At 46.5% G+C, this 107,662-nt stretch overlaps 6 protein-coding genes and 1 non-coding gene across 13 annotated transcripts in view; 4 read left to right on the plus strand and 3 right to left on the minus strand.

Annotated features, from left to right (window-relative positions):
- Stard7 (StAR related lipid transfer domain containing 7) overlaps positions 1 to 10,814 on the minus strand; it is a 19,214-nt gene extending 8,400 nt beyond the window's left edge. The window contains exons 1-6 of the mRNA XM_004844352.4: positions 10,160 to 10,814; positions 3,212 to 3,420; positions 2,860 to 2,909; positions 1,035 to 1,145; positions 874 to 956; positions 4 to 103 (exon numbers count right to left, since the gene is read on the minus strand). Coding sequence (XP_004844409.1) covers positions 4 to 103; positions 874 to 956; positions 1,035 to 1,145; positions 2,860 to 2,909; positions 3,212 to 3,420; positions 10,160 to 10,449 — 843 coding nt within the window. The 5' untranslated portion in view covers positions 10,450 to 10,814. The remainder of the gene's footprint in view (positions 1 to 3; positions 104 to 873; positions 957 to 1,034; positions 1,146 to 2,859; positions 2,910 to 3,211; positions 3,421 to 10,159) is intronic.
- A 139-nt stretch (positions 10,815 to 10,953) lies between these two features.
- LOC101702385 (uncharacterized) lies at positions 10,954 to 15,002 on the plus strand. Its single transcript, XM_087201776.1, has 4 exons — positions 10,954 to 11,425; positions 12,123 to 12,212; positions 14,236 to 14,347; positions 14,544 to 15,002. Exons 3-4 carry the CDS (start codon positions 14,252 to 14,254, stop codon positions 14,805 to 14,807), a joined length of 360 nt encoding a protein of 119 aa, XP_087057902.1. The 5' UTR covers positions 10,954 to 11,425; positions 12,123 to 12,212; positions 14,236 to 14,251; the 3' UTR covers positions 14,808 to 15,002.
- Positions 15,003 to 31,835: 16,833 nt separating this feature from the next.
- Positions 31,836 to 42,993, minus strand: Tmem127 (transmembrane protein 127). Of its 3 annotated transcripts, none has more exons than XR_002394754.2 (5): positions 42,853 to 42,993; positions 42,144 to 42,477; positions 35,009 to 35,173; positions 33,161 to 34,071; positions 31,836 to 32,196 (listed from the first exon to the last, which is right to left on the minus strand). XR_002394754.2 is itself a non-coding variant. In XM_087202997.1 (5 exons), the coding sequence occupies exons 3-5, from the start codon at positions 39,115 to 39,117 to the stop codon at positions 33,764 to 33,766; spliced, it is 654 nt and encodes a 217-aa protein (XP_087059123.1). In that variant the 5' UTR covers positions 39,118 to 39,136; positions 42,144 to 42,477; positions 42,853 to 42,993; the 3' UTR covers positions 31,836 to 33,763. The 3 variants fall into 3 exon arrangements, 2 of the variants coding, with proteins under 2 accessions (XP_087059123.1, XP_004844410.1); XM_087202997.1 differs by adding an exon at positions 38,937 to 39,136 and having other exon boundaries at positions 31,836 to 34,071; XM_004844353.4 differs by having other exon boundaries at positions 31,836 to 34,071.
- A 170-nt stretch (positions 42,994 to 43,163) lies between these two features.
- Ciao1 (cytosolic iron-sulfur assembly component 1) lies at positions 43,164 to 47,481 on the plus strand. 2 transcript variants are annotated; one of them, XM_004844354.3, is made up of 7 exons: positions 43,164 to 43,460; positions 43,947 to 44,095; positions 44,342 to 44,453; positions 44,544 to 44,632; positions 44,870 to 45,071; positions 45,757 to 45,844; positions 46,778 to 47,481. In XM_004844354.3, exons 1-7 carry the CDS (start codon positions 43,322 to 43,324, stop codon positions 47,016 to 47,018), a joined length of 1,020 nt encoding a protein of 339 aa, XP_004844411.1. In that variant the 5' UTR covers positions 43,164 to 43,321; the 3' UTR covers positions 47,019 to 47,481. The 2 variants fall into 2 exon arrangements, with proteins under 2 accessions (XP_004844411.1, XP_087059129.1); XM_087203003.1 differs by lacking the exon at positions 45,757 to 45,844 and having other exon boundaries at positions 43,192 to 43,460.
- A 2,517-nt stretch (positions 47,482 to 49,998) lies between these two features.
- Snrnp200 (small nuclear ribonucleoprotein U5 subunit 200) lies at positions 49,999 to 76,545 on the minus strand. Its single transcript, XM_004844357.4, has 45 exons — positions 76,377 to 76,545; positions 75,695 to 75,858; positions 74,306 to 74,477; positions 73,116 to 73,308; positions 72,596 to 72,651; positions 71,050 to 71,148; positions 70,124 to 70,276; positions 69,917 to 70,016; positions 69,607 to 69,743; positions 68,874 to 68,957; positions 68,605 to 68,778; positions 68,170 to 68,307; positions 67,781 to 67,936; positions 67,017 to 67,187; positions 65,278 to 65,471; positions 64,921 to 65,044; positions 63,558 to 63,707; positions 63,201 to 63,311; positions 62,497 to 62,628; positions 62,157 to 62,345; positions 61,684 to 61,881; positions 61,160 to 61,312; positions 60,969 to 61,049; positions 60,567 to 60,650; positions 59,776 to 59,882; positions 59,324 to 59,442; positions 58,908 to 59,062; positions 58,631 to 58,820; positions 58,280 to 58,453; positions 57,058 to 57,218; positions 56,308 to 56,535; positions 55,838 to 56,029; positions 55,578 to 55,756; positions 55,292 to 55,443; positions 54,583 to 54,691; positions 53,786 to 53,894; positions 53,247 to 53,436; positions 52,989 to 53,153; positions 52,676 to 52,797; positions 52,343 to 52,486; positions 52,078 to 52,254; positions 51,682 to 51,842; positions 51,495 to 51,576; positions 50,512 to 50,604; positions 49,999 to 50,416 (listed from the first exon to the last, which is right to left on the minus strand). The coding sequence occupies exons 1-45, from the start codon at positions 76,419 to 76,421 to the stop codon at positions 50,273 to 50,275; spliced, it is 6,411 nt and encodes a 2,136-aa protein (XP_004844414.1). The 5' UTR covers positions 76,422 to 76,545; the 3' UTR covers positions 49,999 to 50,272.
- A 10,575-nt stretch (positions 76,546 to 87,120) lies between these two features.
- On the plus strand, positions 87,121 to 87,284 carry LOC147829742 (U1 spliceosomal RNA). Its single transcript, XR_015448565.1, has one exon. It is a non-coding gene; the product is annotated as a U1 spliceosomal RNA (small nuclear RNA).
- Positions 87,285 to 102,173: 14,889 nt separating this feature from the next.
- On the plus strand, positions 102,174 to 105,176 carry Itpripl1 (ITPRIP like 1). 4 transcript variants are annotated; one of them, XM_013072093.3, is made up of 2 exons: positions 102,174 to 102,424; positions 103,283 to 105,176. In XM_013072093.3, exon 2 carries the CDS (start codon positions 103,410 to 103,412, stop codon positions 105,096 to 105,098), a length of 1,689 nt encoding a protein of 562 aa, XP_012927547.2. In that variant the 5' UTR covers positions 102,174 to 102,424; positions 103,283 to 103,409; the 3' UTR covers positions 105,099 to 105,176. The 4 variants fall into 4 exon arrangements, with proteins under 4 accessions (XP_012927547.2, XP_004844415.2, XP_021113671.2 ...); XM_004844358.4 differs by having other exon boundaries at positions 102,202 to 102,424; positions 103,444 to 105,176; XM_021258012.2 differs by having other exon boundaries at positions 102,286 to 102,424; positions 103,286 to 105,176.
- Positions 105,177 to 107,662: the final 2,486 nt, after the last annotated feature.

Below are 107,662 nucleotides of genomic sequence, written 5' to 3' on the forward strand. Positions count from 1 at the left end.
CACCTCATCAAATGACTTGTGGGGACGGATGACCATTTGCGATTCATATGATCTGACCCTGACGAATTCTGGAGACTCTGGCACACTAGGGTGATCGACAGCCCTGGTAGGGAGGAAAGGTGAAGCCAAAGCTCAGTAAAATATATATATAAAGCAGGGGAGCTAAGGGTAGTGGCAGGACCTAAAATTTCACTCTTCTTTTAAAATAAAATTGAGTCACAAGAGTCACTGCGATGAATGACTAGAAACTGAGTTCTGAAAAGGAAGTGGGTCCCTTTGGTACTGGTCATATATGGCTCACTACACCAGATGTCAAAGATGACAGGACGCCTTCCTTTTTAAGACACCAACATTAAAGAACCAAAGAAAAGTTTTAAATAAAAGTTTGTATGTCTGAGCATTCTGGGAGACTGAGGCAGGAAGATCACAAGTTTGAGCCCAGCCTCAGCAACTCAGCAAGACCTCTCTAAATCAAAATAGTATTAACAGCTGGGCATAGTGGCGCATGCCTGTAATCCCAGCATTCGGGAGGCTGAGGCAGGAGGATCACTGAGTTCAAGGCCAGCCTAGGCTACATAGTGAGTTCAGGGCCAGCCTGAACTACAAAGGGAGAGGCCCTGCCTCAAGAAAAGAAAAAAAATAGTATTAACAAAAAGGATGGTGATGCAGCTCAGTTTGAAGGTCGAGAGTTCAATCTGGAGTACCCAAAGGAGATTAAAAAAAAACATGCCTGAATGCTTTCCATCTTCCCGGATGGGGACCTGGGTGCTGGGAAGCCTGCAGGAAGCCATGGAGAACAGGCAAGCTCACAGGCACATGCGAGTGATAGGCATGGTGATGGAACTGGGTAAGGGGCGCAGCAGCCACACCTACCTTGACACCAACACCATCACATTGTTTTCTTGATCCACGCTATACCGCCGCACATAAACATAATCACGAGAGTACATTGGATACTGAAGAAATAAAGGCGAGGATTAGTGTTCTGCATCTATGGACTCAACAGAAGCAAAACCAGAAGTAAAAATACTCACAGGAAAGTGGGTCACCCAGTGAAGAACCTCAGAACCACTAACCGAATCCCTCTCGATCACCTCCAGCTTGATCACCAGGGCATCCCATTTCTTTCTATACTCAGTGTCCAGCTGTAGAAGAGACAACCATGAAGACTCAAAACAAAAATGCAGAAAGCTTCTCTAGACACTTGGACTTCTCATCCAAGGACCTTCTTATGGAAAATAGTAATTGGACCCAACACTGCACAAGCATGAGTGGGACGACTGTGTTTATTCCAGCCAACTCTTTAAATTCTTTCATTCACTGAAACAGAGTCTTAAAAAGAAAAAGGCAGTCCCGGGGATTTAGCTCAATGGTACCTGCTTTGCAAGCGCAAGGTCCTGAGTTCCATCCCTGGTACCAAAAAAAAAAAGAAAGAAGAAAAGAAAAGAAAAAGGCAGCTGGACATACGCCTATAATCCTAGCACTCGGGAGGCTGAGGCAAGAGGATTGAGTTACAGGAGGCCAGCATGGGCTACAACAGAGTGAGTTCAAGGCCAGCCTAAACTACAAAGGAAGACTTTTTCTCAAAAAACCAAAAAAAAAAGTAAACCAAAGAAAAAAAATTGTAATACACATCTGAGGAAGACAACATGTGGTGTTAGGAATTCACTATTCTAAACAGTCTTAAACAGACAAAACAAATCCCAAAGTATAAGCAGATACCTCACACAAAGAAATACAAGCAGCATATTGTAAATTTCTGATACCACTACTGAGGAATTTCAAAGACAGACATAACTACACATCCCAACCAACAAAAATACAATACAGACTGATACAATTCAGTGCTTAGGTGAAGGTGCATTTGCATGTTACTAATAGTATTATAATCAATATACCAGTTACTGAAAGTCTGGCAAAACAAATAACAGAAAGGAAAATTTCTGGGTGGGGCCGCCTCCCCTTCTCACTTTGTTTTAAACATGTACACAACCCCAAGGAGGAAAACAGTCCTTGAACAGATACTCTTCATTCTTATTCACTAAATACCTTCACAGGGAAATGTTCTAGATTAAAAAGAGGTTAAAGAAATACAGTTAAATGTAACCCGGTCTGGATCTATACTGAACAGGAAAATTCTATGAAGGTCAACTGGTAAAACTAGAACACAAACAAGATTACACTAAAGCTGGGCCAGGGATTTAGCTCAGTGGTTCCAGCACCTGCCTCGCAAGCACAAGTTCTCAAAAGTTCGATCCCCGGTACCACACACAAAAAAGATTGCATTAAAGCACTGCATCAACGTTAATTCACTAACTAATAATGGTACCACAGTGACACAATGAAGAAAGCATGTCCAGTTTTAGCAAACATACAGTGACAGACTTAGGAATAAAGGACCACGATACATGTACCTTACCTTCAAACTGTATAGAAAAAAACAACAAAACCTTATAAAAATATTAAAACCTTCAAATCCATTCTCCTCAACAGTTGGGGGTTGGGGCTGGGGATGTAGCTCAGTGGTTCCACCGCTTGCTGTCCAAGCACAAGGACCTAAGTTCAATCCCCGGTACCAAAAAAACCCCGAAAAAACAGCTGAGGGTTTACAGTAGTGGTGGATAGAATCAGTCTCATCTCCACGGAACAGATAAAGAAATTATAAGTCAAACATCTACCCAATGAGTTCAATCCTAGCACCACACACACACGCGCCGCGCGCGCGCGTTTACCTAAATGCTGTGTGATGTAGGATGAGAAGTACAACACAGGTATGTGAAAGCCAATGTCACTGGGGTTGTATAGACAGTGGTAACTGGCTTGCTGGGAAGCTTCAAATCTGGAGAGCAACTAACTCACCTGAACATTGAAGAACTGCCGAGGTGTCACATCTGTGTAGGTTCCAAAAACTGGAATGACAAAAAAGAATGAGACACTCGCCACACCCCCATGCCTCACCCTGTCCCCATCCCTAGCTGCTCTGCAGTTCTAGAGACCGGCAGGTTGCAAGAGCAGGTGCAGAAGCCAGAAGCCAGCTGGGCCAAGACAAAGATAACCTACAATGAGGTAAATACTGAAAGCTGGTCATCTGTGAGAGGAAGATAACAACAATGAAATAAACATGGCAGATTTTCAGGGAAACCATCCAAATGGAGAGCTGAGAGAAGTCCGAGGAGCAGTCCGGAACACAGAGGCCACCCGGCCCACTCACCTCTGTACTGGTACAGGTGGGTGCCCGCAATGGGGCGCCGCCACAGCCTGAAGTGCTTCTTGTCCATCACCATCTCCCACGGCTGCTCTTTGTCCTTCAAGTCTTCATTCCCTTCTGTTTGGGATTTTGGCTCTGGAGGGTGGCACTCAACTCCAGAGCTCTGAAATATACTTGATACTTCCTCCAACTTTTTCATCTCATTAATGGATCTGGAAAGGACAGCGACAGGCACGGTCCAGATGGTGCAGATGGTTAGTGAGCCCCATGCGACAAAGTATCCACACAAACACCTGCAGGATCCGGTGTGGGCTGACTATAGCGCACAGTATGGTGGAGAGACAGCTCCCAAGTCTAAATGCTAGTCCAGTACTCGCCTAAGATTATATAAACTAAGTTTTACGTACAGTGCTTAAGACCAGACATACAGCCCTCAAATGTTAACTACTAAGGCTTATGATTATGAAATGTCACTTGATATTTTTTGCCCATTTTTTTATTGGGTTGTCTTCTTTCTACACTGTAAGAGTATTTCTGTATTTTTCCTCCTTTTGATCTTGAGATATAATTCACATACCATAAGATTCACCTCTTTATAGTTTACAATGCAGTGCTTGTCAATATGCTCACAAGGTTGGGAAACCATCACCATTACCTGAATCCAGAACATTTTCATGGTTCCCTGAAAGGAACTGGTGCCCATCATCAGTCACTCCCCATTCCTGCCTCCCCACTGTCTGTTCTCTATGCACTGCCTATTCTGAACATTTCAAATAAATGGAATCATAATATATGGCCATATGTGGCTTCTTTCACTTGAAATATTTCCAAGTTTCATTGATGCAGTTTATTTTTTTATTTTTTATTTTTTTGGTCTTTTTGAGACAGGGTCTGGCTATGTAGTTCAGACTGGCCTTGAACTCACAGTGATCCTCCGGCCTCAGCAAGTGCTGTGATTATAGGCATGCGCCACCACACCCAGCCTAATTTATTCTTTTTTTAAAGCTGAACAGCATTCCATCTACAGATATATCACCTTTTATTTACTGAGTAACAGACATTCAGGTTGTTTCCATTTTGGGGCTATTATGAATAATACTGCTAAGAACATCTGTGCTCAAGTTTCTTGCATGGACATGTTTTCAACTCTCCTGGTAGATTCATTTCTTGGATTGAATTTGCTAGGTCATGGTAACTCTATGTTTAACTTTCTGAGGAACTGCCAAACTATCTTCCAAAGCAGCTGCACCATTCTATATTCACACCACCCATGTATGAAGATTCCAGCTACTCCACATTCTGGCCAACATTTATTATTATCCATTGTTTTTGTTCCTAATGGATGTGACATGGGATCTCATGGTGGTCTTCTCTGCTAATGACTAATGATGCTGAGCATCTTTCCATGTGCTTAGTGGCCTTTTGTGAAACTCTGGAGAAATGTCTATTAAAATCCTCTACTCCATCTTAAATTAGGTTATTTATCTTTTAATTGACTTTTAACAGTTCTTTATATAATATTCTAGATATTAATCCCTTATCAGATATATTAATTATAAATATTTGCTCTCATTCTGTGGGCTGTTTTCTCACTTTCTTGGTAATATACTTTGCTGCCTAAGTTTTTTTGGTTTTGAGAGGTTTTTTTGAGCTACAGCCCCGGTCCTTTTTAAATTTTTATTTCTAGACAGGATCTCACTAAATCACTAAATTGCCCAGGCTGGCTTGAATTTGCAATCCTCCTGCCTCAAACTCCCACAGTGCTAGTATTATAGTCATGCACCACCATGCCTGCTAAAGTCTCAACTTCTCAAAGCTAATACAACAGATATAAGAGCACAAACTATTATACACAGCATGGGAGAAAGGAAAACCCATACATCTCTTTTTGGTCTAACGTGCCAAATCTTGTTTGGACAGGATAGGTAGCTAAACCTTCATTTTTAATTTTTTTTTTCTTTCTTTTTTATAGCTCTGGGGTGTGAACCTAGCAGGACCTCTGCACTGATCCAAGGTCGAGCTCCAATTCTGGTCCTCTGCCTCTGCTCTCATGGTGCTAGGATTAAGGTGTAAGACTCTACCTGCAGCTTAAATCTTCATATCTGAGAGATTTAAACTAATCAGAAGAGAGAGAATAAGGACAAAAGAGATTATTCCATAAATAGTAACAAAATCAGATAAGCAAAGGAAAGATAGTATATACTTCCGAAATCACTTCAAAGTTTGAAAGGGTGGACTGAAGGCATGCAATGAAAACAAAGTAATCAAACCAATGTCTGATCAGGCTAAGGGCCATGCCCACAGCACAGTGTGATAAAAATGAGTACATCCCTGCAATTAGGAATTCAGCAAAACAACTGCCTTACCTCACATAATCCCCTCCCTCCTCAAATTCCAAACTACTGACAATGCTAGGAACTTTCAGGTACTACTGATTTGATCTGGAAGTGTCTTGAAATAAAAAACATCAACTAGTTCGTGGCAGTTCTGGGTTAAACAGTTAAGGTAAAATGAAGACAGTCTTTAAAAAACCGAGGTTCACTTTCATGTAGTTCTGATAGTTCTGACTGATCTAAGATAGGTAAGATACAGTAAAGTGCCAGGGGACCCAAAAATAAAAGTTCCATTAACCAGAAAGGATTTTACGTTGACTATTCATTTAGTAAATGACATGCGAAAGTTTAATGTATTCAAAAACCTCTAAAATACAAAAATGGGAAAGTGGCCAGTTTTCCTTATTAAGCTTTACTGGCACTGTTTATTCAAATTTCTAGAATAATGAGTCAAAACTGAAAAAAAGACAAGGCAGCTAATAAAATATTTTCCCCAAGACTTTCATATTCATTAACATTATTCCAATTTTGTTCCTATAATTATTTTTTAACTTTTCCAAAGCAATTAAAAACTACTGTGTTGGGCCAGGGATTTAGCTCAGTGGTTCCTGCCTCAAAAGAGGATGGTCCTGAGTTCTATCCCTGGTACAAAAAAAAAAAAAAAACTACTATGTCTTTTCATAAGATTTGCCTGGGCTCACAAAATGCAAACTTGTACCAAAAGCAGTGAGCAAAGTTATTTTGATTGCTTAACTGGCTGATTGTTTAACTGGCTGAGAAGAATACTAGACCAAGTATTGAAACATGATTTTTTTTTTGGTGGTACTGGGAATTGAACGGGGTAGGCTCGGGGGTGATACACTGAATTACATTCTCCGGCCCTTTTTATTTTATTTTGAGACATGGTCTTGCTTCAACTCAAATCCTCCTGCCTCTGGGCAAAAGTCTGATTGATTTCTACATTCAGACTCAGCTGCAAGTCAAATCACTTTGTACAGTTTGTTACTTTGCTCAAATAAACTCATTTAAGTTTAACAAATCTTATTTGCTAGGATTTTCTTAAGCACAAAAGTAAATGTTCTTTTTCACTAGTACTAGAAACTGAAATAACACAAGAAAAACACATGCCATTTTAAAGTACACATTCTAAAAGATATCTTTCTTGCCTACTTTGTCCCTGTTTAACCAAGACAGCAACATCAGAATTAGTGTATGCCAGGGCAAGTTGGTACAGAAATACGACAGATGAGCCAAAAGCTGTGATTTAGAGGCCATGTGACAATCAGGATCTTTGTCCATTAACAAAGAGGGGGGCCCGGGATTTAGCTCAGTGATGCCACCACCTGGCTCGCAAGCGGAAGGTTCCAAGTTTGATCCCCAGTACCAAAAAAAAAAAAATGAGGGGGGGGCGGGGCCTGGGGATTTAGCAAATTCGATTCCCAGTACAAAAAAAAAACCCAAAACAATGAAAGAAATGTACTTGACCTGAGAGACAACTGTGCTTCATTTTAGACACTACCCAAAATTACCTCACTACAACAAACCCAAGACTTAGTTCTCAGCTAGCTGTAACAACCTCTTTCACAGTGCTTCTCCATAGGAAAACGAGTAACCTCAAGCAAAAAAGTTAACCTGTAGCAGAATATTTTACTCAATAAAATATAAACATAAACTGGGCGTGATGGCAGACACCTGTGATCTCAGCACTGGGGGGAGGGGGAGGTGCTGAGGCAGGAGGATTTCAAATTGGAGGCCAGCATGGGCTACACAGTGAGTTCAAGGCCTGCCTGAACTACAAGGTGAGACCCTGTCTCAAAACAAACAAAAACAGGACAAGCTATCAGAACTAAGATCTAAGAGTCAGGGATGTAGCTCAAGGGCGCCACACCTGCCTGGCAAGCACAAGGTCCTAAATTCAATCCCCAGTACCTAAAAAACAAACTAGGCCCTAAGGAACCACTGTACAACCAAGATGTAGTTGCAAATTTGCTCCCCATCAGAAGAACAAATATTTTAAGAAAAACATTTCCAAGATGGACAACTTGATCATATCTCAAATAGTGAAAAGCTGAATTTAAGCATGAACTTGACAAAGTGTTAAAACAAGGGGCTTCACTATAATAACCCCAAGTTGTCACCTAAAATGCCTGTTGGCTGGGGCTGTGTATCTCAGTGGTAAGCACTCAAGAGTTCAATTTGCAGCAATACACACACTAGACTAGACTTTTTATTAAACTCTGAAGTTCCAAAGCTAGTTTGCCCTGAATAACTCTTCTTTACAAGCTGGATTAAACCAAGAGTATTTCAACTGCTCCCATGTTTTGGAGACACCAGGAGATTGGGAAACAGAGTAAGCACCTGGCTAGGTCATCAACTGGTCTGATCTCTCTGCCACAGGGTAGTGACTACTAAACTCAGTGTTCATTACATTCTCTTCCTATCTTGTTTGCCCTTTCAGCTCCCACAAATAGGAGAACTGCTAAAAGAGGCTCCAGGACATACTATCCACATAAACTGCTACTACTTCCCCAACACAATTCAAACCCTACCCATCGCCAAACTTCTTACTCTTTTGCACCCAGTGTAACCCTTTGCTGGTTTTTGTCTTCTTTCTTTTCTCCTTTCTCTTTCTTTCTTTCTCCTTTCCCTCTCTCTCCCCGCCCCTTTTCTCTTCTTTCTTAAACAGATCCAACTTGAGATTTTTCCCCTCACTTTCACCACTATGTGACCCAAGGGCCTCCACAATGAGCTATAGCCCTTTTTATTTTAAGACAGAATCTTCTTAAGTCACTAAGCCCCCGGGCTGGGCTCGAACTTGCAATCCTCCTGCATCAATCACCTAGACTGCTAGGATTACAGGCCTGTGTCACCATGCTCAGCTTGGCAATTTCTTAGTTTAAGTTTACTTCTCATTCTTTTATTTCTTACAAGAGACTGATTAGTACAAATGTCAAAGTCTCAAAAGAATGTTAATAGAAATTATGTTTCTGCTATTTTTAGCTATTATGGTACACTTTGACACCTTAGCTTTTTTGAAGAATAAGGTTGTTCGTGGTTATGATTTTAAATTGCATTTTAAAAACCAACCTTTCCTGCTAGCAAAAGGATTCCTTTGTGTGTATGTGCACTGAACCCAAAGGTATTCTACCACTTAGCTACATTCTCCAGTACTTTTTTTTTTTTTTTTTGGTACCGGGGATCGAACTTGGGACCTTGAGCTTGCGAGGCAGGCGCTGGAACCACTGAGCTAAATCCCCGGCTCTCAGTCCTTTTTATTTAGACATGGGTGCACAACTATGCCCAGCTCCTAGTTCTTAAGATAGACTTGTATTTCCCACAATTCATAGTGTTGCACAAATAGCCGCCTGACATGTGAATGTTACACATCCCAAATAGGTCTTGGTTTAGAAATTTCATTGGTGTATTACCATTCTCCAGGTAATCAAAAATGTGGAACAACAGGGTGTCTCCCTGCTGAAGAATTATAAATAAGACTCTGTGGGATCTATGGGGGTGGGGCTGCTCCTGAAATCACTTTTTAGCGTTTAGAGGAAGAGTGCTGGAGGTCGGGGGGGGGGGGGGGTGGTGCAGCTTAAGAACATCTATTTTAAAAAAATAGAGCAGGGTCCTATGGTGCACACCTGCAAAGCCAGTTACTTAATAGGCTGAAACAAGAGGATAGCGAGATTGAGGCCTGTCTGGGTAACGTAGTGAAACCCTATCTCAAAACAGAAAAACGAAAAGGGCTGGAGATACACCTCAGAGATACTGCACTTGCCTGGCACGTACAAGGATGTGGATTCAATCCCCAGTACTGTAATAATACTACTAGTAATAGAAAGTAGAAAAAAAATTAAAAAAAATAAAAAAGAAAGTAGAGACCATGTAATTCAAATCCTAAAACAAAGTTTCTCTATCAGATTACCTAAAATCTATTAAATCTCAGACTCAACTACAGATTAACAGATCCAATCAATAACAAGAGTACTGGGTTTTTCCCACAGAAATTTTAATGACAGTGATCTCAAAGCCTAATGACACAGAATTCCTAAAGTTCTAAAATAGCAAAAATCTGACCTAATTTTACAGTTCAAAAATGCCTAGGCTACTGGTTTGTGCAAGCAGGGCAAAATCCCTTCCACTCTCTTAATTCTGCCAAGACACCAAGTCACAATGACAGGGAGTTCTCTCGGCATTTCTCACAACGCCGAAGTCCCATCTGGATGGCAGTCATTTTGCAAATGGCAGAACACCACCTTCAGATCGAGTTTAAAATCCGTTTTGAATTTGCATTTTTCTGGGTGTGTTAAAGATAACGTAAGATCTGAATCCATGCTTTCCGCATCTAATTTATTTTTCTCAATTTGTTTTCTTTAGCATCATGCTTGCTACTCGTTCAAAGTCTCCCTTCTGTATTAACCCACACTTGAAGTTATTTCCAACCCGACAGAAGCAATAAACACAGAGAAGCAATACCGCGGATCATTAACATGGTATCCATCTACTGCACCGCCACCTAAAGTTCACCGCGTAAACAGGGGACATCGAATGACCACGGGGGGGGGGGGGGGGGCAGGGTCCCCGCGCCCCCACTCCCGCCGCAGCCGCCAGGACCCACCTCTGCAGCTCCTCCTCCTGGATCCTCTCCTCGTCCCACACGAAGACACCGGAGAGCGCCGCCATCAAGGCAGAGGCATGGCCAGGGCGGCCGCGTAGCCTGCGCCACAGGCGTCCTAGCAGGACGCAGCGCGAGCTCTCAGAGTAGAGGCGGCTGTAGAGCTGCGCGATCTGCTGCGCGCGCCGCACGCGCAGTCCCGTCACGAAGCGGCACTGATTGGCCAGCAAGCCCAGCAGGCCCCCGCCCCGCGCCCTAGCCAGCCAGGCGGCCAGCGGCCTCCGCGGAAACATGCTGCCGCTGCGCGCCCCCAGGCTCTGGGAAGAAGGCCGAGCGCCGCTGCACCGTCCGCGGATCCCCTAGCAGGCCGCCCCCGAGCCCGCCTCACGGAGCCACCGGCAGGCCCTGTCCCTCATGTCTCTCGGCGGCAACCGCCAAGGAAGGGTCCCCGCTCGAGGGGAGCGCCGATGCACCAAGCCCTCGGGGGCTAGGTCTCCTGCCTCCTCCGCGCGGCCGGCGTATGCCAGGGGTACTGTGGCACCGAGCACACTAGAAGCCGACCCTGGCTCCGGGTTCTGGGTCCCGGCCCCGGCTGCAGAAAAGGTTCTGAGCGTTCCGCCTCCGTCTCACGCGCTATCCGAGCACAACCTACCCATGTGCCCACCTCCTAGGCTCTCATTGGGTGAGGCTCGGACACCTGAGTGCTCATTGGCCTACCTCAAGGCTCGTCGCTGCTCACTCCCGCCTCTTCGCGCCCGCGCGCCGGAGCCATCTAGTAGCAAGGTAGGTTGCACGGCGCCGAGAGCCAGTCAAGGGCGCCGGGAAAAGTGATCGTTTGACCTGCTGCCATCGCCAGGTCCGGCTCCCCCAACCCTGCCCCGTGGAGGGGCGCGGCCAGGTGCAGTGGGGATCCCGCGCAATGCGCAGTTTATTAAGAGCCGGGGCGGCCTCGGGTGTTTGAACTCGACCCTTGGCGGGGGCGAGGTCCCCACACCCTTTGTATGGGGAGTGGGGACGACCCAGGCCGGGGTGCGAGGTGACGCCGACACTCCTGACTAACGCGACATGCTCCGGCCTGCCCCCGCCCCCAGCCCAAGTCCGCGCGGCGCCGAGGTGGCCCCGGAGCGTCGGGGACCCGTAACGAACTGGTGTCACCTGCTGAGAACCCAGGACACTCCCGACAGCCACGTGCGCAGGTGGCCTGACGCAGACTGGAGATTCAGCAGCGCTTCGTGAGCAACCCTTCTCCCTGGGACCCCAAGGTGAAAGGTAAACAGGTTTCCTAAACCTACATTGATCGCCCTTGGGCAGCCTGGCTAAGTGACCTTGAAGGGTATTCAGTTGCTATTCTGTGTACCTCCCCATTACAGCAGAACCACTTGTTGAGTATTTCAGGTCGGACCAGAACTCACTATGTAGTCCAGGCTGGCCTCAAACTCGAGGGGATCCTCCTGTTTCAGCCTCCTGAGTGCTAGAATTACAGGCGGACGCCACCACACCCGACTAGGAAGCAAGGGAATTTTGCTGGGGAGACTGGAGTCAGATGCTTTCCTGGGCAAAGGCAGAGATCAGGCTTCTTCATACAGCACATGTTTAAAAATAGCAGACAAGACCACCTCAGGGGTAGAGAATTTAGCACAATCAGCAGTTTACTCTCTGAGGGGTTGGCGTCTTTGGCTGGTTTAAACCTGTTCCTTGTGGTCTTCTCGGAAGGACCTTATCTGAATAAGAGAGACAGCTAAGGGATGTTAACTGACCTCAGGTGAGGCAACAGCTTCTTGTCCGAAAGTTCAAGTAATTAACCCTAAAAGTTCATACCTAATAGCTATCAGGATGTCTTGTGGTGAAAGGGGCTGAGCTCCCTTGAGGCGTACATGAATTTCACTTTTACTGTAGGTAAGCACACGTGTGCAGTTTTACTTGTTCTTAGCAAAACTGTTTCTCCAAAAAACATTATGTTTTCCAGAAACTGAAGTTTAGGTCTCTCCTGTCCTCTCCTGGATGTCAGATTTTCCTGTGGAAATTGGTATTGATGTTTATTTCCCTTTGAAACCAGGTAAGGAAAAATATGTGTGTAGCAGAAAATAGTATCTGTCACTCTGTGAAGCCAGCCTTTTTCAGCGATGGGGGATGGGGAGCCATGGGCCAGAGCTGACCTGCCCCCTCCCCTGTGTCCTCTGTGGAAAGCCCGTTGAGGCCTGCGCAGGCCCTTGCCTTCTGTCCGTGGCTTGGGGTTGCTATCCGCCTCATAAAGCAAGTGGAGGAGTTGTCCTCCGGGAAGACAGAGTTGTCTTCTCCTCTGAAAAAGCCTCCTACATAGTTGGCGTTGGCATTTGCCAGGAATATGGCATTCTATAGGTCAGAGTTTTCAGTTGAGATCAAGAGAGAATACAGTTATTGTAAGTAGAAACCCACAGTGGGGTGGTTACCTCCAGAATTCATTGCTGTTCACTGACTTAGGACTTCTTGACAGACATAGAAGTAGATTTCCTAATTAAACGAAAAAAAAGCTGAGCGTGGTGGTATGTGCCTGTGATCCCAGCACTCGGAAAGTTGAGGCACACCAAGAGTTTCAGGCCAGCCTGAACTACATAAGGAGACCCTGTCTCAAAAAAAAAAAAAAAACTTTTTTGGGGAAAGGGGTGCTGGGAATTGAATCCAGGGCCTCATGCCTGCTAAATGCTCTACCACTGAGCTCTGTCCCTATCCCCTAGCACAAATTCTTTGTTGATCATATGTTTTGGCCAGACACACAAGATAGTAATTAAAATTTTAAACTGCTTATGATCGTAAGTCTCTAAATTCATTTTTGTTGGTTGGACTGAGTTTTTATTTTTATTAGTAGTACACAAGACTAGAAAAACATACATTAAATTTTTTTTGTGTGTGTATAAATATGTCAGTTATTACACATAAAATTTTTTGGACACTTCTAATAAAATAGGACTGATCCTTTCCAATCAATATTATTGATTGACTATAATCACATAGCTAATCTGAAAATGCAATGTTAATCACTAATCTACACCTATTTTTTATTTTTATTGCGATAAGGAAACGTAGTCACATAAAAAGTAATGAAAGATGGCTCTTTAAATTTTGTGTTTGTGCTGTCTTGTATTATTTTCAATTTGGTCAAGTATCAGGAAAGCGATCAGTCCTCCCATCTGACTAGAAAGGGAGAAGACAGTGAGGACTAAAGAAAGACAATAGAGACTTGGATAATTTCAAAGTACTTTGTGGGGCTAGGAGGTCAGTACCTCAGAGTGGGCAAAGACAAAGATGCTCTGAGCTAGCCAGAGTTTATTGGGTACACACAATAATTGGAGAGAGTATCAGGTGATTTAGGACTCAGTGGTGATAATCTTATGTTGATGAGGGCAGTAAGGAGAGCATTCTTACAATAGTAGATGGGATGAGATAACAGGCTAATAAAGAATTTGTCCTTCCCCCAGGTGTGAAACCTTTCTCTTTATTACTACTCCCTCTTTTTTTTTTTTTTTTATCACTACTCCATTCTCCAAGAACCATGATATCTTCAGCTGACATACTCTTGCCCTTCCTTGAGCGGCACAGTATCACAGGACCACTGAGGCCTCAACTTGAGACCAGAGCGGAGTTATGTTTCTGGCACATTCCATAGCTGGCTCGTGGGCAAGGTGACATTGGGCCTTAGATAGCTAGTCATATAATTATGAAATGTTTTTCTCCAAAAATTATGTAGAATGGCTCTTGACAGTCAAGCTGGGTATTACCCAGAATTCCCTTCTATAGAGTATAAGTCTAGTTAGAGTTGGCCAAAAAGAAACTTGTACCAGATTGGGAGGCAGAAGTAAAGCATACAGTGTCTTGCTATGTAGTTGTGGCTGGCCTTGAACTCACTATGTAGTCCAAGCTGGCCTCGAACTAATGGCAATCCTCCTGCCTCAGCCTCTCAAGTGCTGGGATTATAGGTATGTGCCACCAGCTGGGCCCGGCTGGGCCATTTGTGAAATTTGTAGTCACATAGGATAATAAACGAGCACACGGTTAACTGATGGGTTCCAGCTTGTACTCACTCTTCTTTGCTGTCCCTCCAGGATTTCTCCCTGTCCCATGGCCCCAGCAAGAGTGCCAGACCAGCCTACAGGCCGCAGACCCACAGAGGCAACAGCTTCTCAAACTGCCAAGACTTCCAGCCCTTTGTCCTCAACTTGAAAGAGTCTCCTGGGCTCCCTTTGTCTGCCCTTCTCTCTGCTTCGACAGTTGACAGTCGTAGATTCACTGCCACAATCAAGTGGTAAACCGTCTCATCCCGTCATTCTGAGCAGTTCTCAGTGCCCCTTTGCAGCCAGTCCCTCTCCTCTACCACCAGTCTTGAGCAGCCATTGATCCTCTGTCACCGTAGTTTTGCCTTTTCCTGCAGGTGAATGAAATAACTGTACAGTCTGGGGTGTGTTTCTTCAGGCTTCTAACCCTTAGCATAATGCTTCTGGGATTCAGCTACCTTGTTTTATCAGTAGTTTGTTTGTTTTGTTGCTTAGTATTTCCTTATATGGATGCACTCGTATTTGTCCATTTGATGTTTGTTTCCATTCAGGCTGCTGTGAATATTTGTGCACAAGTCTTTAGGGTAAGCACACAGAAGACGGACTGCCAGGTTTTATGGTAAATATGTGTCAAACCATTTAGGAAACTGTTTTCCAAAGTAGTCCCATTTTGTATTCCCACCAATAGTATGTTTTGGTTGTTCTTATCCTTCCCAATACCTTCTTTTACTGCACTTTCTTATACTTTGTGGATACTGAATTTTGTACAAATTGAAGTTTTGTGGCACCCCTGTGTCAATCAAGTCTATCTGCAATTTTTCTAGCACCTCTGATGATTGTTAGCATTTTTCAACAATAAAGTTTTTTTTTAATCAAGGTATTCACATTACTGACAGAATGCTATTACACACTTACATGACTACAGTACAGTGTAAACATAACTTTCTTATGCACTGGAAAATTTAAAAATTTGCATGACTTGCCTTATTGTCACACTCATTTTATTGCAGTGACCTGGATCCAAGCCTGCAGTATCTCTGAGGTATCCTGTACTTGGTATTGTCAGTCTTTTTTTTTTTTTTTTGGTACCCGGGATCAAACTCTGGCCCTTGCAAGGCAGGTGGTGGCACCACTGAGCTAAATGCCTGGCCCTGTCAGTCTTTTTAAATTTAGCCATTCTCATAAGTGTGTGGTGGTACAGTATCTCATTGTAGTTTTAATTTACATTTGTTGAATAGTCATGCTAATAATCTTTTCATGTGCTTATTGACCATATATGTATTTTTTATAACTTGAAATATTTTGCCCATTTTTTAAAAATTTTAAATTGCATTTTATTATTTAAATTGTATTCTGGCCAGGCATGGTAGTGCATGCCTGTAATCCCATCACTTGAGAGGCTGAGGCAGGAGGATCACTACATGTTCAAAGCCACCCTGGACTACATAGCAAGATCCTCTTTATAAATAACAAATAGCATTCTGGATACAAGTTTTCACTTTTTATTTATTTATTTATTTCCAGTACTGGGGATTGAACTCAGGACCTTGCACTTGCCAGGCAGGTGCAGCTCCACTGAGCTGTATTCTGGATACAAGCTCTTTGTCAGATACATGTTTTGGAAATATTATTTAATTCTAGACTTCCTTTTTATTTTCCTACTTGTATCTTTTGAAGAAAACAGGTATTCAGTTTTTCTTTTATTACTAGCACTATGCTCTAACCAGCTGAGCTAACTGCCAGCTTTAAACCCTTCTTTTAATGGTTTGTATTTTTTTTTTTTGGTACCAGGGATCAAACTCAGGACCTTGAACCTGAGAGGCAGGCGGCAGAACCACTGAGCTAAATCCCTGGCCCTGGTTTGTATTTTTTATGTCCTGAGAAGTCTGCCTGCTCAAATGTCACAAAGGTCATCTATGTTTTCCTCTGAAAATTTTATAGTTTTTCCTTTCACAGTTACTGATACATTTTGAGTTCATTTTTGTGTATAATAAAGATAAGAATTGGAGTTCTTGGGCTGGGGATTTAGCTTAGTGGCACCCCACCTGCCTCACAAGCGCAAGGTCCTGAGTTCAATCCCGTACCAAAGAAAAAAAAAATTGGGGTTCTATTTTTTTTCCTAATAGATATCCAAGTATTCTAAGACCATTTGTTGAACTGTTATTACACACAGACACGCACGCACACACACGCTAAATGCCTTGGCACCTTTTTTGAAACTTTGTTGCCCACGTCTTTCCAATATGAAGATTAGAATTGACTTACTAAATTTTAGGGGAAAAAGAGCCTGATGGGATTGGGATTGCATTGGCTCTTTAGATTAACTGGGGAAGAACTGACATCCTAACAATACAGATTCTTCCCAACCCACGAGCATGGTAAAGTATATCTCTCCACTTATTCGCTTTTAATGTTTTTTAGCTTTCATTGTGCATATCTTGCAAATATTTTGTTAAACTTACCCTAGGTATTTTTTTCTGATTTTTTAGCACTATTGAAAATATTTTAAAATTTTAAATGCAATTTTTTTTGTTGTTTTCATTTTTGTTTTTGGTACCAGGGATTGAACTTGGGACCTTCTGCTTTTGAGGCAGGTGGCGGAACCACTGAGCTAAATCCCCAGCCCGCAATTGTTTTTTATATTGGACTTTGTACCCTGCAATTTTGCTAATTTCTCAGTTCTGATAGCTTATTGTGGATTCTTAGAGGTTTACATCCACAATCATGTAGTCTGCAATAAAGATGGCTTCACTTCTTTCTGACCTGTACTTGTACCTTTTTCTTGTCTACTTTAGTGTCTTGAACCTCTGATACAGTGTTATATAGAAATGGAGAGAGCAGATGCCATTACCTCGATCCTGGTTTTAAGGGGAAATCATCCAGTCTTTTACCCTTTCCAATGCTGCTCCTTTAGTGCAGAGCTGCACTTCCAGCCATTGCTCCTTCCACAGAAAATGATCCACCAGATGCAATGTGCAGAACTCTGCCCCGTGGGGTTTCCTTTGACCACTGTCCTCAGGACCACTGTGAGTGGGGTTGTACCAGTTTCCTGGCTTGAGTTTAATTTCCTTCTTTGGTCACCTGGTCCTAGGACATTCTCAGAGGCTACGGACGCGGGCTGAGGGAGAGGTGGAATAGCAGGGTGGTTGCCATAAAGCTTAGCTGGGCATGGCCTAGTGGCATGCTGGAAGTTATGCAGAGCCAGGGATGGGGGCTCATACCTATAATCCCAGCACTTTGGGGAGGCTCAGTCAAGAGGATGGCAGGTTCCAAGACCAGCCTGGGCAATTTACTGAAACCCTGCCTCAAAATTACGAAAGAAGGGCGAATACAGAAGTTTCCCCTTATCTGCACAGGATGTATCTAAGACCCCCCAACCATGGATGCCTCAAAATGGATAATACTAGCCTCTGTAATAGACTCTTCATATATCTGTAATAAAGTTTAGTTATAAACAAGGCACAGTAAGAGATTAGCAACAATCATAAAACAGAGCCAGAAGTGATAGCACACACCTGTAACCCCAGCTGCTCAGGAGGCTGAGGCAAGATGATTGCAAGTTTGAAGCCAGCCTGGGTAACTTAGTACTTGCCTCAAAATAAAGAATAAAAGGGGCTGGGGATGTAGCTCATTGCTCTCTGGGTTCTGTCCCAAGTACTGCAGTCAATAAAATAGAACGGGGTGGGGATTTAGCTCAGTGGTCCCGGTGCCTGCCTCGCAAGGTCCTGAGTTTGAGCCCCAGTACCAAAAAATTACAACAATACAATAAATTACTTATGAATTATTCTTCCTGGAATTTTCATTTAATATTTGAACTATGACCAGGAATAACAAACCACAGAAAGTAAAATCACCCATATGACACCATGGCTGGGGGTAGGGGTGGGGACCCTGTAGTTCACAGAGAACTGTTCACTCGCCTGTGGCCCTGGGATCTTTGGAGAGTAACTGTCACTCTGGCCCTGCCTGACAGGGTTCTGGGGCATTTGGTCACAGGTGTTTACAATGTGCCGTTCACAGGCTGCTCCTTTATCCTGCCTAACCCCTAAGTGACCCAGTGTCCCTCCTATAAGAAACTTGTCTAATTGGCAGATGCCCTTGTGCCCTGCATCCACTTTTTCCCTCTGAAGGGCCCTGACTGGGAGTAGAGTTCAGTTTGAGGGTGGGGAGCTGGTCAGTGTATCACTGAGGAAGCAGCATAGCAAAATTCCCTGGTTATTCAGAAACCAGGGAGAATCGGGCAATGCGCCTCGCAGGGCCAATGGGAAGGGGCAGCTGCTCAGGATGCACACATTCAGCCAGGCAGTGGGGAGCAAGGGAGAACAAGGGACCCATGACCTTTCTCAGGGTCCTAGGTGTGACCTAAGCGGGTTATCCCCAGCAGAGCTCCAGCTGATGGATTTAGAGCAAGCAAACATGATCCATGGAATGACACTGACTGAGATGTGGTTGCAGGCCTGCCTAGGAAGTCTACCGCGGGGTGAGGATGAGTCAGGCTGCATCTGGCTGTCCTCAGGTAGGTGGCCAACAGGAGGTGGTTGCATAAAGCACACATCTAGACCAATTGCAGCGGGAAACTAGGAGATGAAAACTATAAACTGTATCAAGTGTGATTAAACCTGGCTTTCGGTGTCAGTCTAACATTCCAAGTGGATGTTGAGGCCACACAAAATTGTAGGAATTCATTACAGATGGCATAGCTTCAAAGTCTTAGTTTTTGTTTTTGTTTTTGTTTTTGTTTTTTGTTTTTTGAGACAGTGTCTTACTTTTGTCATTGCTGAGACACCCAACACCTAAAGTTAAAAGAGAAAAGGTTTATTTTAGCTCACAGTTTATAGAGGTTTCAGTCCATAGTTGTCTGGCTTCAAGGCAGGGCCGCATAGCAGAGGGGCATGCAGAGGAGAAACAGTTCAAGGCAAAGCAGGGCAGGCAGAAAGCAGCAAAGCAGTAGCCCTCTTTCTGTCTCTCATATTCCATCCAGATTACCTGCCCTTAGGGTGTGTAGCACACCCAGAGTGAGGCTCCCTTAATCCCAGCATCACACACACTTAATCCTAGCATCACAAAGGCCGGGGCTGTAGTTCAATGGCACAGGGCCTGCCTGAGAAGCGTGAGGCCCTAAGTATGATTCCCTATACCAAAAAAGAAAAGACAAAAAAAAAAAAAATCCTAGCATCACACACTCTAGACCCAGTCACCTCAGAAAAACCCCATCCATGACTACATGAAGTTTTCTAGACATCTACATACAAGCCTTAACAGACAGGGTATCACTGTATATTTCAGGCTGGCCTTAAATTCCAAGCAATCTTCCTGCCTCAGCCTCCTGAGTGCTAGGATTACACGCATGCGCCACCTCACCCGGCTACTTGAGAGTCCTCAGGGTCTGAACTGTGATGCACACACCATCCTGTCTACCACTGATGCTTCCGCTGGCACCTGGGCCCAGTGGCAGAGTAGCCTGCCTGACAGACAGAACTATTGACAATTCCTTCTTTTGTTCTGGGCCCCATTCAAAACTGACAGCCTTTTAGGTTATTCAGAAAATGAGCCAGAGAAGAATCTAGTGAGTGCATGTGACCTCCAAACCCAAACCCAACTGGACCCTATACCTCTATCTTCATGATAGGAGGGGCCAGATGTACAATTAACCTTTCACCTTAAAAGGGATGTCTCAGCACATCCCAAGCCATGGGCCTCCTAGAAACCTCACTGAATTTTCATGGGACTTGTTCCCCATGCTTTGGCATACAGATGCCTTATTGAGGTGGCTAGAGTAGTTGCTACTTCCAATCAGCATGATATGATGGCTAGATTAGACCAGTGTGGCATTCTGTGGAGTAGAGAACAATTTCTCTGTGGACTTTTTTTGTTTTGTTTTGTTTTGAGACAAGTTCTCACTATGTAGCCCAGGCTGCCCTCAAGGTCATGGCAAGCCTCCTCCATCAGCCTCCCAAGTCCTGGGATTACAGGTGTGTGCCACCACACCCAGCTGTCTGCAGACTACATTATGACAGATGACTGGGGAGTTGATATAATTCCAAGTCTGGATAAAGATAAGTATTGCTAGCCCTACCAGCTCACAAAAGCAAACAACATTTGATAGTCTTTACTAAAAACAATCAAGAAAAAAGCATTCATCAGACCAATATCTGCATACTTTGTTCTAGGGGATGCATTGATTTGCTCCAGCAGTGAAACAATATCTGGGCATGGCAGCTGCAGTTGGAATCACAACCTAATTAAGTTTATGATAATCCACTTCCTTGTCCAAGCCCCATTTTAGATCAGTGCAGACTGGACAGCTAAACTGAATGGGAATTCAGTAGGAGTCACTGCTCTGTATTTTAGAAATCCCATTGACTGGTGATAGCACTACACTCTGCATTCTCCAGGAAAGCTCTGCAGCTCTTGGTTTACTGTTTTCTCAGAGATGTGTGTTTATGTGGTTGATCTTCCAGACTTTATTTTACATTTCATTTTCCAAATAAGTGCAATTTACATTGTCTCTGAAACTGAGTTTCTTCATCTCTAAATACAGATAATGATGCCAGTCCGATCTGTGATCACAGGTTGTGGTAAGGCTCAAATGAGGTCGTGTAAATTAAAGTACCTGGTAAACTGAGCTAGGCATGGTAGCACCTGCCTGTTATCCCAGCACCCAGGAGGCTGAGGCAGGAGGATCACCATAAATTCGAGGCCAGCCTGGGCTACACAGTGAGACCATGTCTCAAACAAGCAACAACAACAAATGTACATGGTAAAGTGGAGAATCCTGTGCAGGATATATGGAAGAATGACTATAACTATTAATGCCCCCAGTCCTTCCCCTTTTTTTTTTTATTGGTACCAGGGATCGAACCCGGGTCCTTGCACTTGCAAGGCAGGAGGAGAAACCACTGAGCTAAATCCCTGGCCCCCTTCCCCTTTACATAGAAAAATTGAGATGATAGTCCTCATGTTTCTGTTTCTATCAAGGGTCTTTTTATTGTTTTTATTGTTGCAAGTTCTGTGCTTGGAAGCAACACCAACAAAAATATAAAACAAGGGCCAGGGATTTAGCTCAGTGGTTCCAGTGCCTGCCTCGCAAGCCCAAGGTCCCGAGTTCAAAAAAAAAAAAAAAAAAAAAATATATATATATATATATATATATATGTATGTATGTGTGTGTGTAGAACAAAACCAAAAAAAGAAGGGATGCTTCCAGAAGTTCTACAAAGGAGTAGATCAGAGCTGCAAGGATAACTGTCACCTTGATATATTGCTAATGTTCCCCTCATGGCAGAGGACATCTGCCCATTGGTACTGAGAGTATTTCTGGATGACCGCCCTGCATTGTCAACTCTCTTTAGATATTGCCAGGAAATGAGCCAGGCATGGTGGCACATGCTTGTAATCCCAGCACTCTGGAGGCTGAGGCAGGAGGATCACTTTGAGTTCAAGGCCAGCCTTGGCTATATAGTGATTTCAAGACCAGCCTGAACTACACAGTCAGAACCTGTCTCAAAAAACAAAAAACAAAAAAGGAAGGAAATTGCCCCAAAGTGAGGGAAAAGTCCTCGCCTAAGGTGGCACCCCACTCGGGACAGTGTGCATTTCTGTTACTGGCTGGGGTTGGGGTGTAAGCCTGGCCCCACATTCCATGAAGGCCATCCCAGCTTTCCATGGGCTCACCTGAGGTATCGTCCAGAGTACTTCACAAACTAACTCATCTAAGGCCACTTCCTTCCCCTCCCCTGTAGGTGTTGAACCCAAGGACACCCAAACACCCCCCACATGCTCATCTCCATTTCAGTCTGCTGCTGGGGCAGCCAACTGGAAACAGACTGCCATGGAGTTGGCAGTGGCCCTGTCTGGATGACTGAGCTGGGCTTAGATCTTGGCTCTGCACTCTCTCTCCAGCCACCCCTTTCTGATGTCCCTTTAGCGATGCCCTCACTTCCCTGCTGCCCTTCCTTGTGGCCTGCAGGCTCTGGTCCCAGACTATAGACCACATCTCCCAGGGAGAAGAATTAGGAAGCCCCTGTGCACTGTCTTAGCAGCCTGTGTAGGAGTCATTTCTCAGGCATAAACCAGAAGGCATGTCCAAAAGGGACCTACTGTAAGTGGGATGTTACTTTGATGTCTATGCCTCCATCTCTGTCTTTCCCCCAAGTACTTAAGTCTGATACAATCCTTGGGCTCCAGTGATCAAGCCAAAAAGCAACAATAAGCACCTTTTCTTTTCTTCTAAATATATATGCAATCCAAAGCTCTATTCATCTATTATTCAGAATGGAAAGTGTTTACAATCTTCATCCACTTACTCCCCAGGATGGAAATCTCTTTCTTACAACAGGCAATTTCCCCCTAATGCATAACCTCAAAACAATTCAGGGAAGCATCTGTTTTTGTGATCAGTGAAGTGTCTGCATGTGAAACTGCAAGGCCAAAGACACCCTTCTCAGGACCAGAGCAGAATCCCCAGTGAGGGTGAAAGTGCAGGCAGACAGCCGCCACCAACTCGGTGCGAGGAGCAAGGCTCTCCCATTCTCTCACCTCCATGAAGCAAGAGGTCCACTCATTGTCCCAACAGGCAGGAGGAGGCCACAGGGTGTGGGACTCCTTTCCGATTCCTCCCTCCCTGGCAGGCTGTGCATGTTCTGGCTTAGCTTAGTAGACATCATGGAGGCCTGGCCCAGCTCACCGCTATGGAAAGAAGCCTCATGGCGGGGGCTGCTGAGACGCAGGCTGCTCATTGCAGTGTGGCAGGTGCACAGCAGCAAAGCCAGCTGTAACCGAAGGAAAATCTTAGGGTTCAGAAACACAGCCATAAGCAAGCTGGGACCCAAGTACCAGGAGGTAGAGGTTTCATACCATAGCAACCTGGGCCAGCAGGCAGGAACGCAATACAGAGAACCATGGAACAAGGATGGGGCCATGCTGACGGGGCACCAAAAGCTGCATCTGAAGTCTGTCCTCTCCCTCCTGCTCTGGACCTAGGGAGGCTGAATTTAAATGCCACTGTCCCAAAAGCTTTTGGAAAATTACCACTTTCCTTCCACTTGCAGGGAGCTCCAGCTGGGTCACATTCCTGTTCTCTGTCTTTATTTACTTTGCTCCATGGAAAGGAAAAGATGGCTACTCTGATAGGTGGGCTGGTAAAGGAGCACTGATTATGTGTACCCTCCTTCCTCTTGGTGAGCTGCCTGTGGGGAACAGGATCCCTGCTCTGCCAAGGGGCCTTTGCTCCCAGGAGTCTTGCTGCCAAGACCAGATGGAGGGTGGGATACAGATCTAAAGCCATGTCCTCCAACCTGGCCCTTCTACCAACAATAAAGGGAAGATCAGAGCCCGGTCTTCCACTGACTCCTCTGCTCTCTTTCTGGGGCCTCTGTGACACCCCAGAACAGCCTCCCTGACCCCTTCAACCTTCCCTTGGTTGAATTTCCATTGCATTTTGTGGTCTAGCTGTAGTGTGACCAGTCATCATTTAGGCAGCTGCCTTATTCGCTGCAATGTAGGAGGAGACACTGGAGACAGGGAGGGCAAACAGTGGCCACACCAGGTGACTGCTGAGTGCACTCATGGGGGTGAAGACCAGGCTCTGTCAGGAGCACATGTCCTCCTCATGGAACTACTCTCCTTTCTCTCCTGTGATTTGATGGCATCATTAGGGGGAAACCACCCCCTCTAGCCTGGCCAGGCAGGTCCAGATCTCGGTGATTCCTGGATCATCTATAACCTGCAAAGAGTCTGCTTTGTCTTGTGTTGAACATGGTGCTGAGGACAGCCTCAGGCTAAGCAGCTCTTTTTCCGCCACAAGGGGAAGGCCTGGATCGGAAACGGAGCCCACATCAGGGGTGGAAGGGATGAAAGCAAAACAAGGCGCAGAGAGCATTTTGGAAGCCCTGAATTCACTTTTGTCTCTGACTTTTCTGATACTTGGCCAATAAATTCCTTTCTTGCATCACTAATCTGAGTTGTTTTTAGTCATTTTGCATCTAAAAATATACTGTCTAATTCACCCCTTAGGTAGGATCATAGCAAGTTTACAGTATCTGTTTCCTTCACCCTGAGCTTTGGTGAGCAAATGTGAAGTTCTAATCTTATTTTTAAAAAGCATTCTGTCATGATGGAAAGTATCAAGCCATATTTTTCCATTCTCCTGAATATTTTCAATGTATTGGTCACACAGTTCTGAATGTAGACCTTCTGCCATAGTTCTCTCATCCACCTTGGGAAGGGCCCAGTGTCCAGACTATATAATGAACTCTTAAACAGACACGGTGGTGCATGCCTATAATCCCAGCACTTGGGAGGCTGAGGTAGGAGGATTGCCAGGAGTTTGAGGCCACCTTGGGCTACATAGTGAGTTAAAAAAAAAAAAATGTCTATAGCCATACCACTCTGAACATGCCCGTGCCCGATCTTGTCAAAACAAAAAACAAACAAAAAAACCCTCTTACAACTTAGCCAAAAAACACAGCCCAACTAAAAGGCAAATCAATATATCAATATCCATTACTCCAAAGAAGATGTATGAATGCTCAATAAGCACAGAAAAGGGTCAACATCATCAGTCATCAGAAAAATGCAGTTCCAAACCACAAGATATCACTTCACATCAATGAGGATGACTAGAACCAAAAAGACAACGACAAACTGGGTGTGGTGGTACATGCCTGTAATCCCAGCACTCAAAAGGCTGAGGCAAGAGGATTGCTGTGAGTTCAAGGCCAGCCTGTGCTACATACTGAACTACATAGTGAGACCCTGTCTCAAAAAAACAAAACAAAAGTAACGAAAAAGACAATGACAATGTAACAAGGGAAACAGGAGTTAGACTCCTATTAGGTAGTAAGGACAACCTCAAGATGAAGTCTGCTGAGTCATGCCCCTCCAGAGACCTTACAAGAACATCTGCCAGATCTCCTGCGGCTGTCTGAGACCTCCCCAGAGCAGGATCAGGCCAGGAATTGGCTCAAGGTGCACGGGCCCTGCATGGACACTGCATAGATCAGACCCTGAAAAATATGTAGTCTCCTATAGGGTGGAGATTCTATTGCTTACACATCACCCGAGCTCCCTTGTAAACCCCTTAAAAACCCTTAGGCAAAGAGCCCTCAGGGGTGTCCTATTCAGAACCCCCTCCTGGCTAGTGGGAGCTCCTATATCCTTGCCTTGAAAGCTTTTACTTTCTTGCCTTCATGTATTTTATTATTTTTTTGTTTTGGGTTTTGATTTTTGAGGCAGGGTCTCCCTATGTAGTTCAGGCTGGCCTTGAACTCAGTTTGTAGCCCAGGCTGGCCTCAAACTCATGGCTGTCCTCCTGCCTCAGCCTCCCAGGTTTTGGGATTATAGGTGTGCATCACCACGTTCAGCCCTCCCCCCCATATATATTTTTTTGTACTGGGGATCAAACCTGGGACCTTGGCTTCCAAGGCAGGTGTGGTGCCACTGAGCTAAATCCCTGGCCCACCCTTTATATATATATATATTTTATAAGTATTTATATATTTATATATATTTGATAAATATTTATATATATATATATATATATATATATATATATATATTTTTTTTTTTTGGTACCGGGGATTGAACTCGGGTCCTTGTGCTTGCACAGCAGGCGGTGAAACCACTGAGCTAAATCCCCGGCCCCCTTTATATATTTTAAATAAATTTTCTTGCACCCTACCTCCTCCATCCACCATTTCATTCTTCATCACCATGAGACATGAACTCAGCATTCCAATGACAACAGGAACAACACTACTGGTAGGAAAATAAAGTTGTGCAGCTACTTTGGGAAACAGTCCTATAGTTCTTGGAGCTATTAAACAAAGCTACTATGAGCTAGTAACTGCACTCCTGGGTGTATATTTAAGAGAAATTAAAAACAAAAATGTATACAGATGACCATGACAGCAGTATTCATAGAGAAACAACACAAATGTCCATCTCATGAATGGCTAAACAAAATGTGGTATGGCCACACAGTGGAATAGTATTCAGCCATAAAAAAGAATGAAACACTGATGCGTGCTACAACATTTGACCAACCTCAAGAACATTTGGTTAGTAAACAAGCCAAACACCAAAAATTGTACATATTGTACAATTCTATTTATATGAAATGCCCAGAATTGGCAGATCCATGGAGAGTATGAAAACCAGTAATCCTAGGTAGGGATAGGGAGGAAATGCTGATGGGTACACGTTTCTTTTGGGGCTGATGAAAATGTTTCAGAATTAGGCAGTGGTGATAACAGCACCTTTTAACTCTGTAAATAATTACATTGACAGGGGTAGATTTCATGGCATGAGAATTATATTTCACAATAAATGTGGCAGTCAGGTACAATGGCTTATACCTATAATCCCAGCATTGGGAGGCTGAAACAGGAGGATCGAAAGTTTGAGTCCCAGCTGGACAAACTAGTGAGGCCCTGTCTCAGAATTTAAAAAAATAAAAAAGGCTTGGGGATGTGGCTCAGTGATAGAGCACCCCTGAGTTTGATCCCCAGGATGGGAAAAAATACTATGGATGTAGCAAAAATGCTAACAACTGGTAAATCTAGCTGAAAGGTGTGGGAATACATTGTCCTGTTCTTGCAACTTTTCAGCAAGTACAAAATATTTTTCAAAATAAAGGTTTTTTCCACAATGAATGTAATCATTATGTACTGCAAATACGTACTAATCAAAACACAGCAAAACAAAAGGTTTTTTGTTTTTTAAAGTTTAAAATAAATTCAAGCTGGGCATATTGGTGCACACCTATAATCCTAGCACTCTGGGTGGCTAAGGCAGGAGAATCACAGGTACAGCCCAGCCTGGGCAATTTAGTCTGATCCTATTTCAAAAATTAAAAGGGCTGGCAGCTGGGCAGGGTAGTACATACCCATAATCCCAGCACTCAGGAGGCTGAGGCAGGAGGATCACCGCGGGAAAGTTCAAGGCCAGCTAGGCTACACAGTGAGTTCAAGACAAGCCTACACTACATGGCAAGACCTTGCCTCAAAACAAAAGCAAAAGGGGCTGGGGATTTAGCTCAGCGGTTCCGCAGCCTGCCTTGAAAGTGCAAGGTTCTGATTTCAATCCCCAGTACCAAAAAACCAAACCAAAACAAAACAAAAACAAAAGCAAAAGGGGCTGGGGCTGAGGATGTGACTCACTGAGGCAGCCCTGGGTTCACTCCTTAGTACCAAAAAAAAAGGTGCTAAGCCTTTACTTAAGTACCTAGCTTCAGGTATTTTGTTCTGGCAACAGAAAACTAATTTCATCCACTTAGAATGCTTACCTGGACCCTCTTTGATTTCTCAACATGTCTCTGAAGTAAGTAGTTGCAAGATTGGGGAAAAATTTGCTATATATATGTATTTTTTTAAAATTGTTCTGGTTTTTTGAAACATAGTCTCTCTAGTTCAAGCTGGCTTCAAACTCTAATAGACATTTTTTAGATATTAAACATGATAAAGATGGCATCTGTGACGGTTAATTATATGTGTTAACTTTACTAGGCCACAGGGTACCCAGATAGCTGGTCAAACATACTCCTGGGAATCCCCGTGAGGTTGTTTTAAATTGGTAAGCAGTGCAGAGCACTCTCCCTAACGTGGCCTGGTCTCATTCCATCCCTGGAAGACCTGAAAAGAACACAGAGGGAATTCCTCCTGCCTGGCTGTCTTTGGGCTGGGACGTCAGCTTTCTTTTTGCCTTTGAACATGAACTGAAACCTCAGCTCTTCCAGGCTCTCAATCCCACCAGCCTCGAGACCCTGCAGGTCTAGGGACTCATCAACCTCCACAATTGTGGGAGCCACTTCCTCACACTAAGTCTCTCTCTATGTGCACAGTCACATGCTGTAAGGTCCCATTTCTCTGGAGAAGCCTGAGTAATGTAGCATCATTCCACGATCGGCAGACCTTCCAGGGGTTGGGAGGAATCATGCAAAAATGTACCGCAATGGCGGCCCCACAGCCCCTGGTACTCACTGCTGCCAGCTCCGTCCCTGTCCCCGTGGGCTGACTTCCTGGTGCAATGGAGGGACTGAGCGGTGACCCCCCCAACAGCCAGGGTGGGCAAGCTATGTCTCCAGGAGTGCCAAGTGCTACTCAAGCAAAGTGTGGAGCTCAGAGTGGAAAAGAAAAACGTTACAACGCTGGGTCAGTGCTGGCTGAGAGCAGGAAGAAAGGGGTAGATGTAGGGGAAAAGCAGTTCTCGAGACAGGACCAGCAAGCCTCAGTCTGTCCACTGAGAGCAGATGAGCCTGACTTCAAGCCTAAGGTAGGACATAAGGAACTTTGTAAGAAACAGAGCTGAGGACTGGGGGTGTAGCTCAGCAAGAGTGCCTGCCTACCATGTGCAAGGCCTTGCATTCAATCCCCAGCGCTGCAAAAAGAAACAGCATGGCAGAGCTGATCAGTGGCCTCACATCTTGGTATCACAGTAAGAGGCGTGCAGAGGGCAGCAAGGCTCTCTGACTGGGGCAGGCTGAGCTCTTGTACTCAACACCGTCAGTAGTACATGAATCCAAGACCCAACATTACTACCCTCAACCTGGGCCACAGGACAGCACTCCAAGTCCTTGGCCAGAGTTCAGAGAAATGGTCATGATCTAAGTTGGACAAAGAAGTCACCCTGGTACCTCAAGTAATATCAGTGGGAGCCTGGGGCCAGTGGTGGCTGTGTTCACTCCTCGGAGTAGGCAGCCTAAGCACAGAAACAATGAAGAGACAGAGAGGGATCGGGTCTCTGCCAAGCCCTCAGGATTACCCTGAACTTTCCAGTTATGGGAACCAGTCAGTTCCATTTACTTAAGAGGTCAAGCTCTGGGTCTTTCGGCCCTCTCAGTCAGCCACCTAACACCGGCCACACCTCCCCAGTGCATGTCACCACTGCATAGGCACCAGCTCAGTGCTCCCCAAAGCCACACCTGTCCTTCCTACTGGCATGTCAATCCCGTCACTCTCACCAAAGCGCACCCATTCTTCAGGGCCCAGGAAGCTTCCCTGACTGCCTGGTTTTTGCATTACCAGGTTTCCCTTCCTGGAAGCTGGCATGGAAAACCCTAGAGGGCAGGGACCGAATGTGTTCATCTCTTTGCATCCTCCACAAGGACCACTGGGGTCAGTACACAGTGAATGAATACTGCATAGAAAAGCAAAATCCAGTGAGCCTATAAACAAGGGCCCAGTGGACATATAAATGAGAATGACTTAGGCCTGTTGGCATAACTGGCATACAATTTCCCTTCCCCCGGAGATTATGAGGCAAAGAGGTGGAAAAATATAAGGGACACAATCCCCCTTATTAAAACAAACTCCATCCACCAATCCAAGGTTATTCCAGGATATTCTCCTTCAGTAGTGGGGCCGTTATGAATTCAGGTGAGAGACCCCCAAGATGGAGGTGGAACAGGGGTCACCTGGCTACATGGTCCACCCACCCACAAAGAGATGTCTCTTTACAGGGTTGACATTTTTTCTTTTTTTTTGATACTGGGGATCAAACTTGGGTCCTTGCACTTTTGAGGCAGGCGGCAGAACTACTGAGCTAAATCCCCAGCCCAACTTGACACTTTCTATAATGACAAGGACAGAAACCTTCTGAACAGGGGTGTAGCTTCTGCACTAAGGTGCTAGAAGCCCTAAAACAAGATGCAGCACCGGTGTCTCTGAAAGTTCCTTGATTCCCTAACTCCTTGGACACAGCTGGGCCAAGAGTCCACCACTCTCTGTGTTGCCTGGTTGAATGGGAAGGCTGGTCCACCAGTCCTTCAGCTTGGGGACCAATCAAATCTGTTTTGATGAAACTGCCCTGTCCTCAAATCCTATAGTGAGGAACTGACTTTTTTTTTTTTTTTTGGTACCGGGGATCAAACTCCGGTCCTTGCCCTTGCGCAGCAGTCAGCGAAACCACTGAGCTAAGTCCCCAGCCCAGAAACTGACTCTTGATTCCCAAGTCACTGTCCCTAACACAGAGCTTTCACTTTGGGTGGACCCATCCCAAAGGAGACATTTTCTCTCATGCACTGCCCAACCCCACCAAAAAATGCACAGGAAGAGGGAAGACTGGAGGCTATTTGAAAAATAAGGCCCATAGTTTATTGGTTCCTTTGTGTCCCCTTAATGTAGTGGCCCAGAGGGCGGACCATTGTGGGTAAGATGCCAGCTGAAGATGCTCTGGTCATCTGGGGAGACCTGGCTTTCCCCAAGGGCAACAGCCCACTGCTGTGGCCCAATGTCTCCCTCTCAGTGACCTTCACATGCCTCGACCTCCTTCTGAATGTCACATGATGGGTCAGCAGGAACAGCGCTGTCCCAGCCCCTATTATAGCACCTGGCTGCAACTGCTCTCTTCCCCTTCTACCAGTCTCAGGTCCTTCTACCACACCCCATGTGTCCCCCACTTTCCTGTCCTCAGATGCCTTCACTGACTGCAAGCACCCCCACGCTGACACCAGTCAAGAAAGCTGGTCCCCCTTCCCTTCTCAATGCCCCCAGGGGTCCCTCTGCTTTAGTGCATCAGATGGCTGTCACCTTTTCTCTCATCATATCCTGGCCACATTGTGCCACTCCCTTGGTGGGAATGCCCCCTCCCCAGATGCTCTCCCACATTAAGCTGGGCTCCAGGCGACTCCTCAACTCCTCGCGGAAGCCTTTGCTAATCCCCTGGATCACTGCTCCTGGGTGTCCAGCAACACTTCAACTGCCTTCCTGCAGAGGTGGCCATCTCCTGAACTACAGACATAAAATCCTACAGTATCTTGTCAGTCACTGGTTCTCCTCTCTCACAAGGACCAACGGAGCTTTGTGTCTAACCCAAGGGCCCTTTCAGAGAGATGTCTAAAGAAAAGTTGAGAACACACTCCCAGATCCTGAGAAAGATGTGTCCTTTCTCAGGAATTAAAACAAAAACTAACCCCTCACACACAAAACCCACCTAAATGGGCTATTCCCCCAAAGGAGCCCAAAGCTCTTTGTGCCATACACTTGAGGCTTGGCAACTGGGCCACATGAATGGTGATCTGGGGCACCCATGGAAATCTGGCACTGCCCAGGGCCAGGCTCCCAGAACCACTTCTCCTCTCAGGCCTCCCCCAGGATCATTTCCTATGGTTTCAAAATAGAGGGTTCAAAAGGCCAGGGATTTAACTCAGTGGTTCCACTGCCTGCCTCGAAAGCACAAGGTCCCAAGTTCGATCCCCAGTACCAAAAAAAAAAAAAAAAAACGGGCTGGGGATTTTGCTCAGCGGTTTCGTCACTTGCTGTGCAAGTGCAAGGACCTGAGTTCAATCCCCGGTACCATAAAAAACAAAAAAAACAAAATAGGGGGTTCTTCTGCCAAGCATCTGGGCCTCCCCATAGGGAGCTGGAGTTCATGGCCTACTCTCTCTTCTGCAGCTAGCCAGGTGATACAGGGTTTGACATTGAGGACTTGGGCGGAGCCATCTCATTTCTCCCTGTCTGGCCTGGAAACTTCCTGTGTGGAAGTCGTCAGGCTGAGGAGGTTCTGGGAGGTGAAAATGTCCCTGTGCGGCATTGTGTGGAAAGCCCTTCTGACTCTGTTTTTAATAGCAGCCTCATGGACATCTCCTGCTTCTTTAAGAGGAAAGGAACAAACCAAGTTGGGAAAACTGTGACAGAAAAATGACAGGCAGCCACTGACATTGACATTCTTATTTGTAGTTTCAGATTTTTTCACTGTTTTGCTTTTTAATTATTTTTCCTAGAAAAGAAAAACACAACCAGGGGGATTTATATGACAAACTATCAGTGTTGGGATGGCAGGGTGAGAGAGAAAGAAAGGTGAGAGGCATGGGAACCTAGTAAAAAGAGGGTTCCAAATCACGTGGCGCGGTCCATAAGGGCATGTGCAGGTCCTCGACCGTTCCCTTTGGCATGCGTGTTGGGTGCCTGCTCAGACATCCAGGATGCTAATGACGGACTCAGGACTTTACAGAAAGATGTCATTCGGCTCCTTGGCTTTGTGCTCAAGTATCATCCAGCAGCCTTTCCTAAGGGTCTGAAAGAGTAGGGGTCACATCGGGGCACACTTTGGCATCAAGCAGTGAATTCCAGGCAGCCACTCACTCACATGCAGACGTGGTCTCCACACAGGCATCTGTCTAGACATCCCTGGTCAACCCAGCCCAAGGCAGATGATGACACCACAGTCTCCTTCTAGCCACAGCTCAGTGGTGATGTCCTTTCTTCGTTCCTGCTGAAAACTGCCTATCCCTTTGCAGGTGGGAGGAGACCGGAATCAGCCTCCTTAGCTCAACACTGGACACAAACTCCAAACAAGCCAGGAACCAGACAAGGGCAGCTTAGTCCTCAGGATCCACACTGAGGGTCTCCTGAGTTTTGCCTACTTTATCCCCCAGGTCTTGGGGCAGAAAATTCAGCCAAACCCAGAGCAAATGGGGTAAACCAGAGCAACAGCAAGGCAAGAAGGAGCCAGGAGCACGCTGCCAGCCCAGAGAACATTCAAGAAAGGGAGAGAGGCATGCAGCAGGCTGTAGCCCCAAGGTGCAGTCTAGGAATAGCCAGGCCTGCTTAGTCTGATCCCAACACGGGGGTCCTGCTGGCTCGAGTTCCCCGCGGACAGGGGAGGGTCCTGCCCTGCTGTGGCCCCTATTCCTGAGCTGAGGCCAGGCTACGTCTCAGAGCCACAGTCCTGAGGAGCACCACGCTGGCCGGCCAGCCAGGCCACAGTCCTCAGCCCCTGGAGAGACCCCAAGGCTCTGATTCCACAGGGAGGCCCCAGGGAGCCCTAGGGGCTGGCGGGAAGGAGCCGGGGGAGAGAGGCTGCATTCTGCATGGGGAGACTTGGAGAAGGGGACCATGGGCTCAGAAGGAACTGTGGTCCCAAATATTGCAGAGCCCAAGGGATGGGATACATTTTTGAAAAAACAACAACAGCTTATTTTAAAAAGAGAATATGCTTGCTGTTGCTTGATTTTGTTTTTCCTTTTAAAACCACTCACATTTAAAAGGCAAAGGGGCTGGGAGACTGAATCCCCTTCACGCTGATCCGATGTAGGCACCGGGAGGCCTCGGTCTCCTGCCAGCTCTGCTTTCCTTGCCTGACACCAGACACATAAGCCAGGGCAGGGCAGGGAGAGCAACTGCTGTGCTCCCCATCAAACCAGAACACACATTGGGAGAAGGCCGAAGACTAAAGTGCAGAGAGTCCCCAGAGTGTGCAGCCTGGGACCGGACCGGGGCACTCAGAGAGGGGAGGAGGGGGTGGGCGTAGGGCCACAGCTGTGGGACACTCGCCGACCTGGTAACACTTCTCTCTGGGACTGTCCACTTTCGGCAGCTCCCAAGCAAAGTCTGGGTCCCATCCCTGGTTGGTAGTGACTCGTGAGCCAGAAGGGAGCAGAGGGTTGCGGGGTGGGGAAAGAGAGCTTTATGTAAAATCGCTGAGTCCCAGCTTCCGGTATAGGGATGCAGGAACAACCCTAAGGCAGAGTCTCTCCTGGGGAGGGTTTGATGAAGATGATCAGGTCCTACTGGTGAGGACTGCAGGGGCAAGTCGCTCCTCTGGGTGGGAGAGGGGCCGCCAAAGAAAGCCCTGGCTTCCACTAGGGCGTGTAAGCAGGGGGCGGCTGGAACTGGTTGATGACCTCATACTCGGCGGGGTAGGGCTCATTCTCCTCCATCTCCGACAGCAGCTCCAACGCCTGTTCCTCCTCCTCTGTGGGGTAGTGGCGCAGGAGGTTGGCTGCAGTGGCCAGGATGGAGGCTCCGCCGGCGCCCGCTACCAGGTAGAAGCTGACGGCAAAGGTGACATAGACCTGGGAGCCATGGTACTTCTTATGCTGCTGCTGCTGGGCCAGGATGAGTTCAGAAGCCCAGTAAGAAAAGCCGATGACGGTGGCACACTGCAGGACTAGGTGACAGAGGGACAGCAAATGGGATTAGCAGGCAACCTGCAGCCAGGATGCTTGAGGAACCAATCAGGCTCTCATCTGATTCTCAGAGAACCTGCCTGGCCTCAGTCTATGCCTGGGCATGGGGTTCTATGCATGCGGGGGTGGGGACGTGGCTACCCAACCTCCTCTGAGACAGACAGGTTTTCTCTGTCCTAAGGACTTCCAATGGGATCTTATCATGGTGGTGCATGTCTGTAATTTCAGTGCCCTGGGAGGCTGAGGCAGGAGGCCTGCAAGTTCAAGCCTAGCCTGGGCAATTTAGCAACTTACTAGAAACTGTCTCAAAATATAAAATAAATAAGGGCTGGGGCTATAGTTCAGTTCAAAGACTCTGGGTTCAATCCTCAGTGCCATTAAAAAAAATTGGTAATTGGTACATTAAGGGCACTGGATGTCCCTAGGTATTCTAAGGAATAGATAAAGTCAAGCAGTTTGAGAGCTGGAGGTGCCCAGCACAAGTCAAACTGACACACCAGCCCCATCCCAGGGGAAGAAAGCAGCCATGCACAAGCATAGAGGCTGGTGTGAGGGGGAGAGGAAAGCAACCCAACCACGCACTCCAAGAAGACAGCCTGCTTCCTTCCTTGCTCAGTCCAGACCCTGAGCTCCAGGGGGCTTCAAATGCCACTTCGGGAAAGCTGTGAAATTCCTGGCAGAACTGAACAACACTCTGTCCCTCTCTGCAGCTGGGCTCAGTAGGACCACGAACCTGGGAAAGGCATCTGCAAATGACCGAGGCAAACTGCAAATGTGCCCAGTGCACTGTGAATGGCTGGACATGTCACACAAGCACCTGGCATGTGTGTGCTCACAGAAGAGCCCCACACCCCCAGACCCCACAGTATTCCCTACCCTGCAGCACCTTCTTCCCCACACAAGCAGGTCGGGGCTTACCGGTGAGGATGTGGGCAAAGGCATAACGGCGGGTGATCTTCAGGGCTGGGTGCTTGGGCCCAAAGACGTCCAGGAGGAATGCAGAGAGACTACACAGGATACCCAGAAAGCAGAAGGCAGCAATGACGCGTAGGAGCAGCACTGTCTGTGGGTTCATGCAGAAATCTGGGGGGAAGAGGGACATCCAAAGCTCAGGGCTTCAGGAAAGAGCCTGTGCTCCGGCCCCTCCACCACCATCCTGGGCAGCCCAGGGAGGCCCTGCTGGTCTGCAGAGGGGTGGGCGTGACCTCCATGCTGGCAGACAGGACTCCAAGATCACTGTTCCCTCCACCTCCTGTCCTCCTCTTTCAACTAGACTAGTCTGTGTGCAGGGTCCCATGCCATTGTTGGCCAAGCTCTCCCACCCATCTTCAAAGACCACAACAATCAATCAATGGGGCACATTAACCCATTCTGCCAAAGAATAGTCATGGCTGGCAGGGAAATCCAACTGACTTTTGAGCTGAGATTCCCAGACTAGCAAAGCCCAGACCCCAATTAATGTCCATTCTCCATTTCTTCAACTCATCCGTTTCCTTTCCACTCCCTAAAGAAGTTGACACTACACTAAATAAGAGGGCAAACAGGGCCGGGGATTTAGCTCAGTCGTTTCACTGCCTGCTGTGCAAGTGCAAGGACCCGAGTTCGATCCCCAGTACCAAAAAAAAAAGAGACCAAACACAGAAGGACAGATGCTGTCTGACTGCACTCATATCAGATACCTAGAGGAGTCACAGAGACAGAGACAGAAAGTGGAATGGCAGCTGCCAGGAAAGAGGGAAGCCAAGGTGTTATCACCATGTGCGTAGAGCTTCAGTTTGGGATGATGGAAAAATACTGGAATTGGACATTGGTGGTGGTTGTATAATCATCAATGTGAAAATAATGATACTTGCTGGACATTTAATATGACACTTTTTTAAAGAAAGTTTTTTGACATAGGATGCTGCCACATAGTTCAGGCTGGCCTTGAACTCACTATGTAGCCCAGGCTGGCCTTGAATTTGTGGCAATCTGCCTGCCTCAGCCTCCCAAGTCCTGGTATTACAGACATGCACCACCACACCACTTAACATGGTAAATTTTATGTCAGTATATTTTACCACAGTAAAAAAATAAAACTAAGGAAAGAAGAAAAAGTTGAAGCAGTTTAGAAATATGTGTAACTACAAGAAGGCATTTAATGAATTAAGATCCTGGAGCTAGGTTCTGGGGTACAGCACTTGCACATCACGCCTGTAAATTAAAAAAAAAAGTTAAAACAGGCTAGGAATGTAGCTCAGTGAGAAGGCCCTAGGTCCCTGGGTTCAATTCCCCATATCACCAAAAAACAAAACAAAAACAAAACAAACAAAAAACCCCACAAATTCGCCAGGCAGCTGCTGGCTGGGCCGAAAGGCTCGTGTGCCTCCATGTGGCTCAGAGTCACCCACCAGGCTGCCCTCAGAGCTATCTGTCATGTTCTTGCCTGCTGGCCAAGCACCCCAGCCTGCAAGAGTCCTGCCAGCAGCTAGCACCAGCCTGTGCTGCCTTGGACAGCACCAGGAGCTGAAAGGATTGAAGCCCAGGGCTTTCCCTGGGCTGAGCAAGACCAACCTGAACTATATAGCAAGGCCCTGTCTCAAAGAAAAGAAAAGAAAAAAAAGACATGCACCTGATGGAAAGCTTCAGCTTCATAGCGGACACCATTCCCTGCTCCAAGGGCAAACTTTTAGATAGAGCCTCGAAAATCCCTGCAGGAGCAGCCCCTGTAGAGTTGGGTCAAATGCTGATCCATGCCACCACTCAGGGGATTCAGATTCAGAGGCTCTAGGAAGTTAAGTGACTTCCTGCAGGTCACACAGTGACCCCCAGCCCTGCACTGTGCTGCTCGGAATCACCAGCCACCAGCAGCCGCTCCCTCCCAACAGAGATAATCAATCAAGTCTTAAGGAGGTCCCTGTGTGCGCAGGGTCAGACGCTAACATGAAAGCTGGCAGCACCTTCTGCCAGCCTGCAGCTGCTAAGCTCACTGAAGGAGCAGCTGGAAGCGTGAAATCTCCAAAAAAACCCCCAAACCAAACCAAAACAATAAAGGCAAAGTAGGTTTGGGTCATTCAGCAAGAGGAAGTGCTAATGCGGGAACCATCTGGGCTTTGGTGTTTAGGCTTCTTCGGTAGTGAGGCCTCAGAGTCCAGCCTGGGAAGTGGCCGGGACAGAAGAAAGCCTCTGGAGCTGGCACCAACTCCTAGGGCGACAGAGGGTTCGGGTCACCTTAAGCCAGTCACCTGCCCGCCCTCCACCTGCTCCTTATGGATCACTGAAAGCAGTAACACTGGCCTCAGCTGGCACAGTGCATGGGGAGGACCCACTGACACTGCCAGTGAAAGGGAGGCCACCAGAACTGTCACTGCCCCACTAGCAAGCAGCTGTTTCACCTGGGCCACAGTCACCCCCTGGTGCACCTTTCCTTTTTTTCTTTGGCTTTATTTTTTTGAGTCAGGGTCTTGCTATGTTGCCCAGGCTGGCCTTGAACTCGAAGTGATCCTCCTGCCCAGCCTCCCAAGTGCCAGGATTACAGGGATGTGCCCTCATACCCGGCTGGACCTTTCCTTCTTACACAGAGACTTCCTGTCAGTATTAGGCAGAGGAGGCACCTGCCAAAGCCAGACTGAGGGTCTGCTGCAGTAGGGTGACAATGTGGCACCGAGAAGGGGCTTTTGACCCAATACTCAAACAGGTTTAACAGGTTTTGTTTTGGTTAGTGTGGTGGCACACGCCTGTAATCCTAGCACTTGGGAGGGTTAGGCAAGAGGATTGCCATGAGTTCGAGGCCAACCTGAACTACATAGTGAGACGCTGTTTCAAAAAAATAAACAAGGCTGGGTATTTAGCTCAGTGGCACCGTGCCTGCTTTGCAAGCACAAGGTCCTGAGTTCAATTCCCATTACCAAAAAACAAACAAACAACAGCAACAACAAAATCCAGGTTTTGTTTCAACTCCCTTTCTTCAGAACCAAACTGTGAGTAAGCCCTCAGGTTTAGTGCAGAAACCAAAAATGTGACTGTCCCTTTGGCTGCTGGATACTCCAGGAGCCCACTTTGTATCACTGTGGACTGTCACCAGGGGGTCTCAGAGCACACAAGAAGGACAGGTTATCATCCTGGACAGGCTGGGCACTTAACACAGAGCCTCTCCTGGGGCCATCACCTCACCACCTTTCTCACTTTCCTTGCGGTCCAGCAGGAAGGCAAGGAACATCTGCTCCCTAGAGAGGACTGCTGGGGACACAAGTCCCCAAGGTCATGCAGTATGGCTCTATTTGTGGGAGAAAGGGACAAAGTCCTGACTTTAAATCCAAAGCAGTGCTTTCGTCCCCAACACTCAGGCTGGACAGCCAGCGCTTCCCACCCTGCAGTTGTGCCCTGCCTGCTCCCTTGGGTAAACACTGCTTGACTGTCCCCATGGTCACCAGGGAAGGAGGCAGCTGCTGTGTAAGAGGATCTGAGGAACTGACTTTGCCCAAGGTCACCAATGAGTCACCCGCTGAGTTGGTTCTATGGCCTGGCCCTTCCTTTCCACCTGCCTGTCATCCTCTAATCCCTGCCTGACCGAATGGGCCTCGGGCCCCTCATGCCGCTCATTCTCCAAGCACTGTCCCAGCCCCTCTCTTGTGTGTTTTCACACCTGCCAGGACTCTCCCTACTGTGATGTTTTTGGCTTCCAGACATCACTGTGACAAAGGCCATTAACAGGGCCCTCTTGTGCCCAGCTGTGTCATCGCGCAGACACCAATGGTGCTAGCCAACCTGCTAGAGGACAGGCCCAACAGGACCTGTATCAGCCACCACCCTCGGGCCCTTCCTGCAGGACCTTAGGCTTCCACAGCTATTGCCAATCATGACTCACTTGACTTCCTCATCCTCCTAAGAGGCTTCCGGAGGCTGCTGGCAGAGCTGCCCTTTGCTGGGCACCCTGAGAGGTAGAAAGGATCTGGGGTTCCTCTTCCCAGGGCCACTAAAAGTCTGGAGGTAGGCAGCCTCTGGGGAGTGGAAGGATTCAGGGAAGAATCTTCTGAACTGGTCTGCATTTGCTAAAGCTCCAAGTCTCTGTGGGTGACAGCAGAAGGATGAGTACTTTTGCATCAGGAACACCCACCAATGCATTGTGGGACAAAAAGCACAGCTTTTGGCAAAAGCTCAGCTACAGCTAGGAGACTAGGAGGCTGAGGCAGGAGCATTTCATGTTTGAGCCCAGCCCAAGCAACTTAGCAGTCACTAAGGTGGGGGATACAGCAGGCTTAGCAAGACCTTGCCCCTAAAAAACCTTTTTTTAAAAAGAACTGAGGGGGCTGGGGATGTAGCTCAGTGGAGCTGTGTCTGCCTGGCAAGTGCAAGGTTCCAAGTTCAATCCCTGCTACCAAAAAAAAAAAAAAAAGGAATGGGGATATAGTTCAGTAAGAAGGTCCTGGGTTAAACCCCAGTACCCTAGTATGGCACAAAAAAAGAAAAAGATAGGTAAATGGCAGCTCTGATCAAAAGAAAAGGAAACACAGAGAGCAGTAAGATGTGGTAAGGAGAGTGTGGACTTTGGAGTCAAAGCCACCCAGGTTGGCTGTGTGTCCCTGAGCAGACCACTCAACCTCGCTGAGCCGAGATCTCTGTGAAGCACAATGACAAGAGCACCTACCAAACCCAGACACTGCTCAGGAGAAACTACGGGCTGAAATGAAATGCACCTTGAATGGTACCTGGCACCTGGAGAGACAGGAAAGTCTATGAGCACCGAATCTGTGCCCCAGCCCTGCTCCCTCTGGAGACAGGGAATACACCAGGCTTCAGGGTCACAAAGATCACACACTCACACAGGATATCACATGCGTGAAGGACCAGTAGGACCAAAAGACCAAGTGTGGAGAGAAGGGAGAGGAGAAGCATCAGGGACTTCCTGATTCCTCAGCTTTCATGATGGCTCACAGGGGATAACTGCCAACTCTCCTATTAACACACACCAAGTGTCCCCGGCTTGTGATGGCAAAGGAGACAGCCAGGGTAATCAGGCAAAAACTGTATGCAGGTTAAAATTCCCAAGCAGTAGCCAGGTGTGGTGGTGCACACCTGTAATTTCAGCACCCTGGGAGGCTGAGGCAGGAGGATCACAAATTCCAGCCTGGGAAATTTAACAATTTAGAGACCCTGTCTCAAAATGAAATTATAAAAAAGGGCTGCAGATACAGCTCAGTGAGAAGGCGCTGGGCCCAATTCCCATTTGCTCTAAACATAGAGCAAATGTAATATAAAGGTTAAGGTAACATGCTTTACGAAAGATGAAATCTGGTCGGAGTCCTTTGTCAAAAAGGGCAAACACACTTGTGAACAAAGTAGAAGATGCACCAATATTTTTATTTTAACATTCCTTTGATGAGGACGCACACCAAATTACAATCTCATGAGCCGGGGATTTAGCTCAGTGGCGCCATGCCTGCCTTGTAAGTGCAAGATCCTGAGTTTGATCCCTGGTGCCAGAAAAAAAAAATTGTAATCTCATGAGATTACTCTTTATGACTGCTGAAGTAAACAAAGGATAAAAACTAAGTTATTGATATCTGCATCAATAAGACAGTCTCAGCTATGCCACTCAGCTAGGCAGCCTTGGGGAGACAGCTTCATGTTCCAGAGCCCCAGCTTCCTGGGCCTCTGCAATAAGGATGTGGGGTCAGATGACCTCCTCTCCATTACATGACTTTTATGAACCCTCCACTGAAGCCGCAGAGAGGGCACATCCAGGGCTCTCTCCCAGTCTGCATGGGACACCGAACTCCTGAAACACTGGAACACTGTGGGATCCAGTGCAAGAGGCTCAACTGAAGGGCGGGAAGCTGGCAGCTGAGCTTCCCAGATGCAAGCGGAGAGGAATATGCTTCAGGGAAAACCATCCAACCCACTCCAATCCTGAAGGCCTCTGTCCCATCCGGTATGTGCCAAGGAAAAGGTTTCAAGACTCCCATCAGGTGGACAACTTTGGTTTTAAAGAGCCAACCAGACCACTGGTACCATGAGGGTGAAATATGGAAACAAACCAGAAGTTCCTATCCTGTTCTCTACAAAATTGTCCTAAAGCCTCTAAAACCCAAGAGAGAAGCAAAACATGAAGAGAAGGCTCAAAGACAATATCAAGCCATAGGTTAACGTTTCTTAGCCCAGGCCTGAAGAAGTGGTGCACTGAGTAACTGCACAGGAGGAGCTGCAGATTCCAGCAGGAAGGGCTCTGATGGGGAGCAGCAGACACCTGGAATGCATCACCGCCAGAGAGTGACACCGGAGGAAAAAGGAAGAACTTCAAGAATGGTTCAAAAGATCTTGGGAGGCCGGGGATTTAGCTTAGTGGTTCTGCCGCCTGCCTCGCAAGCGCATGGTCCCGAGTTCAATCCCCAGCACCAAAAAAAAAAGGAAAAGATCTTGGGAGACAAACTGTACTCTTACTAAGGACTGTTTGGGGCTCACTGACCATTTTTTATGTTCAACACCAGATGATGCAGTCCTGCCCTCACCAAAGCCTTTACCCTCACTATTGGAGACAGGAAGGGGAAGCTGAGCTAGGGGCCTCTGTGGGACAGGATCTCCTGTAGGCACTGGGCTCCTGCTGGCAAAGGCACTGACTTTTGATGATCTAAAATGCCACACCCCCTTTCTCTGATAAAGGTTCAATTACCAAGGAACCCTCAAATAGCCTCTCAAATCTAGTGGTATTAAAACTTCTTTTTTCTCTGCCAGTCAGGATGCCCCAAAGTGGCTCGCTGTATCCCACAGGTTCCTTAGGGGGGACGGCAGATTGTGACACCTAGCACCCTTACCCTTTCCATATACAATGCAGGCAGAATCACAAAATAGCAACAGACCGGATTAGCATGGCTGTGAGGAGTAGGTGCTAAGCTGAATAACATCAGAATTAATGAGGGGCCAGACCCCAAAGAGAGCCACCTGGTGGGCATGAGCACCAGGCAGGACAGGGACTGCTTCCTTCAACCAAGTGCCGGCCTCAGGTAAGCTTTGCTCAGCCAGTCCCCCACGCCGCACCGACACCCAGGCCCGGAGGGCAGGAGCGCAGCGCCCTCACCTTTCAGCAGGTCCGGGTGCACGTAGCCCAGCACGTCCGAGACCCCCAGCTCCTGGCGGGAACAGGTGCCTCCGTGGATGTGCAGCCAGGCGGGCTCGGCGAGGGCAGTACATAGCGCCGTGATGGACAGGGCGCCGGGCAGAGCCGAGGCCAGGCTACGCTCGGGCTGCTTGGGCAGAGCACTGCCTCCCGGGCTCCTCCGCCGGCGCCCGCCCGGCAGCCCTGCGCCTCCAGGGGCGTACATGCCCGGGGCCGCCCGCCGTCGCTGTGCGGTCGCTGCGGGTCGCCTGCCTGTCCCAGGTAGGAGAGCAATGTCCTGGATGCCAGCGCTGAGCTGTCAAGGGCGACAGTGGAGGATGAGGGGTGGGACCCAGGACTGAGCAGAGACCGGAGGACTGCGGGGATTAGGGAATTAGGGGATTAGGGGAGCGGGGACCGGGTCTCGGGGTTAGGGATGCGGGGCGAGGACCAGGAGAAGGTGGGGGACCAGTGGGGGCTGTGCAGACCAGGATGGGGGGGCTCGCTGAGATCCTGGTGATTGGCTACTGGGGGAGGGGAGACTCTGAACCCGGGGTCTTGGCCAGAGGGTGACGAAGGGCGGAGGGCCTGGCTGGGCCAAGGGGATCCGAGACCGGAGATTTAGGACCCGCACTTTGTGGTGCGACCTGGGGCAAAAAAGACCCTTCTCACTCCGCCCCCTGCTCCTCACCGGTCAGCCGGCCTCAAGGCTGGGATGGCGCCGCTCTGCCCCGTCACGGGCTTCTCGGCTGCCCGGGGCCGAGCGATCCCAGGCCCCAATCCCGCAACGCCCAGGCCGATCCGGGCCGAAGCACTTCCGGCTTCCTCCTCCTCTGCCTCCGCCTCCTCTGGCTCCCCGCCCCGAGCCCCGCCCGCGCGAGCAGCCGGCTCTCTGCGCAGCTCCTTGTGGGAATAGTAGTTCGGAGCGGTCCCGCGACGCTTCCCAAGGCTAGGTGAGCGGAGCGACCACAACTCCCAGAGGCCCGAGCGACGCAGCGGGGGGGGGGGGGGCTCTTCAGTTCCCAGGACAACCCGGGCCCCGGGCGGAAGTTGGAGCCTGTTTGCCACGGGAAGCTGGAGCGGGCGCTGCGGAGCTCGCGCCGTGGGACCCGTGGTCGGCGCGCTTACTCAGCCCACCTCCTCACTCTGCGCCGGCTGCCATGAAAGACACGCTGGTGCTGCTGGGCCGTGTTCCGGCGCACCCGGACTCCCGCTGCTGGTTCCTGGCCTGGAACCCCGCTGGGACCCTGCTGGCCTCGTGCGGTGGTGACCGTCGAATCCGTATCTGGGGCACCGAGGGTAAAGCCTAGCCTGGCCTAGCTGCGCGAGCTGGCGTCGAGGCTTCGGCTGGTGCACAGTGTGAGAGCCGAGGGAGGAGGACTGTAGCCACCCCGGGGAGGGTTTGTCGGGCAGAGGGGCGGCCTGTTCTCAAAACAAAACGTGAAGCCAAACTGCGACTGACTGCTCCAGGAGTTGGGACAGTTGTTGAGGCAGGAAAGTGGAGGGAAGGTGGTAGGAACGTAGCCCACAGAGTGTCTTGTGGCATTCGGGAGCTATTGACAGTTTTAAATCAGGAAGGTGCCATCTCCGATTTAGTTTAAAAGGATGCCTCTAGAGGAAGTAGCCAGTTACATCTTCATAAAGGCATGTTATTGAATACACGGATTGAGCTTTAGGCCCCAGCTGGGCTCCCGTTACAGCCCCCTTGATTGAATAGCATTGATGGTAGGGCAGCACCTTCTTGTGACCTCCAACCCCAAAGCCCAGCCTGTCCTCTGCCTGTAGGTGACAGCTGGGTCTGCAAGTCTGTCCTTTCCGAAGGCCATCAGCGCACTGTCCGAAAGGTAGCCTGGTCTCCCTGTGGGAATTACCTAGCCTCTGCCAGCTTTGATGCAACCACTTGCATTTGGAAGAAGAACCAGGATGACTTCGAGGTAATCAGGCTGAATGGAACCAGAATTTTTGTCTCTTTGCTCCCCTGTGCTGCCCTCTTCCATCTTAGGAAGATTCCATCTTAGGTTTAGGAATATGGGCCAACCAGGGCCAATTGGGCGGGACTTGTGAGAAAGCTACAGCCTTCACTTAATTTTTCATACTATACAAATCATGATCTTGGTTGGATTTTGACAAATCATAGGGGTCATAGCTACCATTAATTTTTCTCCCTCTTCCCTTTTTAGTGTGTAACCACTCTTGAGGGCCATGAAAATGAGGTTAAGTCCGTGGCTTGGGCCCCGTCTGGCAACCTTTTGGCCACTTGTAGCCGAGATAAGAGCGTGTGGGTCTGGGAAGGTGAGTCCAGGTCCCTTCAGGTGCAGTAGAGAACCAGCTCACAGACATTCGTGTGTCCCTGACAGGGTTGGCTCCTTTTTTCTCCCACAGTTGATGAAGAAGATGAATATGAATGTGTCAGTGTCCTCAACTCCCATACACAGGATGTCAAGCATGTGGTTTGGCACCCGAGCCAGGAGGTAAGAATCAGACTAGGGCAGTTGGTGGAAGGAAGTTTGGTATGGAAGCTTCTGGCCAGCCTTCCTCTGCCATTTCACCTCAACCTGGCATTGTAGGGATCTCTGTTACTGAAAAACAGGAGTTCCTTTATAAAAATAGATTCCTGGGACTACCCTGTCCCAGTAAGGGAGGTATTGGACAACAAGTACTTCCTGAGCCTCACAGTCAAGTGCTGGGTCTCCTTCCCCCTCCCCCAGCTGTTGGCCTCTGCCAGTTATGATGACACAGTGAAGCTGTACCGGGAAGAAGAAGATGACTGGATATGCTTTGCCACCCTTGAGGGCCACGAATCCACTGTGTGGAGCTTGGCTTTTGACCCCAGTGGCCAGCGTCTGGCGTCTTGCAGTGATGACCGTACCGTGCGCATCTGGCGCCAGTATCTACCAGGCAACGAACAAGGTGAGGGTCCAGTTGTAGAGTTAAGAGACTCTTCAGAGCTTTACGGTCTGCTAAGACACCATGAATCAAAGCAAATAGGGGTCGGAAGTAACATGGACCACAGAGGGCTCCAGTTAAGAGTGCTGGAAGAATCAGAAGAAGGTTCATGAAACAGCCATTTTGCCCAAATCTGAAAGGGCATGTAGGATGTTAACACAAGGGAAAGAATTTCATACATGAAGGGAAGATCTAGTAAAAGCTTGGCAGCAGAGCCAGGGATTTAGCCCAGTGGTTCTGTCACCTGCTCCGCAAACGCAAGGTCCTGAGTTCGATCCCCAGTACCAAAAGAAAGCTTGGCACCAGGACGATAGGCATTGGTGGTGGGATTGCCTAGGCTTACATGAGGAATGGTGATTTGTGTGGATGGGACAGAGGCTAGAAAGAGCCGGGGAGGAGTACAGTGGGTTGAGCCAGCTGTTGGGTGGGGATAAGCGGCAGGCTAACTAGTTAGGTACAGGTCACCAGAACAGGGAAGCTTCAGGAAGATGAGCCTGGCTACAGTATGTAAAGCAGATAACGAAGATGGGGACAGAGTTGGAGACCAGGACTCGGGCAAGAGAGGTTCTCCTTGGCAGCGGTGCAGGTTTGCCCTTAAGATGCCTGGGACATGGACAGGTCTTGGGCTTAAGAGAAGTCTGTCATGCAGGGGTGGCATGCAGCGGCTCTGACCCCAGCTGGAAATGCATCTGCACTCTATCGGGCTTCCACTCCAGGACCATTTACGACATCGCTTGGTAAGACTTGAGTGAACCCACCGCACTCAGGGATTTCAGAGATATCATGACCTGTTCTGCCCTCTGCCAGTTTAGGAACTAAGAGCAGCCGCCCTGTTTCTTAAGATCAGGTCTGTTGGCTTTGAGCTGGCTGGCCTGGGGTTCACAGGAGTGGAGAGCAGACTTAGACCTAGGCCAGCCCCTGATTACGGTCCCAGCCTGTGGGGGCAGCAGCAGCCTTTGGGGTTTACACAGCATCAAAATCTGTGACTGGGGTTATTCATTCTGGCGGGAGGGATCAAACCCAGGGCCTAATGCATGTTAGGCAAGTGGTCTCCCACTGAGTACACTCACAGGCCCTTGACAGGTCTTTACGGTTTGGTAAAAGTGACTACTATCCTTACGGAGGCTAGAAAAGCTGCCCCATTTGTACAGGAGTGGTCAGAGGGCAACTCTGGCTCTGAGAATCAGATCAAGAAAAAATCCTAAACCATGAAAGAAGTTGATGCACATGCAAGATTTATTTATATTCGCAAACATTTGCGAATAACCTGTGTATTCAGCAGAAATGGACTTAAGTAAACTATGAATTCAATAGCTAGCCTGTTTTTGAAGTTAATACTTCATGAGCTGGGATGTAGCTTAGTGGTAGAACATTTGCCTAGCGTGCTTGAGGTCCTGAGTTTGATCCTTAGCACTACAAAAGAAAGAAAAAAATACTTCCATGACAAGGGTGGGCACTTTATGCTATGTGAGAAAGATGCCATCAGATTGTAGGTAGGATAATTCTATATTTCAGATTAATTATATGGGGGAGTAAGTGGAAGCACCTGAAGGCTTAGGAGACGATGTCTGCAACCCTTTCTGTCAGACTGTGAAAAAAATCTCCCTACCACATTGCCTGAGTGGGGAGGCAGGACCACCTGGGTACCTGCTGACCGTGTATTCCCCCAGGTGTCAGCTGACAGGGGCCCTGGCTACCGCTTGTGGGGACGATGCCATCCGCGTGTTTGAGGAGGATCCTAGCTCAGATCTGCAGCAGCCCACCTTCTCCCTGACTGCCCACTTGTGCCAAGCCCATTCCCAAGACGTCAACTGTGTAGCCTGGAACCCCAAGGAGCCAGGGCTCCTGGCCTCCTGCAGTGATGATGGGGAGGTGGCCTTCTGGAAATATCAGCGGCCCGAAGGACCCTGAGCCTCCTTGACAGGACAGTCCTGGTTTCCTGGAAATGTCCTAAGACTTTCCCAGCCTGAGAAGACCTGGAGAAGCATCTGTGACTTTCATTCAGCTTGGCTCACTTCTATTCAGACTTGGCTACCCACATATAGAGCCCTTAGGGCTACTTACTCTTTCCCTCTGACATGAGGGCCTCAGTGGAGCCTCAGACCTTCAGGACATTGTTCTGCCATAGATTTTGCTTGCTCTAGGACATGGTGTTATACTTTGTGCGTGAGGGGGTGAATATAGTATTTATAATTACTATGCATATGTAGGAGTGTGTCTCAGCCCTTTCTCAAATTGTAAGCTTTATGGAAATAATCCATCTTAATCCAAAGTCCTGTTTATAGAGACACTCAGTTTTTTAGAGTTCCATCCTGAATTGTCTGAAATAGGCCTTGCATTCTCAATTTCTAGATAAATTCTTGCACTTAAGACATTTAATGTTGAAGGAACTTTTTTTTTCTTAGTGGAGGTTTATGTAGAATAAAGGGACACCTCTGCTTTCCCTTAGAAGCCCTTGCATACTGCCCACACCATTACACTGTGAGGACAACTGGGGGTGTGAGAGAATAAATGGAGAAAGACATGAGGCCCAAAAGGGAATTACTACCGGCCACAGGCTATATCTTAGCAGATTGGTTCTTCCATGGGGCCCAGAAACATGAGATGGAAGCTCATGGCCCTGTGAAGGACCATGGCACAGACGTCACCATGCGTCTGTGGCGTCTATTTTTAAGGTAGAGAATAAGTAGAAAATGATGCCTGTCAAGGTCCCTTAGGGGAGCCATCACAGAGCAGTGTGGAAGTGCTATCTGTGTAATCAGGTCTTCAGTATCAACTTTTGGTGTGGGGGGGTTACCGGGGATAGAACTTGGGACCTTGTGCTTGTGAGGCAGGCGCCAGAACCACTGAGCTAAATCCCTGGCCCTTCAACTTGTCTTCTGAAAAATGGCTGGGGAGAGGGTGTCTCCAAGGCAACAGCTTTCACTTCATTTTCTGCCCTGTAGGAATCATGTCCTTAGACTGGAGAGAGCTGGCCCAGCATCTGGAGTAATGGTTCTCATGAACCCCAGATCCCTGGCATCCTGAGGCCCATTTGGGGTGGCACTGGGGTGATCAAGGCCATGACAAATTAATTAGTAGTCCGAGACTTTACTGCCTCGCATGTACAGTAGAAACATTGCCAGCTTCCTTGACCATGTCCTTGACAAGCAGTACCTGATTAATAAATGTTGAGCCTGAACATCTCTAGTACACTGAGAAAATAAGGACCACTGACACTTCTGCAAAGATGAATGGAAAAGCAGGTGTACAGCAGAGTCAAAGATGAGTTAGCTATGCCCTTTTTACTAGAGAGAACAAATGGTATTCAGACTTGGCTCTGGCTGACCTTTTCTGGAAAATGAGCAGAAGGAACCTTTCACCAATAAGTGTTCACTGCCAATGATAAAATCCAAGCTTAAAAGCCAAAATTAGAATTTCTGAGGGGCCAGGAATTTAGCTCAGTGGTTCCGCCACCTGCCTCCCAAGCACAAGGTCCCAAGTTCAATCTCTGGTACCCCCCCCAAAAAATTTTTTTAAAAGCTATGTCACCACCATGAGCTTTGCTGGTGGTGATATTCATGAATGTGACTTGTGAATAATGAAATGCATTGACATTTGGAGGATTACTTAATTCAGTGAATCAACATTTTCCAAATAATCAGTTAAAAAATCAGGCAAGAGATTCACTCAAAGTCTGAGGCCAGTGGGTTCAGTTAACAGTACAAGGTGCACAGGTAAAGTTTTAGATTCCATCATTGCCTTTAAGTAACTACCTTGTGTAGTCTTGGTGTAGTATCCAAGGACAGCCACAGTTAGCTGAAATGGCTACTTAAAAACTCCCTTTTGGGCCACGGATTTAGCTCAGTGGTTCTGCTGCTGGCCTCGCAAGCACAAGGTCCCAAGTTTGATCCCTGGTACCAAAAAAAAAAAAATCCCTTTTCCAGGCTGGGGATTCAGCTCGGTGGTACTGCTGCCTGTCTAGCAAGCACAAGGTCCTGAGTTCCATCCTCTGTACCAAAAAAAACCAAAAAAACCTTTTCCAACTCTGTGAAATCAATTCAAGCCACATCCAACAGATTGACTGTACAAGCAGCTCTGAGAGCCTCAACTGTCTTATGTTAATCCAGACCTTAGCATGACTGCAAAATTGTTAACTACTCTTCTCCCTGGATTGGTTTTGGAAGTTATTTTTCAAAAAAGATGTTAACATAAAGTTTTAACATAGTACCTATATAATGTAGATAATAAAAGATTTGGAGTCTTAATTTTTTATAGTGTAAAGGGGTCATGAAATCAAATCATTTAACTACTGGCCTAAGGGAACTGCCCTTCAAAATCATCTTTCAATTTTGTGCACATCTATTCACAAAGAACAGAAGGCAGGAATTTGAAGCAGATCTAGATATTAGGATTACAAAATGAGTTTACCAAGACTGGGTCGGATCCAGCTGGTGCATTTCACTGAGAAGCCCAAACTTAGGGTCTACACACCCCAGGGAGTGGTGGGGTGGGTAACACTGAAGGGGGCCAAAGTAGAGCACCCCACCCAAGAAAGCCCAACTGCCAACCTTCCCTCCAGACTGAAGCCCAACCAAAGGGCAGCTCTATCCTCCACAAGTACTCAATGGGCACAGTAGCTCACGCCTGTAATCCTAGCACTTGGGAGGCTGAGGCAGGTGGAGCACTGCAAGTTGCAGGCCAGCCTGAACTACAGAGACCTTGTCTCAAACACAAACTATTCAAGCAATTGTATGTTGAGTGGTCCCAAGTTGCTTTTATTTAACAAAGCTATTCAAAGCAAAGCAAATTTTCAAACCCAACTACCCCTAAGGTTAGTGGCCAAGAAATATCTTTTTCACACCTTAGGTTGGAGAAAAACTTAATTTGGAATCACTGCAAGGACAAATGGTTCCTCCAAGTTGTCATTTATTAGAATGCCTGACAAGGAACTAAAAGAGCCTGCCTACAGATGCAACACACAGCTTACGTCTGCTGGACAGTGGCTGTGCACACTGGACCAGGGCTCGCACTGCAAAGGCAAAGTGGACAGGTGCAGGGACAGCACCAGCCCCAATAGGCCAGGTCTCAGGCCAAAAGACATGGTCTCTAACCAGCATCCCTTTGTTGCACCCATTCCTGATTCAGGACCAACCCTCTTCTAGCCAAACGTCAATGCCTGGGATTCAATCAGAATCACTATCTGTCTCAGCTTCTTTCACATCCACGCTGAATTTGTACTCCTGGTCACAGCCCATGTATGCATCACTCATGAAGTACAGGGTGTAATTGTGGGCACCGGTGGCGGGAGCCACGAAGTCCAGCTTCACCTGGAGAGAGCAGGCAGGAGTCAGGGCAGCTTGGGCCAGGGGACACACTACCACCCTGTCCACCTCGGGACAGCCTCAGGGCCGGTGACACTCACCTTGGCCTTCTGCTGCAAGGTCAGCCGCTTGATGGAAATAAGGCTGTTGGACTTGGCATCTCCAATCACCACCCACCAGCCCTCTTCACGCTTCTGCAGTGGCCAAAGACAAAAATATTTCAGCATATAAAGCCCGACAGCCATGGGCAACTGTGAGTGGTTACAAAAGTAGGACAACTAAGATCAGGAAGTTTCCCAAAGTTCCTTCCAGAAACACAATTCCTGAAATCGTCAAAGGTGTCTCAATGGATTTCATCTAGGATGATGGACTCGTTGCTTGTGGCTTATTTCCTTGTCTCAAGGTCCCTTGTCATTCAGTGCATGCCACCACTAGAGAACTAACCTTTGGGGGCCAGCAGCTAAGTACAAGGCATACATGCCAGAGAAAATCTGAACGTGGACAGGAACTTGCAGCAGAGGACCCAAGCGCGCCGTGGAGGCCTCTGAAATCCTGCCTGTTGAGAAGCCCCCTCTGCTGGCCACTCCACTATCACAATGCCCATGCATCCCAGTTTAACACACACTTTCCTCAGACCCTGTAGAACAACCTGTTTACAGCACTGAGCGTGAAGTTGATCTGATTTCTGCTGCCAACCTGCAATGATTCTCTGTATAAAGCAGATCAGATTTTCTTTCTGGTGATACTCACCAACCAGAAGCTCAGTAAAGTGTGCCTGACCAAGGAGACAGAACAGAAACCAACTAGAAAAACCCAAGGGTCCTGGAGCTGTTTCAAGACACATGCACTATTACAGTCATCCCAACCAACACCACCCAGTGATGTTTCTAACAATGACCAGGCATCTAAATTACCTAAAAATAAGCAGAAGAGAAAAAACCCATGGCCAAGACATTCTCAGCCTTTTGAGTTCATTATGACTCTCAAATTCCCTCCCATCACAGGAAATGTACCATATAGCAAAGACCTAGCCAGTGGATGGGCCCCAGGTAGACCCCCAGAAAAGCCAGGTTCCAGGATGTACCTGCGGGAAGAGAGGTGCAATGACAGGGCCTGTGACCTCTTCCTCTCGCTCCAGCTGCACCAGCACCACAACTGGCCCACCACTGCAAGGAAGCAGGACAGCATGTGAGTGATGTGCCACCTGTGCTCCGCACAACCGCACACTGTACCCAGCAGGGAGCCTGGCGGGCGCTGGCCTCCCTGCTCACCTTCGGATGCTGTCCTTATCCACCACTTCGTAAGACAGTTCAATGTTGGGATAGCGGTTGCAGAAGCGGGCCACATCCGCGATCTGGCTGTCTGTGAGCTGAAGCAGTGCATTTCGTTCCTCGTCCTCCATCTCCATAATGTCGAAGACGCTCTCCACTCCCTGCAAGGGGCATGCAGAGCTCAGAGAGAGGACACCAGCAAGTGACTGGGCTCCAAAGGGCTAACGTCTCTTCCCCCACTATCAGGCCATCTTACAAAAGGCAGCTCCAAAAAGTACACAGAGCAGCCTCTCAGCCTCTCAAATGGAACCTACAGTCCCCCTCAACTCCTCCATCTGGGTCCAGGATACTTGGTTCTCAGGCACCCCCACTCACCACCCAGCCCACCCGGCTTACCTTGTCCGTGCAGCGCTTGATATGCTCTGAGGTGAAGTGCGGCAGCTGCTTCAGGTAGGAGTCCTTGGACCACATGGCCTGGGTGACCATCTGGGCCAGCTCCATGGCTGCCAGCGCAGGACTGAGCCAGCCGTTGCTAGAGAGCACGTCCACACAGGCCTGAATGAGCCGGATTGCCTGTATGGGGTGGAGGAGAGCAGGCGGGTGGGACCAAGCCCTCCAAGGCTGCCTCTGACCCACTGTGTCCCCGCTTACCCTGGCCTACCTTGCTGAGGATCTCCTCCGTGTCTGACTGCAGTTCAGCACTCAGCTGCATGCGGGACAGGTGAGCCTGCAGCAGCAGGTTGGTCTTTACATGTGGATCGTTGAACTTTGGGTTGTTCAGCTTGTGGGGGACCTTCTGAGCCAACTGATGGGGGAGGAAATGCTGATGATGTTTGGGGAACCCTGCCCAAGACCAGCGTGCCCCAACATAGCCCAGGCTCCACAGGGGCAGGGAGGTGCACAGATGTATGAGGGTGGAGGCATGGGGGTATTGTGGGGTGCTGGTGGCAGCATGCATGTGCCCTGGGCACTGGGGCCAAGGTCCTGTGCTCACCTGGCGCAGGAGGTTGTCCTCGTGGTGCCGGATGGGAATGTTCTCATACTCCGCCGCATTGGAGATGATCTCGATGAGCCCACGCACCTTGGTCTTGGCATTCAGTGACATGCTGAAGAGCTCTGCACGGGAACGAGAGTTAGCTGCTGGGGCTGCACTGCACTCCCCTGTTACACCATCCCGCTCACACACAGGGGCACTTGTGGCCCCATCATGTCACCCCAGTGGGCTCCAGACCCCCACACAAGAGCAGGCTCCTCACAGGGAGGCAGGCAGACAGATTGGCAATCCTTGCGCCTGTGCCAGAGCTCACCGATGGTGGTGTAGTTGATGTAATAGTAGGCAGCAATCATGCCCAGGTTCAGAGGCGCCACATCCATCTCGTCCTCAATGCTGATGCATTTGGATTGCTCCAGGTCGCTCAGTGTCTGCTCCACCAGCTCTGACAAGTGGTCAGACAAGTGGCGATGGGAGATGCCTATGCAGATGAGAGGCAAGTGGGTGTGTCAGGGAGACACCTGGCCAGGGCAGTGAGGACCACCAGGGACCCCTGGCTCCTGAGCCCACTGACCCTGCAGGTTGTAGTAATTGGGGTTCTGTGTCATCCGGCGGTACAGAAAGGTCCAGGTGAGGTAGTCCACAGCATCCTGCTTGTTCTCGATGGTCTTGGTGACAATCTCAGCATTGAAGTGGTCATGCATACAGTGGTCCAGGTGAGACTCTACTGGCAATGGCTCATATAAAAACTTTTTAAAGAAATCCTATGGATTGGGGGGGGGGGGGATAGAAATAAAAAATGAAAGACAATATGTTGCAAAAGGGCAAATTAAAATCAAGTGAAAATAAGAAGCAGAAGTTGATGAGCCCTAAAAGGTTTTTGAAAGGCATCAAAGTTTGAGGAAGCCGAGTGTGGTGGCGCACACCTATAATTCCAGCACTGGGGAGGCTGAGGCAGGAGGACTGTCGTGAGTTCAAGGCCAGCCTGAGCTACATAGTGAGTTCAAGGCCAGGCTGAATTACACAGCGAGGCCCTGTCTCACACACACAAAAAAGACTGAGAAATCTGTTGAGGCTCAAGATGTCCAGCTGTCACATATGTCCAAGACTGACCTTTTTGGAGCCCTGACACATGATGACGCAGCGGCCCTCGTCATCCTGAAGTGGGCGGTTGGCATGGCCCACCATTTGCAGCACATCATAGATGGGGTAGTCCACATAGCTGGAGGCAGAAGAGGAAGAAAAGGCGTGTCACAGGACAACACACTCAGGATGCCCAAGGGAGAAGAGATGCAGAGATGAGTAGACCAGGTCAGTTTACAGCGAAACACTATTACGAACACCTTTTACTTGCTACCTACGTGTCAGGGTCGTTTTCAGGGGAAAGGGTCATGGATTTGTTGCTCAAAGCCCTTGAACCAAAGCTACAAACCCATCTAAGGCCAAGAGCAAAGTGACTTCCCATTAAAATAGCAAATGTACAGGCCAAACTTTGCAAAAAGAACTGTATCTCACAAGGTGTCATCTAACTTAAAGTCAAACCAAGAAGCAGGTCCAGACATTAAAATGAACCCACATTCATGTCTAAATACTCTGCATTTCGGGAAAAAATTGGGTTAAGCTATTCAGGCCTTTTCTGAGAAAGATTGAGCTTTACTTCATATTTGTCATTATACAGTGACCCTGACCAACTCCCTTTTCCTAGTCTGTAAAACAAACAGGTTAGTAACTCAATCACTGACATTCCCTCTGGTTCTCAGCTCCTGTGCTTAACCTGGTGTAATGTGGCGGTGCGCCCAGGTTCTGACTGGAAACTCAGACCTGGCCACAGCAGAATCCCGCTGTTTGTTGCCCTTCCTGCACTCAGAGATGGAAAGGGGGCTGAATTACCAGTGCTTGAAAACACTCACGCGTGGATCTTGCCATTGTAGTACTGGGTGTCCATGATGATCACTAGATGGGCAGCCACGTTCATGCCCCAGCAGAGACTCCGAGAAGCCACCACAACCTGGATAGCCCCTGGGAAGCAGAGAGGGGAAGACTGAGGGCGGATTCCCCAGTGAGACAGGTTATGGCTTCTGTGGGCCGCCAGTGGGAACCCTGTGCTACACGTGGCAACTCAGAGCAAGGCAGACTGGGAACAGGACTGACAGGACAAAGGACAGCATGTTATCAGGAGAGGCCACTACATGCTGTGGCTGCCTGGCTCTGGGACTCTCCTGCTCAAGAGAGTAAGGTCTACATTGCCCCAGACTGGTGCTGACAGAAGGGCTAACACCAACCCAGCCACTGCCAGCTGCCACATGGCTGTGTGCCACCATGCCCGGCTTAAGAAAACCAGGTTCTGGGCCAGGGATTTAGCTCAGTGGTGCTGCCGTCTACCTCGAAAGCACAAGGTCCCAAGTTCGATCCCTGGTACAAAAAAAAAAAAAAAAAAAAAAAGTTCTGAAACAGCACCACCCTGCGTGACTGCCTGTTCTCTCATCTGCTAATAACGAAGTGGTGCTAACCAACTGTGAAGATGACTGGTGCTCTGTAGAGAAAGGTCACCCCATCCGAAGGGTAACACACACAACCTGGTGATGGCCCTGGACTCTGCCCCAGTGTAGAGGGTCTTACCTGAGCTGAAGAGCTGTTCCACCAGGCGCCGCTCCATGGGGCTGAGCCCCTCGTGCAGGTAGCCCACACCATTCAGCAACGTCTCCTTGAGCGTGCTGTCACTCAGCTTCTCCAGGTACGGGATCAGATCCTTCTCAGTGCAGTGCAGGAACCTGGTAGCACGAGCACAGGCTCAACTTGAGATCCTGAGCCCCTGCCCGACAAAGCTCACTGGCTCATCAATGGGACGCCCTTCACCCCACCCTGACCTGACCCCCGTGCCCCATCCCAGAAGCCAGGCCCCCACCTCTGCCGCTGGATGTCAGCTGCACAAGTGGTAAGGATGTCAATGGCGGTAAGGCGGGTCTGCTTGCGTGATGGCACAAAAACAATGACGGGCTTCTTGGGCGAGTGCTTGGTGATGGCATGGTACACAGGCTTGGCCATGGACAGAAGGCGCGTCTGTGTGTGGCTGATGTTGAAGCCCTGGGACAAGAGAGATGTCAAGGTTGTCGGCCTGGCTGCCTGCACCTCAGGTCACACAGGGCTGGGTAGAGTGGGCCCTACCTGAATGTGCAGCTCCAAGGGCACCGGGCGCACGTTAGGGTGGAAGTTGAAGGTGGAGGTGGCACTGCAGCCCAACCAGTGGGCCACATCTTTGGCATTGGATAGTGAGGAGCTGAGGGCCACAATGCGGATGGGCCGTTCGATCTGGGAGGAGATGTAGCGCATCCGGGAGCAGATCACCTCTAAGACAGGCTAGGGAAAAGGACAGGCATCACTCTGGCCCAGTCCCCAGCCTCCGCCTCCCCTGTTCCTTTGTCAACCACCCAGCAGCCTTGAAAGATGCCAGTTCTTCCTTCCAATTGTGGTTCCACACGCCCCAACCACTCTGCCCCCGAGACAATACTGCTTTACAAGAGTTTCACTGAAAGCCACATGCCATCCTGTAAACCAAGGTAGCAGGCAGCACCCTCAACGGCGAAGCCCATCTCTGGCCCAGTACCAGACCCCTGGCGCTGCTAAGCTCCTCATACCCCATTCTCGCCCCCGATGAGGTGGACCTCATCCACCACGAAGAGGTTGATGTTCTGGACGTTCTTGCGCTGCTTCCATCGCCGTGAGAGGATGTCCCATTTCTCAGGCGTACTGATGATGATGTTGCCCTTGCCCAAAAGTTTCAGGTCTGTGCTGGTCTCACCCGTCAGGAGCACCACTTTCTTGCTGAGCCGGTCCTGGAACTTCTCGTACCAGTCCATGTACACCTGGTGGGAACGGAGGGGGTATAAGGACAGCAGGCCATGCTGGTGTCTATCACTTGTTATGAGGGAAACCAAGAAGCCAGAGAGAGACCTGCTTCCCTGAAGGTCTCATTCTTTTATTCTTCTGAGACAGGGTTTCTACATTCCATAAGCTGGTGCCAAATGCCTGGGCCCAAGTGATCCTTCCACCTCAGCCTCCCAAGGATCTAAGACCACAGGTGCCCCTCACCATGCCCAGCTTACGTCACTTCCTAATTCCACAACAGGCTTTTAGTGACAGAAAAGCTCTTCAGCAAATACTGTGAAAATGTCAGGATTTAGAAAACAATCTGGCTGGGTTCAGTGATGCACACCTATAATCCCAGCAGTTAGGAGACTGAGGAAGGAGGATCGTCACTATTCAAGGCCAGCCTGGGCTACACAGGGAGGCCCTGTCTCCAAACGGTAACAACAAAAGCCCTTAAATCTGGAATCACCAATGAAACAGCTTCTGGGGAAACCCACTGACCACAGCACGTCTCACACCTGCTCTGCCAGGGCCTCCATTGGAGTGATGTAGACGCAGCGCCCCTCTGAGTTTTGCAGCAGCATCCGCAGGATGGCAAACTCCGCGCATATGGTTTTCCCGCTGCCCGTGGGGGCACCCACGAACACGTTGTCATCACTGTTGTACACTGTGTTGAACACTGGAGGCCAAGAGGACCAGCAAGGTCAGGGAGGGCATGGGCTGAGGGGACACCAGGAGACACAGAGCCAGGTGCTGTGAGGTGCAGACAGCAAGGCAGGGGCCCAGGCATGTGGCCTGCTGAGCCCTGCACCTCACCTTCTTCCACAGAATAGGGAAGGGGAGGGGCTGGGATTCGTGCAGGGCCCCTGGAGGTTGGTGGGGCAACAATACAAGCCAAGAACAGAGACCAGGATGCAGAGCAAGACTCCCTTCCTCCACTCCTTCAGCACTTGGCTGTGTTTTTCAAAATAGTTTAATAGACACAGTAAGAGCCCAAGCCCTGGCATCAAGACTGTTAAAATCCAAGTTCTGCTGTTGCTGGTTCAATTAGGTACCTCTTTATGCCCCAGTTTCCTCATGTATAAAATCAGACACTATCTGGGCATGGTGGCATATGCCTGCAACCCCAGCATTCTGGGATGCTGTGAGGCAGATCACAAGTGTGAGGCCAGTCTGGGCAACTTAGCAAGACTGTCTCAAAATAAACGAATGAATGAAAGAATCTGTGGATGTAGCTCAGTGCAAAGGCCCTAGGTTCATCCCTGGTACTGCAAGAGGGGAGGGCACTGACTGTAGTATATCAATAGCAACCCCATCAAAGGATTGGCAGGAGGAATATGGGAGGGGTAATGGGGAAGCTGGACCTGAACTCAGCCAGGCACTCAGAGCAAAGTTCCTGCTGTCAACAGCCACTGTTTACAACAGCAGGGAGAGGCTTCCATCAATGGCACATACTCCAACATAATCCTGGCACTCAGGGACAGGGGACAGGCACCTGAAGCCTGAGAAAGGACCACATACCATGAGGGCCTTGCTCTCCTGGCCTCAGGGAAAGCTGCAGGGCAGCCAAGCAAACCTAACAGGAAGCAGCAACTTCTGAGACAAAAACACCCTAGGGCCAGCAGCTGGGCTGATGAGCTCCAGGCCCACCAAGTACCCAAGCACCCCTTTCCTGCTTGCTGAGGAACGTTCCTGTCTCCAAACAACCTGGAAAGGCCTCCAAGGGAACCAAGCACCCACCTTGAGTCTGGATAGGATTGAAGAAAGGGAATTTATCTTGGTAAAGGCTCTCAAAAGCACTGTTCCTCAGCGCGGACACAGGCAAGGGCTGCAGGTCCAGCAGCTCAGTGGGAGGTGGGTACTTCTCTGGGAGGATCAGGTGGCGGAAAGAGACAGGCAGCTGTGTCTCACAAGCTGTCAGGAAAGAAAGAAGAGAAGGAAGCACTCCTCAAATGGAGCCCCTGTGAGTGCTGGAAAACCAGCCAAGCAGCACCCGAAGCACCCACAGCTCCCTCTAAAGGCAGGACAGGAGCAGGAAGCCCTTTGTCCCCAACAGCCTGCTCCCAGGGGACCCCAAGAGGAGACACTCACAGAGCCAGCGGTCGGACACCACTCGGATGAAGTACTGAGGGGGCAGCGGCTCAAAGACGGGCACGAAGAATGTAATGAGGTGCTCATCCTGGGCGTACTTGGCCTTGAGCAGAAAGTACTCATGGTGCAGGATCACCTCGCTGTCCACGTCCTCCACCAAAATCCAGAAGGCCTCTGATGAGCCATGCACCTGCCAACCAAGCATATGGGAGAGGAATGTGAGCTGGCATGGTACTGAGCACCTCCGACCAGCGTCCACTGCCCAGCACACCCAGACCTTCTCGTCCCACTGGAAATCCGGTGTAATGGTGAGCTCCACCTTCAGGGTGGAGCGCGTGATGGGCTGCAGGTGCACCGACAACTCCAGCTTGGGGAACAGATGGACGTACTTGTGGATGGTCTTCCCCATCTTCGGCATTCGGATGAGCTCCCCTAGGAGGAAACAAAGGTATACAGGCTGCAGCCAGCTGGCGAGAATAGCTGCAAACAGGGCCTGGGACGCCATGGGAAAGGAGAAGAATCCAGACCCTAGGCAGGTCCTTCCCTGTGTCCCAGGGGAGCCCTGAGGACTCAGGCCCTGAGGCCAAGGTGAGCCTGTACTTCAGTGAGACACATGAGGTGACACAGGCCACTGGTGCACAAGGCCCAAGACACTTGGGCTGTGGGATCACAGGAAAAGAACTTCACACACACCTATCTCATTATGATTCAGGTCATACAGACGCTCAAAGGGGAAGTTTTTTTTCTCAATCTTCTTCACTACCTCCTCAGGGAGTTTGCGGAACTGGCGCAGGGGACACATGGACTGCCACCTGTCAGGAGACAACATTGTTGATCCTTTCTGCGGCACTACAATGAACCACCTTCATCACGGCTTCCAACAGGCCAGCCATAACCACAAAGACAAGGTCATGAAAGGAAGCACTGGAAGTCATGCTGGCAGCGAGGCCAGAGAGCCCACTGGTGGCCGCCCCTCCCCCAACTCCAAGTGCCACTTGAGGGTCTTCTCAGCTGTCACCTGGGTTTCACATCATACTTCAGGCAGCAGAACTCGAGGTCAGATGCACACTGAGGATTCCCTATCACAGCCACAGTCTGGGGACCCTAATTCACAGTGACAAGGCCCTGCTCACTCAGGCCCTTACATGCGCTTGTCGATCATCTTGCAGAGGTTCAGGGTCTTGTCTGTGAGCTGTGCCCAACCTCGGTTCAGGACAATTTCGAAGATTGCACGCATCAACCGGCCAGCCGACTGGGGAAAGATGAAGCATCTGCTGTGAAGTTTCCATCACCCCAGGCCTGTCTACACTCGGTTTAATCACCCCAAGCCCTGATGCAACCATCCTTACCAACTCAAAGACAAAGTCCCTTCTGCTATCAGTACTTTCTCCAGCTCTTACAGGTGGAAGCCAAAAAGACCCTTTTGCCATTTCTGGATTTGTGAACCCTGCAAGCACTGTGGGAAGTCTCTTCTCTGGTCCAGCAACCTCCCAGTCTCGCTGAGGGCCTTGAGAGCCCCCAGCATCCCTTTTTATTTATTTATTTTTTTTATTTTGGTACCAGGGATTAAACTCAGGACCTTGTACTTGCCAGGCAGGTATGGCACCACTGAGCTACATCCCTGGCCCAAAAAACTTTCTCCTCCCCACCCCGCCCCTGCCAGTACTGAGGATAGAACTCACAACCTTGCACTTGCAAGGCGGGCACAGTGCCACTGAGCTAAATCTTTGGCACCCCCCGCATCCCTCACGCCTGCCCTTCCCACTCAGGAATGCTGGAGCACAGCAGCTAAACCGCACAGGCACAAAGTACCAAGACACCCAACCTCACTAGCTCACTAGCGTTGTGTCTCCTTTCTCCAGAATGCACACAGCACCTCTCAGGCACTAGAACTGTTCCAGCCTAGCTCAAAGTCCAAGTACCTCTGTGCTCTCACCTGTGTAACATACACCATGTCGGCCATCAGCGCAAAGCCCTCCAATTTCAGCTGTGAGATGAAGGCTTGGAGGAGAACGTTGATCTGGAATGAGAAGCGAGGTCAGCCCAAAGGAGGCCCATGGATTCCCATACCACTAAGATCTTGCACAGCTCTTCTTCACAAACATTACTCCATATGAAAGATCAAGTGAGAAGGGTACAAGAAGTGGAGGAGCTAGGGATGGGGTGCAGCTCAGGGGTACAGTCCAGCATGCTTACTGTGTGCAAGGCCCTGCATTTAATCCCTAGCACACTGCCCTCAGAGTGGAAGAATGTGTGGGTTACAAAGCAAGAACCCAGAATCAAGGTTCACCTTTTGGATGATTATGAGAACTCCCAAGCAAAGAGGAAAGGGACTCACCTTGGCGCTGGGCTCCTCAATGCTCTCCTTCACGGGGATGGGCACCCTCTCTAGCAACTTCTGCAGCTCCAGCTTCTCCTCCTGCCACAAGGGGAGACAGGTCAGGACAAGCCAAGAAGCCAAGGGAAGAAGCCACATGGCAGCCTGGCAGTAGGCACCAACTCCCATCCTGACAAGTCATTCAGGCGCACCTCTCTCACGGTGATGTTCTTGAACTCTGAGGACAATGAGAAAACTCGGAAAAGCTCAATCTCACTGAGGGTGGGCTTCAGCAGCTGGTTGTAGGTTTGTACTGTGTCATTGGTGATATAGTAGTGGCTGGCGATACGGCCCAGTTCTGTCACCTAGAGAGAAGGAAGACTCCATGCAACACTGGCCCTAGTAAGCTCCAACCTCTAACTTGCATAGGTTACTATCCTAACGGGACAACTGCTGCACAGTACAAGGGACTGGGCACATCCAGAAAGGTGGCCGGATGAACTGGCCTACAGAGATCTGAGGTCCACACACAGAGAACACCTACATTACCCACATTACAAAGAAGGAAAGGCTACTTTAGCAGTTCAGAGGCTCACAGACCACAAGACAATCCCTGATCTAAGCAGCAGGGGATGAGACAGGCAGTACTCAGTCAAGGGCGCAGGGCAGTGTGAAATGCTTCACTGGGCCTAACATCTTTGCTCAGACATTGTCCAAAAGCCCTCATGTCACCAACCTGGAAGTTGCCTGTCTTCTTATCGTACTTGACCAGATTGTTCTTGTCCAGCATCAAGGCAGCAGTGTGAACCAGATCTAGTCGGCGCTGGTCCAGCAAGGGGTCTCCCTTGAGGTCATCGTGAGAGATGCCATAGAGGGTTGGGGACCGGAGCATCCGGATATATAGGTAGGCATAGCCCAGCCAGTTCACCGCATCCTACAAGAGGTTCTTGGCATGGGAAAGTGCCAATGTCCACACAAAGCTCCCATGAAGGGCTTAAAAATTAATTCCCAACTACAAGGGTATATAATCACACCATCTCCTGAGTGTTTTTCATACTTCATTAATAGGACAGTCTTTCCAAAGAACTTGGACACAAACAGAAGTGGAGGGTAGAGGGCCCTAATACTGCTGACCTATGGCTCCTCAACAGGACCCATCTCACCCCTGCAACCTCGGTCCCTCAAGATGCCAGGGGAAGGCTTCTCTACCTTTGCATTCTGGACATTGCCCAGCACAATCTCTGCGTTGAGCATGTCAGGAAGCTTCGACACCATCTGGCTCTCAATAGGTAGCTGCTGGTTGAGGAGGGACAGGTAGTACTGCAGCTCCCCATGAGACGTGATGAGTATGCCTTCGCCCTTGGTGTCGTACTGCGGTCGGCCAGCACGGCCCAGCATCTAAGTCAGAGACAGCAACCAAGAGCTGTAGACAGTAGCGGGAGAGCTTCCATGCTACAGAACTCAGCCTTTAACCTGGGGTCTTCCCAGCATCCTTTCCCTGTGGGTACAGATCACCCACATGCTGGAAATAAATTCAAAGGCTTGGTACCTGCAAGATGTCCAGAGCTCCCAGTTCTGTCCAGCGCCCCTTCTCTGGACTATACACCTGAGTACCTTTGATGATGACTGTATGGGCAGGGAGATTCACACCCCAGGCCAGAGTTGCTGTGGAAACTAAAACCTATGAAGGCAAAGCAAGGTACTGAGGAAAAGATATCACCACCAGAGGGTGCACAACCGACTTCTCTAGCCTCAGAGGTTCTAGGGGAAAGAGTGGTGGTGCCAGGACTAGGGGATGAGATGCATGTCCTGGTACTTGTGAATGTGATACCAGAATGAGGAAAGGGTTCCCCGAGTTCCTCATCTATTCAATAATTAACATTCCAATGTTCCAGAAGCACCTAAGAGTCAAAAGTACAGACCTACATTAATAATCCAACTTAAAGTTCCAAGAAAATTCTAAGTCGGATATCATGAAGCAGGGAATAAATGAGGTCCCATCTAGTCCTCAAGAGGACTAGAGTTAGAGGACTCATCAAAGTGCCTGTTTTGTCACCCCTCAGACACTTTCCTAACCTCACTCATCTTCCCTCCTGCGCTGTGTGGAGCCTGGAAGAGCTGTATTTACTGTACCCACCACAGCCCTCTGACCTGGGCTAGCGGTGTCAGGAGCATACATACAGCACCGCTGTTGAAATTTCAGGGCTTCTGAAGCCTGCAACACCTGCTCCCTCAAGCTCTGCCTGCCCTCACCTGAATATGTTTATCAGCAAAGAGATCTTCCACCAGCGTCCGGTCGACTCTGGTCATGCCCGCATGATGAATAGCGAAGCCATAAGGAAGCAAATCCTTTAGCTCCAGGTTCTGGGAACAGAAAAAGACCAGGGCACAGGGTAAGCCTTTCCTCGGGACTCTCAGAGATGACAGAAATCTCCCGTGGGGCTCTGCCTCTCACTCATGCCCACAGCAACACCCATGGAGACCACCTGTGATGTATGGGAAACAGCAGCACCCTGGCGCATACAGTTCCCAAAGAGCTGTCCTTTGTCTGACTGATAACACAGAACCAGTCACCAAGGAGGAACAAGAGAATGGGCCACACTCTCTCACCTTGCACTGATCTGCTTCTGTCCGAAGAACCTCCGTGGAGGCTGAGCCTTCTCTCAGAAACAGACCCAGACTGTCCTTCTCCAGGCACATGTCCCGGATGGCCCTGGCCGTCTTCCCAGTCTCCTTCCTAGAGTGGACAAACACCAGCACCTAAAGAGAACCCATAGTTGACCAGAGTTAACAGCTCTGGCAGCCTCTCTCACAGACGTGGGCAACAGCTGTAGGAAGCAAAGGCTGCACCGTTATAACTGGAAGCCATGGTCACAGAAAAAGGAGCAATGGTAAGAATTCATTTTGGCCTGGAAGACATCTAAATAGGGCCTGCAAGACCCAAGAGAAAGAGCCCACCAAGGACAAGACTCAGTCCCACAGCTAAGAAATGAAACCAACTCTAAGACCCTACAGTGCAGAGCAAGTTTTAATATATTAGAAATGCAAATTCAAGGGTCTCAAACAAGAAATCTGTGTTCAGGGCCCTCACAAGAGTCCAAGCCACATGAAGATAATCTGCAAGATAACAGCTAATATGGTACATTACTTATTAAAAGAACACAGGAAGTCTGAGATCAGTATCATGTGGTAGGAAATAAAAGTCCTCCTAGCATCTGTGCAAAGACCTGTCTCATTTTTGTCGATAAAAAATAAATGCATACCTTGATGCTTTTCCTTATTTATCTTCGTTAACATTGCTAAACTATGCTGAACAGAAAAATTTGTATCATGCTAACTTCCTAGTAAAACACCTTCTTTTACTAGTTTTTTTTTTTGGGTACCGGGGATCAAACTCAGGATCTTGCACTTTCAAGGCAGGCAGCAGCACCACTGAGTTAAATCCCCAGCCCTACTAGTTTTTAATCTTTATTTTCATCATTTTGTACTTTAGATATAAGACACCCCATTATCTTTTCTGTAAGGACCCTTGATGGTGTGGAAGACTGAATTTTTCAGGCCCAGGGATTTCTCTTCCAGCTTTTAAATCACCTAAACATCATCATCATTAATGGTTACAGGATGACTGTGATTATCCATTTCATCCAGGCTGTGTTAGCAGCCACCTATTGTCAGGAAATCAGCCCATTTCTTCTAAGTTGGGCAATTTATGAGTACAAAGTTGTTTATAATATTCCCTGGTTATCCCTTTTCTGGCTTTTTGCAGGTCCTCACACACACTAAGCACATGATCTACCACTGAGCTACTTCCCCAGCCCTCTGAATCATCCCATCAATGGCAGTTTCTGTAGTAACTCATTTATTTCATGCCCGATACTGGTGTTTGTGTGCTATCTCCTCTTGTCAGTCATGCCTGATTACCACTAAGTCACAAATTGAATAGAACAGGTTCAAGAGCAGACCATGAACACACCTGATTTTTTCCAGCATGTTCCATGATTTTCTCATAGACAATTTCATTCATGATCTGGAAACGCTTGATAGCTTTTTTCTCTGTGATGCCCACATACGTCTGTTCCAGAGGGACTGGGCGGAAGCTAAAAGTTCAACAGTTCAACACATGAGGTTTCTGGCAAGGAGTAGTGCAAGAACAAAGAGTACTTTCTACTGCCTGGGAGACTGATTCCTCTTTTTGGATTCATACACAGAAACCCAAAGGTCCTTCTAAAACTCAGTGGTCTTTAGAAAAGGGTGATGACACCAGTCAAGACAACTTTATTTCCCTCAGTCTTTTTCTTGCACTACTGGGCATCCCAGTCTTTCTTTGTACCTGTTGTCAAAGTAGAAGAGGCCCTTGGCAGGGTCGACACGCAGAAAGGTGGCCACATCTTCATAGTTGGGGAGGGTGGCACTGAGGCCAATGAGTCGAACGTCTTCTTGGGTCATTTCAATGTTTCGAATGGCTCTGGCTACCAAAGCTTCTAAGACAGGACCTCTGTCATCATGGAGAAGATGGATCTCATCCTAAAGAATGGGAGGACAGCAAATTACTTCTAGGACCAGAGCACACACAGCCCACTTTCCTGGGACTCGTCCAGTTTTATATCTGAAACCTAAGATGCCTAATGAAGAAGACAATGGAGGAACCTCAAGCCAAAGTGACCCAGAGAATGAAGACAGCATTGCATGGAAATAGCACACTGTGAGCTGCTTTGCTTACAACACTTTATGCATTTGAGACAGGGTCTTGCTATGCAATTCAGGCTGGCCTTAAACTAATGGCAATCCTCCTGCTTCAGCCTCCCCAGTGCTGAGATTACAGGTGTGCGCCACCACACCCGAGTGCTTATAGCACTTCAGACATGAAATCTGAAAGCAGCTCACAGGGCTTACAGCAGCACCTCACTTGAGCTTGCCACAGAAAGACCCAGGGAGCTTGTGAACATGCATGCTGCAGTCACAGGTGGGGCGGGCCCAGGGATTCGGCTCTAACACGCTCCTATTCCAGGCCACTGCTCAGTAAGAATGAGTAGAAAGGCTCTAAAGCAGGGTTAACAAACTTTTTCTTTAAGAGCCAGACAACATTTTAGGCTTGAGGTCATGTTTTAGGCTTGTAGTCCCTGTTACACATATTTAGTTCAGCCACTGCAGCACAAAAACAATTGTAAACAATACATAAACAAACAGGCATAGCTGTGTTCCTGTAAAACAAAAACCAGTAGCCACAGACTGCCCACACCTGCTCTAGAACACTAGATGCCACCATGTTCTCATGCTCCCAGACACCTCAAAAAACAACACTTGGTGTGGTGGTGATGCCTGTAATCCTAGCACTTGAGAAGGCTGAGGCAGGAGGATTCTGAGTTTGATGCCAGCCTAGGATACATTGTGAGTTCAAGGCTAGCATGGACTACAGACTCTTTCAAAAAACCAAACCCGGGCTGGGGATTTAGCTCAGTGGTGTTGTCGCCTGCCTTGCAAGGGCAAGGTCCCACGTTTGATCCCTGGTACCAAAAAAAAAAAAAAAAAAAAAAACACCCCACACCATTCAAACTGGAAGTCCTCCTCTCTGTGCACCTTTGCATACATGATGGAACACAATGTCCAATGTCCTGCATCCTTACTTGTTGCTTCTGAGAATTGGTCACCTATTTGTTTTTCTTTTTTTGTAGTTGTTTTTTTGAGTCAAGGTCTCACTATGTAGTTTAGGCTGGCCTTGAACTTGCGGTGATCCTCCTGCCTCAGCCTCCCAAGTGCTGGGATTACAGGTGTGCGCCACTACACCTGGTTTGATCACCAATTTGTAAACTCCTTCAGTGTTCCCTGGGAGAATACAATGTTTTTCCTTGGTCTGTTTACATTTACTTCAAAGCATCTCAGATGTAAAAAAAATCTGAGCGGTGTGGCAAACACCAGGTGCTGACTTGGAACATTTGTCTATGAAAAGATTCTTAATTAAAGGGAACACGAAAGCTGACAGCAGCTGTCATGAAGAAACATTCACTGTGCAATCTACACCCTGCCTGCTATAGCAGGATGCCCATCCCGCAATGAATGCTCCCCACTTACCAGGATGACAAGCCGCACCAGCTGGGTGTAGGTGCGCTCACCACCCTTGCGGGTGATGATGTCCCACTTCTCTGGGGTGCAGACAATGATCTGAGTGGCGCTGATCTCCTCCTTACACAGCTGGTGGTCCCCAGTCAGCTCAGCAACAGTGATGCCGTAAGTGGCCAGGCGCTGAGGGGAGAGGCTTGTGAGGCAAGAACGCCTGAGGTGTGCAGTGCAGCTCAGGGCACAGTTCACACCCAGAGTGCCTGACACCCTGAGCACCACTGCGGGAGGAGGGATAAAAAAAGACAGCAGGCTCGAAGGGGACTGGACAGCATACTTCCTGCAGGTACTGGGAGCAGGGAAGCATCAGGTAAATCAAACCAGATGAACACATACTCCTGAAAGAAATCCAGGTTTTGCTCAAATGCAGCAAAGCGTGTCTGACAGGGACCTGTGCACATAAGAGCAGAAAATGGATATTTACAGATAACAAGACCTGGGCTACCACCTCCAAGTTCACCATCACATGTCCATGCGACTGACAATCCATAAACATCTCAAACACAGATAATCACTATGACAAAGATGACATAAACCCTTGTACATGAGCGTTCAAGACATGCCTGCTTCAGAAACTCCATGTTAGCGGTCCAGATCCACCTTGGAAATGGGAAAAACGGCCCAGGAAGCACTCAGAGAAGCAGCAACAATGCCCAGGCCACTCTCAGTACTTCCACAGAGGCAGCCAGTAGCTTCTGGAGCAAAGTCCTCAGCCTTACCTTTCCAAAACTGCCCACCATCTCCTGCACCAAGGAGCGCATGGGAGCAATGTAGATGATCTTGAAGTCATCCACGTTGATGGTGCCATCCATGTTTATGTGCTTCCCTATCTCTCGGAGCATGCACATCAAGGCTACATTGGTCTTCCCGGCACCCTGAGAGAGGTCAGAGACAGGCGGCCTGTTTACCTGGTTATGTTCATGCCCTAGCTTCATGGGCTCATCTCTACAACAGAGAATAATGCATGTCCTGGGCATTTAACATGTGTCCCATCAAAGAATGAAGAACTGGGGGCTGCAGGTTAAGATTAAGAACAATCTTGCAGCCAAAAGACTAGACCACATTCCACCAAAAAAACAACAAAAAAGGCAGCCAGAGCAGCACTTACAGTAGGAGCACACAGCAGCAGGTTCTCATCCGTCTCCAGCGCAGCATGGTAGAGTTTACTCTGGATTCGGTTCAGTGTTTTGAAGCCCTCAAATCCAGCCTGGGCATACTTTGGCAGCTTCTCTACTGGAAGCAATTGCTAGAAAGAAATGTCACACACATCATACTGACAGCATCCTCGAGCACTCTTTTTTTGTGGGCATGTTAGGATTTCACTTCCTGGCAGACTCCCCCCACAGCTCTCCACTAAAGGCCAGTCCTAAAGGCCAGTCCAAAGACAGCAATATTGTTCAAAATCAGAATAGGAAAATTCTGAAGCAGCTTTGTTTCTGGAATAAACTATTCATGACACAATGAATATGCTTTGGTCAATGGTTGAAATCAAAGGGGAAAGGAGGTGAACTGAGCAGAGAAATGAGATGAACAAGTCACTCACTTCTTCTGAGCCGAAGGGCTTGGGCTTCAAAGCAGGCACGTGAACCTCCTCATAGCCCTTACGCTGGCGACGAAAGGAGCCATCAGGAAGCTGACAGCGTTTGTTGGCCATGAAGTGACTCCCCTGGGTAAAAACCAGGTCCTCCAAGTCTAGAACCTGCCGTGGAGCCAGTGCCTGGGAACACGGAAAACAACCATACACAGGAAGTGGTGAGCCTGTGAGCAATGATTCTTCTTTCCTCCCAGCCCAGGAAATGACCCAGTACCCACCTCTCCACCTTGGTCCAGATCCATGGTTTCCAGATCCGTGTCCATTCGGGACTGACGAACTCGCTCTCTCCGGGACCTTTCTTCCTACAGGGGAAAAGACAGAAGGCAGAACACTCCACCACTGTCCTGGGTTCTTGTCCTTTTTGGTTCTTGCTTAGCTGCCTTGGACAGACAGGTGCTGACTAATGAATCGTCAAGCACAAAGACTGCACTTTACATTCAAACACCTGCCACAAGGACCACCAGAAAGAGCAAAGGAAACAAACACCATTAGAAGGAAAATGCACAGGACAGGGATGTCAGAAGTAGAAGTTCCACAGGTTAGCATTAAGGGCTGGGCTCAGGCCAGGGATTTAGCTCAGTGGCACCATGCCTGCCTCGCAAGTACAAGGTCCTAAGTTCGATCCCCAGTGCAAAAAAAAGGGGGGTGGGGGGTGGGACTGGGCAGTCCCAAAGGGATATGAAGCAAACGCGCATCCTATCCTTCCATTAAACCCATGTTTTTCCTGTGAAGACAGTCCCCGGACGCCACCAATGTGATGGGCTGATTCTAGTCTGTACCCACTAACATCCCCAAAGACTTTAGAGAAATGCTTTACTACTTCAACCTCTGCTTTTAGCAGAAATTTAGCGTTATGCTGCAATCTTCTAGCCAAGGTCCCTTCTCCAAAGCAAAGAAAGCAAACACTCTAGCTGAGGAACAAGATGAGAAACCACCTCAGCCCCTCCTTACTCGGATCAGATCCTCCTTCTCAGTCTCATGGAGCTGGTAGAGGAATTTGGACAGCTCTGGATCAGCTTCCATTTTTCCCATGATCCTTTCCTTTTCAGCTTCACTCTGAGCGCTGGCCAGCAAAGTGCAGTATAAAACTGCCACGGACAACGAGAAGAAAGGGAAGGTGAACAGGAGGGATGAGACAAAACCAACCTTCAGTCTTGGGGTAGAAAGAAAAATAACGAAGGGCTGAAGCCATCATGGCGATGCAGTCCTGTCCCACTTATGTGCATGCACACACAGCAGGAAGAGCACCCCACACACTCACTCATCATCCGGTGCTGCCGTAGCACTTTAATGAAATCGAATGTGTTGAAACCCAGGAGCAGAACCAGCTGGTTCTCACATTCCCGGTCATCACTGGCTGTCTGGAGAAAGAAGATAATTCTGCCATTATGGACATAGCCACCTGCTGCTTCCATCACTGTCCCCATCTGCTGAGGTGCACTGAACAGAAATGTCATCTTGACCATACCTTCAAGATCTCCAACACCTCGTCTGCCTTCTTCTGTGAGACGATGGCATCATCATAGAAACGACTGAGCTGCCTCTGTAGCCAGAAGGCATCAATATCCCGAGGGTGCAAATCCTTCTTCTTGGAACTCATCAGCTCACCGGAGGCTACAAGCTGAAAGGTAAGCAGCACAGAGCTCACCAGGCCTTGTGTGCTTCAACAGCTTTCACACCTTCCTGCAACACAGCCACTTGCCATTCCACAGCCTGCTTTCTTTCTTTCTTTCTTTCTTTCTTTTTTTTTTTTGGTGACAGGGATCGAACTCGGGACCTTGCGCTTGCAAGGCAGGCGCTGGAACCACTGAGCTAAATCCCTGGCCCAACACAGCCTGCTTTCTTCTGAGGCATTTCCAAAGAGAAAAGTCTGCTACATTGAGTTCAGAAGAACAAATCAGAGAAATGAGAAAAGCAAGCCTGATTTTATCAATACATTTTTGGAATGACTGCAACTGAGAAAATCAGGACGCTAATGTTGCTGGGCACAGTGATATACACCTGTAATTCCAGCTACTTAGGAGGAGGCTGAGGCAGGATTTCAAATCAAATTCAAAACCATTCCAGGCAAGTTAGTAAGATTTGTCTCAAAAGTAAAATTAAAAGGGCTAGAGATGTGGCTCAGTTGGTGAACACTTGCTTAGCACAAGACCCTGGGCTTGATCTCTAGCACTGAAAAATATAAAAAGCTAATTTGTGGCTCACCCTATCAAAATATGGCTCAGTTAAGTAATTTTTAAGAGAACACAGACATAAGGAAGAAGTGCTACACTCAGAAATAACCTGGCCTTGTGCTGGGGATTTAGCTCAGTGGTTCCGGTGCCTGCTGTGTAAGCCCAAGGTCCCAAGTTTGATCCCCAGTACCAAAAAACAACGGGAAAGTCTTGTACTTACATTAGCAGAGAGGGTGCAGCGCACAACAGCCTCGTCCCCTTCCATGTCATCATCAGATGCCTCTTCTCGAACCTCCCCATACACATCTTCATCACCTTCCTATGGAAAAGACCCCCACCTCATCCATGATCCAGAACTCACCTGCACCGCTATAGAACTTCTTCTCTAAGTCACCCTAAATGAGCTCAAATTAGAGCAACAGCTTTGGGGCAAAGCGATCAGCTTAATGGAACCAGGCTCAGCCTCAGTTCAGGGTACACTGATGACGCGGCCACCTGCACGGGTTCATCAGACGCGTCTGTTCTCACTGAGCTTCTCACCTTAGCTGGCACAGTGGCCACCGCCTGGACCACAGTGTCTCTCTAAACATATACAGTACTTGCACACAAGCCTTGCAGGCTAACAGGAGAGAGAGCTATATGAAAACATGTGCAGAAAAGCAGATGGTGATCCAGAAATGCCAAGGCTGCACCTGGCTTGCTCGCCACTGTATCCACTCAATACTGTGCAATGCACTCAGAACACTGTAAGGTTCACTTCTTATATGAACTGCTGTGAGCAACTTTTCTATTGGTTTGTTGCTGTTTAAAACCATAAAATCCAAGTAACTATATGGGGGAAGCTTAGCAGTCACCTCTCTCAATCACCCTATTTTATGGAAAAAGAAATCAAGACAAAATGATCCATCCAAGATCCAGGAACAACATTCATATTCTTGGCCCTTAGCTCAATGCTATCGCCTCTGACTCTTCTGTGAGACCCACTTCCTGTCCTGTTATAAATCTCCAGAGGCAAATTGACCCACTGAGACCGGAAGCCCACTTTACAATGTTTCAAGTGCCCCACTCATTGCTATTTAGTTAATAATCTAGAAATTCTTTTTTTTTTTTTTGGTACTGGGGATCGAACTCAGGTCCTTGCACTTTCGAGGCAGGCAGCGGAACCACTGAGCTAAATCCTGGCCCGAATATCTACAAATTCTGATTACATGGTAAACATTGACCTCAATGACTGCTGCAATTGTTAATCAACTAGGTACACACTATGCTCATGTTCTTCAGCAAATGTGCTTTCTTCGAAACTAATAGTGGCACACAGTAAGAAATTGAAAATTAATGCAATAAAAAGTTAAAATGCTGTCAAACATGGTGAGACTGGGCCAGGGATTTAGCTCAGTGGTTCCGCCGCCTGCCCCACAAGCGCAAAGACCCAAGTTTGATCCCCGGTACCAAAAAGAAAAAAACAAAACAAAACATGGTGAGATTCATCTTTAGTCAAGCTATACAATGAACTTTATCTTTTGTCTTTCTTTTTGCTGATTTACTTGCTTTAAGTTACTTTATTAGTTTAAATTTGCTTTAGAAAAATCTAAAGATAATCCTATAATTTTTTAGCAAAATAACACTAAATTTCTAAGTTTAACATGCATAAAATATCATAAAGTTTATTTAGCTTAAACAAGGGAACTTCTTTACACTAGAAGGAGCCCTGTCACCTTAACACTTTAAAACTAAGAAAGATGGGCTCTATTTGCTTTATTGCTCACCTCCTCATCAGATTCAAACTGCACATTCACCCCATAGGTCTCATCGATGTTGTCATCTGAGATGAGGAATTAGAAAGAGGGCAGTGAATGGTTAGTGATACAAGAGGTACTGGAGCCCATTTCCTCCCTACTCACCCAACTTGCTTCTCCCCAGGACAGAACCAAGGTCTAAGGACACATAAATGTTTAAATGATCAACATAACAAAGCCACTTGCGTTGCCCACTCCTAGTTGTTCTCCAATCTGCCAACTCTGGCCTGGGTTCAGCCCTGCTTTGCTGACTCAATCCCAGCCTCTGCCAAAATTTTCTCCCATATTCTACACAACAGAAGACATCAGTAAGAAATTAGTGCTAAAGTCTAGGGATTCTGATGTCCATCAGTCACAGCTCTTCAAAAAACACAAAACAGGTTATGGAAACTGACATTCAGATTTTTTAACAAATGATGCTAGAAGATACAAACTTCAGGATCAAAACAAAAACCAGTTAATATGATCAGGACACAAAGAGCTCAGTTACCCATGTTTTGGATTTCCTTGTCTCCACCATAGTCTGTGATCTTTTTGCCCAAGTTCACTAGCACATGGTATCTGGTATCATCTGTCTGACCCAGCAGCAGGTCAATCTCTTTTCGCCTTTCCTTGTCTCTCAGTTTTTCATTTTTCAGGACAGCCAGAACTTCATCAGCTGCCCCACAAAGAATATCACGTGGCTGGTGACAAAACATTCAGAACAATGGCCAGAAAATCAATAACCAGTTCTATGCCATGGTAGTGTATAAAGGACCGTACCTCTTTCAACTGCAGCATCCCAGGCCCTGACCACTTTCATCAAGGCTGATAAAAAATGCCATCCAGAGTCATACAATTGAAGGGAAACCCATTTTTAAAAAGATTAGTAGGAGTGAGGATGTAGCTCATTGGTAGATTATGTGCTTGGCATACATAAGAACCTGGATTCAATTCCCAGCATGAAAGGAAAAAAAAATTAGGTGGTTTTCAAAGCAGGACACAGCTTCTGCAACAGTCTGGTTCATGTCTCCAGGTGGAAGAGGCACTTAGCAATCTTCCTCTATCTGGCCACACTTTTGGTAATTCTTTTTGCACATTTCCTCAAGCACCCACTTTGCCAGAGCATCTCCAAGACTCAAATGGACCCTCAATGTAATCATGTGTGAATCAGGGTTAAAAGCAAATTTGGAGGGCTGGGGATTTAGCTCAGTGGTTTTGCTGCCTGCTGTGCAAACGCAAAGACCTGAGTTGATCCCCAGTACCAAAAAAAAAAAGCAAATTTAGAGACAGACTATCTGGATTCATATCCTGACTCTGCCAAACACCACCTCTGACTTGGGAGAATTACTTATTCTGTGCCTCACATCTCTCTTCTATAAAATGGGGAAGGCATATTAATAGCACCCAATCATGGAGTTAATGTGAACTTCCACATAAATAAAGTACTCAGTAAGTACTAGCCACTTCTGCAAGTCAGTATGGGAAAGTGGTACACAGGAAAATCCAGACAAGGTTCTCCTGGTGTCTCCCAGCTGATTCCCTCCCTTTTCTTTTTCTTTTTTAAATTTTGGTTTTTATTAGTACACGTTTGCAGTAAATGATGATTACATTTGTTGTGGGAAATTGGTAAATGCACATAACACATTTTAATTCTTTTTATGTCTTTACCCTTACCCCGCCACAAACAGTTGGTCTCACCTGATCCCCCAGAGCAGCCTGGATGAAGCTGAGCAGCACCTCATAGGTCTCCCGGGTCTCCTTGGTTTTGGGCTTGTAGATGATGCCTACCATCTCATCAATGCCCTCTGACAGCAGAGTATAACCCTTCATCTTGTTGATGTCATGTCGGTCCTCATCTCGTTTCCTTCGCCTGACAGACACAGGGTACAATGCTGAATGAGAAACCTGCCCTTGCTGGTGCAAGGCTAGATCAGGCCCATACCCCTTTCCTCCTCAGCTTCACTGCATACAGCTAATACATGGAAACAGAAATCTATACTCCCTCATAATTCATACTTGGTCTTAATCACTTATGACACACTGAAAGAAAATCTTGTCCATCTCTCAATCTCTCACTAAATGTACCAAATGTTAAATTGTGACATGCTCCAATTTTTTTTTTTTCTTTACTGGGGATCAAACTCATGACCTTGTACTTGCAAGGCAAGCACAGTGCCCCTGAGCTAAATCCCAGCCCGCTCCCATTTAATTTTTTTTTATTTTTTAGTACCAGGGACCAAACTAGGGACCATGCACTTATGAGGCAGGCGGTGGAACCACTGAGCTAAATTCCTGGCCCTACTCCCATTTAATTTTAAAAGACAATCCTTTATACTTTATATGACAAGTTTATATAATAGGATTTGACTAGTTTTTCACTTCTCAGGATTCTGACTAGCATTACCTTCTTCTGGCCAGAGAAGCTAAAGCTTCACTGCAAGCTCTCCTGACTCCCAACAAATTATAACAAAACTAGAAAAGAAGTTATATTCTACAAAATGGAGGGCTGATGATGCACAAACTCCTTTCAAATATAACTACTTAATCTGGGGCTGAAATTTTTGAGACTTCATTGCTGGAGATGGGAGAAGACACAGAGCTGTTCACGATCAAAAAGATAATGGTGAGGTGAAGTGCAACAATTATGTATGTTTTGAAAAATATCTCCCAAGAAGGAAAAAAGAGAGCAAAAACAACAACAAAAGTCTTTCATACTGTGGCTGCTTGAGTTAGCTTATAACAATAAACAGGAGGGCCCGGGGATTTAAGCTCAGTGGTTCCACCGCCTGCCTCGCAAGCACAAGGTCCTGAGTTCGATCCCCGGTACCCCCCAAAAAACAAAAAACAAAACAAAAAAACAGGAAGTAGACAAAAGTAGAGGCAAGAGTAGTGCTGGGAAGTTATTAATGGAGAGGGGATTACTGAGACAAGGAACAGCCAACAGTCCTGAAAATATCTGAAAGAAAATTAAGATCTGACTATGTATCAGAAATATGTATGTTAGAAAAAGTACTGTTAAGTTCAGCAAAAATGATACAGGAAAGAAGAACTTTGGGTTTGAAGAAAACATAGTACCCTTGCACCTACTTGGCTCTTCTTTCCTCTTGCATCTGTGGTTTGGTCCGCTGAGCCTTATCTCCCATTCGAGTGCCCTCCAGCTTCCCAACCAGTGACAGCACCTCCCCTGTGGGTTCATCCCGCCGGGTCCGGTCAATGAGAGAGCGGTCAGCTTGGAGCACAAGATTCGAGTTCTGTAAAGATCATACGTTATAGGAGCTTCACCATGAATCGAACAAATTCCTACATCACACTGACACTAGATGAAAGAATTCTTGCAACTAAATGATACCACTAAACAGAATAAAGGATTTTTCTTAAGAAGACATAGCATCATATAATCCTGTGCATGAACATAGGCCTAAGTCCCATGGGCTGTCAAATGAGTTGAGTAATTCTTGCTCCTAACAGTGCCTATAATAACCCACACATGGGAAAAATGTGGCCCGCGGATAGGTAACAAGTGGAAGAAGGCGGGTTTGGCGCCGGAAGATCTGTTACAACCCCCCGCTAGAGAGCTTAGTCTGTTCCACCTTGCCCCAAACTCCAGTGGGGTTCTTCCGTCGTCATATAATCGCACTCTCGCCCACATTCGATTTTCCCTTTGCTTTCCTGGCTCTCTTGGAGCCTTCACACTGAAACTCGTTTGCACAGCCTTTCGACCCCGCACCGCACTCCTTCGCCCGGAGTTCTCCCCCGAGATCACACGCACCGCCTTGTACTCGTACTGCAGGCTACGGGCAGTCACATCCGCCATGGCTGCGGCTGCTCGGGGCCCTTAGAGCCCCACTCCACCCCGCACACTATGAACCGCCGCTGCAAACTGGTCCCGCCAGGCAGGAACCACGCAGGAGAGACACCCCGAACGAGGAAAAAAAAAAGACTGACACTTCCGCTTCCGGGTCCCGCTAGGAAAGGCGAGCTTCCGGCGAGTGCGAACCACTCTCCTGCGGCCTTCCAGTTGAATGGGAGGGGCTTGAGTGCACTGTCAGGTACCGCACCGGGTGACCTACGCTCCCTGTACTCAGGTTCCGGTCCCTTGCTGGTATACTTCAGACGTAGGCCCGAAGATTTTACTTTATAACGAAAAACCTTTTTGTTTTTATTTTGTTTTTTGGTACCGGGGATCGAACTCGGGACCTTGCGCTTGCGAGGCAGGCGCCGGAACCACTGAGCTAAATCCCCAGCCCGAAAAAACCTTTTTCTACCTCTTTTCCGCGGACTCTGGCCACAGTCCTGTGTGGTAGGCAAGCGAGGAAAAGCTGGTAGTTCCATTTCTGGAGGCAGAAATTGAAGGAGCAGTTCATTTCCTCTGTGTGTGTGTGTGCGTGTGTGTGTTGAACAATTGAGAAGAAAGCTCCTGGCCTTGCCCAACCCATCCAAAACCCATGTCCCCGAGATCCTGGTTCTCTGCCGGCTGGGTAAACAGGTGAGGGCCACCCTGTTTGTTCCCACTTGTTTGATACATCCCATGTTAGCTTCCTCTCCATACTTTTGGTGAAGACGGCCGCCCTGGTAGGGCCAAATCCTGCAAGACAGTGACTTCACTTCTTCCTCTACCAGGAGCTAGTAGACATCCCCTTCCTAATTCCTCCATCCCCCACCCATCAGCTATTTCTCACTTACAGCTGAATGATTGTCTCAAAGTATTTTTGGCTTTTGAAGATGAATAGAGAATGGTGAGTGTTAAGCCTAAGGAATTCATCCACAGTGGTATTTTGTTTGACTCACTTTTGGCTTCTTATTTAAAATTGGGGTAATTCACACAAAATCTGGATTTTCCCCATCAGTTGAGAAATCAGAAGACTAGCCACGTGAGATCCACATTCCTATATGGCCAGTTTGCTCAATGCTACTAACAGCTTCCAGGTTAAAGGATACATATGCTCCTCCTATGGCTTCTGTCCTCCCACACCTGGCTGCCCAGCCCTTGGTGTTAAGAGCCTGGTCCCTCTAGGCACCCTGGCCTGTGTTTTTTGTTTTTGTTCTGTTTTGGGTTTTTTTCCATTCTTTGATCTTTATTTTAATTTTACAAAAATGGTCCAAAAACAGGGTGGCGAACCTATGACACGCATGCCGGAGCAGGCACACAGGGCTCTCTGTTGGCACATGGGCCAAGAATAACAGGATAATACTGCGTGCCGTGCACATGGGTGAAGAAAAGTCCATAAGGTCCAAGCCTTCCTCAAATGTGTATGCTTTTAAAAATTACTAGATCACAGGTTACCTGAAAAGTAATGTTATTCAAAACTGTATTTGTGTGTGTGTGTTTGCTTTGTTTCCCCTTAAAACAACACAAATTTATTATCTTACTATTCTGCAGATTGGAACTACAAAATCATTCTCCCTTAAACAAAACTGGGAGATAGTAGAGAAAAAAAGAGAGATGTAAAATCAAACTGGCATAAACACAAATGCAGACTGCAGAATTTTGGTCACATCAAGAAATGTTTCCACATCACCGGGGTGAATAGGTGTGGAGTACAGTCATGATCCGTGCGTGTGGAGGGTGGGACTTGGGATCCCAGGAGACAGTAGAACCCACATGCTCAAGTCTCTTCCCTACAATGGTGCAGGATTTGCATATAGTCTGTCCACGCACTCTTATATGCTTCATTTTTTATTTTGTGTAATTAAAATCCACTGTTTTTATCCGCCACATCTGCAGCATGTAAGGATCTCAGTCCCTTCAGGGGATCGGTGCATGGCATGACACACCCTGTCCCTTCCACATCCCTTCCTCCTTCCTCCTCCTTCCCTCCTCCGTCTCCTTCAACATTTTAGGTATACAATATAATGACATTCATCATTGAGAATTTATACCTTTGCATGATATATCTTGGTTCTTATTTTTTTTCCCCATTCCCTTCCCTCCCTTCAACCCCTCCTCCTCTCCCTATTTATAAAGACTTACATTTTCCTTTCATGGTCTTTTTTTGTTTGTTTTGAGTTTTTTTGAGATGGTCTCTCTGTGTAGTTCAGGCTGGCCTTGAACTCACTATATAGCCTAGGATACCCTTGAACTTCCAGCTATTCTCCTGCCTCAGCCTCCCAAGTGCTGAGATTATAGCTGTGTGCCACCACACCAAACTCTGTGGTCTTCTTTTTTGTTTTTTGTTTTTTGTTTTTGAGACAGGGTCTCTCTATGTAGTCCAGGCTGGCCTCAAATTCATGATCCCTCTCCTTCAGCCTCCTAAGTGTCAGAATTACAAGCATGCACCCAGCTAAGGATTTTTTTATTGGGGTAATGAAAATTTGTAAAATTAGAAGAAGGTGAAAACCAATATCTCAAATAAAAAAATGTTATGGTGTGTAATTCCTATCTCGATAAATTATTATTTTTTTATTTTTTGGTATCAGGAATCGAACTCAGAACCTTGCACTTTCGAGGCAGGCGGCAGCATCACTGAGCTAAATCCCCAGCCCTCAAGAAACTTATTTTTTTTGAGACAGAGTCTCACTATGTAGGCTCAGGCTGACCTCAAAGTCACTATGTAGCCTAGGCTGGCCTCGAACTCAAGGCAATCCTCTTGCCTCAGCCTTCTGAGTGCTGGGATTACAGGCATATGTCACCACACCTGGCTTTCAATAAATTAATTAATTAATTAATTTATGGTACTGGGGATTGAACTCAGGACCTTGCGCTTGTGAGGCAGGCAGTGGAACCACTGCACTAAATCTCCAGCCCTTCAATAAATTTTTTAAAGGATTTTAAAAAGAGGATTATCCTCAGGTCACTGTGACTGGAGGATTGCCCTGGGAGATAATTTAGTTCCCAAAGTGGACTCAGAGCAGGGTCTTAGGTTCATTCATATCTGTTTTCGCCTATAATGGTGCCTATTGTTGGCTTTAATCCCCAGTAATGAAAGAAAAATAAAGAAAAGGCCGGGAATTTAGCTCAGTGGTTTCGCCCTCTGCTATGCAAGCGCGAGGACCCGAGTTTGATCCCCGGTAGAAAAAAAAAGAAAAAAGAAAAAAAAAGAAGCAGGACTCAGTCAGCACCACAAGGGGGAGATCGGAGAAAGCATTTCTACCTCAGGAGACCAGCAGCGAGGCTTTGCAATTGTGAGCTGTGATACAAAGCCAGGCTGAGAGTTCAGTAGCAGCCACAGGTGTGAGATTTCAAAGGGATACAGAAAAAGCTACAACAACATGAAGGTGGGAAGCTAGAGGTGCCTCTTGAGTATTGTAGAGAGCTCAGTTCAGCTGACTGCCAGGAAAATGTAAGGAATGGAACAAAATGATGACAGTTTGTAATCTACAGTATTCAGAAAGAAACAAAACCAGACATGGTTGCACATTCCTGTAATCCCAGCACTCTGGGAGGCTGGGGCAGGAGGATCACAAATTCAAGCCCAGCCTGGACAATTTAGTAATTTAGTGAGACTCTGTCTGAAAATAAAAAATAAAAGGCCAGGTGTGGTGGTGCACACCTGTAATCCCAGGATTTAGGAGGCTAAACCAGGAGGATCACTGTGAGTTCAAAGCCAGCCCAGACTCTACATAGTGTTCAAGGTCAGCCTGAACTACATAGCAAGATCTTGTCTCAAAAATTGTTCTTAAAAATTAAAAAAAATAAAAATAAGTCCTAAGGGTGTAGCTCAGTGGGAAGACACTAAATTCAATCCCCAATACCTCAGTCAGTCAATCAATCAATCCATAAAGAATCCCACTGTAAAGAGTTTTTACTTTATTCAGGATGGAATAGGTAGCCATTACAGATTTCTGATTTGAGAGATTTAGGTTTTTTTACAGTTTCACAACAGGTATTGATTAGAAGGGCCAACATTTGTGTTAAACAAAAACAATGTTTTCTTTTCTTTTTTTGAGGCAGGGTCTTGCTATGTAGTGCAGACTGGCCTTGAACTCATGGCAATCCTCCTCCCTCAGCCTCCCAAGCACTGGGATTCCAGGCATGCGCCACCATGCACAGTCAGAGTATTTTTCCTATAATAAACATTTGCAAAGTCCCATATTAGCATATATTATGCCTGTGGCACTGATCACATTCTGCTTTTTTTTTTTGGTACAGGGGATCGAACTCGAGACCTTGTACTTTTGAGGCAGGCAGCAGAACCACTGAGCTAAATCCCTGGCCCCACATTCTGCTTTTTTAATTACTGTTATTTGCAATTAATTTTTTTTAAATTTGGTACTGGGGATTGATCTCGGGTTCTTCCACTTGCAAGGCAGGTGGCATAACCACTGAGCTAAATCCCTGGCCCTATTTGCAATTAATTGAAGTTTACTTGTCCTGTAAGACTATAACTTCTCAAAGAGTCCTAAATGTGTCTTGTTTTTCTGAGTCTATAAAAGTACTCATGGGATTTAGAGCACAGATGAATATTTGAGAGGTGACTAAATGAAGTGACAGGTCTGAAAGTATCTAATTTTATTTGATCTCTATAAAACCATATGAAATTTATTTCTTCCCATTTTACCAGTGAAGATACTGAGGCCCCAACGGTATGTTACCTGCTTAGGTTCATCCTCCTCAGAGCCAGGCCTTTTCATTCCAGACCGCGTGCACAGGTGGTTCCTTGCTTCGGAAAGCTGGCTGGCATAGTGCTAGGTAAGATATGTGGTAGCAGAGTCGGGGGACTAGGGACAGGAAGCTACTACAGATGGAATAAGAGGTTAGGTGTGCCCAACAGGGCCACATGGGTATGAAGTGTTTGAAATAGAAATGAGACTTAAGGCTCCTTGGTAATGTTTCTGGGTGTGTCCAGGAAGCCCTGAGGTTGCTGGAATGCTTGAAGCTGGGAAGGGGAGGGTGCTGGGTCACCCAAAAGCCTGGGATGACCTTGTCGCTTGCGTATTGGGTGGTGAAATGCTTTCTGACATAGGATGGAATATATACCTTAGAGCAGTGATGGCAAACCTTTTAGAGACCAAATGCCCAAACTGCAATTTATAACCCACTTATTTATCGCAAAGTGCCAACACTGCAATTAAACCCCAAAACTGAGGTTTTATTTTAGAAAAAACAACTCATACATTCACACTTTATCTTAAAAGAAAAACACAATAAAAATAAAATAAAATAAAATAAAAAAATTTAAAAAAAGAAAAACACAGTCACACATCTTCCAGGGATACAAACAGCTTTTTATTGAAAGGTGAAGTTTGCATTTGGCATGCTTTTGCGTAATTAACGTGATCTTTGCTATTGTATGTGTGCTGATAATTTGTCAAACCTTGGTTGTGGTGTTGTGCCAACTGAGAGAGCACTGTGTGCCTGCTGCACCACGCATGCCATAGGTTCACCACCACTGCCTTAGAGGGTTAGGCTGAAGCTAAATCTAAGGACTCCAGCAAGCATAATTTGGTGTCCTCAGTGGACAAGGGGCTCAATAAATGGCAGTTCTCTATTTGTCTAGGACATTAGTCCATTCAGTAATGCACACTTTTGTATAACTTCATTCATTCCTTTCATTTAGCCAAGTTTATTGAGTTCTTCCTATGTGCTGGGCACTGTAGTAGGTTCCAGGGCTTCCCTAGTAACAAGACTTATAATGTATACTCATATATGTAAGATTTAACTATGCCATGACAAAATTGATTTTCTAATGAATTCATCTAATTCTGTATCTTTCTAAACAGATCGTTCCCTTCATTCCCTTCCAGGTCTTCACCTTACAAGGCAATGCTCTTGCCTCAGCAAAAAGGTGGTTTGTTTGATGTAGTGATGAAAAGCTCACACTCTTGTGCCAGACTGCCTGAGTCTGACTCTTAGGATGAGGAGTAAGTCAGGTAAGTTCTTAGCTCCTCTGTGCCAGAGATAGTGCTACCTGCTTCCTAAGGTGCCTAGCCTCCAGAACTACACCAGAAGTAGTAAGCATAAGGTATTGTCCAATAGTGCTACATTGCTCAAAAGCATCTAGGGGGCTGGGATTTAGCTCAGTGGTGCCGCCACCTGCCTCCCAAGCACAAGGTCCTGAGTTCGATCCCCAGTATAAAAAAAAACAAAAACAAAAACTAGGAAACACACTCTGTGTTTGTGGTTCACAAAGGAAAATTGCTTATTTGTTGTACCCATCCTCTCTTATCCCATATGGTCTGCCCCAACCTGATGACCCACCACACCTAGCAACCTTGGTTCTGGGTGCTTGTTGGCTGTTCCCCAAACCAGAGTGACACCAGAAGATAGTTGCCAGGACCAGTATAGGCAATAGCAGTGGATGTAGCCAGTAGTACCCTAGTTTTAGGCAATAGCATGACTGTGGGCTGAAGAGTTCTTCCCAGAATGCTGCAGGAGGTAACTGGTTTACAGAGACTGAGAGCTCATTTTGGTATGCAGGTCATCATGTATTTGTTTTAAAAAATTGGGCCGCGGATTTAGCTCAGAGGTACTGCCACCTCGCAAGTGCAAGGTCCAGAGTTTGATCCCCGGTACCAAAAATAAATAAATAAAATAAATAAATACAGATTCCTTATAAGGACAGTCACTTGTTCAGTGTGGCTCACACTGGTTCCAGGATGGATTCAACTGTAGCCAGGCAGCAAGTGGCCTGCAGAGTTTCAAGACCTGCCTTCTGCCACAGATGGAAGAGTCTCTTCTAACAAGCTGAGTCTTCAAGTTGTACCAGGCAGCTCTGCTGTGAACCTCCCCCTCCTACCATCCCATTTCCTCCAATTTCTCTTGCATAGTGGAGCCTTTAAAAACAGCCTGAACAGGCCCTGCCCTGCATCTTATTGTATTTCCTGTCCACCTTCCTGTTTGGACTCTAATTTTTTTTCGTCTTGGTAGCTTTTTATTAACAAATGCTAGTCATTTATTTTATTTTATTTTATTTTATTTTTTTTGGTACTGGGGATTGAACTCAGGTCCTTGTGCTTGAGAGGCAGGCAGAAAAAATAAGAAATAAAAGAGCCAACAAAAGTAAAACATCATGACAAGGATAAATCAATATCTATCAATTATAACCATCAATGTTAATGGCCTCAATTCACCAATCAAAAGAAATAGACTGACAGAATGGATTAAAAAGGAAAATGCAACAATATGCCGTATACAAGAAACACACCTAACTCGAAAAGAAACTCATAGGGCCGGGGATTTAGCTCAGTGGTTTCGCCGCCTGCCTAGCAAGCTCAAGGACCCGAGTTTGATCCCCAGTACCAAAAAAAAAAAAAAAGAAAAAAAGAAACTCATAGACTGAAAGTAAAAGGATGGAAAACAGTTCTCCATGCCACAGGAACCCAGAAGAAAGCAGAGGTAGCAATCTTATTTGCAGACAAAGTAGATTTCAAACCAAAACTAATTACGAGAGACAAAGATGCTCACTACATCCTTGTGAAGGGAACCATCCAAGAGGAAGAGATGACAATCCTAAATATATATGCCCCAAATACAAATGCCCCCAACTATACAAAACAAATATTAATAGATATGAAAAACCAAATAAACACTAACACAATTGTAGTGGGGGACCTCAATACCCCACTATCACAAATAGACAGATCATCTAGACAAAAAGTTAACAAGGAAATTCTAGAACGGAACCAAGCTATTGAATGAATGGACTTGATAGATGTTTACAGAGTGCTCCACCCTACAAAATCGGAATACACATTCTTTTTGGCTGCACACAGGTCATTCTCCAGAATAGACCACATGCTAGCTCATAGGACATATCTAAGTAAATGTAAAAGAATTGAAGTTACCCCCTGTATATTATCAGACCATAGTACAATAAAATTGGAGATCAATAACATAAGAAACAGCAAAACCCCAACAAACACATGGAAACTGAATAACACCCTCTTGAACAACCAATGGGTCACAGAAGTAATTAAAGAAGAAATTAAACAGTTTCTTTGTGTTTTTTTTTTTTTTTTTTGGTACCGGGGATCGAACTCGGGTCCTTTTGCTTGTGCATCAGGCAGTGAAACCAATGAGCTAAATCCCTGGCCCAACAGTTTCTACAAGTAAATGAAAATGCCTGTACAACATACAGGAATCTATGGGACACAATGAAAGCAGTTCTATGCGGGAAATTCATAGCAGTGAATGCCCGTATCAGGAAAACAGAGAAAACTCAGGTAAATAACCTAATGCAGAACCTCAAGCTCCTAGAAAAAGAAGAGCATAACGAATCCAAAGCTCATACAAGAGAGGAAATTATAAAGATTAGGGCAGAAATCAATGCAATGGAGACTAAGAGAACAATACAAAAAAAATCAATGAATCAAAGAGTTGGTTTTTTGAAAGAATAAATAAAATCGATAAACCTTTAGCCAACCTTATCAAAAAAAGGAAAGAAAAGACACAAATACATGCAATTAAGAATGAAAAAGGTGAAGTCATAACAGATCCAATAGAAATCCAGAGGATCATCAATACCTACTTCGAGAACCTCTACTCCAATAAAATAGAAAACACAGAAGAAATGGGCAGATTCCTAGATACATACGAATTGCCAAAGTTAAACATTTTGTTGTTTTTTGTTTGTTTGTTTTTTTGGTTTTTTTTTTTTTTTTTTGGTACCGGGGATTGAACTCAGGTCCTTGTGCTTGCGCAGCAGGCAGTGAAACCACTGAGCTAAATCCCTGGGCCATCAATTGCCAAAGTTAAATGAAGAAGATATAGAAATTCTAAACACCCCAATTACAATGAGTGAAATTGAAAATGTAATAAAATATTTACCAACAAAGAAAAGCCCAGATCCAGATGGCTTCACTGCTGAATTTTACAAGACATTTAAAGAAGAACTAACACCATTACTCTTTAAACTCATCAAGGAAATTGAAAGGGAAGCAATACTTCCAAATTCATTCCTGGAAGCAAGTGTTATTTTGATTCCAAAACCAGGGAAAGACCCAACCCAAAAAGAGAACTACAGGCCAATCTCCCTAATGAACATAGATGCAAAAATCCTCAACAAGATACTGGCAAACAGAATACAGAGGGTCATCAAGAAGATCATACACCCTGACCAAGTCGGATTTATCCCAGGGATGCAAGGATGGTTCAACATTCGTAAATCAATAAATGTAGTACACCATATTAACAGTCAAGGACAAAAACCATATGATCATCTCAATAGATGCAGAAAAAGCATTTGACAAAATCCAGCACCCATTCATGATAAAAACCTTACAGAAAATTGGAATAGAAGGCCTTTATCTTAACCTGATTAAGGCTATCTATGAAAAACCAACAGCCAACATCATACTAAATGGTCAAAAACTGAAAACTTTCACGCTAAAATCAGGAACAAGACAAGGATGCCCACTATCACCACTCCTGTTCAATATAGTTCTGGAAACATTAGCCATAGCAATTAGAAAAGAGAAAGAAATAAAAGGAATAAAGATAGGAAAAGAAGAAGTTAAACTGTCACTATTTGCAGACGATATGATACTTTACGTAGAAGACCCAAAAAATTCCACCAAAAGACTTCTAGACTTAATTGACAGATTCAGTAGAGTATCTGGATACAAGGTCAACACTCAAAAAACAATAGCTTTCTTGTACACAAATAACAGACTCACTGAGAGAGAAATTAGGGAAACAATTCCTTTTACAATAGCATCCAAAAAATGAAATATCTAGGAATCAATCTAACAAAGGAAGCAAAAGACCTCTACACTGAAAACTACAGCACTCTGAAGAAAGAGATCAAACAGGATACAAGAAAATGGAAAGACATCCTTTGCTCCTGGGTAGGAAGAACCAATATAATGAAAATGGCCATACTTCGAAAGCTACTACATAGATTTAATGCAATGCCGATTGAAATTCCAACAATATACTCCACAGAACTAGAGAAAACAATCCAAAAATTCATTTGGAACCATAAGAGACCTAGAATAGCTAAAACAATTCTAAGCAACAGGGGGCTGGGGGTATCACAATTCCTAACTTGAAACTATACCACAAAGCTACTGTGATAAAATCAGCATGGTACTGGCAAAGGAACAGACCTGAGGATCAGTGGAATAGATTAGAAGATGCAGAAACAACTCCAGACATGCTCAGCCACCTCATCTTTGACAAAGGAGCCAACTGCCGTCATTGGAGGAAAGATAGCCTATTTAATACATGGTGTTGGAAATGTGGATTTCAACCTGCCAAAGATTGAAACTAGACGCATACCTATCACCATGCACTAAACTAAGATCGAAGTGGATTAAAGATATAAATATTAAGACAGAAACACTAAACTTGCTGGAAGATAAGTCAGGTAGAACTCTTGAAGACATTGGCATAGGAAAAGACTTCATGAACAAAACCTCAGCAGCACGGGAACTAGCAGAATCAACAACTGGGATCTCATCTTATTAAAAAGCTTCTGCACTGCAAAAGAAACCACCAACAAGTGCAAGGTCCTGAGTTCAATCCCCAGGACCAAAAAAAAAAAAAAAAAGAAACCACCAACAGAGCTAACAGACAACCTACAACATGGGAAAAAAATTTTAGCAGCTGTACCTCAGACAAAGAACTACTATTTATACTTACCTGGCAGGGGAGATACCATGATCACGAAGGCGGTTTTCCCAGGGCAAGGCTTATCCATTGCACTCCAGATGAGCTGACCTCTGCGATTTCCCCAAATGCGGGAAACTCGACTGCATAATTTGTGGTAGTAGGGGACTGTGTTCGCGCTCTCCCCTGATTAAAAAAAAAAAAAGAACTACTAACTAGAATATATAAAGAATTGAAAAAAATCAGACCCCTCAAATTCAAAGACCCAATTCAAAAATGGGCATCTGAAATGAACAGACATTTCTCAGACAAGGAAGTAAAAGCAGCAAACAAATATATGAAAAAATGTTCAACATCACTCATCATTTGAGAGATGCAGATGAAAACAACACTGAGATTCCACCTCACCCCAGAAAGAATGGCTGCTATCAAGAAATCAACAAATAACAAATACTGGTGGAGTTGTGGGGAGAAAGGAACCCTTCTCCATTGCTGGTGGGAGTGCAGACTGGTCCAACCACTGTGGAAGTCAGTATGGAGATACCTCAAAGAACTAGGACTAGAGGTCCCATTTGACCCTGCTATTCCCCTGCTGAGTATCTTCCCAAAAGAATTAAAAGAATCATACCACAGTGATATATGTACACTCATGTTCATAGCGGTACAGTTTGTAATAGCTAAAGCTTGGAAGCAGCCCAAGTGCCCATCAACTGGAAACTGGATAAAGAAAATGTGGGGTTTTTTATAAAATCGAGTACTACTCAGCCATAAAGAATGAAAAACTAGAGTCATTTATAGCTAAATGGGTGCATATCAAGGCCATACTCTTAAGTGAAATAAATAGGACACACATGTGTAAATACCAAATAGTTTCAGTAGTGTGAGAAACTGATAGTGTAAATAAGGGTTAAAATGATTAAAATGAATAATTGATAATTTGAAATAGGAAAAAAGGTCCACAGACGAAGGAGTGAAGGGAGGGGAAGGGGAAAGGAAAAGAGGGAAAGGAAAAACTATGAGAAAAGAAAAAAAAATGGAAATGAATCCCTGGGCCATTTATTTTATTTTTTATTGTACATGTTTGTAGTACATAATGATTATATTCACCATGGGGGTGCTACCTCTTCAGGACACTGCTTAATTCTTTTTATTCCCCTTTTCTCCCCGTCTTCCCCTTCCCTCCATCTCTTGGACCCTTTCTCTATATTTTTTCTTCTGTACATGTCTGGAGTACATAATGATCACATTCCTCACAAGGACTTTGTGACGTACACAACACATCACTATTCCCTTTTCATCTTGGAAGCGTTGAGTCCTTGCCCCTTAATCTCTCCCAGCCTTAGACTGTGAATTGGGATGAAATCCAAGTTCCAGGCCCTAATCATTTTCTTCTGGGGCATCATAACCTTCCCAATTGTGTATCCAACAAACAACTTTTTTGTTGGCAGCGCTGGAGACTGAACACAGGCTCACATGCTAGGCGAGCCCTCTGCCACTGAGCTTCGTACATCCCCAGCCTCCAACTTTTTAATAAGCTGACAAGCATGACAGTGCCCTTCATGCACTCTTGAGTGTGTTTTTTTGAAGGAGGGTCATCAAACAAACTTTCTTAGAGGGAGACACAGCTGCTGCAGACAGACTTAGTGAAGACTTGAGGGTGAGCTCCTGCTGGAGTCCAGCTCAGAGAAATAATTGTTGAGCTTCTCGTGTTACCCTCTTTTTCATACATTGTGTCTAGAACCCCACAACTGCTTCTCCTGATGGACCTCTGCACCCCCCAAGTAATGAGCAAGTCAAGATGGTGGTCTGGTGGCATTGCCACTCCCTAAGCCAGTGCTGAAGTATTGGAGTAATTTTCTGTTGCATTTTAGCTTATTAAAATGAGTGGGAAGTTTTCAAAATGAAAATTGGTGACACTAGTGATATAAAGCAAAGGCTTTATAACACTGCAGCTGGGATTTAACACGTGAATCAAAAGTGGCAAATCTTTCTGGGCATGGTGGTATATTCCTGTAATCCCAGCACTTGGGAGGCTGAGGCAGGAAGATCACCATGAATTTGAGGCCAACTTGAGCTATACAGTGAGTTCAAGACCAGGTTGAACTATATGCGAAACCCTGTCTCAAAAAACAAACAAAAAAGTGTCATATCTTTTGAACAACTGGTTAGGAACTCATTGGACTTAACCCAATAAATTACATGTTCAATTGAAAAATAAAAGTATGGACAAATGACTTGAAAGTGTCATTGAAGAAAATATCTAAGAGGCAAGACCTTCAATACATTTTTATGGCTCTGGAAATGGGATCTCTTCTTCTTATGGCATTTAAATTACTATTCAACTGGGTCAGGGATTTAGCTTAGTGGCACCACTGCTGCCTTGCAAGCACAAGGACCTGAGTTTGATCCCTAGTATCAAAAAAAAATTACTGTCCAATAAATGCACATTCACTTTTTGCACATATTCAGGAATGTGCTCATTCAGAACTGCCTTAATTTCACTGACAAACTCTAGTGCAATAACTGGCATTTGTGGGGTGTACAGTATTATGTCCAGGCATTCACCTCATTTCATCCTCACAGCCTGCCATGCCAGGGCATCCTTGTATCTTCTTCGCTTGGGACACCAAAGACACAAGGCCCTGACCACTTTTTTTCCTTCCCAGTGCTGAGAATGGAACCCAGGGCCTCATGAATGCCAGACAAGTAGTTTAGCATTGGGGTCTTCTTATTATTTTATTTTGAGACAGGGTCTTGCTAAGCTGCCCGGGCTGGCATTGAATTTATAATCTTCCTGCCTCAGCCTCCCAGAGTGTTGGGATTACAGGGTGTGTCACAGCCACCTGTCCTGGCCACTCTTTACTAGGTCCTTTCTCAGAATTGTACATGTAGCAAGCAATTTTGAGTAATAAGATAATAGTTTCCATTAGGACAAAGAACAGAAGTGTCACAAAAAGGTGGCTTCACCAGGATTTGACCTCCTGGCCTGCAGTGCAAACCATCCCATGTCCTACATCAACCTCTGCCCCTCCAGGTAGCCCTGGCACAGGGAGGCATGGAAAACTGACATGCGCTGGATTCCCACACTGCTTGCTGTGCCATGAGTGATGAAGCCTTTCGTCTCTGACCTAGGAGTCCTATGTCTTCTGCCAACATCCACATAACAGTCACAGTAAGGAGTTTGTAAACAGGGTGAAATTCCAGACCTCAGCTGTTTGGACGGAAAGGATTTAATGCTGTCGTGACAGTGGGCCAACAAGCCCTGAGCCACAGTCAGAAAGCTATACGATTGTGGCCACTGAGTCAGCAGGCCCCAAAACCACAATAAATGTTGTCAGCCCTGAGGGTATAGAGCTCTGAGTATGCGGAAAGTATTTGCATGTCAAAAGTAAAAGTGCACAGCCCGGCATTCTGGGCCAGAGCAACTCTCTCCCTCTGTACAATTGATTCATTCCTTGCGCTCCAACCCCAGCTGGTTTACGGAAAAACCTGAGCATGTTGGGAAACTTCAGGGAAGGGTTTCTTATCCAGGAACCCAAGACACATCCTCCCCAGATCTGTGGCAGGAAGCTGTGCTGGCTGCAGCCCAAGCAAGCACAGAGCAGCCTGAAATGGCAGACACTCAGTCCCCAGGGCCAGGGCAGGGAAAGCAACGACTACAAGAATCCAATACTTAACTAGGCACGATGGCACACACTTGTGCACTCTGGAGGCTAAGGCAGCAGGATCACCATGAGTTCAAGGCCTGCCTGGGGTACAAAGTAAGACCCTGACTACCCTCCCCCCAGAAAAGGCACCTGCAGTCAATCCCTCCACCCTGACTTACTGTGAACATTTTGAGATTGGACCTCTGAAACATTTTTCCTATCCCTGTAATACACACGCACACACAATGAGATTAAACCATAGGTAACCCTTTTTAACTTGCTTTTTTTTTTGCTTGTTAGATTTTTAATTTTTTATTAGTCCATATTTGCAGTACATAGTGATTCCATGCATTGTGGGAATCGGTACATGTACACAACATATCTCAATTCTTTTTTTGTCACCTTCCCCTACACTCCCCCGCCTTTTTTTGGTACCGGGGATCGAACTCAGGACCTTGCACTTGCCAGGCAGGTGCTGTGCTGCTGAGCTAAATCCCTGGCCCAACACCCCTATTTTTTTTTTTGGTACCTGTGATAGAACTCAGGACCTTGCACTTGCAAGGCAGGCAGTGGAACCACTGAGCTAAATCCCCAACCCCCAACACCCCCATTTTATTTTATTTATTTATTTTTGGGGGGGTACTGGGGGTTGAACTCAGGTCCTTGCGCTTGCGCAGCAGGTGGCAAAACCACTGAGCTAAATGCCCAGTCCAACACCCCCATTTAAAAAAAATTTTTTTTCTTCTTTTTTTGCCAGCCTCGGATTCACTTATTTTATAACTTTTTATCAAGTTAGTTATCATTAACACAGATTAAGAGCCAGACTAACAGGCTAAAAAATCATATAAAACAAGTAAGACATTTATATTAAATGAAGGTACATTTTTATTTATTTACTTTGTTTGTTTGTTTGTTTTGGTACCAGGGAATGAATTTGGGACCTTGCACTTGTGAGGGAGGCACCAAAACCACTGAGCTAAATCCCCCTCCCTACATTTTTAGATACATTGTCCATTCTGGGTTACAATAACTTTCTATCTTTCTCTTTTTTCACTATTTTTTTATTTTGTACTTTATTTATATTTTGGGTTTCTCATATAAGAGAAAATATTCAATATTTAAGCTTGTGTGTCTAATTTGCTTTACTTAACATTATGGTTGCCAGGGATTTATCTCAGTGGCACCATGCCTCCTGGAAAGCACAAGGTCCTGAGTTCAATTCCTGGGATCAAAAAAAAAAAAAATATATATATATATAAAACATTATGGTCTTGAGGTACACCCATTTTTCTACAAATGACTCAAATTTATCCTTCTTTATTGCAGAGCAGTCTCCATTATGTATAAATGCCATATTTTCTTTATCCATTCCTCTGTTGATGGACATATAGGCTGCTTCCAAGATTTAACTATTATAAATTATGATACTATAAACATAGATATGTATGTATCACTGTAATGTGATGTCTTTAACTTTTTTTTTTTTGGCAGTACCAGGGATCAAACTCAGGACCTTGTGGTTGCCAGGCAGGTGCAGCACCACTGATCCACATCCCTGGCCCTGATGTCTTTAACTCTTGTGAGAAGATACCTAGAAGGGGAGTAGGTGGGTCAAATAGAATTTCTATTTTTAAGTGTTTGTTTTTAGGAATCTCCATACTGATTTTCACAGTAGTTGTGTCAGTTTATACCCCCACCAGCAATGAAGAAGGGTTCCTTTTTCCTCCTGCAGCCTCTCCATCATTTTAACGATTGCCATTCTTTGTGGGGTAAGATGAAATCTCAGTGTTGTTTTAATTTGCATTTCTCTAATGGGCAGCGATGTTGAACATTTTTTCATATATTTATTCGTCATTTGTACTTCTTCATCTGAGAAGTATCTATTCATTTCAGATGCTATTTTTGATTGGATCTTTAAATTTGAGGAGGGTCTGATTTTTTTTGAGTTCTTTATATATTCTAGATATTAGGGGGGGTTTTTGTTGTTGTTTTTTTTGTACCGGGGATCGAACTCGGGACCTTGCGCTTGCACGGCAGGCGCCAGAACCACTGAGCTAAATCCCTGGCTCTAGATATTAGTTATTTGAGGAATAGCTGGCTAAAAAATTTTTCCCATTCTGTAGTTTGTCTCTTTTGAAGTATTTGGGTTTTTTGGTACGGGGGATTGAACTTGGGTCCTTGAGTAGATTGTCTCTTCACTCTGTTGGTGGTTTCCTTTGCTGTGCAGAAGATTTTTTTTTTTGTACCGGGGATGGAACTCGGGTCCTTCCTTGCACTTGTGCAGAAGGCAGCGAAACCACTGAGCTAAATCCCTGGCCTGTGCAGGGGATTTAATTTAATTTGATATGGTCCCATTTGTTGATTGTTATTATTTCTTGTGCAACTGGGGTTCTGTTCATAAATTCTTTGCCTACACCTATGTCCTCCAAGAGTGTTAACTATTTTATCTTCCAGCAGATTAAGTGTTAATGTTTTGATATTTAGATCTCGGATCCATTTTGGTTTTAGTTTAGTGCATGATGAGAGAGATGGGTTTAATCTTCGGCAATTTTCCCAGCACCATTTGTTAAGAGCCTATTTAAAAATAAATAAATGAATAAAAGAGCCTATCTTTCCTCCAGCAAATTTTTTTACGCCTTTGTCAAAGATAAGGGTGCTAGGGCCGGGGATTTAGCTCGGTGGTTCCGCTGCCTGCCCTACGAGTGCAAGGACCCGAGTGTGATCCCCGGTACCAAAAAAAAAAAAGATAAAGGTGCTGAGTGTGTATCCAGTTGTTTCTGTTTCCTTGATCGACAAGTCCCCTCCCACCTTTTTTCCCAATAGCACCCTGTTTTTATTACTGTAGATTGGCTAAGGATTTGTCTACTTTGTTTATTCTTTCAAAGAACCAACTCTTTGATTAATTGATTCTTTGTGTGTTTTTTAAGTGTTGATTCATTAATTTCTGCTCTAATCTTTATAATTTCCTTCCTTGTACTAGCTTTGGATTTGGATTGTTCTTGTTTTTCTAGGACCTTGAAGTGCATCATTAGGTTATTTATTTGAGCTCATTCTTTTTTTCTGGTGTGGGAATTCACTGCTATAAACTTCCCTCTTAGGACTGCTTTTATTGTGTCTCATAAGTTCTGGTATGTTGTACTGCCATTATCATTTGACTGTAGGAACTGTCTGATTTCTTTCTTAATTTCATCTGGACCCATTGATTGTTCAAGAGGATATTGTTTAATTTTCATGTGTTTGCCTAGTTTCTGTGGTTTCTTTTGCCATTGATTACTAGTTTCAATGAACTATGATTTGGTAATTTGCATGGAATAATTTCAGTTCTTTTGCATTTGTGTAAGGATGCTTTATGGTCTAGCCTGTGGTCTGTTTTGGAGAAAGTCTTATGTGCTGCTGAGAAGAATATATATTCTGTTGTTACTGGGTGAATCTCTGTAGATATCTTTTTGTTGTTTGTTCATTTGTTTGTTTTGAGACAGGGTCTCACTATGTAGTTCAGGCTGACCTTGAACTCACTATGTAGCTTAGGTTGGCCTCAAACTAGCAGCTGTCCTTCTGCCTCAGCCGCCTGAGTGCTGGGATTATAGGCATGTGCTACCATAGCTGGCATTCTAAAGATATCTATTAAGGTAATTTCTTTGAAGATTTTGTTCAACTCTGGTATTTGTTCTTGTTTTGTCTGGTTGATCTGTCCATTTGTGACAGTGTGGTATTGAGGTTCCCTATTATAATTATATTGGTATTTATCTGATTTCATCCCCTTTAGTGTTTGTTTTATGAAGTTGGCACTCAGTATTTAGTGTGTATATGTTTATAATTTTTATCTTTTCCTATTGAATTGTTCCCTTCACCAATATGTAGTAATCTTCTTTGTCTCTTCTGATCAGGTTTGGCTTGAAATCTACTTTGTCTGAAATTAAGATAGCTATTCTTGCTTTTTTCCAGGTTCCTGATGAATGAAATATTGTTTTCCAGCCTTTGATTTTTAATCTATGAATTTATTTTTTAATTAAATGTGTTTCTTGAGGCTGGAGATTTAGCTCAGTGGTTCCACCACCTGCCTCACAAGTGAAAGGACCCGAGTTTGATCCCTGGTACCAAAAAGAAAAAAAAAAATGTGTTTCTTGTATACTGCATATTGTTGGGTTTTGTTTTTTATGTTTTGCCAATCTATGTCTTTTGATTGGGGAATTGAGACCATTCACATTGAGAGCTATTACTCATAGGTACTGACTTATTCTTGTCATTGCACTATTTTCCTTTTTTTAGTTTCCTTATTTTTTTTTCCTTTTGCTTAGCTGCTCATCCTGCAAAGTGCATTCATTCTTTTTGACATATTGGCATTGTTGGCTTCATTGTCTCTTTCTAGAATATCCTTGAGAATTTTTTGTAATGTTGGTTTGGTGGTCATCAATTTCTTGAGGTGCACCTTGTCATGGAAATCCCTTATTTCTCCATCAATTTGGAAAGAAAGTTTTGCAGGATACATAAATTGTGCTGGGGCTGGGGATTTAGCTCAGCGGTTTCGCCGCTTGCTGCGCAAGAGCAAGGACCTGAGTTCAATCCCTGGTACCAAAACAAACAAATGAACAAATAAGTAGTGCTGGAAGTTCTTAACTTTTAGGGCTTGAAACACTTCACTCCAAGCCCGCCTGGCCTTTAAGGTTTGTGTTGAAAAGTCTGCTGTAATTCTAATGGGTTTAACTTTATATGTAATGTGTACCCTTTTCTAACAGCTTTGATGATTTTATCCCTGTGATAGACTTCTAGGACTTTGAGTATAACTTCTAGGACTTTGAGGTTCTCTTTTGGTTGTGGCTGTTTTGGGTTCCATATGCCTCAATAATTTGTATGTTTATTTCTTTCCTTATATTTGGGAAGTTTTCTGCCATTGTTTCTGAGAACAGGTTTTTAAAATGCCATTTGTGTTATCTTCTGATTTTTCACTTATTCTAATTAGTCTTAAATTAGTCTTTTTTGCATCATTTAGCAGCTGTTTGATTCATTTTTCATGTTCTTCTTGCTTTTAAGGAGTCTTTTAGTTGGCCTTTGAAGGTATGATTGTCTCTTTTTTTTTTTTTTTTTTTTTTTTAGGTACTGGGGATTGAACTCAGGACCTTGTTCTTGCTAGGCAGGCAGGCACTACTGAACTAAATCCCTGGCCCAAAGACATCATTATTTTCTAATTCTGAAATTCTGTCTTCATACTGGTTGCCTCTCAGTGTATGGTGCCCATGCTTTCAATGTAGTTTCTTTTATTTTTTATTTTTTGGTACCGGGGATCAAACTCGGGTCCTTCTGCTTGCAAGGTCAATGTAATTTTTAATTTACTAGATTTCTCTTTTTTTTTTTTTTTTTTTTGGTACCAGGGATTGAACTCAGGACCTTGGGCTTGTGAGGCAGGCAGCAGAACCACTGAGCTGAATCCCCGGCTCCTTGACTAGATTTCTGATTGGAACCTTTCCATGGTCTAATTCTTTGCTGAACTGATCATTCATATTTTGTATAATTTTGTTTATCTCATCTAGCTTTTTATTAGTGTCTTTTGAAAGCTCCTGGATCATTTTGGTTTTTCCTTCCATTATCTGTTTAGGTATATCTTTTGTGATCCCCTCGAGTACCTTTTTGATCTGTTTTCTCACTCCTCTCTTATCCTTTTAAGTAATTCAGGTGGATGGCTTATGCTAATTTCCCTCTCAATGCCCCCTGGATTCGCTTCAGGGGAATTGAGAGTTTTGGGAGGCATTTTGTTGCCTTATCTTCTCATGTTTCTTTTTGTTGTTGTTGTTTGTTTTGTTTTGTACTGAGGTTTGTGGATCCTTATAGTATAAAGACTTTGTGGCTATAGAGATTTCTTTAGTCACTTTTCAAAGATATACTTTGGGCATGGCTAACTACAGTTCTTTGTCCCAGGCCCAAGTTATGACAACCTTGGTTAAATCAGGGTGAGGAGGGGATGCAGTAGCCAAACAGCAAGATCTCCGAGAATGCACACTAGTATTATTAATGTCACAAAGGTAATCTGAGTGTTGGTTTACAGAGAAATAGTGACAATTATGCGACCATGTTAATATCAAGCAAATCAGCTGTAGTGGAATCATCCAAGACATATTGGATGTCAACATAGCTGTCTTTCCAGTCTGACCCCAGTTCCCTGAGCACAGTTGTCTCCTGTGGCTGTATCTCACCCAGTCACTGTGGGAACATAACATTGGCAGCCCTGAAGTGAAGCTGTCCTGTGGTTACTCTGAGTTCTGGGTTTGATCAACCCTTCCCCAGAATGGCATCTGACCAACCACTCTCCAGGGATATGACAGGCATTTGGACTGGCATCACTCACCAGCTGTTGCATCTTGAGGAATTCATGAGGGAGCAGAATCCCATGGTCTCCCTGTGGCTCACAGAACCTACTGGTCTGTTCCACCATTCCATTGCCACATTTCTCCCTGACTCCTTCTGGAGTTCCCAGCTTTCACTTTGTCTCTATGTATTCAGTCTCCCTTTCTCATAAACTACAAGCTGGGAGCCAGGAGAAAGTACAGACTGTCCTTCTGTTCTCCACATTGTGTTTTGTTTCTTCAATTTCAGGGTAGGTTTTAATTTTCCTGTCAAATCCATCCTGGCTCCTGGGAATCTAATTCTCTTTTACTTTTCTTCCCTAAGCTGTTATTTTCCAGTGTTTGGATTCTGAATCTCAGAGAGACTGGGTTGTTACTGCTTACCACTCTGCTATCTTTCCCTGTTACTTGCTTTTTGTTTCACTTGCTAGTTCATGGGTTATTTTCCAAGTTCATAAGTGTAGATTTATTTATATAGTAACCTTGGTCACCTTTGACAGTGACCGCACTATACCTTCCCTTTTTGGCCCTTCAGAAATCTTTCCCTCTTCTTTCTGCTCTGTGCCCTGGGGCACTAATCCTGGAAGAGTGCATAAAGGGGCTGTCCCTGGTCCTCCTGGCTTACTGTTGGTTTGGGATAAGGGAAAGCATCAGTTGGAGGAAAGAGGGAGGCTTGAGAGAACCCAGCTATTTCTGTGGGGTCCCAGAGAGTTGACTGCATTTCTCAAGTGAAGACCACCTCTTCTTATCAAACATTCTCTCTACTCAACAACTCTGGATGAGATCTTGGAAGAAACCACTCCCTCCGATTTACACTCAAGCAGAGGTGAGCTCCCCACTGTACCAACTCCAGGACCATCCACCCATCCCTTGTAAATCTTTTTGTTTCTGAGTAAACTCTCTTGTTTACCCAACTTGAAAATGGCATCAAATCCTGCAGGGATCCTAGCTGGCACCACTAGATCAAGAATTTTGTTGTTGTTTTTGAGGCAGGGTTTTGCTGTATAGTCCAGGCTGGCCTTGAATTCATGATTCTCCTGCCTCAGCTTCGCAACTGCACCACTATGTTCAATATGTCCAGCTCTTCCTTTTTCTTTTTTGTAGTGCTGGGGGCAATCGCAGGTCCTTGTGCATGCTTGTGCTATACCACTGAGCTATATCCCCAGACCTGCTATTTTATACTGGTTTTGATGAAGCAGATGTATGGAAATGGGACTGGACATGAGGGGTATAATCTATCAGTAACGAGGGCGGGGGTAGGGAAACCTAGTAAAGTCTACCTGTTCAGATTCTTCCTTTTTTTTTTCTTTTTTCCCAAGTTCTTTTTGGCCTTTCACCTGTGGCATTTCTTCCTCTCTGGTATGGGGCAGGACCTACTGGAATGAGAGTTTTATGACCCACTATTTGGACAATGGTAGGTCAGAGAATTTCTGCCAGTTTGAGACGAAAGGCTCGGGAAGGTTAGTGTAAGAATTCTAATTTTATGGCTGGTTTTGGGAACAGGCTCTCTAATTTCTTGTTTTTTGTCATTGTTGTTGTTTTCCTTTTTTTTTTTTTAATTAATGATGGACTTTAGAGCCTCGTGCACGCTAGGCAAACAGTCTGGCACTGACCCACGTACATGCCCAGCCCTGAAGGGGGCTCTAATTTCTATGACCAAGCTTGAGGAAAAGGAATTGTGCTTCCTGTGACTTGCTTTGCAGGAGAATAGGGGGTGAAAGACATGCAGGTGGAGGTGTGCAAAGTAACATTTGTTTTGAGGCTCTTTCTAAGGCTTCCAATATCCCTTAGCTCAAAGTACTCAGCATATCCCTGCCCCATATTTTGGGATATTGCCTTCTGAGCCTCAATATAGGTCAAGGGGCAGAACCAAGGAGATAACATGAGAGATAAATTTCCACAAGATTTTTATTGACATAATTCAAAATATAGTAGTAAATTGAGTATATTTTTTTTGTTCTTTTTTTGGTTCTGGGGATGGAACTTGGGTCCTTGCACTTGCGCAGCAGGTGGCGAAACCACTGAACTAAATCCCCGGCCCATTTTTGTTCTTTTTTTTGAGACAGGATCTTGCTACATAGTTCAGGCTGGCCCTGAACTCACTACTTGGCCCACACTGGCCTCAAATTCACAGCAATCCTCCTGCCTCAGCCTCCCAAGAGCTGGGATTATAGACATGTACCACCACGCCCAGCAGGTACAATTTCTATATAGGTCTATTAATAATAGAAAAATAATATGTCACTATACTGGGTCTTTATTGTATTTCCTATCATCCAAACTCATTGCAAATATTCATCTGTCAAAGTTGATTTGTAGTGAGATTTGTGAGATTTTACATATTTTTTCTTTGAAAATGTCTCCATAGTGATAGAAACTAAATACTGATATTACCCCACAGGCACATAATTTAAATTGAGTATATTAATTGCTTGGAAAGCATTTATATAATTAGATTCTTCTCTTGAAAGTTGCCTTTTAGTATATCACTGCATTGCATATTAAACACCTCTAATCAACAGTTATGTGGAAACTCCTCAATTGCAAAGTTAGGTGAATTCTGAAATATGGAACTATCCTTTCTATTTGCACTAATACATGACAAACTTGGCTGAAACTATAGTTCCAGGGTCTTTTTTTTTTGAGGGAGATAATTTGAGACAGGGTTGAAACCTGGCCTGGAACTCACTGTGTAGCCCAGGCTGACTTTAAACTCCAGGTGATTCTCCTGCCTCAGCCTCCCAAGTGGGAGGATTATAGGTGTGTGTTACCACACCTGGCTGGAATTATAGTTTGAACTCAGAAAATACATCTGCTGCAAATTATGTCACAATGGAGGTCTTGCTTCTTTTACCTTTTGACAGGGTAAAAGTGTATTATGGGACTTTATATTACCCATGAGTCAAATAGTCACTGTAATGACTTCATCATAATATGAATTTCACATATAAGCACCATTTTGCCTTGTAACTTTAGGTTGAATTCATTAAGAAACAGTATCACATCTGCAACAAAAACCAATTTCTAAAGCCATTTGGTGTGTTATTGTTTGTTTTTGATTTTTTTTTTTTTTTTTGGTACCAGGGATGGAACTCAGTTCCTTGCACTTAAGAGGCAGGCGGCAGAACCACTGAGCTAAATCCCCAGCCCTGTTTGTTTGTTTTTGAAACAGAGTCTTACTATATAGTTCAGGCTGGTCTTGAACCCACTGTGTAGCCCAGGCTGACCTCAAACTCATGGTAATCCTCCTGCCTCAGCCTCTGGCAATTTGGTAATAGTGGTTGAGGGCAGTTCTCATGTAGAAAATGCTTAATCTCAATGCTGAATTCAAAAACAAAACAAAACAGGGCTAGGAGTATAGTTTAATGGTCGAGTGCATATATGAGGCCATGGGTTAAATCCCTAGCACCACCAAAATTAATCAACCAAACTTTTTTTGTGGTATTGAGGATTGAACTCAAGGCCTTAGGCAAGCTAGACAAGTGCTGTACCATTCAGCTACATCCCTAGCCTCCCCTACCCTTTTTAAAAATTTTATTTTGAGACAGGTTCTTGCTAAGTTTTCCAGGTTGGCCTTGAACTTGTGTTCCTCCTTCCTCAGCCTCCTGAATAGCTGGGATTGCAGGCCCTGCTAAACACATAGTTGTGGGGGGTTATTTTGGTACCAGGGATCGAACTCGGATTCTTGTGCTTGCGAGGCAGGCAGCAGAACCACTGAGCTAAATCCCCGGCCCTAAACACATAGTTTTAAACTCCATGATTTTTTGCACACCGTGAAGTATATTTTTTATTCCAACGTAGTCATATCATAAGCAAAAAAGAGAAAGAATTGAATTCTCACTCCCCAAATGCATTAATACTCCACAATAACTTGTGGTCTACTATTCATCATTCAAATTTATAAAGCATTAACTTGGGAACTTCAAGTCATCTTCAACCAGCAGTCTTTCCTCCTTTACAATTAAATATGTCAGTGCTGGCTGGGTGTGGTGGAGCACACCTGTAACCCCAGGACTCTGGGAGGCTGAGGCAGGAGGCTTACAAGTTTGAGCCCAGCCTAAACAACTTAGCCACTTACTGAGATCTTGTCTCAAAACTAATAAATAAGTAAATAAAAGGGCTGGAGGTGGAGGTCCTGGGTGCAATCCTGTGTCCTCAGGGAAAGATAAATTGGTATTTTTGGAGGAAGTCGCCAAGTTGTTCAAAGGCTCCCTCTACATCCTGTGGATGAGCAGCCCTGGAACTTGATGTGTCTGTCAGCAGAAGGGTTTCAGTATCAAGTGGTCGTAACACTTCCCTTGCTCCTTGGACGACAATACAAAGCAAAGACTGAGAGGGCTCTTTCTGATAGTATCTTTTACTATGTGATAAGCCTCCTTCACGCCCCCCCGGGGGGGGGCGGTTGAACCTAGGCTTCCTACTGCAGTCTAGGCAAGGGCTCTAGCACTAAACTATATCCCCGCTCCTTTTTGTTCTTATTTTATTTCGAAACAGGTCTCACTAAATTGTCCAGGAGCAATCTCCCGCCTCAGCCTCCTCCGGAGTAGCTGGGATTACAGTAGCTGGATTACCACGCAGGGCTGGGTCTCGGATTCTTACTCCGAGGTGGCTAGTGAGGGCAAGCAAGGTCCCTAGCCAGGTCTTGGGGTGCCGTCCTTTCACAAAAGTCACTTTAATGGTGAAAGGGGTTGGGGAACACACCTAGGTCTGGGCTTGGGGTTGGGAGCAGACACCTTTAGGGCTACGGAAACACATCTCCTGCTCTGCTTTGCTCAGAGCCAGCTCACAGGGAGACGGGCTTTTCCGGGTCGGCTCCTCGGTTGGCCACCATAATCCTTTCACCTAAATTTACAGTGAGTATGGGTTCTCCGCGTGCTGAGCTGAATGAGGCCGACAGCACGTAACGAGGCCAATTGGGGCGGAAGTAAGACTGCAGACCCCCTACTTCCCCGCCCCGGGCCCGCCCGATCTGGCCGAGCACAGCGCGCGCACCAGACTGGGCGGGGCTGGGTGGGAGGAGCTTGGCGGGGCGGGGGGCTGCACGGCGAGGCAGAGCGGGAGGAGCTTGTCTGGGGGCGGGGCGAGGTTGGGCGGGGCGAGGTTGGGCGGGTCCGGACGGCTGGGGGCCCTCGGAGACCCAGCACCGCGTGGCAGGTAGCAGGGCCTCCTAGCGCGCGGGTCCTCAGACGCTCGAATGAACATGGTCCTTCCTCTGGCAGAGGAGATCGGGCCCGCTCCCGTGGTTGGTCCGGGCAATGAACCCGGAGCACCCACCCGGCCGGGGAGAAGGCAGGGGCGGTCAGGCCGAGCTGTCTCTTTAAGACCGTGTTCCTGCTGACACCAGGTGAGTGACCTGGACACCGGTCCGGGGAGAAACCTCAAGAAGGGGTAGGTCCTTCCTATGGTCGAGATAGGTGATAAGAGTACCGATCTCTGGGTGTGGGATTTGGGGGAAGCTGTAAATAGGAGCGGAGCTCCGCTTTGAATCAACGACCCGGTTACCTTGTGAAATTTAGCCGGGCTCCTGAAAAGGGCGGTGAGACCCAGCCAGGCGAGCCCCTCAGCTGGCTTACACGTCCGCAGGGCGAAGCCCTTCATGAATCTCGATAAGCCTGGTAGCTTGTAAAGGGTTGGGGTGAAGTCAGAAGCTTCAGGCTTGGTGGTGGTTGAGGAGATAGAGGAACTCTCAATGCCAGCTGTCGGGTGGCCCTTGGGCACAGGGTTCTTCGGGCACTTTCCAGGGCAAGTGGAGCTGGGCAGATTGGGCATCCAGCAGCTCCCTGAGACCTGAGAGTGTTCAGAGCTGGCAGCACTGTGCCTCCCTGGAGCGCGCAGGGCACAGAGGTGAGGCCTGGGCAGTCTGAGGACTAGGGGAAAGGTAGAAGCCTTGTGAAGTCACAGAAGAAGTGAGATGCTGCAGCTGGGTTCTGGGGCTGGTGTCAGCACAGGGACCGTGTGGCCTGACAGTCTCAGTGCTCTCTGGTGGTGGAAGGGAGCCCTGGGATCATATTTGGTGCCCAAGGTGGACTGAGGAGTTGGGTGAGGCCACCCCACCACAAGGTCCCCCCCCCAGTCCTACACTGAAATGAAAACTGTCCCATATCCACCCTCCTGAAGCTTGAGTGCTACCCATCATGTGGAAGGAAAGCAGTAGAGAGACAGAGGGCGCATCTCACTGTCCCCCTTTTCCCTGCTTCTCCAGCAGACAACCCTTGCTCTGCCCAAGCCCAGCTCTGAGAGCTTTCTCTTCCTCCTGAGTAGTTGGCATCCAGGACTTGGGGTACCAGGACTCTGGGGAGTATGTACTGCAGAGCAGATGCATCTAGAAGATGACCACTGACTCCCATCCTCCTCCTCCTGCAGATGCAGAGGCCTACATGGCTGTGATAAGCCTGCTGTTCTTGGCAGTCATGTACGTCGTTCACCACCCCCTAATGGTCAGTGACCGGATGGACCTGGACACCCTAGCCAGGAGCCGGCAGCTGGAAAAGCGACTGAGTGAGGAGATGCGGCAATTAGACATAGAATTTGAAGAGAGGAAGCGAGCAGCTGAGCAGAAACAGCAGGCACAGGATTTCTGGCGAGGAGACATATCCAAGGACCAGTTAGTGGTGGGGAAGAAAGACAGGGGGTGGCCATTCCAGGCTGCTGGCCAGGAGGGGCCTCTGGACTGGATGCTGGGAAACCTGTGGAATGCTGGCCTCTTTTGCTTTTTTCTCATCTTTGAGCTCCTGCGACAAAACATGCAGCATGAGCCCGCCTTTGATTCCAGCAGCGATGAGGAGGAGGAAGTCCGAGTTGTGTCTGTCCTGTCTTCGAACTGGCTCACTGACTTCCCCTCCCAGGAGGCCTTGGAATCCTTTTACAAACACCATATCCAAAATGCCATTCGTGACCTGTCAGGCACCTGTGAGTTCGTGGAGAGCTTTGTGGATGAACTGATTGAGGCCTGTAGGGTGCTCAGCCGCCCAGAAGCTCACCTGCAGTTGGAGGACTGCTTGGGCATTGGGGCTGCCTTTGAGAAGTGTGGAATCCTTCACAAGACCCAGAAATTTGATGTCCTGGTGCCGATTGTCCCGCCACAGGGCACCATGTTTGTCTTAGAGATGAGGGATCCGGCCCTTGGCCACTGCTATGGTAATGTGCTGGTGGAGTCTGAATGCGTGTGCAAGCATGAGAAGCTTCTGGGGGATGTGTTGTGTCTGGTGCACCACCATGGAGACCCCTTGGCAGGCTCAGGCAAGTATAACAGCTCCATCAAAGCGTCTCTCTGCACTGGCATCCACCTGGATGTGTGCAAGACTGTGCAGTGGTTCCGGAGCATGGTGGGCAATGCCTGGGCTCTTGTGGCCCACAAATATGACTTTAAGCTCAGTCTCCAACCATCTACCACCTCCTGCAAGCTCAGGCTGGACTACCGCTCGGGCCGAGTTCTCTCCATCAGCTTGATCCTGGGGGTGCAGCGGGAGGACACCTTAGTCTACCTGGTGAGTCAGGCCCCTGAGCAGGAACAACTCACCAGTGTGCACTGGCCTGAGTCCTTTGCAGCCTGTGAGCACTTGTTCTTGAAGCTGGTGGGACGTTTCGCCCCCGAGAACACCTGTCATCTCAAGTGCCTCCAGATTGTTCTGAGTCTCCGGGACCACCAGAGCTTACCCAAGGGGGCATCCCACCCCATCCTCACCTCCTACCACTTCAAAACAGCCCTCATGCACCTGTTGCTACAGCTGCCCCTCACAGACTGGCAGCATAGCATGCTCTCTCGGCGGCTCCAGGACCTTCTCTGGTTCTTGGGCCGCAGCCTCCAGCAAAGATCCCTCCATCATTTCCTCATTGGTAACTCCTTCCTGCCCCTGACTATACCAATTCCCAAGACATTTCGGACTGCTGAACCTGTCAATCTCTTCCAACACCTGGTGCTGAACCCCATGGCACACAGTCAGGCAGTGGAGGAGTTCCAAAACCTTCTGACCCAGCTCAAAACTCTGCCCTGTGTCCCACTGGCTGGGGTATCTTAATATAAAGGTCATTAAAAAAAAAGAAATTTGGGCTGGGGATTTAGCTCAGTGGTTCCGGTGCCTGCCTCGCAAGCCCAAGGTCCCGAGTTCAATGCCCGGTACCAAAAAAAAAAAAAAAAAAGAAATTCTTTCTGATTCTTCCAGCTGCAAAAGTTTATTTTTCACTTATGTCAGTGGTATATGTGACCTTCACCTTGCAGGGGGGCCAATGTTAGAGGAAGACACTTTGAGAAGTGGGTAAGATGGCCATGGGAACCTAATCTAGGGTGGGGATGAGGTTTTCTTCTGATCTTTCATCATGACCCAAAGACAGTCCAGGGAAATGGATGTTATGGGAAGATCTTGCTGCTAAGGAGCTGAGATGCTGTGAAGCTGTATTTCTGTATCAACACTGGAAGTTCAAGAGAACCAGAGAATACCTCCATTCCCGCTTATTCCTTTCTGTGAATGACTCCCAAAACATTCCTTGTGAATGGTTTCCTTGTAGAACTGTTAGCTGAATTTCCATCCAAGCTATGACACTCCATCCCAAATATTGTGACGGCAACCTCTATGTTAGAATCTAATTTTTCAGACCTTCACTATTTTGAAAATATAACCAAGATGTTTTCCATTTTCTTAATTAGCCAATTTTCATACGACATTATAGCTGTTTTTATGCATCTAAGAAAAAACTCCAGTAGTACACAAATAATTTGTCAATATCGATTCACAAATATTAATGTCATTGGTGACCTGTCCCATTGTTGAGATGGTGCATTTCCTATAACTAATGAAATAGCCAACATCTAATGACCTTCCCAGTGGCTGGAAGCAGCTTTACAAAACTGCTCACCAAGACAAGCTTTCTGGGGGTTCTGAGGCAAACAATTTGTTTCTGAGTGAGAGGTACTTGTTAATTACATTGAAAGGTTAATTACATGGAAAGGTTTAGAGCTGTGTGTCTTCTGGCCCTGCCTTTGTATTCTCTTTTCAAATATGACAGAGGGATTATTTAAGTATGTTTGCACTTTTGAAAAGAGGGATTATCACAATCCAGGCCCAATTGACAGGGCTGGACAGGAAGGGACTGGAAAGCATTCAACTCCAACAGTGTCCTGATTCTAGAGATATGATTGGTATATTTTCTTGAGCATCCTGAGGAGTCTTGAGAAAGAGTTCTGGGTGTGGTTGTTTTGGAAATATCACTGCTGTTCCTACCTAGCACTGCCAGGAAGATCTGCTGGGGTGGAGAACCTGGCCCTACATTTGACTTGGCCTCAGTGGGGTTCATCTGCTGGCTTTAGGGCTTCTGTTGTGGAATCTACATTACTCTCCCCAAACCCCTGGAAAAAATAAAAGTCCCAGAAGCTGATAACTGTCAATATTTGGGACTCTTGCTGCACAGTAGCTGCTGTTTTCCATGTCATTTGCTGGCATCTGGCAGGTACTGCTTTCAAAGTTAAGATACAATGATGGCTGGGCCCATGCTAGGGGAGTTCAGTGTTTTTAAAACATTTGTATGTTTTTTATTTTGAAAATCATTTTCTGGTGTTTTCGTTCTAATCAATAAAGGAGGCTATTTTCTGTATAAACTGGAATCTGTGGAAGAACACGCTCAGCAGATCAACAATCTCACATTCTTGTTCCCAAGAAGTTCGTGTTACCCTGACGAGCTCCATCCAGGACATCCTGGTCTTTCTCAGTGTATCTTAAGCCAGTCTACCCTGTGGTTCCCCAGCAGCCAGGAAAGAATAATTCAGAAAGTTAAGGAACATCTAGTTCATTAATTTTCATGGTGTCCAAACCAAAATGAAAGATCTTAGTGGCTACAAACAACACACATAAGCTCTAGAAGTCTGTGCAGGCAGAAAGAAGGTAGTGTGATTTCTAGCTCGGCATGTTTGTTTCTAGTCTAATAGAAAAGAAAGAAAACATGAAGTTACACGTGGGCAGATGATTACAAAAGTTTGGGTGGGGCAGAAGGTACAAGAAAGAGTACAGAGGGGAAAAAAAAATCAAGTAGTAATGGAAAGAACAGACCTGCAGTGCTCTGGGAATACTCTCACAATTAAGGGGGAAACCTCTGGAGATATTTAGGAAGCTATGCTTTATTTTGAAACAAAATCTGGCAAACCCCCAAGAAGCAACAGCAGTTCTAGTAATGGGAATATTTAGTGTTCAGTGAGCACTGACAACAGTCTGGCCGCTGGTCTAACTGCTTTACAGCTGGTAATTCATATAATACATTATAACTCCACCATGGGAATCCTCTACACCCTCTTATTTTACAGCTGATGAAACTCAGACACATAAAGGGTATGCAACTTTCCCTGGCAGAGCTAGTTAAGTGACACAGCATGGAAGAAAGTACCTTCCCTAGCAACTCTGCATGTGGTCTTAAGAATTAAACAACATTTAGGGGTTAAATGTGGGTTTTTTTGGTGGGGGGGAGCTCTACATGTAAGATACAGAGAAGTATGTTACTGTTTGGAAATTCTAGAACACAGAAATTGTTGGTTCTTAGCCCAGTCTTTAGGAGGTCAGGAATTTCATACTGCATACTAAAAGGCATTTGCTCAGAG

Source organism: Heterocephalus glaber, unplaced genomic scaffold, assembly GCF_053883595.1.
Source record: "Heterocephalus glaber isolate CG9 unplaced genomic scaffold, H.glaber_assembly_v1.0 deba00000470, whole genome shotgun sequence".
Classification (NCBI taxonomy): domain Eukaryota; kingdom Metazoa; phylum Chordata; class Mammalia; order Rodentia; family Bathyergidae; genus Heterocephalus; species Heterocephalus glaber.

Bases quoted from the DNA above. Each gene is read 5' to 3' on its own strand.
- Tmem127 (XM_004844353.4), bottom strand. From the start codon at position 42,387: ATGTACGCCCCTGGAGGCGCAGGGCTGCCGGGCGGGCGCCGGCGGAGG. The intron at 35,174-42,143 runs GTGAGGGCGCTG...TCTTCCCCCCAG, and splicing joins GCACCCGGACCTGCTGAAAG to ATTTCTGCATGAACCCACAG. The intron at 34,072-35,008 runs GTAAGCCCCGAC...TCTGTCACCTAG, and splicing joins CTTTGCCCACATCCTCACCG to TCCTGCAGTGTGCCACCGTC.
- Itpripl1 (XM_013072093.3), top strand. From the start codon at position 103,410: ATGACCACTGACTCCCATCCTCCTCCTCCTGCAGATGCAGAGGCCTAC.
- LOC101702385 (XM_087201776.1), top strand. From the start codon at position 14,252: ATGGCCCCAGCAAGAGTGCCAGACCAGCCTACAGGCCGCAGACCCACA. The intron at 14,348-14,543 runs ACTTGAAAGAGT...CTGTCACCGTAG, and splicing joins CTTCCAGCCCTTTGTCCTCA to TTTTGCCTTTTCCTGCAGGT.
- Ciao1 (XM_004844354.3), top strand. From the start codon at position 43,322: ATGAAAGACACGCTGGTGCTGCTGGGCCGTGTTCCGGCGCACCCGGAC. The intron at 44,454-44,543 runs GTGAGTCCAGGT...TTTCTCCCACAG, and splicing joins GAGCGTGTGGGTCTGGGAAG to TTGATGAAGAAGATGAATAT. The intron at 44,633-44,869 runs GTAAGAATCAGA...CCCCTCCCCCAG, and splicing joins TTTGGCACCCGAGCCAGGAG to CTGTTGGCCTCTGCCAGTTA.
- Snrnp200 (XM_004844357.4), bottom strand. From the start codon at position 76,421: ATGGCGGATGTGACTGCCCGTAGCCTGCAGTACGAGTACAAGGCG. The intron at 72,652-73,115 runs GTAACTGAGCTC...TCCTCATCTCAG, and splicing joins CAAGGAAATCCAAAACATGG to ATGACAACATCGATGAGACC. The intron at 57,219-58,279 runs GTGGGTGCTTGG...CTTGGCCTCCAG, and splicing joins CAATCCTATCCAGACTCAAG to TGTTCAACACAGTGTACAAC.